This window comes from Schistocerca cancellata, chromosome 1 (assembly GCF_023864275.1).
Source record: "Schistocerca cancellata isolate TAMUIC-IGC-003103 chromosome 1, iqSchCanc2.1, whole genome shotgun sequence".
NCBI classification, from domain to species: domain Eukaryota; kingdom Metazoa; phylum Arthropoda; class Insecta; order Orthoptera; family Acrididae; genus Schistocerca; species Schistocerca cancellata.
In genome coordinates, this window is record NC_064626.1 from 914,745,954 (window position 1) to 914,890,132 (window position 144,179).

The 144,179-nt window shown below is 43.4% G+C and overlaps 1 long non-coding RNA gene across 1 annotated transcript; it reads right to left on the bottom strand.

Annotated features, from left to right (window-relative positions):
• Positions 1 to 25,050: 25,050 nt before the first annotated feature.
• LOC126191314 (uncharacterized) lies at positions 25,051 to 95,042 on the bottom strand. The gene is made up of 3 exons (XR_007538337.1): positions 94,968 to 95,042; positions 54,518 to 54,742; positions 25,051 to 25,212 (listed from the first exon to the last, which is right to left on the bottom strand). It is a non-coding gene; the product is annotated as an uncharacterized LOC126191314 (long non-coding RNA).
• Positions 95,043 to 144,179: the final 49,137 nt, after the last annotated feature.

Below are 144,179 nucleotides of genomic sequence, written 5' to 3' on the forward strand. Positions count from 1 at the left end.
TGCCAGCATACTGACAGACGCGGGCAATTTCACAGATTTTCGCTCTCAGGTTGCCACATAATCGTAACTTATTTAGTCTCATAATCAAAAAAAGGTGTTTCACACACAAACATGTTGATCGGAATATTGTCGCTCATCTGTGACCTCATTATGGAGTCATAGAAACTCTACCTGAGGAAACCACTATGAACGCCCTGAATAAAACGGAATTTGTACTGCAGACCAAACAATTACATCTGTACATCCACAGGGATACTTTCAACCGAAATGGCAACGGAAGGGAACACGTTTGCGCCATCTGTCTGCCTATCGTGGAAACGTTGTTGTGTATGATATCATATTTTAACTGTTTGTTTATCGTATTTTCTAAGGTGGCGATTCTGGACGAGCCCTAAATTTGCCTACAAGAGCATGGAAAACAGGCCAGGCTTCCCGATGTACCACACCAACTGTGGTTGATCACAACCTTTGTAAATATATTGGGAATTTCAGTGATCACTATGAACAGTAATAAAATATTATGTAGAACAGTCTTCATCAAAACACTTTTATTTGTAAGTGGTGACCTGTGTCGACCTGATGCGGATCGCCTTCGGTCCATACTCTGTAATTTAGTGCTACAACAGGATAGAGGAAATCATGTAATATAATAAACGCTAAGTTAAAAATAAATTGTACGAAGTTATAGCCTGTGATGACGTATGGAGACCATGGCGCAAAGCAGTAGCTGTGTACACCAGCCACTGATGTCGACTGCTGACTATGTGGCAGTGTCGTGGAGTTAAGTAGCAGATGCCACGTCCCTGTCCTCACCGTACGTCATCTTTAGCGAATAGGATACAAGACATGCAACATATGTTAGATAGCATGAATACTATCCTGGGTATTAGCGTAAGTTATATCCAAATAATAATTTATATGTTGTGCAGTAAAAACTGTAAATAATGTAACGTAAAAAAAAGTATAATTCAGCAGCCAATGACATCAGGTAACACTTACTGGACTGCCCTCTCCAGGAGTTCAGGTACACCAAACACGGGCTGCAGGACGCCGTTGGTTGCCTAGCGACGCGGACAGTTTATCGATAGCGATCATTGGTGACATGGTGCTGACGTACTAGATTCGATTGGGCCTCGTACGATCTTCATAATATTTGCGTTGGCCACAAGTCGTCCTTCAGCGTCGAGCGTTCATATTGCATGACTTGTTACAGACTGTAGAAAGCATGTGTAATCATTGTCCAGCATAACCACTAATGTAGATTCCTAATCGGGTCGAAACAGGTCACCACTGATAAATAAGTGTTATAATGTGATTAAGACCTTCACACACTCAAGTCACAAAAGTCATGGGATAGCGATATACAGATATAAAGATGGCGCTACCGCGTACCCATGGCATAAAAGGCCGTGCATTGTCAGAGCTGTCATTTGTAGCAGGTGACTCATGGAAAAAGGTTTCCGACGTGATTATGACCACTCTACTGGAATAAAGGAATTTTGAACACGTAATAGTAGTTGGAGCTAGACGTATGGAACATTCCATTTCGGAAATCGTTAGGGAATTCAGTATTCCGAGGTCCATAGTTCAAGGGCGTGCCGAGAGTACCAAATTTCAGGCATTACCTCTCACCATTGACCACACAGTGGCCGACGAGTTTCACTTAACGACCGAAAGCAGCGGCGTTTGTGTAGAGCTGTCAGTGCTAGCAGACAAGCAACACTGCGTGAAACAACCACGGAAATCAATGTGGGACGTACCTACGACGATCGTATCCGTTACGTCAGTGCAGACAAATCCGGCGTTAATGAGCTATGGCAACAGGAGAGCGACACGAGTGCCCTTGCTAACAGCACAACATCGCCTGCAGCGGCTCTTCTGCACTGGTGACCATGTCGGTTGGACCCTAGACGACTGGTCAGATGAGTCCCGATTTCAGCTATCAAGAGTTGATGGTAGGGTTCGAGTGTGGTGCAGGCACCACGAAGCTATAGACCCAAGTTGTCGCCGGCCGGGGTGGCCGAGCGGTCCTAGGCGCTACAGTCTGGAACCGCGCGACCGCTACGGTCGCATGTTCGAATCCTGCCTCGGGCATGGATGTGTGTGATGTCCTTAGGTTAGTTAGGTTTAAGTAGTTCTAAGTTCTAGGGGACTGATGACCTTAGCAGTTAAGTCCCATAGTGCTCAGATCTATTCTGAACCCAGGTTGTCAATAAGGCTCCGTATAAGCTGGTGGTGGCTCCATAATATTGTGGGCTGTGTTTACGTGGAATGGACTCCGTCCCGTGTTCTAACAGAACCGATCACTGATTGGAAATGGTTATGTTCGGTAATTTGGAGACCATATGCAGCCATGGACTTCATGTTCCCAAACGACGATATCATGTCACTGAGTCATAAACTCAGACCGTCCCTCGAACATTTATGAGTCGTAATCTAGAAGTCATTTTGCGCACAAAATCCTGCGCCGGCATCACTTCCGCTGTTATGGATGGCTTCAGAGGCAGCATGGCACAGTATTTCCACAGGGAACTTGCAACGACTTGTTGATTCCATGTCGCGTCGAGTTGCTCCACTATGCCGGAAAAGAGGAGATCCGACACCATATTAGGAGGCATGCCATGATTTTTGTCTTCTTAGTGTAATATTTTGTTGATCATCCGCGCTGATTTGATCTGTGTCCGGCTGTCCTCGCTGTATCACAAGAGTGCTTGCTGCACGTTAAGCTACATGAGAATATCCTTTAAGTAGCTAACCAACAGAAAAATAATAGTTACTGGAGGAATATTTAGTGACGGTGTAGTGCCGACGGCCAGTGGCCTTCCGCCGCGCTCTGCGTCTGCGGCTAATATCGTGGACCGTGCCCGCGGAGGCCGTGGCAGCGCTCTCCTTGGTACGGCCGGCCTGGATTCCGAATGTACCGGGGCGGACCTTGTGCGGTGCGCAGCAACACAGCCGATACCACTGTGCGATCAGTGTAGGTCGCAGCGACCGAAATCTAATTAAGCCCACCTTTCTGTGCATTCAGAACAGCCAAGTAATCTGCTCTCAACGCTGGTAATACATACCGCCTGACCAAAAGAGAAGTTGAGCACCCAAAAGGAAACCATCAAATTAAATGAAACTCCACGTGTTGAGAGGTTATGTGATGTTATCCTAAGAATCCTAAGGAAATGCAATCCGAAAACAAAGGAAGTAGGTTACAGTACTCTTGTTCGCCCACTGCTTGAATACTGCTCAGCAGTGTGGGATCCGTACCAGATAGGGTTGATAGAAGAGATAGAGAAGATCCAACGGAGAGAAGCGCGCTTCGTTACAGGATCAGTTAGTAATCGCGAAAGATGATAGATAAACTCCAGTGGAAGACTCTGCAGGAGAGACGCTCAGTAGTTGGGTACGGGCTTTTGTTGAAGTTTCGAGAACATACCTTCACCGAAGAGTCAAGCAGTATATTCCTCCCTCCTACGTATATCTAGCGAAGAGACCATGAGGATAAAATCAGAGACATTAGAGCCCACACAGAGGCATACCGACAATCCTTCTTCCCACGAACAATACGAGACTGAAATAGAAGGGAGAACTGATAGAGGTACCCAAGGTACCCTCCGCCACACACCGTCAAGCCTGCGGAGTATGGATGTAGATGTAGATGTAGAGATGTAGTTATTTCGGTGATTACAAAATCGAGCCAAGGTTACATATATACTGATGATCCAAAACGTTATGACCAACTCCTTAATAGTTTGTTTGTCCGTCTTTGGGACGAAAAAATGTTCAAATGTGTGTGAAACCTTATGGGACTTAACTGCTAATGTCATCAGTCCCTAAGCTTACACACTACTTAACCTAAATTATCCTAAGGACAAACACAAACACACCCATGTCCGAGGGAGGACTCGAACCTCCGCCGGGACCAGCCGCACAGTCCATGACCGCAGCGCCTTAGAACGCCCGGCTAATCCCGCTTGGCTTGGGACGAAATACATCACTAATTCTGCAAATCACAGATCCGAAAGTTTGTTGGTAGGTTTGTGGAGACACGTGGAAATAGATGTCTACGCTAAGGTCATACGTAAATAGCGGCTCGTTGATTTGGGTAAACGGTGATGGCGTATGACAGCGACATAGATGGCTTCCATAGGATCTGCATCAGGCGACTTTGGTCAATACAATGCTCCTCAAACCAATGTAGCACGGTTCTGGCTCGGAGGTACGGACAGTTATAGTGCTGAAAGGTGACACTGCCGTCGGGGAAGACATTAAGCATGAAGGGATGCAGGTGGTTCACAGCTGTCAGCGTGCCATCGATTACTACCACAGGTCCCATGCAAGAGCAGGAGAATATCTACCGAAGCATAATACTGCTCCCTTCAGCCTGCGTACGTGCCGCGCTGCATGTTTCGAGCCGCCGTTCACCTCGATGAAGGCGTTTGTGGAGACGTCCATAGATCTAGTGTAGTAAAAATGTAATTGATCTGAAGAGCCGACATGTTTCCATTGATCGCCTCTCGAATCCCGAAGGTCCCGTGCCCACTGCGACAGTAACTGACGATGTCGTCGGGTCAACATTTGCACACGTCGGGGTGGTCTGCTGCGGAGTTCCATGTTCTACAATGTACGATGAACAGTGTACTCCGAAACACTTGTGCATGCACCAGCATTGTGCTTCTTCAGCATAAATGCCACAGATCAACATCTACCCTGCTTTACGGAGCAGTCAAGCCTCCGAATCCCAGCTTCTGTGTAGAATCGTGGACGTCCAACCACTTATCACCCAATGGTAGTTTCACTGTCCTTCTACCTCTTTCCGTAGATTCTCACGACAGTAGCACGCGAGCATTCGACCACCTTCGCCGTTTTCGAAATACTCGTTCACAGCGATTGCGTAATAATAATCTTTTGACAGAGTCGATTATCTCAGTGGATTTCCCCATTTGTAGCCCACATCTTGGCTAGGGTGATTCCTCATCCGTCTCTGCTGCGCTTACATATTTTTCAGAGCACGTCACGTGCCCGCAGTGTCATCAGGTGGCATCCAACGTAGCGGTGGGCTGAGGTCGTAATGTTTTGGCTTATCGGAGTAACTTGGCAGTATTGAGCCCATCAAGAAGTACGACGTTGGACCCTCTCTGGCCTGTATGCATGCACTGATTCGGTTGGGAAGTGTGTAAATAAATCCGTTGCGTCTTCTCCTCAGGCAAACTGGCCCCCACCTGCTGTAATTAGTTCTTGATATCCTACATACTGGCGCTGGAACGTAGTTGATGTCCGAGACGGGGTTCTACACATATTAGACCGTGGACAGATCAGACGATCTTCCTAGTCAAGTCTGTACCTCCACCCCACGAATACAGTTCACAGAGACATGTGGCATGTGTGCACGAACATTGTCCTGCTGAAAAATGGCACCGCGATATTGTCACATGGCAGGTAACACATGAGGAAGCAGGATGTCGGAGAAGTACCGTTCTGACGTCAGAATTCCCTCAGTTCATAACACCCATGATCTGAAATCATACCCGACGGCTTACCCGCACGTCAGAAGTAACGCTGTTGTGCCTCTCCACAGCATTGCCGCCACACCTGCCAATGATGGTCATCCGGGGTAGCACAGAAGCGCGTTTCATTGCTGAACACAGTACGACGTCATTCATCTACATTCCATGATTCCCGGTTACAGCACTTCTCCAGACTCCGCCTTCCGTGTTTGGTGTAAACGACATCCTGCGCAGTGTACGGTACATTAATCCCTCCCTCCGGCTCCTGGTAGTCTCCGACCAGTGATTCGGGATGGTACAGAATATGGCGGGGAGTCCATTACTTGAAACTTCCTGGCAGATTAAAACTGTGTGCCGAACTAAGACTCGAACTCGGGATCTTTGTCTTTCGCTGGCAAGTGCTCTACTACCTGATCTACCCAAGCAGGACTCACGTCCCGTCCTCACAGCTTTAGATCTGCCAGTACCTCGTGACCTACCTTCCAAACTTCACAGAAGCTCTCCTGCGAACCTTGCAGAACTAGCACTCCTGGAAGAAAGGATATTGCGCAGACATGGCTTAGCCAAAGCCTGGGGGATTTTTCCAAAATGAGATTTCACTCCCTTAAGACCTTACTCGGAACGTGCTTGTCTAAGGCACACTGAACAACGCTTTCGATTTTATTTTATTTTATTTTATTTTATTTTTTGTTTCATTTGCGCAGCACATCTTCGTTCTTCTCTCTGAATATTTGATTCTGATTACTCAGATACTCAGTTACTTCATCGTAAGGCTCCACGAAAGCGATTAATATCCCCTTGGTCTGGTTTGTTTTTATAGTACCACCTCGTTTCCTTTTTGTGCTACTAGTGGCTTCGAAGATTCTCACCAAAATGATGATAGGCCTGGACGTTGGCACGGGAGCCTCTGGGATTTGAATGAAAAGTGCACTGAGCTCCTACAAAAGTATGCGAGTTTTTGTAATACGCCTTTACAGTGAATGCACTTGACTAACTCTGTATTGCTACTGAAACGTACACATGTACACATGTCCAAGTTCAAGTCCCCCCCCCCCCCCCCCCCCCCCCGCCATCACGGCAGCCAGGTAGTCCACAGATCTTCCCGTTTAACTGCCTCACTCTGTATACGGAGGCCAAACGAAAGTGATTGTCGGGTCGTGCTTCAGTTCCAGAATCCGGTACGCTTTGTGTGTTGTGGGGAGCCAAGCAAACGGTAGCGCTAGGCGCGAGGAGCGCTTGTGTTCACGCTGTGCCCATTACCCGCTGCAACAAGTAGGTCTGCGGACCGCTCGGCCGCCACCGACTGCCTCCCCCCCCCCCCAAGTATCATCTCCCTCCTCTCTCCTCCCGCCACATCTTCCGTCGTCTCAGACCCCACAGACAGTCCCTCGCGGTTTGTTACCCAGGTCACTGACAGCTGTCGCGGATACTGTTGTCTTCAATGCCTCTATTCAATACTGAAACATTGTTACATTCGTTCTACTACGAAGACGTTCGTATAAAAGTGCGTTTCCGCTACATATATACGAGCGTCTCGCTATGTTGTGAGGTGTGCATGTCTTTTTGGTCTCTTACGTAAATATCGATATCTATAGCACACACAGACAAAACTGTGTAGCTGAGTAATCTTTGACTACTGCTGTGATATCTTTGTGTTGTTACACCGTCTCTGCCTGAGTGCGCTAGCAAAGTTACACGCTTTCTGAATAGAGCATTGGTGAGTGGAAGACGTATTTTGAACTATGGTCAAGAAAGTTTCTTTATAAGTGCGACATAAGATTGATGGAATTTGAGTATGAAAGACCGGCCGGAGTGGCCGAGCGGTTCTGGGCGCTACAGTCTGGAACCGCACGACTGCTACGGTCGCAGGTTAGAATCCTGCCTCGGGCATGGATGTGTGTGATGTCCTTAGGTTAGTTAGGTTTAAGTAGTTCTAAGTTCTAGGGGACTGATGGCCCCAGATGTTAAGTCCAGTAGTGCTCAGAGCCATTTGAACCATTTTTTGAGTATGAATATTTTTGATGCAGTTACGGAAAGAGAAGCTAAGTAGATTATTTGGAGTTTTTTCTGGGATGTTGAGAGATTCAGGCAAGCACGCAAGCGCATAGCATTGTTTGGTGTTATTGATATTGTAGTAATGAAACTCAGACAGTAGGATTGTTATATGGATTGCTCTGATAGGAAGATGAGAGTCCCCTTGCTTGAACTCATGATATGCAAATTCTATGTTCTACGACATCTTTTTTTTATCTGAATGAAGAGTATGAATAGATAGGAGAAGTTAATCACTACGATCAAATCTGGTGTAATACTAAATAAACTTACAATGGAAAACATTAGTTAGACTACAGCTTTTGGAACTGGCGTAACTGAACTAGAAATCATTGCTTTGTCATTTAGTTGCGGCCAAAAATCAACGAGAGTGTTTACATTCTGCAGAATTGCCACACACACATTTGATCAGAAATTTTATCAAAAATCGTGGACAGTACGACAATTTGCCAACAGTATTTTTGTTCTGAAATCGAAATCTGCATCGTAAAGGGAATAGATTGAATAGAAATTTCTCGTCAGCGTGTACACGTATAACACAGCTTATCCCAGTGAGTTATAGGCCTACATTTCTAGTATCCAGTTGTTGGTGCACTTATATCCAGTTGTCGGAACACTTACTACGGTAACTAGTTTTTGTATCTAGGTGCGCATTTTAAGAAACTGCAAGGCAGCCGGCCATGGTGTGTTGACCTGCCGACTTAAATTTACTCATTTGTTACTCTGTTCTTATTATTACCAATTCTTACTTACGATGGCGTTCTGCAAAATAATACCTCCAAATTTTTATGTGAAAGTTCTTTAAGCTTTTTGAGTAAAATAAACTTTATTAACATTCTATATCTTTATTCTTCTTGTCTACAGATTTATTTCTCAACATAGTTACCCTGGCGACGAACACACTTCTGTCAACGAGAGACCAGTTTGTTGACGCCGTCACTGTAGAATGTTTGCTGACTGAGCCACAACCTCACATCTGCTTGCCCCGCTTCGTGACAATCAAACTGAAGTCCTCGGAGGTTTCTTAGGACCAATGACAGTGAACCCAAGGCGTCGGATTGTTGCAGATGTGTTGCATGTGTGGTCGTGCTGAAGCAGGATGCTCCAAGTGTGGACGAACTCTTCGCTCTCGTGCTTCCATTTTTCTGAGGGTCTCGCAGTACCTTGCAGGGTTTAATATAGTACCTTTAGGCAAGAATTCCTATAGCACCACACCTCCCAGTATACTCTGACCATCATTTTGCCTGCTGGTGAACCTTCGTGGAGCCTCGTTGATGCTCTCCTGTTTTCGGGGTCAAAATAGTGAACTTAGCCCGCATCACCTATCACAATTTTGTTAAGGAACCCATTACTCTCCCGTTCAAAACACAAAATAAATTGTTGACAGATGTCTCCTCCTCTTCATGTCACATGTGAGCATTCAAGGCACCCTCTATGCATACGGTTTTGTGTACCGCAGTTCTGCAGTGAAGGTCTGTACACGCTCTTGTGATATGCCATACTTACCTGACAGCTGTGTGTGTTATCCGACGGTTTTCTCTGATGAGTTGATCAACTCAGTTCCGATGGTTCTCAGCGGTTGTCGTACGCGGTCGTTCATTCCGTGTTCTGTCACGCGTTGAGGCTAGCACCATCGTTTACTTCATTACGAACACGAACAGCCCAACGTCGCAGATTACTGTTGTTGGTATAATCATCACAGTACACAGTTTTTATTCTATGGATTTCAATGGGAGGCACGTCTTCTGCGGTTAGGTTATACCACGCTGTTTCTAACGCACCGACTGAGTTGCATCACACACCACCATGTTACACGCTACAATTCGACGCCCTCTAGCAACAAAGGGTTGCAGCTCGCGTCAGCGAAGCTGGAAAATCTTCCAAGTGACATACATGACATGCAATACCTTAACCGATATTGAGAACAGAACAAGAAATTCGTGTGCATTCCTTTTCAGCACGCCCTCGTAGTACTGAGAATTTCCTCGGATCTTACTGAAATGGTCAACAGCGCAAAAATTACATTTTTGTTAAACGAGTTTGTTTGCGTGGCCAACCTCCGCAGCAAGCACAGAAATATTTGTTTTGTAAATAAAAACTGCCTTTTATTGTTGCGCTGTATTTTATTTCTCCCAGACGCGTTTTCGCCTTTTCCACTAATTTAAGACATCATCAGGTGGGTATTCTTCGCGTTTTTGGTTGGCATCTGCGTTTCCTCTCATCTGCTCATCTGGTCACTTGCTGGAGGTCGCACTACAGCTCTATTTACGAAACGTAAGCATGTTTTTATGTTCCGAACTATTTTCTTACCACTTTTCATCTTGTTTGCCCTTATTTTTTTCACGCACTATAAGTCTTCTGTCACCACAAAAATAAGTGAAAACAAGATGAAAAGTGGAAGAAAAAAGTTCGGAACACAAAAACTGGATTATGATCTCCTGCAGGAGAGCTTCTGTAAAGTTTGGAAGGTAGGAGACGAGGTACTGGCAGAAGTAAAGCTGTGAGGACGGGGCGTGAGTCGTGCTTGGGTAGCTCAGTTGGTAGAGCACTTTCCCGCGAAAGGCAAAGGTCCCGAGTTCGAGTCTCGGTCCGGCACACAGTTTTAGTCTGCCAGGAAGTATCATATCAGCGCACACTCCGCAGTAGAGTGAAAATTTCATTCTATCTGTGTTGTTGTTCGTTCCTTTGTATGATTACTTGACAGTATCGCACTGCAGAAATCTCAACTTATCATCTGTCTTGTTATCATCTCGTAGAAAGAACCAGGTAGCTATCGACATGTGATTCCAGAACTTATTGCTTAAAGGGAATTTCTAAGTTGTTAACTTGGTTGAGACAAAGCTGCGACGAGTGGAGCAAGAAAGGAAGGTTGCACTTAATATCGAGTCGACATCAAGGTCATTAGAGACAATGCACAAGGTCGGACTGGAGATGAATGGAGCCTTGGTTATTGAAACATCCTTGCATTTAGGAGAAGTGGGAAAAACTTCGCCTGGTCTAACACTAACGTCACTTCCCGAAGATGAAGGCGAAAACCAACATTATTCAAATGTGGCCTGTAAATTTTTATCAGTAGGAACAGATAGAAACACTGCAAATGTCAACTAGCTAAAGAGTGACACGGCTTATGTCGGGTATTAAACTTACCTATCTGGTTGATGCTACTGTGGACGGGACAGTCGTTTCGATACGAGATGCTACAGACGGCGTACCTCTCTCCTTTCTCGCAAAGTACTTAAGCCTCCCATCCGTCGTCAGAAGCAGCGAATCAATTGAGCAGGGTAGCGCCATAGGATGTCGACAGATTGCTGCGTCACGGAGTTTTCAAACTAGGTCTCTTAAATACCAGCTTTCTCTTATTATATTTCACTGATCCAATGCAGCCTGTAGATACATGTGTTACGCAACAGCATTACCCCAGCAGCGTTCACTGTGCGACGAGCAGCAACACAAGACAGCACACAAGGCGTTTGACCTGGCAAGCTGGCCAGTTAAAAAAGCTTTTATTGAGTAGCTGTTACTTCATACGGTCGGTCGAAAATGGTTTATAATGGGTCCCTGTGAACAAAAAATTCGCCTCTCTTACTTTAAAGGAGGGAGCGTATATTAACTGGCTCGATTATTCTTGGGCTCCATATTTATCGTCTAGATAGGAATACTTCCTTTCATCACTACCGCTTTCGGAGGCTAATTATCGTAAGACGTATTTCCGAGCAGTTTGTCTCAAACCTGTTAACTTCTATACATTTAGTGCTGTATGTATGACCACGTCTGTAGTATATAACGCTCTTAATCATAATGTCGATCTTCATGCCATTTGTTATTATTATAATTTAGCCGTAATGAGGATAACAAACTGATGTTGATGAGGCTCCCTCATGCATTCAGTGCCAACAGAGATTTTTCACTCTTAAACGTATTTCCTGCTACGGCTGTTCTACATACGAGGTCTCATACAAAAGTCTTCATAAGCTTTCATCCGAAATTAAACATAGCTTGTGTTGTTACGATCGAGCATGAACCAATGCAATGCAATGAAGTATCCGTATATAGAATGGAAGGTGCTGCCGAGCATACCACGGCCAACTGTTAGAACCAGCGTTTCGAGATGCTATAGTTGCGAAACGCTGCCGGTACATTGTTATAAAAACTTGTAATCACGATTTGACATCAAATTTTCCTGAATATGGTGCCACGTCATAAAGTAAGAAATTATGCTGTAGAAACCAACGTTTCAGCCACGGTTACTGTGGTCTTCTTCTGGATCTACCTGTAGAACACTTGGTTTCTCCAGTACAGCTTGTTTACGTTATGACGAGGTAACATACTCAGTAAACTTTTATGTCAACTGACTGTCAGAGGATGCCTGCATAATTGTACAGGGTGAACATTAATAAAACGGGCAAACTGCGAGGAATGATTCCTGACTGTAAATGGAGGAAAAAAGGTCCAATGAACGTGTGTCCGGAAATGTATTGTTGTCACAATAGATGCTGCTGACGAAAGAATACTCCTCTGACCACGTGCAGTGTTTTCCTTGTGTTTTGATTGACGCAGCAGGGTGGTCCGGTATTCATTACGGAAACAAGCCGAAATGGTGTCTGTACCCGGCCAAGCAGATGGAAACGGTCGAGAGGCAGGACGTCTGTACTAAAACAAGTACCCTCACAGAAACCAATTACGTCGCACAACATTTCACGCCCTTTTTGGGCGTTTCTGTGATCATGGGTCATTTCAGACAGACGAACGTGCAGGGAAGCATCGGACTGTGCCTACACCAGATTTGAAGGATCGGGTTCTATAGGATACTGAGACGAACCCTAGCACAAGTTCCCAGCAAGTGGCTCGCCAACATTGTGTAAGCCAAAATAGGATTATGTGTATCCTGGATGAAAATCTCTACTGTCCCTATCACCTGCAACGAGTGCAAAGATTATCAGCGGTGGATTTCCCTCTACCGGAAGTATCTTGTCGATGGTTTTTGCACCAGACCGTCACAGCTATGGGATTTCCGTCATCAGTCCTCTTCACCGACGAAGAAATCTGTACCAGAACTGACATCACCAAATTTTATAATCGTCATCGGTGGGCTACAGACAATCCTCGGAGAATGGTTGTGGCGTCTCTTCAGCATCGGTTCAGCATCAATGTGTGGTCAGGGATTCTTGACGAACACGTACTTGGACCGGTTATTATTCCAAAAAGCCTGGACGGAGGAACATACCTAGACATGATGCAGAATACTCTGCCTGATCTGCTTCAGAATGTGCCTTCGGCAGTAAGACAGATTATGTGGCTTATGCATGAATGCATTATAGAGCATCACCCTACTTCCGCATTACAATTCGCCGACACGTCAACATTTTTCCCGGACGTTGGATAGGACGCGGCGGCCCTGTAGCATGGCCTGCTAGATCACCAGATGTAAACATCCTGAGTTTTTTTTACCTCTGTGGCATAGGAAAAGCGTTGTGTGTGCAGAGCCTTCAACAACGTGTTCACAATGCCTGTGACGCCATTCGGAGAGAGGCCGAAAGTGCGAAAGCGAGTGTCAGTCCACGATCTGTTGTGACGTGGATGCGATGCAATTCTGTAATGTGTTCCGGGACGACTTGCTGTCGTTGCATGCACACCGTCCATTTCTGGACACGCTTTCATAGGACCTTTCTTCCTCCATTTCAAGTCAAGAATCCGTTCCTGCAGTTTTTCGGTTTTATTAAAGTTCATCGTGTATCGTAACTATCAGTTTATCCTGCCAGTTATTCTCCGTTCACTAGTCAAATTTTGGTCCTGAGTGCGCCTTAACTCTGCTACGATATATCTATAACGAGCACAATGAAGAATCGATGAATCATGGAATTTATGTGGGCTTCGTGGCCGATTTCAATTAATTTCCAGACCACCTCATAAGTAACAAAACCACCAGTGTTTCGGATGCTATTGCAGATACCATTCATGACGGTCACTGTTTGTCAAGACTGTCTGTAATATCAGTGGCGGTAACATACCCAGAAGGATTTTTTTAATATCATGATAGTGATTAGTTTCCTTTCATGAAAGAATAATTTCAAAACAAGCTAAAGATGTCGCCGTAATGATCAACCACGAATCCTAACGTAAGAGAATTCTGTGACTATTACAAGCGGCATATCAACATTCCTGTACTGCAAGTCACGCGCTTTTTACCTTAATAGTAACTAATACGCCTTGAGTTGTTAATTAGTGATCTCTCTATGTGCGAACGTTGATATTGAGATTTATTCCTTACTTTTTTGCACCACGAATCTTTTTATAAACGTAGAGCTGCACTTCGAGATTTAAAAAAGAGAGCTACAAAACGCTTCTAGTATGCTATGGACTGACATCTGTTACTCTGTAAAATTTATCAAAAAATGGTTCAAATGGCTCTGAGCACTATGGGACTCAACTGCTGAGGTCATTATTCCCCTAGAACTTAGAACTAGTTAAACCTAACTAACCTAACTAACCTAAGGACATCACACACATCCATGCCCGAGGCAGGATTCGAACCTGCGACCGTAGCGGTCTCGCGGTTCCAGACTGCAGCGCCAGAACCGCGCGGCCACTTCGGCCGGCTAAAATTTATCGTTGGAGAAAAATGTCATTTGAAAAGAGGCAAAATCACATGTCGTAAAACCACACTACACGTCTCGAGTCAGCCATTGAGCAGTTTCTGTTATGTACGGCCCATTTGTGTGCCGCTGTGAACGAAGGCCTTTTGTGACGTCATCTTCTGCAAATTGACGTCATTGGTGTGCGGCATCGGATATGTGTGCGGCATCGGATATGTCTCCCAGCCGTTGTCAGCTTTCCTGGCCTTAGATTATTCAAGTAGCTACTCGGTTCGCCTCACGGGCCTGTGTGCGCCCCGTTACAATGGGGTGGAAGCAGGGGGGTGGGTGTACGGGCGCTCAACGACGGCGTTATCAGCAGCCCTGTTACAGTCCTCTCACGGAGGAAAAATCTCTGGCAGTACTTCGAATTGAGCTTGGCTGGGCCATTTACCCCAATAACAAGGAAAAATGTACTCGCTGTCTTGAATTACTAAGAGTGTTCAAACGAATTAGGGGAACACGTGTATCAGCGTCCGGTATGTTAAATCTATTTTGATGCAGGCGGTACCTGTGGTCTTACAGCATGGTTTGAGATCTTTGCTTTCAATTTAGCGCACAATGAAAATCATTCGGCTGAGGTATGCTTTACAGTGTCTGGTCGTCCCTCAGAGGGAAGTGTTGTCCCAGTGTTTTCTGGCGAGACAAACAGAAAGCAGCTGTCATTTGTGGATGTTCTGTTCAACCAAGCACACACAGTGCGACATCTTAATTTAGTGCATGTTGCAACGGTGGTCTGTGTGATCCAAAAAGGATGGCCTTTTGGTGGTGTTGCTGCAGATGCCAGTACCTCTCTACATGTAGGCTGTGGACACGATACAGAGAGACAGGTCTGTCCACAAGGTGAGTTGAACAAGGTCGCCGACGTATTGCAGTCCCACGTGAAGACCAGTATCTGGCCATCTCTGTGTTGCGGCGTCGTACGGGTACCACCAGAGCACTGCAAGACCATCTCAGAAGGCCCGCTGGAGCTACTGTGTCGATGAGACTGTAATAAGCAGGTTACGAGAAAGGACCTTGTGAGCCAGACGTCCTATTCGAGTACCCTGCTCGACACGACATCTTGCAGCTCGCCCTCAGTTCTGCCGTTCCCATGTCAACTGGCAACTTCGTCACTGGCGAAACGTTTTGTTCACAGACGAGTCCAGATAGCCTATGATGCAGGGTGATGGTCATGTTCGTGTGCGCAGGTCGGTGGTGAGCGGTATCTGACAAATGTTGACCAGGAAATCGACAGATTTCCAAGGTTCTGTGATACTATATCTTGCCGTTCTCCGTACCTCCTGGTAGTACATCGAACAGATCACTGTTGGACCATGTGATGGCTGTTGGATACAGTGGTGGCCCTAAATTCCTTCTAATGGCAGGGCCTTTGTGGCGTGCGTCAGCTGAGATGTCTTGCAAAGCCTTAACGTTGAAGTTATGGAACGGCCAATGATGAGTTACGACCTAAACTCAATCGTGCATCTGTGGGACATGCTTGACAAACGTGTTCGTAGTAGTCCTGTTCCACCACGGACCTCCAGGGACTCTGATGGGCTCTCAGTGAAGAATGGGAACGGATACCACAGGGTGACTTACACGCCACGTAGGTATCAGGCAATGATAAACGCTCACAGGAGACATACACGTTATCGGAGCCCTCAAAGTCCAATGAAAAGCTTCACGGTAAATGATGACAGCCAAAACAGTTTCAGAATAAAGATTTATTAAAATTCTTGACCACGGTTTCGGTATATCTAAATATACCTTCATCAGAAGTGAAATACACCAGAGTATTACAGGCACAAAAACTTTTAGGCACTCACTAAAATCACATCCTGCAATGGAGATTCATAAAACAATTGTGCCAAAGGCGTCGTCAGTAGTTAAAACTTCATCTTCATTCGCTCATCACCGACCTGCGCACACGAATATGACCATCACCTTGCATCATAGGCTATCTGGACTCGTCTGTGAACAAAATGTTTCGCCAGTGACGAAGTTGCCATTTGACATGGAGATGAAGTTTTAACTACTGATGACGCCTTTGGCACAATTGTTCCAGCCATGTTTAAAATCTTGTCCAATGAAAAGCAGTCAGGATGATTGGATGAATGATAGTTCACACTTTGTTTTAGACACCTGTCGGACATTTCAGTTCTTTTTATGTCAACATCGGGGTTTTAATGACGGTTTGTTGCGTACTTAATTTGTGAAAGGTAAAGGTATAATTTGGTAACATACCCAGCCCTCATTGCTCGGTGAAGTGTGGCAGACGCCCAAAGTTATTTTGCCCTAATTCTTTTGAGAAGCGTATTTAGGAAGTTCTAGGCTCATTAATTAAAAGTCCATTGTAGCAGAGGTAATGTGAGAAGTACTTCGGTGTACCGCACAGGTGACGAGAGAGCTGGAGGCAGCAGCAGACTACGCCGCGTGGCTGGAGATAGCCGACGCTTCTGGGGACTGCCGCCGGCGCAGCCATAACTGAAGTTATCAGCGTGGCGAGAGGCACTTTCCACAAACAGCAGTCTCCTCGCGGCAAATATTTCACACCTATTGTCGACTAAAAACAGCGCTACTTCTTATGTGCGCAGGTAACCACGGCCTATTACACGTCTCACGGTGATTTATTTAGCGAGTACGCCTAATATTTCATCTCTACTCATCCACACCGTTGTAGACAACTGTTCACGCTGCTGCCCCGTTCACAATAATAAATATACGATGCAAAAAGCTTAAGACAACCGGATTATACGTAAACAATTGCACGCTTTTGTACTTTGTACACATCCTTTTCGTTTATTTATTTTTTTCTAATATTTTAAGTAGTCTCCACGCCGATTGTCAATAGACCCACCTCGTGAGTCCAAAACGTTCCTACACCAAATTAATGAAAAATAACCAAAGATTAAGTTGCTGGCTGCAATGCTCCAAGTATTTTGCATAGTCTCCTTCCATTTGAGTACCGAACTTTCATACAACTATTTGAAACAGTCAGAAAAGTGAAAAGTACTTCTTTGGGATTCTGATCAACTCGCGCATGACACTGGCTTGAATATCAAAGCGTTGAGCTTTCCTCTGAATTTCTGCTCTTTGTCGTTTTGTGGTAGATTCGTTTTAGTATTAAGGTGGTGATTATTTCTTTCCAGTAAATAATTGTCCGTGTTTTGTATTTCAATCAATTCGCGACAGAAGTACTTGTGATATTTTTTTTTTTTTTTTTTTTTTTTTTTTGCACATACTTACCTCTTCTTCAGAACGTTCTGGAGACTGTCTCGAACAGTTAAATTAGAGATAATGTTCGTTTGCGGTTTCTGACATAACACTGTTGACACACTAAGGCTACACGTCCACTACTTAACATTGTTCGTTTACAACTGGGTAGTCGAATGCACATCGCTTACAGTTGTTAGTTCAAGCTGCCATCATAGTTACTGCGCTGACGTCGCTTAGAGGCCATGAATAAACTCAGTCTCGGAACTTTTGAACGGACAGTGTGTATATACAGCCTGTGTTCTTCTTGAAGAAAAAAACATTCATCCGAATTCAGAAGACAGTATCTCCTGCATGAAAGGAGGAAATTTAACTTACATATAGGATTATAAAGTATCTATTGCAAAAGAACCATCTAATTTTACCAGGGTATATCTTTCACAGGCATTCACGTACATCCACGGGATACCTTTTACAACTGCGTATATGATCAAAGTTTTCATGTACCTCTCACAAATACTCAGTTTGCTCACCAGCGGACTCTCGATAAACAACCAGAACGTATCAAACAGCCAGACGGTATCAAACAAGTCCCATACTTTTGCGAGCATGTCTGCAGCTACTCTGTATTCATTGCTTTGGCTGTTCGGCGTCTTTGCTCACTCAGATTTGTTGGCATGGAAGGCGCACAAACGGAGAGACGGAGACTTTCACAATCCACAGGAGTTCATTTAGAGGGAGCTCAGGTGACCTCGCAAGCCAGTTGGTTCGTTTACGTGACGCACAACTTCCAGAAAACGAAACTCAAATTTCGGAATCTGTTTCCCGCTGTTGTGTTTACTTATTGAGGCCAGAAGCGGTTTCTCTAGAACGGTCAACTATCGGTTTTACTATCGTAAAGTGTTTTACAAAAACATCCCCTAGGTATCAGCGGTATCAGTTTCTGATTTAGTCCGCACAATGACTGTTTCTCTTCAGTTAAATATCAGAGGTATACAATTTCATACTCAGTGTAATATTTCAACTTGTCCTTCATTGAAGATTAGCCGAAAATTTTTAAAAATAATACGAAGCATGGCGATCCAAGCATGTTTCAGAAATGGTTATGCGTCTACATGAGAGCGAAAGTCGATTGTGGAAGAGAGGAAACAGGCAATTAAAACCACATTTCCAAAATCGAATTACTGGAGTGTTTACATGACCAACAAGAATCCGTATTGGGAAATCGGTTTACGAAATACGGCTATGAGAGAGAAAGGTAAACAAAGTGAATGGTGTGATGCGAGATCTGTACGCTCCCCATGGCCGTTCCATCGTCGAGGCAGCTCATTCTTAAGAAATGATGAAAACCTTTTCTATTCATTTGCCAATGCAGTGGTGTTCTGTCCTGCTGAAAAGTTAAATGTACGGCATCATCTCGTGACTCTGCAAAAAGTCATAATAAAAGAACGAACAAACGACGTAGCTGCTCAAGGGAGACCTCCATAGGCAACCACTAGAACCGGCAACTTACAGCTGATACAAGACAAACGTTTGGTTTCAATGCACAACTTAAAATACCCCCAAAAGTTTAATCCTTTGTTCACGCAGTGGATAAATTCTTGTAAAATCGGATCAGTCTCTTTGAAACGCCCCGTAGTTCATGAGATGGTACATTTAGTTCAAAGTTTCTGAGTTGCCGCTTCTAAAAATATTTATACTGTTGAAATTTCTGGCTAACTGAAACTTGAGTGAGTGGCAGGAGCTTAGGAAAGTCAAGACAGAGTTTGCCAAAGCTAAAAGTTCTTAAATAACCACGTTCATGCCCTAAACCAGTCCGCCTGGTTCAGTTATTTCCTAGTGTCCCTAATTAATCAGCTCAGAGAAAGAGCTGGAAAGTTTCCTGAATAACAAACGTAATTAATTTCCTTTATGCCTAATAAACAGGGCAATATGCATTCTCAGTGTGTGAAGAACAGTCTATAAGGTTGTGAGTACGATGATGTAACATCCTGTTGGCAGTAGTGTGTGTGTGTGTGTGTGTGTGTGTGTGTGTGTGTGAAATCTTACGGAACTTAACTGCTAAGGTCATCAGTCCCTAAGCTTACACACTACCTAACCTAAATTATACAAGGACAAACACACACACTTATGCCCGTGGGAGGACTCGAACCTCCGCCGGGACCAGCGCCTTAGAACGCTCGGCTAGTCCCGCGCGGCTGTTGGCAAAAGTCATAAATATTTTAACTGCTATTACACCCGAATTACTTCGGCCTGGAGGGTTCACGTCAGCTAAGCTAAATTTGCAATGAGTGTAATTTTGCATTCTGTCAGTGCCAAAACGAACTGTATGAGAGAGATGAAATCCTACCGCAAATGGCCATAAAAAATGGCTCTGAGCACTATGGGACTTAACTTCTAAGGTCATCAGTCCCCTAGAACTGAGAACTACTTAAACCTAACTAACCTAATGACATCACACACATCCATGCCCGAAGCAGGATTCGAACCTGCGACCGTAACGGTCGCGCGGTTCCAGACTGTAGCGCCTTTAACCGCTTGGCCACACCGGTCGGCGCCATAACAAAAAGATAAACTATTTTATCGTTGGGAGGATTTGATAATAACTACCAGTCTGACACGACTAACAAAATATGGCTAGTTTCACGTGCCATAGTTTCAGAAATTCGTGTAAATCGCATGATATATTTTCTTTGTAAATAGTAACTTGAAAATGGATTAGTCAGCTAGTAAAATATACTTCACTTGCATATTTATTCTATCACTTTCTTAATTAAGTTCGGTACGCCCTGTTGTTGCCTTCAAAATATACTGTTTTAATTGTTCCACATGCTCATGAATGTCTACTCTAGAGGTTCTTTACCGAGTATTATTGAATTATGATGATTTAATTGATTTGATTAACTAGCATGTTACTGTCACTATTATTTTATTCGTTTATTTATTCAGTTCTTTATTCCCGTCATATTAAAATCTCTCTTACACTGGGTGAGCATCCATAACCACCATCAAATCAAAATAAGCTCCCGCCTCTGTATCCGAGGCCACTGAAATACGTCTGACTGCAGAAAGCTGGTTAGAATCCTCGTTGTCGTGTTTATGTGCTCGGTATTCGGTCTGAGTCGATTTTGCTGGTTCGAACAAATATCGGCTTTTCGAGCATCATTTATTTTGTACGAATAATGACTGTATATCAGCTTCTACCATGGCGTCAGCACTGTTGAGGTTTTCACCCGCCAGTATTTGGCCGGAAAAGGGAGGAGAGATGACGGTGTAAAAGTTCCTGATTTTATTTATTTATTCTCGTACCGAAACACATACATATTATTCACAGTTATGAGAGTATTACTTTAGCGCAAATCTTGGCCACTCCCTGTGTATTTTCTGCTCCATGAGGAGGCTCATTTCCTGTGCGAGAGGCTGAACGCAGTCGGAATTGAAGCATATGATGAACAGGCTGGTACTCTCCATAGTCATGCTGAATATCATATTGATGAGTGTAGCCACACCTTCCCGAATCAACCTTTGACCTGCCAACTCAAGATCTCAGTCTGTTCAGGGACTTTCAAGTCGTCCGTTTCTTACCATAGCCAGTTTCTGAAACACTCTTCCAGTCAGGAGAAAGGCAGGTCGTAGTCCTCCACATTTGCAACCTAGCTTTTACAGCAATTGTTCTAAGAACCGTCGCTGTTCTTATGAAACTCCTCCTTGACTACAGTCGTCGCGGTTGCGTTTCGTGCCCACACACAGGACGGTCCTCTCCTGCTCCACTTTCTTTCTTTCCTCATTCACAGTAATTATTTTTCTAACAGGAAGTGGTGCTATTCCTGCGATGTGGTAAAGCCATTCCACTGGAGTGGATTTCCGACAATCTGTTATGATACTGCAGGTGTCACTGAAAGCTATGCACCACCTATTTGGCATATGTTGAATTACACCAAACAGGACATATTTACTCTGGTGCAGAACAGCGTAGTGCCATCGTAGATTATTGTAGAGTCACAGATTGACTGTGATCCGGTCACTTTCCGTAGAAGATTGTTCCTAGTGGAAACTTTCCACTTGTAATTTATGCCTCTTTAAAGTGAGAGTTCTATCAGGTGTCACTCGCAGATTTTTGGGGTCTTACAGTGTTCCAGTTCGACACTTGACCATGCTATCTTCAACTTGAGACTAGGTCCCCTGTTTCTCAAATGCAAAACCTTACACATCAGTCTTTGTGGGATTCGGTTTAAGTTGGTTTTTGTTGTAGTATCTTGAAAGTTGTTTATGGGCATTCGTTGGAATGTTCTCCACTGATTCAAAATCTGAGCTCTGCGCGGCTAGAGCTAGGTCATAGACATAAAAGAAACTTCTTCTATTGAGTGCTAAGGGGTGGTCATTCGTGTACACATTGAACAGAACTGGAACCAACACATTTATCTACCTTCTGCGCGTCTTGAGGGCTAGTGACTGTTGATGGTGTTCTGTCCGTAAGATGAGGACGTTAAACCCGGTGTCCCCTTTGCAATTCGAGAGAAGTACGCTACGTGGTGCCACCACACTTGACACCAAGGCCTTACACTTCAAGAAGGAAATGTTCTATTGTGCATAAAGAAAGAAAAACCTATCCATCTAGACACCTGAATCTATCCCTTGAGGTGTCCAAACCAGCCATGACTAACTACTTTATTTGATATGAAAATAATACAAGAAGCGTTGACACAGTTTATCGCGCAAAAACTATATTGTACAAAACAGCACTAAACTCCTCTTACCATTGAAATATAAAGTACAGTTGACGGTGTGATTTATAGTATCTACGCTTCAGGGTTTATTTTAATTTTATAATTGGTACAACCAATATGTGTCATAAGGAATAATAAAACACATTACGATCTGCAAAAATTGTGCATGTAAATTGATTTTGCATCAGAATATAAATTCCATTTGGATCGGATTGTTTTGACAAATCCATATTTATCGTAACCTACTCCTGTAATAACATTCCGTCGTAATTTTTATTTGATTGTCTTCATCAGCAAAGTTTTTTCAAAAAAATTACCGGTTTTGGCTATGCCAAAGACATCTTCAGAATCTAAAATAACAACAAAAGAAAGTAAAGTACTAGCTACTATACTAAGAGATAAAAACAAATGACACTGAGTAACAAAAACATGACATACCTCTCATTCTACTGCATTGTGACAAGTCATAAGACATAAAAATAACAAGTATCAATACTGCCAAGCATGCTTCAACAAGGTACATGTGGGATGCAAAGCGATCGTAGAGGTCGTTCATCCATGCATAAAATGCAAATAATCATACAAAGTAATTAAAAGGAAGTTCATTTAAAGGCACACGTCTTAAAAATAATTTTAGTTGTATACAAGAAAGCAGGACTGTTAAAAAATTGTTTAACCATATGAAAAGTGTATTCGTCTTGTGACAGTTTAAAGTTGCCAGAATTCAACAGAATATTCGAAAAATTAAAGTTGATTAGAGAAATCTATCTAGAATTACACACGTGGTGATGGCTCTAAAATTAGTCGTTTAAAGGAGGAAGACGGAACAAAATTCTAGAACGAGCAGATTGTTCTCTTTCTCATATTTCGCTCTATGTTTTAAATCGAAAAGCAAATGATAAAAATTAAAATGAAACAGGAACCGACATTAAGTATCCAAAAGAAGTAAATTCAGTAGTATTTCATTAAAATACGTAACAGATAGCATAATTTATAGTGGGAAGGTAGTGAAGTGCAATGGACATCTCTAGCCTGCGCAGGTTTAGCTTTTGTTCCATGTCTCTTACTCTTAGCTACAGTTCTTTACGTTACTTACTCTTGGCTACAGTTTTTTTGTTGCTTTTTGTCCATTTATTTTTCATTTCATTTTTATTACTTACTGTTCGAGTCAAAATATAATATGGAATATTTGAAACAGGACAATATGTACAGTCACGAATTTTATTCCGTCTTCATCCTTTAAAAGACTAATTTTAGAGCCATTAAAATGTATTCAGTTTTAGACTGATTTCTGTAATCAATTTTAATTTTTTTTTGAGATTCTCTTAAAGTCTGACCAGCTTTAAACTGCCAGGAAACGAATACTTTTTTCATATGGTTAAACAATTTTTTAACATTCCTGCTTTCTTGAATACAACTGAAAATGTTTGGGAGATCTATGCTTTTACATGAGCTTCCTTTTAATTACTTTGTATGATTATTTGTTCGTTATGCATGCATCAACGACCTCTACAGGGTGAAAAGTATTTAAACCGACAAACTCTGGGAGGTTGTAGGGGACATCAAAACAAATATTTTTCCCTAATGTCATTTTTTCCTATGAGGAGTATTTAAACCGGTAAAGAAGATTTGTCTGGCGGCAGGTTAATGAAACCAATAAACGCTTTTCCATTTTTTTATGACCAAGAGCAAACATATTAACACAACTCAATTTCAATTACAGTAGATTTTCAAAAATGCCTCCATTGACACGTAAACAAAGGTTACACCGTCCAATCATGTTCTGTCTGACACGGGCTCTGGGTGGATGATCAACTGGTTCCAGGTTGTGGACACGCTCTAAGTGAAATGGACGTAACAATTGCTCTCGAAGGACTGTTCTTACATTCGTCTGATTCGTCTCCATGTTACGTGCAGTTTCACGAGTGCTGATTGAAGGATCCCGCTCCACATGCTGCAGGCCAGCTTCCTCAAATTGCAGCGTTCTTACCGTGCGACGGCGTCCTGTCCAGGTAATCTGCTAAATGACCCGGTCTCATGCAGACGTTGGTACACAGCAACAAAGGTCGTATGATGCGGGATACGGTGATTAGGATATTTTTGTTTATGAACCCGTTGTGCAGCTCGTCCGTTGTGGTGCGCTACGTAGTACGCACCAACCATAACAGTGTATTCACTCGAGGTGTATCGCTCCATTAGTAAACAGGGACAATGCCCTACTACACTGGTGGACAGCAGTTGCCTACAACTGAAGAGCGTAATACGACCTATAACAACTGAAGATCGTAATATGACCTCTAACGACTTAAGAGAGTAATATGGCCTCCACCGGTTTAAATAATCCTCATAGGGAAAAATGACATTAGGGAAAAATATTTGTTTTGATGTCCCCTACAACTTCCCAGAGTTTGTCGGTTTAAATACTTTTCACCCTGTATAATCGCCTTGCATCCTATATACAGCTCATCCTATATAAAGGTTGTTGCAGCATCCACGGCAGTATTGAATCGTGTTATTTTTAAATCTTATTAGTAATTTTAGTGCAGCAGAAGGAGAGGTATATCGTGTTTTTTTAATTTATAACTAGTGTCATTTGTTTTTAATCTCTTAATGTAGTAGCTAGTAGTTTACTTTCATTTATTTTATTTTAGATTCTGAAGATGGCTATTACATAGCCGAAACCGGAAATTTTATTCAAAAATCTTTGCGGTCAAGACCATCAAATAAGTGTTATGTAGCTCACGATCGCTCTCCATTCTGTCATTTTATGCCAAATTCTGTAATGTTCCGTCACTAGTATGTAATTCTGCACTGAGGCTGACGAAACTGAATGAAGTGACTGATTTTATGACGCGTAACACGATAAATACCTGTGCGCGACGAATAAGCTACTGCCGTTGAGAAAGGTCAGGTCGTCAGTTGCCGCTCCGCCTCCGGAGCCCTGCTCACTTGTGCGCAGCAGCAGTGGCGCAGCGTAGAAAGTGGGCGGCTGGCGGCTGGCGGCTGGCGCTCCAGTAGCAGCGGGTGGCAGCGCGCCAGCGTCTGCGCCAGTCCTTGCTGTGGGCTCATCCTGCCCGTAGCGCTGCACTGCGCGTTGCTCTGCTCTTCCTGCGGGCCGCCAGATCGCTCAGCGCGTGCTCACCCCCACAGCAATCCAGCAGTGGACATTTTCGTCGACACACCTCCCTCCCAGTTCCAGCGTCTCTGCGAAAACTGCTCATAAATGGACTCACTAATCCGGTTTTCAGTTAACAGATTTCCCAGCACCGTTCCTGTTCCATTACATAAACATTTCAGTATCAATTCTGGAAATGCCGGTTTGGCTGTTAGAATCTACTGCCAAAATCGATATTCACTCCACAGAAGTGCGCAGTCACATTTGACTAATTAAAATGTTGTTTAATGTGAGCAGAGTGATTTGGTTTGGAGTGAAGAGAAGAATAGCTATTAGTTTATACAGGAAGTTAATACTTTATTTAATTGAAGGGAAACGCTTTTTATCTTTACTAGGTGAAAAGAGATATATACAGATATTTTTGTTGATGACTGAGAACGGTATACTGAACAACATTACGTCAGTATTTGCGTCATTTGCAGCCTAATAATTATAGCCATTAGAAGTATTATGTTTTATGGTTGGTTAGTACCTTTGGCAAGTTAGTACATTTGGCAAGAGCCGGCAAGAGTGGCCGTGCGGTTCTAGGCGCTACAGTCCGGAACCCGAGCGACCGCTACGGTCGGAGGTTCGAATCCTGCCTCGGGCATGGATGTGTGTGATGTTCTTAGGTTAGTTAGGTTTAATTAGTTCTAAGTTCTACGCGACTGATGACCTCAGAAGTTAAGTCGCATAATGCTCAGAGCCATTTGGCAAGAGCAAGCCCTTACTGCGTATTTTCCCCTTGACAACAGGTCAGGTGTTGCAGTGTGTACACGTGGACGGAAAACGGTTAGTCTATACTGAAAGGTGTAAATCACCTAATGGTGCAGTACGACTGTGCACAAAACATCAGGTCATCAGGTTTGTAACTTGTTGTGGGAAGACTGCTCGACACAGAGAAGAAACAACCAATTCACTGACGTGTATAAATACTGAGGTACCACACGTAAAAATAACTGCATTGATACCCGTTATTCTGTATATTAGGAAAGACACAAATCGCACTGCCCAGCAGCAAACCTATATTCTGCATAGCTTGCTAATTTGTAAACTACTACACCTACCCCAGTCTTTTAGTGGCGTACACCTTCGTGTACAATTGATGGCAATCACGTGTGTGTGCAAGATCAAGAGCGTGTCTTCACTGATCCAGAATATTTCCAACCTTTCTCCAAAATGTTTGGCTCCATATCTGTTTTGAGGACGTTACCCAAGTATATCAGTGGAATTTTGTTTTGGTAAGCACTTTTAGTGCAGATCTGGAACAGCTACGTTCGAAGCTTGTCACTAGTATAAATTAGACGCAAGTGTGACAGAAATTTAAGTACAGAATTATGTTGATTGTTGTTGTTTTCGTCGTCGTTGTTTTTGTTTCTCTGTTCGTCGTTGTTCGTTGAAGTGGAAATAGGCGCAGCTAACGGATAGACGACTTATTTAAAGACCACTGGTGTATTGTCGCACTTGTCGAGGCCGTCGCGAATCAGCGTTCAATTGTCGGCCGGAATTTGGCGGAACGCTTGGATCTGGGTCAGAGGTCGGCAACCGCGGTCCGCCGCGACTGGTTTTGAGCGCGGCGTGGCGCGGTGGTGTGAGAACAATGGCCATTGTCACTGCGCCAGTGCTGCCACCGCTCTCCTAATGACCTGGAACGTCATTCGCTGCAAATACCTTCCATCGCGACGTGCTTTCTCTACTGTGCGTTCTGCAATTGCAAACAATTGAGCGTATTACGTAAGCACGTTCATATTTTCAGTGATATTTTGCATTTGACAACTGATATTGAAAGTGTTGATATTTTCATTTAGCCATTTCAAGAGGATAACAAAATAGTTCCAAGACAACTGTCATGGCCTTCAGTGTTGTTCTTACGGGTCTACGGAACCGGCTATTAGAACTGCAACACTAGAAGGGCAGCATGCAAGAATGCTGCTCCAACACAGGACACGGGAGTGGCACCATGTTATGTTTGCAGACTATTCCTGGTCCTGTGTAACGCATCGCGATGGACGTATCCGCATGTGCAGGCTTCTAGAAGAACGGAAGTTGTCATATTCAACTCGTCACAGTATTACTCGCCTAACGCCTGGTGTACTGCTGTGGGCTGCGACTGGGTACGGAGTATAATCACCACTGGTTCGGGTAGCTGGTAATTTTACAGCACGCCGTAAGGCCGGTGATTGTGCCCTATCTTCGAGGTCTCTATGCCATTATTTTCAAACAAGACAACCGTCACTCTTTGTTGTCGGGTCATATTGTCGGACGTTATTGTCGGGCCATATGGCGGTCGACAATCTCGTTGGTATCCCACCGATGTCCGGAGTGTCTCCAGACACGTATTTTCTTTTCACTGGGGCTCGGTTCGAAGCGGGAATCATCACTGAAGACAATTCTCCCCCATGTGTCCTCGGAGTCTTTCACGACAGCATACTTGAATAAGACGTTCTCGGTTTTCAAGTCGCGTCAGATGGAATAAAATCCTCGAGCTTTCGATGACCATCTCCGCCATCGTCGTCAGGAGTTCACTGACTGCCGGGGCTACGCTACGCTAATTCACGGAGCTTCATGCTCCGGTGAGTTGTAGGGTGAGTGGATCACACCTTTCTTACTTCTTCCTTGGGGTGTTGAGTGTTGTCTTCTTGAAATCGTCCTCACAATTGCGTTGCTGCTAGGGCGTCTTCTTGCTAATGTTGCTGCGTTCTTTTTACGCCAGCAACAGGTATAGCCACCTTGTGGTCGGGAGCCAGTGCACCTGGTTGCCCAGGTTTCGGACGAGACTACCGGGGCTGCTACGGTTTCTCGCTTATATAGGCATGATGACATAAACAGCAGCCAATGTGGCGCGCGCGCGTAAGTCGACCCGGGCAGCTAGTGGAGCTATTGCCCGTGGCAGCACCGGTGACATTAGGTGGCGCCAGGGGCAGGCGCCACGTTTGAAACTTGCCGCTCCCGCGTCGCGCATCTGTCTTTGCTTTCTTTCGATGTCCAATGCCCGCCCCCATGACCTGCTGACTGTGTACCCCTGGTCTCTGTTGTTTAAACGAATCTCGACAGCTTCCTTTATAACCAAGTTCCGTTATGTAGATGCATGAGCCAATACTTTCGTATTTTCGAACTGTATTTTATGTCCGTTTTCTAGTCAATGCTCCGCTATGGCCGACTTGTCAAGCTCCCTTTGTTTTACATGGCGCTTGTGCTCAGTACAACGCTCCGCAAACGTGCGAATTGTTTGTCCGATATACATGCTGCCACATTCACAGGGTACACCATACACGCCGGACACTCGAAGAACAATGTCGTCTTTAACAGGGCGCAACATATCTCGTATCTTGGAGGCGAGCCGGAACACTAGTCTTAGCCGATGTTTCTGCAGCAGACGTCCTAACTTGCTGGTAGTTGCTCCACAATATGGCAGGAATGCAGTCCGTTTGGCCTCTTCTACTGATTCGCCAGGTGTCTTTAGTGTCTTTCGTCGGCGGCCCTTGAAAGCATTTGCGATGCCTCTTCTGCTGCATCCATTTTCCCCGAAAACACGTTTTAAGTTCTGCAATTCAGACTCTAGGTGGTCGTCGTCAGAGATAATCTTGGCTCTATGAACCAACGTGTTCAGGACCGCTTTCTTGTGTACAGGGCGGTGGAAACTATTGGCCTTCATGTACCGATCAGTGTGTGTTGGTTTCCGATACGCTGAAAGAACAAGCTGGCCTCCTGCCTTCCGCTCAACCAAAACATCCAAGTATGGTAGCTTGCCGATCTTCTCCATTTCGACAATAAATTTAATGTAGGGATGTAAACTATTCATGTGATTCTACTCCAGTCAATGAGACTGCAGGCCGGTTTCGAGTGACTGCACGTTTTCAATCTTGTTGAACCACCTGTAATGATTTCACTCGATTACTTCCGTTGGTAATGATTTTCACAGATACAAATGTCCCAAAGATATGATCGTGGAACGTATGTATCGGGGGCTGACGGTCTGGTAAACTTCCTCTGCCAGTCACTGTATTGGCTTTCTTTATAACTGCACAGACAGCCGAATGTAGCGCGCGGAGCGGGTGAGGGTCCGCAGCAGCGCCGACGCTGCCGGAGGATCGGCAGGCTGCATCGGGCTTTACGGCGGCCGGCACAAAGAGTCTCCGCCGGCGTAACGACTCCCGGACCGTTAAACCGCTGCCATTAATAGCTTTACTGTTGCTGCACGCCGAGTTGATCGTGGCGCAATTATCTCAGACACCGTCACGCTATCACATACAATTTCTCCGTATCTCATTCGTGAAGAATTTTGATGTGCCACCAAATATATTTAAATATCTTACTTTATCCATCTGGCTATAAGTACCGGTTCGTCATCAGGGTGTGAGACTTGTATTATAAATGGGTATATTTCAAATTTATGAAGGAGGTCGTGTGGCACTGGTAGCTGTGTAATTACGAGGGGTAGGGGGGGGGATGAGGATAGGGTCAGCCGCCTAGCACCTAGTAGATACCGAGTGATGTGTCCTACGAGTAATAGTTGAGCGAGCGCTAATGTCTTGAACGTAAAAAGAGTGCAACGTCGTTTTCTCCTAAAACTCTGTGATGGGACATGGTGTGCCATAACTAGGCCTGGTCACCGTTCGTGATTGTTAGGTGAAATAGGTGAGAGAATAATAATAAGAAAAGGAAGGAAAATACGGGAGTGGGTTGGACACGATTAAATGGGATGGGGTGGAGATGTGTGAGAGTGAATCATGTAGAGATTCTGACAGTTGGGCAGCTGATCCATAAGACTTATCTTTCCCTGGAATGGGACGTTTTCTTCGGATTTGCGGGCTTGGGGCCTGTCTTCCTGTCCCAAGCAAGTCAGTGCAGTGAAGGTGTACAGCGTACGCGAGGTGTGTGAGAAAAGTAATGAGACTGACAGCACTACGGCCGATCAGGCAACGCTGTGTTGTTCTACTGTGTAGACGGATGTGTTCATCCCTTTCAGATGCTCCGCCCGAGTTTCAGCTCCGTAATGCCATGACGCGATTTTTGACAGAGCCATCAGTAAAGATATATTACTGTTGCGTGTTACGAAAATGGAACAGGACAAGTTTTTTGCTGGCACAAATCATTTTTGGAAGCGGGAGGGCACGGGGACGAACCTCGATCAGGGAGACCTACTTCAAAAACCGACGAAAATGTAGAACGCGTGCATGGTCATGTGAGATTGTTCCTCCAGGACAGATTGCCAACCAAGTGTTGTATAAATATGTCACTGAAAGACTCAGGAAAAGGGTGAATCGAATGAGACTGGACATTTTAGACAAGTGGATGGTGCATCATTATGCACCATGGGGTAACGCCCAATGTCAGACGCATGCCCATACCAGTTTCTTTGCCGCTTCAGTGTATATTCACCCCAGAGTACAATTTGTTAAGATTCACCCTAAAGCACAAAGCATTTTCTGGTAATCAGTAACTTCATTCTTTCAACTCTATTTGTTCGATCAAATGCTGATGCTGGAAATCTTTTCTATTACTAGGAATCAAACGAGCTATCTCTGACACGACTTCTAACATACTACACGCGTCAGCGGCTAAGGCTATGGGAGGGCGAAAGTCTATTCTAATTCATAAAATTATAATGCGCAACAGATCAAAGGGACTAATTCATGAAGATAATGTTAGTGACGAAGAAAGTATATTACTGTACAATGACAAGCTTTTCACTTTTCCCAAAATGTAATTTGCAGCTGAGTTTGGTAAAAATATGTGCTTCTTTTTTAAAATGTCTGATACTTTTTATTTTAAATGATTATAACTAAAATAGAAAAGACTAATAAGATTTTAATTCTTACTAAAAAGTTATGTATCGAGTATCTTACTGATTTTTTTAATGAAAGTCATGTTTTAGACAAGTCTGTGTGTTGCGTACCGCAGCTTTTAAAAATTTCAAGGTTGACTTATTTTTTAATTCATGGTAGGTTCAGTTTCCAATGTTTTAGATATTATCCTGAAAATTTACCTGTTTACCGTCCGAGTTTGAACTCGTTTTTTGCATTTCACCCGAAATGCCTCTCACTCTGGGATGTAAGAACCTACGACAAATAAAAACAATGGTTTTATTTCCTTTGGGGATTACGATATGCTTCTGAGTTGCAATATAACAAGATTGAGCAAGTATTCTAATACTCTAGAAGAGCAACCAAATTTTACAGAGCACGCACTACACTCTGAAACGATTTTCATTGAAAAATTGTAAATTACTCATATTTAGCATTTCTAGATTTATTTATATATAATGTGAATGAAACTTTCCTGTAAAATGAGCATATAGTTCCTAGTTGAGAAATATGTATCCTGTTTTATATCACCAATAAACGCATAAGTTTTAGTACCAACACAACTTGGCAATGTTTAGTATAGGAAATTTGTTAATTATTACGAGTTCCTGAGCTGAAGAATCGCTCTAATAATATTAAATACTTGCACTGGAAACACTTCTAATGATAAAATCAGTAAACAATAACTCACCAATTTACTAAATTAAATCAAAAGAACCTGAAGAATTTTTCTTTTGTATAACAGTTCTTTCAGACAATGATCTAACATACACAAGCAGTCAACAAAATTATGCATTTTCAGGGAGAAGGATCCATAAATACATATGTCCTTTTTTGTGAAATTGCTTAAAATTAATCAGCGGTTTATATAGCATGTTCTACAAACGTTTATTTTCATCATCCCGCTACTAGAAGTCTTCAGTCCAGCTTGGTGTATATCTCAGTATTCTGATTTTTTGTGTCTTATTAACTGCACTGAAGTGTGATTGTCTGCTAACAGGCGCCTACAGAAATCCAAAAATTTCATTCTACCAGTCTGTAGCTGATTTCTGCAATCCCTCCTCTTGTTAGTGAATTCTATTTTCATGGAAACGTTATTCAAGAGTTATAGCCACGAGACAGTGATTGCTTTTCAGTTTAGCGAGCTAGACAGGAGAATGCCGAAGGGAATTAATGTTCTGGTGTAGCGAACTGCAAATCGTAGTACTGTCATTTATATTTTAATTTTTCCATGCTCTCTATTGAACAGTTGAGATGCACTTCGTTAGTAGCAGTGCTCCCGTTCGAAATCTGAATCAGTGCTTCATCTTTCACTAACGTAATGTTGACATGATGCGCAACCGCAAGAAAACTAAGAAGTATCACCCGGTAATATAGTTACTACTTTCCCAAAATACTGCACTGTTCTGGTGATTCACATAGGTTAGCCAAGTTTTTGTATGTCCGCCCTTTTGACGGGGGGTCTTGCGGATGACGGCCATTTGCTATTGTGAGAAAATTAAACACCTACAGCTGTCCTTATGATTTTATTTACTGTCTAGCTACCAGTTTCGGCGCTCCAATGCGCCATCTTCAGGCTGTAATTATGCTGAAGGGTTGCCACGATCCCTATACATACCGCATGGCCAGCTTAAGTGGCTACGCAAACTATCTGAAAACTTTGGCGCCAACCGCCAGTATCAACTACAGCCTGAAGACGATGCACCGAAGCGCCAAAACTGGTAGCTACAAAATAAATAATATCGTAAGGACGGCTGTGGACGGTTCATTTTCTCACAACAGTTTAGCCAACTTCTTCGTGCAGCTATTGAAACGTTGACCCGGAATCAGATTTTTCTCGTTTCGTTACACTGACTCAAGGAAATAAGCTGAGTGGTACTGAAGTAGGTTCCGGAGGCCGTGACGCTAGTGTGGATTTTCTGCGCAGCTCGTCGTACGTATCTTAGAGAGAAAGTGGTTTGTTGACACCAGAAGGCTCTTAAAGTGTCGAAGGCGTTCGCTATGAATACCGCGCTACATAGTTTATCTATTTCTTTGTGCACATAAGGTTAAGATCTCATTCGATGGAGACGTCCTAGGACACTACGGTCTTTTCCTAAAGTCGTTGTATTTAGAAAGCAACGTTATCTCTGTTGTGGAAGAAGCAACTCAAAATACACATTGTACAAAATAAATTAAACAGAGAGACTGGAGATGTCCTATTTTCGAACAGACACTACCCTAAACGTACATACCGAGTCCTAGCGTTGCATTGAATTTGTTTGTTGCTCAGGATAAACGTAGATCTAAAGTAGCGATTGGATTGTAATATATAAAGTCTCATCCAGTGTAAGGATTTTTCGAAAATGTTAAACTCTTCGGTGTTGGCACATATAGGACGTTCTTAAGAATTCAAATTGTGGTACTCTGGATTCGCTAACGTCAACTTCTTATTGCTTACTATAAAGAACTATTTTTGGACTCAGGAGACATTACGTGGTGAATGTACCGTCCGAAAGTGCCTACGGTTTGAATATTACGAAATTTGTAGCCCCGATCTAAGTGATTGAGGAAGCGAATCCATTTCAGAGTACAAACTGATGCTGGTTCTCAACGATGGGCTCGTGAGAGAGCTGCTGTGTCTCTGCTTTGTTCAGGTGAACATCAAAATGAAAGCATGACCGGTACTGGTTTGTTGGCAGTTGTCGCTGCCATCGGATGAGTGTGTTCCCATTCCTACGGGAAACGCTGTTGAGATGGAACAAACATTAGAAGAGTCCGACTATACTGATACGAACGATAGCAAATATGTTCTCTCTCTGTGCATTATCTCCAAAGAAGAGAACTACAACGATTGGGCAGTGATATACTCAGATTGAAACAGAAGCTTACGAAAATGTTGCACATATTATCCCAGGTGTGCGGAAAGCCTAGTTGCTTCTTGTCAGTAGTTAGAAACAAATGTAGTCGATTGAAAATCTGGCGAGTTCTCTCTCCCACTGGTACGCCTTCGGTATAAGCAGCACATACGCGTGTCAAACTAGCTGTTCTTCTATCAGCCAACAGTTTGTGAACGGCTCTGATTTACTATGGCAATTGATTTAAAACGAAGGATAGGCATGAAAGTTGCAGTGTTTACACGTACAGCTACTAGCCTCGGGAATCACACTTCATCTACAGATTCTCACTGCACCCTCACGAGCAACTGAATTAGAACAGGTTGGAAAGTGTAGCATCCCTTTCGCCCTGGTAGCGAAAGCGGCTCGTCGTCACATGAGCTACACGCGACACCGAAAGTGATAGAAAGCCTCCTAATCCATGACCGCTAAACAGCTACCCACGTCTCTCGGAGACTGATCGCAGCTGGCTTCACAGTGTACACATATTGGATCGATGACGTCCAGAATATGCTCAGTCGGACAAAGGTCAGGTGACTTGAGTGGCTACACCGACACGCTCTTCTTTAAGGAGTCCGTTTGAAACCATTCTGATATAATCCGGGAGAGGTGGGGTACTGCATTGTCTTAATGAACGAGCTGGACACCTGCAGTGTGGTTTAGGCCACCACACAGATCCTCTTGATCGACAAGCAAGTACTTGAGGCGTGCCGGCCGCTGTGGCCGAGTGGTTCTAGGCGCTTCAGTCCGGAACCACGTTGCTGATACGCCCGCAGGCTCGAATCCTGCCTCGGGAATGGATGTGGGTGATGTCCTTAGGTTGGTTAGGTTTAAGTAGTTCTAAGTCTATGGGACTGATGACGTCCTCAGATGTCCCATAGTGCTTAGAGCCATTTGAACCATCTGAACTCGCGTCCTCCGTCGCTGAGAGATGATGGCACGAGTATCCCTCATCAAACCATGCACACATCCCCACCACGAGAATACCTCCACCAGAAGTCTGTAGCAAGTCACTAGAGTCATTTCAAGCTGTTTTCGACGTGCTCGTACCCTGCCCGTCGGCACGTAACAGTTTTTACAGTGACTCTCTCAGTCCAGTCATCGTTTTTCCTTGTTTCGCGCGTCCGTTGTCGATCATGCTGTTCCTCTGCATACCTTTACGCCCTGTTGCTTGTATAGTTTGGAAGTAGGTGAGTTGGATGGTGACCTTTGCAATCTTTATTTGAGGAAGCGAGAAACACGTAGGTAGCGAGTAGTCTGCTGAGCGCCGACGTACCAGCTGCTACATTCTGCGACTGGCGACTGCGGCGACGCCAGTCATCGGCACTTTGTTGTCCACGGCGCTTGACCATTGTGGTGGCTGTTATCAAATGGTTCAAATGGCTCTGAGCACTATGGGACTTAACATCTATGGTCATCAGTCCCCTAGAACTTAGAACTACTTAAACCTAACTAACCTAAGGACGTCACACAACACCCAGTCATCACGAGGCAGAGAAAATCCCTGACCCCGCCGGGAATCGAACCCGGGAACCCGGGCGTGGGAAGCGAGAACGCTACCGCACGGGCTGTTATCCCAATTCGAAGAAATACTAACAACATGTATCAGTCAAATGTACTGACACCTCACATCTTTCCCATCTTGCAATCGCCTGTCGCGCTGACGGCCTATGCAGCATTTCACGACATTCCAGTCATGTGGCACAAGGAAGTATTCCGATTGCCGCATCTACAGGAACAAACTGTCTGCAACAAATTTACTACATTTCATTGGGTCAAGAGCATGTAGGCATCAGCTTGTTTTAGACGACCAGCCAAAATAACAAATTTGTCCTCACAGTCCACATTCAATGTTTGAGAAAACTTCGTCCTTCTTGAAAGGCAACATTTTGTGTATACCACGTAACTTACACCCTGTGGTTTATTCTGTAATATAGACATCAATATCCTTTTAACTAAATTATGAGAGCATGGTGTAACAGGAAACGCCGCAAAATGGTTTAAATCGTATGTCTTTGACAGGAAACGAGAGATGTCAAGGTTCGATCTTGGGGCCGTTGCTTTTTCTTGTCTACGCCTTTCGTCAGTAACATTACTAGTTTTTTTTGTTTGATACAAACATTGCAACGAACAGCAAATCAAGAATAGTTTTAGAAGGATCACTCCATGAAATTAAATTTTCCGGATGTTGGATAATTATGCGATAGAACTGGAAGCAAGCGATACTACAGTTTAGAGTAATTGTGTAAAAGTGGCGAATATTTCCTTACGCCAAGCAGTTGGAGTTACAGGTTATGGGGCTCCAGAATTCTCATTTTTGAAGGCGGGGGAGCAGGACACCTTGAAATAATTTGTACGACTTGATTGTTCAGTAGCTCGACACAATCGTTCTTGGACAAGATACTTTCACCTAACCATTTCATCCATTTTCATGTATTTAAAATATCATCAGAACATCGCGGAGCCACCACTTGGTTGCACCACCTTTTGGACAAATATCGTCATGCCGCGAATCTTTCAGATACCTAAGCAACAGCCCTATTCTTGTAAGCTGATATCTTTCCAAACTTCAAACGGTCCTTCGCTCACTGCTCCAAGACAATTATGTGAACGTGTAGTGCACCAACGTACCTTGTGTGCTATTCTGCTCTATATGCCCAAACGATAAAAATCCCTCCTGAGTTTCGGCGAGGAAAAGGCCAGAAAAAGGAAGTATCAGCATCGTGAAACAGTTACAGTTTCGTAGCCATGTAATTTTAGGCCACAAGCTGTATCGCCTAGCGGCTATATTCACCAGTCAAATCATCTTTTAGTCGCAATTGTATGATGAATTTCTACTCATCCTGTGCGACAGCCACAACTAGCAATCAGTAGGATAGTTTGCGGTGACACAGCAGAGGAATCTGCCACTAGCATCACTGCTCAACGTGTGGGACACCCAAACATTAATCATTCCCAATTACCACTCCTTCGGGCACCGTGTTTTCCTAGTTCCGCGAACATTCTGAAAGTGAGCTAGCTCTCCCCATGCGGCGCTACACCTGCTCCTACTCCTTCCACTCCAAGCTAGGCAGGTGAATGTAATATTAGCTCGGAAGCAGGCGACTAAATACACAGACGGAAATGCAAAGTATTAAACCAAGAACACCCTGATCAAACACTACCAAGCTCACACTCCAGTGTTCCCACGCAAGTGATATTTGTAGATTAAAACTTCATCCTCACGCGAGTTTATTTTCAGTACAGAAAAAAACTCGTCCTTTGTATGGAGTACATGATGCTGTTGGAGATGTCTAACGTTACTGAAGCCTTTAGGTGGAGATCGCAACACAGCACTCCCAGCTTATCGCCATCTTTCGGAGTCTGAGAAAGGTGGCATTTTTTGCATGAGGGGCGTGAGAGCATCATGCCGACAGATCACACCGGCAGTTGGATATAGTGCAGCGACTGCAAAACAAGATTAGTTGTGGCAAGGTGGAAAGGATAATAGTGTGGCAAGGAGAGTAAATGCAGGTCCTTGCAAAAGAACTACAACACAGAAAGATAGTTTCTGACTCATAGACAGGGGCCAGCAACTGAAATCCGAGAAGTAGTTAGGTAGAGAGCCACCACCATACCTCTCCATATCTTGGCATCATGATGTGGGGAAATATTGGATATGACAACGAGAAATGATATGGTAATTGCTCAAGGAACGCTGAGTGATCATCAATTTCCTTGACTGGTGTACCTAATCCCTTTATTTGTCACCCACAGAGCAAATCTGGAACATGATGGAAAAATTCACCTACCAGTCTACAGACAGCATTCTTCGTTAACTGACACATCATGAAATTACCCAGAATGACGTTTGGAGATTGTTTTCATGCCCCAACGAAGGCAAGTTATAATCGACCGATCACCCAACCTCATTTTTATGTTGGTGATAACCGTCAATTCCCAATCGAACTGAAGTTTTTTTGCTATGTAATCAAGACCTCCACACAGTTTGAGAAATGTCGAACTGATGACACATGCTGCAACACAGCCCATCTCCGTCAGTGCTGACGATGATGATGACGATGTGCTTGTGCGGCCTTACTTGGCCCCTCCGGTTTGAACGTCACTCACCTGACAAACATCAAGAGACAAGGACACCACATTTTTTTTTTACAATTGTGCCTTCCAGAATCATGTAATGGTTAAACAAGGAAAGCTTTTTTAAGGAGGAATAGAGTCTCCTGGCTGTCGGTGTCAGCTACTTTGGCCGCTGAGGCGCCAGCTGCAGGTATGGCGCGTGCCTAGGTGGTGCCGCATGGCCTTGGTAGCTGCCGTGACGCACCGCCGTTTGTTTCCACAGCTGCGGCGCGTCGACGATAGCGTAATCTGCGCCGCTCCTCACTTCTGACGGTCCAGTCTATTGTGGGCTGCAAAAGATGACTTCCATTGTTCTTGCTTGACTAACAATTCAGTCGTCGAGTCGTTTTAACCACGACGAATTTTAATGCTGTCATCCATGTTTTGATATAGAGGGTGGGCCTAAAGTCTTTTTATTGTGCAAGAGCTATTAAACTCAAGTTTGTGGTTTGTGCCAAATTAAAGATTAAATCACCAAGTTTTTGTTACGACGTCAATAAACTTCATCACGTGCAACGTTTGTTCACAAAGAACCTCTAATCGATTTTAGATTTCACGCCATACGTTTGACAACAGCAACAGCATCTGTTATCCTTCTTTCTGATGCATCCAGATCAGATACTTGTGTAGCGTAAACTTTGTCCGTTACGTAACCCCACAAAAAGAAATCTAAAGTGTTCTAGAAAAGTCCAGACAGATGTTAGCTGTTACTGATTTTTTGACATTATAGAAAGGCCCAATGACTCTGTTGTGCATTAAACCGCACCACACATTGATTTTAGGGAATACCTAACGTGATGTAAGGCAACTTGTGGACTTCCCGAACCTTACATCTTCATATTGTGCTTGTTAACTTCAACTGATAAGTGGAAAGTAGCCGCATCTGAAAAGTAAATTCGTTGAACATACTCACTGCTCGTGTCGATTCTCAGCCTCGAAAGCTGCTAACCACGTTCCATCGTCTGGTTGTAACGCTTGGTTTATCTGGATCTTGTACGCATGCAGGTGCCGCCTGTTGTGTAGAATTCTCCGAACTGTGGTCCTAGGAATCCCTAATTCACGAGATGCGCGTGGAGTAGGTTTGGTAGTGCTTTGCAAGAACGTCTGTTGCACAGCTCCGACATTTCGTACACTGTTTGAAGGCCACCCTATTCGGGGAAGAGCCAACGCCCTGCTACCAGTCTGTTTAAACTTCATGTGCTGCGCAGTAATACCCCTTCTATCATGTACTTCTCTTGTATATTGTCTTAAAATATTTCACTGAACGGTAATCTATGATGTCGTCTCGTGATACCACAGAACACAACGCGCCATCCCTGCACCTGACGCCATTTTACAACAGCAATTGCAGTCCTCTCAAAGCAATATCTATCTGTAACAAAGATATGCAAACAAATTTGGTGATGTATTCTTTCGTGTGCTACAAACCACAAATTTGTTAAGTTCGATAGTTTTTGTAAATAAATATTGATAATCATACAAAGATTTTAGGCTCATCCAATACAAGGATGACGGGGACTAGTTAACGATATCAGAAATATATTTAAATAATCAACGGCGATTTTTGTAGGTTTCTGAACAGTGTTTAAAAAAATCCACGAAGCCAAAACAATGGAGCCAAGTGAAGACAACGCAAAAAGAGAGGCATTTCATATGAAGCAAATGAATGATTACTGCAAATTCTTGCGCGAACAGTAGAACAAGAAAAGAAGTGAATATTCTTTCATGAGGTTTTCCTTCCCCTTTTCAGCAGGATGACCGCAGCACATGTCAAGACTGTACCTATCTACCTCAATATCTATGTGTACTTCTATTAAATGTTTCTGTATTGCCGTTGTAGACTGAAGAGGTTTAAAAATCGAAGCATATTCCTGTATTAAATAAGCAGTTTCTTGCCCATGTACGCTTATGTCACCTATACTTTACACTCACACACACGTTTATACAGGATGTAACGGGTATAAGTGACTGCGGACAGGTGTACTGAACAACATTACATCAGCATTATTATTACATTATAGCTACTGCAAGTCGTATGTTTTTAGGTTAGGTAGCACCTCCAAGAGCAAGCTTATTTTCCCTGGGCAGCAGGTCAAGGTGTTGAACTGTGGATGCCTGAACATATCTCCATATTGACAGGCATAGTCCACTTAATGGTGCAGTTACGATTGGGTATAAAACGTCAGGTCATGAAGTTTGAGATGTGTTTTTGTGAGAAGACGGTTCAGTGCAGAGGAAAAACAACCAACACACTGATGTGTGTACCTATTAACGAATTTCGCCTTGCGATTTCATTTGAATCCCTTACTGTACGATTCTCTGCTGTTATACGACATGGTCCAGAGAGAAAGCCAAGTGTATCTGTTGCATTCAGCTGTGTCGTGATCCGTAGTCCCGAAAAACGATGACAAAATAATTCGCTCGCTGCAGAGCTTGGCTTGATCAGATTGACGTACTGAACAACACGGATAAGAGGCAGATTGCGCTTCATATTTTCAAAGCTTCCAAGTCAACTAAATACAGGAGAGAAACGAAAGGACATATTCGAACATTTTTAACATATGTTTTGAGTGGGGTACGCCCTTAGCAAAACACAGTTTTGTTTTTTGTCCTAGACATGTTTCACTGCAGTTGCAGCATCATCAATGGTTTTTTTTTATTATTTTGGCTGTTAAACATAAGGAATGTTCTTTACTGTTTAAATACATGTAAATATTTGTTTCTAAATCGTAATTACAGGTTTTTGAAGAGCACATAAAATTGTGTAATTATGATTTAGAAACTAATATTTATATTTATTTAAACAGTAAAGGGGATCCGTGCGAAACTTTCGCTCGTTCATAGTTTTAAATAATGACAGTATTTGGAATAAATGTACTTGTTGGGATAAGGGTAGTTGTGGGAATGAACAGAAAACTTATTTAAAAATGAACCGAAGGACATAAAATAAGAATGGTGAATGTATGATACGTCCTTGTACGTACATTTCCTAGTGTCGAAGAATGTGTCTTGCGTTCGGAATGTTTGTCACGGCTAGAACGACAGGCAGAGATCAGGGACAGTCAGTAGGGCAACATAACCTCTAACTTTAACTCGACAAACATTTTCAGTTACAGTAAACACCGTAAGCAGCAGTAGCAATACGTCAATCAGAATTCAAGGTGGCAGTGACAAATATGTTTGTCGTTTCGGGAAGTATATTGCTTTAGAAAAGTCACCTTATACGACAGGCAGGGATAATGGACTACTACAGTGGTCATAGTTATTACGTATGACAATGCTGTACAAAATTTATCCAGTTCATAAGTACTTTAAAATAAATAAAATACTATTTGTAATGAGATAATATGAAAAGAGACTTCCTTATTCGTGATTAATAAGTAAAGTATACGTATGAAGCTGACATCCACGATGCCCTTTTACCTATTATAGTTAAATGCCCCTTTTAAGTTAAATTTTCCACACATAGTTCGTTTTAGCGCAAAATCGGTATGCAATGTCAGCAGCCATTAAAAAACCATTCTAACGATACCTCATTGGTTCAAATGGTTCAAATGGCTCTAAGCACTATGGGAATTAACATCTGAGGTCATCAGTCCCCTAGAACTTAGAACTACTTAAACGTAAGTAATCTAAGGACATCACACACATGCATGCCCGAGGCAGGATTCGAACCTGCGACCGCAGCAGCAGCGCGGGTCCGGACTGAAGCGCCTGGAACCGCTCGTCCACAGCGGCCGGCGATACCTCATTGAAAGAATCCTAAGGAAATTGAATCCGAAAACAAAGGAAGTAGGTTACAGTACACTTTTTCGCCCACTGCTTGTATAATGCTCACCGGTGTGGGATCCGTACCAGACAGGGTTGATAGAATAGATGGAGAAGATCCAACGGAGAGCAGCACGCTTCGTTACAGGATCATTTAGTAATCGCGAAAGCGTTACAGACATGATAGATAAACTCCAGTGGAAGACTCTGCAAGAGAGACGCTCAGTAGCTCGGTACGGGCTTTTGTTGAAGTTTCGACAACATACCGGAGTCAAGCAGTATATTGCTCGCGCCTAAGTATGTCTCGCGAAGAGACCATGAGGATAAAATCAGAGAGATTAGAGCCCACACAGAGGCGTACCGACAATCTTTCTTTCCACGAACAATACGAGACTGGAATAGAAGGGAGAACCGATAGAGGTACTCAAAGTACCCTCCGCCACACACCATCAGGTGGCTTGCGGAGTGTGGATGTAGATGTAGAGATGTAGATCCCTGTGCAATTGGTATGTGTTCAAAACAAAAAAAGGATGTTGACTTGCAGTACTTCGTATTCAGTAAACGGCCAGGACGAAGCAATACATATAAACCTATTACCTGTAGTCGGTAAACTGATTGCGTTAGAAAAAGAGTAAATGATCGATGGAACAGTAACTTAATCTATTTTCAAAGAATGTTCTTAATAATTTATTTTATTTACTAGCGATTCATCAAAAACATTAACATATTTAATCACACTATGTAAGCGTGGAAGTAGTTGCCAGGGAGTAGCTGATGAAATCATAATCAAATTGCTTTTAACAAATGGCAATTTTATTCGTAAAAACATTTTTTAAAAAAGAAACAGATTTAAAATTATTATCAGAAAGCACCCTCTAAATATCAAGTTACAATTTATTCAGAGGCAGAAAGAAACAAGTTTTGACAGTATGAGCTTTCGGGAAGAAACCTTGCCGCTCGCTTTTGACACGGCCGTAGTTACGACCGCTCACAACAGCCTCTAAAAGACTACACTGGTGCAAATCTGCAACACACCAGATGACTTTAAACTAAAACTTCTAACAATTTACACAAGCACACAAACTATACACCCCGGTAGGAGGGATGGAAATGGTACAAAACAGTAAAAATTAAAATATTAACTTTGCCACCGAAGGTGCAACTTGATTTTAACTTCTAAGAAAAGTCTTACGGTGAAAGGGTGGCAACTTTATATACTAAAATGATCGTTTAAATAAAAGTCCATGAAACGCAATCTTATATAAAATTCCACAAGGTTGGCTCAAATGGCTCTGAGCACTATGGGACTCAACTGCTGTGGTCATAAGTCCCCTAGAACTTAGAACTACATAAACCTAACTAACCTAAGGACAGCACACAACACCCAGCCATCACGAGGCACCACAAGGTTGGCCAAACAAGTTAAGATTCTGTACAGTACACAGATACCGCCTCTCAAGATGACGGGCAAGATCAAAACATATTTCAGGAATTAGGCCGTTACACTCCAAGCAATAAATTCGTTAACACACCAAATCCGACAAATATGACAGAGGCAGCTCCGAACGACAGACAGACACTAACTGCCTAACAAATGCGGACGAGAGACAGACAAGGAAGCTGGGGACCAAAGCCTGACCAAGAAAACAAGTAGAATTTAACAAAAGTAAATCACACAAAATATCACCAATCACTTAACTTCTAATAAACTGCGATTTCTCGAGAAGACCTGGCGCAGCACCCCCAAATCTCTCTCCCGAACCGTCCGCTGCCAGCCGCTTCAACGGACGCAGGAAGGCGCGCCGATCTCCCGTCTCACGGCGTCGCAGGTCGCACCGGTCAGACCGATATCGTGGGTTGACTCCTGTTGCTCTCGTGTCGACCGCGAAACCACTACCCCTCGCTATACGGTGCGGCCCACTGGACTCACGTGGCGACCTCACATGCGCCGACGCTCAAGACGGACAAGTCATCTTGTGTCTCAGTGCGCGACCGACCAACCGATCGATCCAACCGCCAATGACCATTGCCTGACCAAACTCGAGCAGACTGGCGGCCTAACGCGCAGACTCAGATGCAGGAACTAAGCCCCGACCGGGTGACCACTCGCTGAGTTCTCTTACTGGCGGAGTGGAAAGACTCTCATTTTGCCGGCTTTAAAAGTTGACCCGAACGACAGACATACTAGCACACCGAAAGACAGACAGACACTAACTGCCTAACAAATGCGGACGAGAGACAGACTAGCAAGCTGGGGACGACAGACTGACCCAGACTGACCCAGACTGACCGACTGGCGAGTCTTTTTTTTTTCCTTTATTGTAATTCGATTCCTCCCGAAGGGGGTGGGCTGGCAGCAGCTTATTACGCTGCTGTGCAGCCTACAGACTTTTTTAAAATGTAAGGATAAGTTAAGAAACAATAAAAGCAGGCGATAAAACGGGGACTTAAATTGTAAAACGGCGGAAAATTGGGGAAAGTTAAAACATAAAGCAAAGGGTTGGCAAAGCGAATAAAAATACATAGGATGCAGACAGATAACATAGTAGACAGACAATTAAAAAACATGGCGACAGTCTGGTTTCTGTTCGCAAGAGATATAAAATCACACCGAGCGACAGTATCATGGCTGTTCGCAACACTTCGGAAAAGACACACTACACTGAACACCCACTGTAAACACTGCACTAAAATTTCGGCACAAAGAGCACACACTATAGCCTAGGGCAGATGGGGGGGGGGGGGGTGGACCTGGACAGATGAGGGGGAAAACAAGGAGGGAGGAGAGGAAAAACGAAAGGGGGGGACCAAAGGAGGGAGAAGACCCATAAGGGTGGGGGGGAGGGGCAGGGCAGACGCGAGAGGGAATGGGAAAAAGCAGAGGAGGGAAATGCAAAAGGACTCGGGGGAGAGAAAGGGGGCAGATAGAGGGTATGTGGGGAAAAAAGAGGATGGAAGGGGGGGAGGGGGGACTGGCGAACTCATAGCGCCCCTTAAATGCACGCGAATAGACAACCTTTACCCTTTCCCTCCAGAGGGAGACACCAAAGCTGCGATTGCCACAGCGGCGCCACCGCCAGAAACGGAGGGCGACTACGCGCTGCGGCGCGCTCTTCAAAACAGCAATTTTTAGCACGGCTCACCGATATTAATGCTTACAAACAGCGACGGCCAGGAGAAACAGGAAGAATGGCCCTGGTTGCGGGGTTATGGTAGTAATGGTAATGTTAAGACGTGTTCACTATATTTTACTTCTCCTTCGTAAAGATAGTGCTTGCTGGCAGTGAAACTGTGATGTGTCGAAGGTTTGAGTCCAGGGAAAGCAACATTGTTCGGGGCGGCGAGAGAGAGAGAGAGAGAGAGAGAGAGAGAGAGAGAGAGAGAGAGAGAGAGAGAGCAGTGACAGGAGCCGGTGTGCTCTCTGGAACTGGTCTACCCGGCTTGCGCAGGCTCTGGAGAGGCGAGCCGGGCCGTGATGTGTGAGACCAGCCGGCTGACTCAGCTGCCGCGGCTCCAAAGCCACAGACAGAGTGCCGCCCCTCGCCAAGCCACAGGTCCCCGCCACAGCCTCCGGCAGTTCGGTAACGTTAGCCGACGTTCACTGTCTAGGCGCGCAGTCCGGAACCGTGCGACTGCTACGGTCGCAGGTTCGAATCCTGCCTCGGGCATGGATGTTTGTGATGTCCTTAGGTTAGTTAGGTTTAAGTAGTTCTAAGTTCTAGGGGACTGATGACCACAGCTGTTAAGTCCCATAGTGCTCAGAGCCATTTGAACCATTTTTGACGTTCACTGGCTACGCCATCAGCAGGTCGGGACAGCGTGGTTGCCATGTGGCCAGTGTGTCGCTAACAGGTGCAGTTGTATGGTTATATGTGGTGTCTGTTCCTTCGGACATGTCCGAAAGAAAAGACACATTGTTCGATATAGTTCCCCACAGTCGTTTATAGGAGCATATGGACTATTAGACCAATTGTGTGGTTGGATTGAAGAGTTCCTAGATAACAGAACGCAGCATGTCGTTCTCAATGGAGAAAAATCTTCCGTTGTAAGAGTGATTTCAAGTGTGTGTGCCACAGGGGAGTGTCGTCGGACCGTTGCTATTCACAATATACATAAACGACCTTGTGGATGACATCGGAAGTTCACTGAGGCTTTTTGCCGATGATGCTGTAGTATATCGAGAGGTTGTAACAATGGAAAATTGTAGTGAAATGCAGGAGGATCTGCAGCGAATTGACGCATGGTGCAGGGAATGCCAATTGAATCTCAGTGTAGACAAGTGTAATGTGCTGCGAATACATAGAAACATAGATCCCTTATCACTTAGCTACAAAATAGCAGGTCAGCAACTGGAAGCAGTTAATTCCATAAATTATCTGGGAGTACGCATTAGGAGTGATTTAAAATGGAACGTTCATATAAAGTTGATTGTCGGTAAAGCAGATGCCAGACTGAGATTCATTGGAAGAATCCTAAGGAAATGCAATCCGAAAACAAAGGAAGTAGGTTACAGTACGCTTGTTCGCCCACTGCTTGAATACTGCTCAGCAGTGTGGGATCCGTACCAGACAGGGTTGAGAGAAGAGATAGAGAAGATCCAACGGAGAGCAGCGCGCTTCGTTACAGGATCATTTAGTAATCGCGAAAGCATTACGGAGATGATAGATAAACTCCAGTGGAAGACCTTGCAGGAGAGACGCTCAGTAGCTCGGTACGGGCTTTTGTTGAAGTTCGAGAACATACCTTCATCGATGAGTCAAGCAATATATTGCTCCCTCCTACGTATATCTCGCGAAGAGACCAAAAGGATAAAATCAGAGAGATTAGAGCCCACACAGAGGCATACCGACAATCTTTCTTTCCACGAACAATGAGGCTAATGAGCAGCGGCACTGCATCAGTAGTGTGAGCAATACGTTGAGAATTTGGGTTTGGTGGGAGGTGTCCTGCGGCAGACCGTGCAGTGCTGGTGATCGCTGTGTGTTGCTAGTGTAGTGGTCAGCACATCTGCATAATAAGAAGGGGACCCAGGCTCGAATGCCGGTCCGGGTCACATTTTCAACTTATTCAGCTGATATAAATCAGTGCCCACTGGCATCTAATGTCAGTAATTCGTTTGTGGCTTGGTTTAAATGTCGTCTCTGCACCCGTGCGAAATCAGTACTTCGCAACTTGCATACGACAGGTGGTATTTTTAAGGCAGTAAATTCAGTTATTGTGTGGTCTAGTCCATTTTAAGCCACTTTACTATGAAGGTCATATTTACTTTCTGAATTACAGTTCAGAGAGGTCTAAAAAATAATCTACCACCGAAATATAATTCCTTCAGGTGCCTCAAAGCGTTTTCCAGTAACAAATATTCCCTAGACGTGCGCACAGATGGAAATCAGAGCATACCAGATTAATTGAATTGGGTTCCAACAAATCGTACGTCATTCTCTTAGTCAACTGTGAAAGTGGCGTATTGGGCCTGTGCACTCTCCTGGAGAACTGATTTTTTTCAATCCAGGTGTCTTCTCACGTGTTAAGCGTCTTCCCACATACTTCTTCATACAGTTTGTCAAGAAGAACTGCACACTACTCACCTGTTATTGTTTTCTGCTTTTAAAGGTAATATACAATTACATCTACATACATACTGTGCAAGCCATTATACTGTGCATGGCGGAGGGTACCTTGTACCAGTACTAGTCATTCATTCCCTTTCCTGTTCCAGTCGCAATTGGAGCGATGGAAAAACTGCTGTCTGTTTGCCTCCATACGAGCCCTAATTTTTCTTATTTTTTCACGTTCCTTACGCGAAATGTACATCGGTGGCTATAGAATCGCTCTTCAGTCAGCTTCAAATGTCGGTTCTTTAAATTTTCTCAACAGCGTTTCGCCAAAGGATCATCACGTTCCCTCCAGGACTTCCCATTTGAAATCACATAGACGCAATGGAGATCCGAAACATTCGAGTAGTACTCAAGAACGTGTTCTACATGCGGTCTTCTTTATAGACCATTCGCCTTCCGTACTACCGTAATTACGTGCTGATTCCATTTCATCTCGTTCTGCAACTTTGCGCCTAGATATTTAATCGACATGAATGTGTCAAACACCACACCTCTAATACTTTGTCTGAACATTACAGGATTGCTTTTCCTACTCATTAGTTTACATTTCTCTCCATTTAGAACAAGTTGCTATATATCTGTCTAAGTCATCCTGTGTCTCCCTATACTCACTCAACAATACCACTTTCTGTAAAACCGAACTGAAATTCCATCTGGATTAATACGAATCACTCCGAATTCATATTTCAGCCCAGTCAATACGAATAATCCCTTCTACATCCCAGAAAATAATATCACATATTTTCCGGTAGATGTAAACGACTTCTCCTTCCTTGGTGCATGCCTATCGCCTTTCTCCCATTTTGCTGTTATTATTTCGTCTTCTGGCGTGGCGAGGTGGACGACTATATCACCCAGAAAACTACTCGAAGGGTACAATCAATTGGATTCATTTAAAACTGTGCATACTTTGCTGTAACATTCGTTTGTGAAGTCATTTTACGACATAATTAAAGAGATATGGCACCTGCGTTCTACATGTAAAATGAACGATACCGTTTCTTCTCATTCGCACGTATCACCGGCTGTTTCACACATCTTTAACGGTCAATCCTCCAATACCATATTGTTGTACTTTCTCTGCTTTGCGATATGTTGTTCCTGGATTATCTTATCCTTCACATGGATCATGTTGAAAGGAAGTGCAGCCAAGGTGGAATTCAGCAAGTTACTCTTTAGCTGTTGAAAATTCAACTACGAAATTAAAACTTGTGGATAAGGCACTACAAACTGGTGCCAGCTCTATGTGCGTGATAACTGCTGTCTACGTCACTTAACGTGTTATAATTTGTAAGACATTTAATATAAGGTCTTTTGGAGTAACTAGTAAGACATTCGGTTATTCTTTGTTGTATATGACCAAAAAGACAACACAAATTTCATAGTCATTGTTTATTCAGGTACTATTTGTATTAATCGTTTTCCAAAAATCAAACGCTTTTAACAGAGTCTACTGGAGCAAGCTAACTGCAACAGATTTACGGCATCATAATCTAACGACCGCCGGCATGTGTGACCGAGCGGTTCTAGGCGCTTCAGTCTGGAACCGCGCGACCGCTACGGTCGCAGGTTCGTATCCTGCCTCGGGCATGGATGTGCGTGATGTCCTTAGGTTAGTTAGGTTTAAGTAGTTCTGAGTTCTAGGGGACTGATGACCTCAGATATTAAGTCCCATAGTGCTCAGAGCCATTTGAACCAAGCTAACGACCACTGTTTATTTCTAAGCAGCTGCTGTCGCTGGTATAATAAGCGTGTTAAAAAAATGTGTGATCAGACCTTATGATAGCCATCTGGTTAATGAGCATCATTTTATTGCCACGAATATCACACACAGTGTTCTTACTTCGGACCTTGCATAAGTGGTTGTCTTGCTCGGTCTATGGCACTTAAATGCCAAACCACAGAAACTCCTAATTAATCTTCTGACGAACTTCAGGTAGAACGTAACAAAGAACTGGGAATTTCGAAAAAAATTCTGCTCTCATTAAACCGAAACGTTCCTGTAGTCAGTTTAAGACCATTGCCTAAAAGAGGACCATATCTGAAAAAAAAATTGAAAAGTCACAGAATGAAAAGTGCAAATGTTTTAGTATTTTCACCTATTAAGCCGATTTTCGTTCATAGGGAACCACACAAAATGGAGCAAGACCATTTAAAATCAACAAAGGAACTTCCGTAGAAAGTATAGTGCAGCGTCTTGCATCTGATGAGACCTATATTGACCCTCGACAAGAAGACTGTATAGTGTTGAAATTGATGCATGTGGTGGAATGAGGGCTGCTCAAACTTTTAAGCTACATAAAAGATAAACTTGACAGAAAGGGGTTTGTTGTGTACCACTTGAAACATTTACTGCAATATACGTATTCATCAACTCAAGCAAACATCTCTACAATGCCTTAACACTTACTCTGAAGTAATGGTGTTCTTTTGCTATATGTTCTTTGCACTTTGTAATAGTGTTTTTGTTTTTCTCTGTATGTTCTTTGCACATGGTAGTTTACAAAGTGAGACTGTCTATGTGTGATGTATTAAGACAGGAAAGGAGCCTATAATACTGAATGTACTCTGTTTTAGTTGTTTTATTTACGCATTTACGTTTAGTTTTTAGTCAAAGAATGCAGAGTCATGTTCGGAAATAGCGTTCTGTTTCTTCACTAGACAGCGCTACAGGTTGCCCCAAAGTCGTAACATACACCCACATATCGCATTAGACATATAAACCCACCTGATAATGGAAGTTTAAAGCTTTGAATGGCGCTGTGAATATAAATAAAACGTGACTGGTAACAGTAAAGTTGTTGTTTCATAAAATCTGAAGCTGTATTAATTTTCAACACAATATTTAATCATTCAATAGTGTTCATTAATAAGTACACAGAAATGTTTCATTAATTAATATACTGTCTTGTACAAAATAACAAGAGGTCATGCTTTAATACGAGTAAAGAAGAACCAACTACCTAAAAATGAATTTATTACGAATGGTTAACAGCTAACGCCGCCACTTTGCCCCGCTCTCCCCTCTACCTTATCATACTGATCCGTATAAACAGCGTTTATCTCGTTTCGAAACCTCTGTCTATATTCCTTGACACGTTAGTGGATTTAAGAATTAAGTATCATTATTTATGACAGAAGCAGCTGTTGACAATCAGTATTGCTCATTTTGCAAGTAAGTCGATTGTACATTGGTGCTATTAATCACTGACTCTTGGAAGCTGGTCGTCTGAAGTAGTTGTAATCCAAGAGTTAGTAACTCAATATGCCAGAATTTTTAGAAACGAAAGTCATAAATTGGGTGAATGTGTTTGTGTTTTCGTTCAGGAAACAAATGTTGCCGTTGGTTGTTTCATTTACTTGTTCATAGTAATGTCTGTTCATGTGGTCCTGTACGGTTTCGATGCCAATTCTGAGGCATGTCTTGCCAATGGAAATTCGTGGTCACCCGCAGTTCAGTAGATATTAAAGCACACGCCTTCTCACATTGTTTATCAGTGTGATTAAAGACTTACGAAGTGAACCAGTGTCTCAAACCTCGGTCTTGCTGGTTAATACATCACCTGAGTGCTTTATTACAGCAGATTCTGGAGAGTAAGCGAATATTCCGCAGCAGCGAGCGCTCATTCTGGTAAGTGGTTGTCTTTCACGTCGATGTAAGTGGCTGCTAATGAAACTGGTTGCTTATGCGTTCGCTAATCACCCAGTAGACGCTGATTTTAGAGACTTCAATAAAGGGCAAATTGTGATTGTCCAGTAACTGAAAACGAGCACAACAGAAATGGCGAGGAGTTTCAAATGTTAATGTGCCACCATCATAACTTCCAGTAGAAAGTGCGTGAAAGGCGGTCAGATCGTATTTCAGATTTAGATGTCCGTGCTTCGTCCAATAACGTAGCCGTTGGAAGCTATTTCAGTCTGTATAATGTGATATACGGAAATTTATGACACAGGAATCAGCAGAGTGTAACGTTAGAAAAGCGAACGTGTTTCAGAACAGTTTGTTCGCAGCAACTGAACGACCACGTCAATTAAGATTGATGCGTTACAGTAAATTTGTGAATACATCTTGGTGTAAAGGTAACGATTTGCCTACTTGTACGATTCATCCTATTACATGACGTCAGAGTTCAGGTCAGGATGTGCCATTTCCAGGAGAAGTCTTACAGCGCCAACAGTACGCAGCTTAGCGGGCGAACATTCTGCTGTACGGGATTCTCATCTAGACCTTAGAGAATCCTGCAGTTGTTATATTAGTCTACATGAAAACTGTCACTACGTTAGGATGGTTATTGCCATATGATAAGTATCCATCACAGCTGATGCCCTCCACACCGGATATCACGTTTTTCAGCATAGCAGTACATGCACAAAAAAGACAGAAACATACTGCAGTAATTGCGTGGAACATTGCACTTCAGTTGACTGCCTGCCCCAAAATTCGCCCGATATCTATACATCTAGAATCCTCAAGGTTAAGAGCCAGCTCTTTATAACAAAAAAAGGGTGTGAGATGCGTGTGATTATTTGTATCGATGTGCTCTCCGCCACAGACCAGTTGCAGTCGTCTGTCATAGTTATCGTAACGGGAAAAGATGCCGACCGTATCGAGGTCCGTTCGGTTCTCAAAAATCTATCAACATTCGCTCTCCGATTACCTCTAGCACGCTTTCGCCTATGAATCTCTTTGAAGTTAAATGTAAGCGTAGGGTTCCGCAGCCGTCACAGTCAATAAAATACTTCTGGGTTTGAGGCCGCATTGTCATCTGTGAAATACCGACGCTTCGGCGACTGTTGCAAGGAGCCTTCCTCAGGGTGTGTTGCACCCTGAGGAAGACGCGTTGCAACAGTCGCCGAAACGTCGGTATTTTACAGACGACAACGCGGCCTCAAACCCAGAAGAATTTTATTGACTCTGAAGTTGTTAACCTGTAAGAAACACATTAATCAATTATTTGCAATTAAAGTGTTTCAGCCATGATTTTCCTTTACTTTCCGTTTCGTGGAAATGTTTTAGTGCCTACGTACCAACTGTTTCAGTATTCCATATGAGTAACAACGTGTCTCGATAAATATTTTTGCTCGCTTCATGTATTATAAAACATCTTTCTTTCGTGGTTCTGTAGCGTTATTGTCATGATACCCGGTTCCGCACATTACGAGCGTCCTCTATTGCGTCTTGTTGTAAGTAATACTGTACATGCCTTCATTCGTTTACCCCATTAGCCGGACGCTGTATGAAGACTGAAGTTTGCAGTCTGAAGTTGCGCTGGCTCAAAACGACTATCGTGTTCACCAGCTTGTTGTGCTCGTTAACACTCGGAATTCCACACCTCTTGAGAAAGACACCACCAGATGGGATGCGTTGCGACCATTACTCCCTTCTAAGTGCGTGACACTTTGATGATTGAAAATTGTAGTCCTTGTATTCCTAATATTTCACTAATCTACATAAACGTAATGGGGAAGAAACTAGCACACGTACAGTGCAATATAAGCTGCGCTCACCTGCAAATGGACTGGGATAGAAGGGAGTTAATTGATATCAGCATCGTTTGTCATATATTGGACGATGTTCTTCAGTGTGCAAAGGTAGCTGTAGGTAAAAATGAATGATCGCGCGAATGGAGTGAATGGTCTGTACAGATTTTTTTTGATCGTTTTCCTTTAATCAAATTTTTATGTCGTTCAAAGATTTCAACTTCTTCTGAGATTTTCACGCTAGTTAAGGCCATAGATGCATGATCTTTTCCGAATCTACGTCTGATCAAAAGAAATTCTGGTAGCTGGAGTTCAAGGTTTTTGTTAATAATGCCTTCTGAGTTTTTGTGAAGATATTTCAATAGAAACTTTCATCCCATGACACGTATTTCTTTATGTCTAACCGGAAAGTCAGATACCAGTTTTCATAGATTTAGTTTTCGAAACGTTTTAATATAATGAAATATTTGCTTAAAAATTTGCATCGCATGTTTCACCTCTTTAGGGATTGAATTTCCAGAAACACTGGAACATGCATTTTTTTTTTAATTTTCAGCCGAGAAGTTAAATACCAATTTCCATAGAAGTAGCATTAAATAGCCTTCAGTGATTCTTTAATAATGATTTATTTTCAAGTTAAAGTTTCACCCAATATTTTACTCCCTTAGTGATTGAATTCACAAAAACGCTTGAACTCATACTTTTTTTTATTTCTGCCTAAGAATCCAAATAGCAGTTTTGGTAGTTCTAGTTTCAAAATTGCCTTAATAGTGATATCTTTTCAAAAAGTCTTTCACCTCTTGTTTCACCCCCTTAGGATTGGAATTTCGAAGAATCGCTTCTTAAACGATAGCGGCTTTGGCTGGGAGATGGTGAGTCAGTGAAACAGTCAGGCCCTATTATATCTCATTAGTTTACCCCCTTAGTGATTGGATTTATGAAAATGCTGTAAAACGTATTTCTTTATTACTTAACAAGAAACCATATACCAACTTTCGTAGTTCTAGCTTCAGAATTGCCTTAATACTGACATACTTTCCGAAAACCTTTTCGTCTCCTATTTCACGCCCTTAGGGATAAAATTTTGAATAATTCCTTCTTAAACGACGACTACAGTATAAGATCAACATCCTCTCCACATTTCAAGCTCCTATCCTTAGCGGTTTGGCTGGGCGGCGATGAGTCAGTCAGGACATTGCCTTTTATATAAAGGCATATATAGGCATATAAAGGCATATATATATATATATATATAGATTAGTCAAGCGTATGACAAAAATCAAACAGAAATTAGCATAGAATACTATTTACTCTCGATACCACCAGGCAGTTTCCGAAACCTGGTGTAGATTCACTCAGATAGTTGTGCAGAAATTTCTATTAAACTCGGACATAACATGTTGCAGAGTACGTCTGTAGTGCATTTTAAACTCTTGGCGATATACTTCTATTTTCAGAGACTTTTTCCGCCCAGGAATACTGAAGTTAGTGGAACTGCAGACAGTGGATCGTGTAACGCCACTATTATTATAGCTGAGGGCCATGACGCAGGTTTTGCTTTCGACAGTTAGTCATTCTCTACGTCTCGTTCGTTACCTGCTACTCGTCGTTGCTGGGCTGTAACGGTGTTGGCAGAGCGATGTGCAGAGCCATCTGTTGCGCACGGTAGGAGTCTCGCGTGGGAAGGTGACCGAGAGCACTCATTCCGACGGCAGACGCTACGCTGCGACCGCAGCGGCAAGGTGTGAAGTGTGTAGCGAGCAGTGGTGTAGTTCGCAGCAACGAGACACGCTCACCGTCGTCCCTGTAGGTGTGCTCCAGCTGTAACATGCCAACACACAATTCGCATGTAACAGTACTTCTCATTTTTCTGACGTTGCTATGCTTCCACCACACTATATAACTCGCAATCGATTAAAACTACTAAAACTGTTCACCGCGAAATACGGGACTGCATCCCTCCATTACCCCGCAAGCCTGTAAAGCTACCGTGAGCTTTATTCTCTCCCTAGCCACAGCCGTCCGGATTGCTGCTACAACAAAATTTCAACGTTAGCTCCAAATCATCGAATACCATGCGCTCCTTTCCGTATCAGTTTTCCAGTATCGAAAATTCTTTCTTCTTCCCGCCCAAATTGAAACCCTTCAGATTTCGTACATTCTCTGAAAACTTGAAGTCAGCCATCAACTCGTTCACTGATTTTCTAGCGCAAAACTAAACGCGCTTATACTAATGCATTACGCCAACGTTGCAGTTGCACACTCTGCACATCCTATCCCGAAGAAATAGTAAACGTGTCCTCTAATTGACAACGAAATCCGCAGACATATCTACAATTTCTTGCAGAAAACAGAATCCTACTTTTCCTTTCCATGTCAGACCTCCTCCTCTTTCCATGCAGCTTGGTCCGGAGAACTCTTCCTAATCATTTCCCAAACAATATCTCACCTAAAATCCAAACCAGCTACCTCGTATCACCAAAATCCATATTTACTGCACACCTCACCATCAAGGTCAACAAAAAGTCGGGACCGATGACCAATTTGTACCTTGCTACCCTCCCCCTGAACACCTCTTCATCCATCCCTACTCCCTGTTGAGAAAAACACACCATCGTTCTCATCAACACTAGCAAATTCAGTGCTACACGTCAGTCTTCCCCTGTATAACAAATTGTCAACAAAATAAGTTTTTTATCTTTATGTAACTATAGACCTACCCAAGTCTATTTTATTTAAGAAAGTGCGTGCTGAAAATTAATTCATGCGAATTTCTTTGGCTAAAATTCTTAAAGCTTTTTAAATAAAACAAACGTTATTAACATTATACATAGTTATTCTTCATGTCTCCATGTTTGCAGCCCTGTGCCGCTAGAAGACCCTGAGTTGTAGCGTGTAACATTCCAGTGCGTGACGTAACTATGTCAGTGAGTGAGAAACAGGGTGCCGTAATCGAGTTTCCAATTCGAAGAACTGGTTCACACATGAAGCATCCTCTCGTTCAGCATGACAGTCCCAGACTACACACGAGCACTGCGACATCTTCAACAATCCGACGCCTTGGGTTCACTGTCATCGATTATCCTCGATCCATCCCGACTTGGCCCCCATCCGATTTCCATGTGCGTCCAAAACTTAAGGAACGCCTTGAAGGACATCACTTTGACAGAGACAAAGCGGTGCAAGTACAGGTGGGGTTGTGGCTCCGTCAACAAAGTGATGTATTCTACAGTGACGGTAGCAACAAGCTTGTCTCTCGTTAGCAGAAATGTATTCGTAGCCAGGGTGAATATGTTAATAAACTGATATGTAAACATGGAGAATAAATATGTATGATGTTGATAACGTTGATAACGCCCTCGTGCTTCATGAATGCATAGATTGAATAAAATCCTTTTTGACATTAGACCGCGTCACTTTGAATCTAAAATCAATGTAGAATATCGCTCCAAAGACGATCGGAACGTCGGTTTCAGTAATGGTATTAATTTCGAAATGACGCGACCTAATCTCCAAAATTTTATTCAAATTGATACTTATGGTGGGAGCCTTCGCACCTGAACTGTAGGATTGGTTCGAGACTTGCTCGAGGCGGTATATCCTTGCCTTTCTCCTGAACCGACTCGCCCAGCTGTACGTTCGGGAATCAACGGTTAAACTATCAGTTGGAGGTTTTCCTCCTTAGTAAGTAATGGGCACATGTGAAAGAACCAATAACAAGAGACTGGGGGACCGAAGGCTGGACCTTTCGATTTGCACTGTGGTGCTTACCCACTAAGGCACCAGGTCGATAAAAACAGGTATTACAAAATATTTTTAGCATTTAAAACCACTTCCTTATTTTTAAAAAGGAGCTATTTCATTATGAATGCTGTGTTTCTATTCTGTTTGCACACTACAGTAGTATGACCGATACTTTCTCCACCCGTAGCACGTCCCCCCCCCCCTCCCCCTCTGACCAACCTCAACACTCGCAAAGGGGAACAAAATGAAGAGGGAAGCTTGAGACGAGAAATCGTGGCGAACATGTGACACGACACAATTACTATTGAGACAAAACTGTGTCACTAAATTAAGTCACGAATATATCTTCCATAGCTGAATAACCTATTATATCTGTTCCGTAGTAAATACGACACAGCAGAAAGCCATTATCCCGGCCTCCATTACGAGACCTGTATTTCTACATAGGCCCTAAAGTAGGTACATCGAGTCCACAGCAAAGTAGCTAATCTCTTTCTAAACGCCTAGTCACAGTGAATGAAAAGCTTTTCTCTCCGCCCTGAGGCGTCTTACTCTGGTAGCTGCTCACGATTCGTGCCTTGAGTGGCAAGACTGAAGAGCGGCGGAAGCGGCACAATACGTCTCCATTAAGGACATGCCATAAATCACGGACTTGTCCTCGGCGCAAAGGGCTGATCTCCCCCATACATGGAAGAGCAACGCGACGTGGAAGGAATAGGCGGTCCAGACAAAACTGCCCACTGCTAAGCAGGACAATATTGCTCTTTCAGTGATCAAGAATCGAAAATACGTCTTACTTCACGTACTACCAAAAAATTAACAATCTAACATCTACATATTACGTCGTAACTAGACTCGACATGTCATTTTTCCCATCAGATTCGTTCGCCAGACCTTACAGTGTCCTTACTAAACTTCATTTTCATTATTCTTATTGTTGAAAGATACACTAACACCTTTCTCTCGGCAATTGGGGTTGGTGATCTGTCATGAATATAGACGCATGCTGTAGACAGCAGAGCTCCCTTCTAATGGACGGCGCCCTAAAGACAAGAATATTTAATATTTATCAAATAATTGCAGCTGAAGATGGGACCTTCTACGTTGTATGTTGCTTTGCAGCAACCAAGCGGCAGCGACAATATTTGCATTTTCTTATTACCAATGAAGAGTTCAAAATGTGTGTGAAATCTTATGGGACTTAACTGCTAAGGTCATCAGTCCCTAAGTTTACACACTACTTAACCTAAATTATCCTAAGGACAAACAGACACACGCATGCCCGAGGGAGGACTCGAACCTCCGTCTGGACCAGCCGCCAATGAACAGCAACTTTAATTCAACATGACATTAGAAAAGCATAGATTGTTGTTACGACAGATGGTGGCATAGCTGGCGTGCATCACAGTGAAGCTTTCCTGGAAGTTTCGTTATTACAAGTGCGTTCTCCCAAGAGACCACCCCTTCCTCCAGATGGAAGCCACATGTCTGTCGCCTCACATCATGATACGTATCCGAATTTTTTGTACACATTCACTTGAGGAGAAACGTGCTGTACTCGCTGCAATGAGAAAGCGCTCGAATGCGAAGTTAATGCGGCAAACACGAGCCTAACTGGCACTTCTACAGGACTGAAAGAAACTAGTCCTACCTACGTGCTGCAAGCCGTCTGTCTTCGTTGTGGACGGACACAGCGCAATAAAGTCTACACGAAGACATGGATGCGAGTAGAAAATATCTAAGTTTAATGTTTATATACTTTTTGATTACTTATTTAGATCTATGTTGTGGCGTTAAGCAAAAACATAAAATTACGACAAATACTGGTTGAAGGCCAGATACCGATACAAATCTAGTGCATGTTTCACTCGTTAAGGTGCGATCACAAAAGAAAATTTCTCAAATAAAGATTGAAGCTTGTAGTTGGATCCTTGTGGGAACAACGAAACGAGAGACATACTGTACTCGAGTTGCTATAGACTGAAGAAAAAGCTGTTAAGTCATTTAATTAATGCGATAATTTGCTAATGTATTTGTTACAATTCACTGAACTTATGTACTTTGGCGACTGTTATTGGCTGCTTGATTAAAACACCTAACTAATTAATACAACTTATACTTGGATCAAAGTAACAGAATTATTGACAGCAACTTGTTTTCACGGAAGTTGCCATAGCAACAACAAATCACAGAACGAGCATCATTCACCAGTGTCATATAGCCCTGCTATCTCAGGTTCCAGTTGCAACATTCGGCTGCAGACGGCGTTTGCGGCCGGTAAGATTAGTAGCCGTGATTCGTTTTCGTTGTTTGTAATGTTTCTGTGTTCAGCGTGTCTATTTTCTACAACAGAAAGTCCTAAACCAATTGCGAAAGTGTGCAGAAAAGTGATCAGACGATTACCACTCTGTTAAGCAAACACAATACTGCATGGTAACGGGCAGCGTGTGAATGTGTGCAGAAAGGAAATGCCCTGTTGTTGCTGCCGCAGCCGTATTGTGTGTGTAGACAAAAGATCAACAAATAACATCGCTCGCTCACATACTAGACTCTCAATCTGTTGTTTTGATCGTTGAATAAGGAAAGATTCGTGTTATCAGTGATGGAAAGCATTTCACAATTTGCAAAGATTTTATTTATTTTATTTTTTCTCAGTCGTAGTGAGTTACCCTTTTTATAACATTTATGTTCCAAGAAGATATTAACACATTTGACAGATCTGAAAAAATGCCCATCATCATTTATCCACCAACAGCACGTCTCGTGGATGTTCGGCGCAGACTATTGATCTAATGTGTGTGTGTGTGTGTGTGTGTGTGTGTGTGTGTCTGTTATTGATCTAATGTGTGTGTGTGTGTGTGTGTCTGTTTTCATTATTTCTAACATTATTCCCTGAAATGTCCTACTGCAAGATATCGTAATTTCCTTAGTTTTTTCATTCAGATTAATCGAAGTGTAGTAACTTATGGTAAGAGAAATTTCACAAATGATTGCTGAAACCGAAAGTAAATGTAACCACCGTCACGTTTGTGTCAGTGAATCCCACTTTGAAAGAAACATATCGTGATACCAATACAGGGCTATTACAAATGATTGAAGCGATTTCATAAATTCACTGTAGCTCCATTCATTGACATATGGTCACGACACACTACAGATACGTAGAAAAACTCATAAAGTTTTGTTCGGCTGTAGCCGCACTTCAGGTTTATGCCGCAAGAGCGCTCGAGAGCGCAGTGAGACAAAATGGCGACAGGAGCCGAGAAATCGTATGTCGTGCTTGAAATGCACTCACATCAGTCAGTCATAATAGTGCAACGACACTTCAGGACGAAGTTCAACAAAGATCCACCAACTGCTAACTCCATTCGGCGATGGTATGCGCAGTTTAAAGCTTCTGGATGCCTCTGTAAGGGAAAATCAACGGGTCGGCCTGCAGTGAGCGAAGAAACGGTTGAACGCGTGCGGGCAAGTTTCACGCGTAGCCCGCGGAAAATTGGCTCATGCCACAACTGGAGACCGACAGCGCCGACTTCATCTTTCAACAGGATGGTGCTCCACCGCACTTCCATCATGATGTTCGGCATTTCTTAAACAGGAGATTGGAAAACCGATGGATCGGTCGTGGTGGAGATCATGATCAGCAATTCATGTCATGGCCTCCACGCTCTCCCGACTTAACCCCATGCGATTTCTTTCTGTGGGGTTATGTGAAAGATTCAGTGTTTAAACCTCCTGTACCAAAAAACGTGCCAGAACTGCGAGCTCGCATCAACGATGCTTTCGAACTCATTGATGGGGACATGCTGCGCCGAGTGTGGGAGGAACTTGATTATCGGCTTGATGTCTGCCGAATCACTAAAGGGGCACATATCGAACATTTGTGAATGCCTAAAAAAACTTTTTGAGTTTTTGTATGTGTGTGCAAAGCATTGTGAAAATATCTCAAATAATAAAGTTATTGTAGAGCTGTGAAATCGCTTCAATCATTTGTAATAACCCTGTAGTTTCAATCTGTGTTATACGATATGGTTTTTGCAGGCAATGTGGGGATGGTGTTATATAGGAACTGGGCTCGCAGAGTGAGCAACAGTGTGAGAACCAGGGATTATCGGAGGGGGATTCGCGTGTTGTTTGAGTAGGGAAGTTTAATGTGCGTTACAGAGATACATAGTGGACGCCTGGAACGCCACAGCTTTGAACTTTGTACAATTCGGTACGTAAGCGCAAATCTCAGAATTATAAAAAATCAGCAGGCAGTGGTTGGAACTCTGAATTATTCGTGTGGCATTTCCCTTTGGGCTTAGTAGAATTTTCGTGCACTCGCACCGAACTTAACGATTTAGAGTGAAATATGAACTATACTGATTAGTTGGTGAGACTCTTCAGCTTAGTTTACAGTGCTTACATCAGGAAAATTATTTGGCAAAAGACTGCAGCGTAAACCTGAGTGGTAGCCTCACTATGGCAGAATCTTATGCTTGAATAGCTCTCACCAGTTAACCCCCGAATCCTTAAAGAGTAGAATTCTCATGTATAAAACAGCTTCAAACATTTTATTATTTTACGAATGAGTTAATGTGTTAAATATTTGACTTTAAGCACGTACATGAGAAAAAGTTTAGTATCTGTTGAAGGTCACTGAGTGCTTTCATTAAGAAAAAGTGGATGAATATAGTCTGCATAGTTTACGCTCCCTTTCAAGCGAAAGCAAGTTTACACATATCTCAGACTTTATGACATCATGTCTCCTGGATTGCGTGTCGTGCAATGATATACGTTTGCAGGTACATTAATTGTTAGATGTTCGTACTATCTGCAAACTGTATTACGAATAGAACTAGTTGTGAAGAAGTAATAAACTAAAACGTCATGGCCAACGTCGATGAAAAGCGAAAATGTAACAAGTGATAAATTTTTTCCTTTCATCATTTTGTGGCGGGTGTCAACGAGGAAAGGTTTCGAAAATATTTGAAACTATATGTAAAATGGAAGTCGCCAAGTGCTCCCACACTCAAATACAGTATGGATGAAGTCCGTGTATTTGCGCACCATTAATTGCGCTGGGTCAAGATAAACACACAGTTTTAAACAGTAATACTTGTCTTATTGTGTCAAACGTTTAACAGAAGATTATACCTCTTAAGGTGTAGACAATGATGGCATTTTACATTTTTAAATTCGGTCATCAATTACGCGAAATATTGAAAAAGTAATTTTTTGTTGCCCAATAAAGGCGTTAGATAGGCAATCTGCAACCTGTACCGGGTCCCTGGATTTAGTAATATAGATGTGCCCACTCTATGCAATAGACTGTCGATACTTCTAGCTGAATTCTGTTGATTTAACAAATCTTCAAATTCTCGTGTGTTGCCTAGAGATATTGACTACCACTTTGCGATTGATTACTCCATTTTAATGCTAACGTGTGTTAGAAACAGAAGCTTTGAACTTGAGCAGAACGGAGTGTGAGCGTGTGTGGTTCGTTCCCTAGATAAACAAGAATCAAACAATTTAGCGGCCACACATTATTCCAGCTGCCTTTGTACAGATACCAATTTTTTCTTTTATTTCAATTTAGGTGCTTTCGGTTCGTTCCCAAACTGCCATCTCAGTTGTGGAAATGTGATACAACACTGTGTTTGAGGCGACGTTTGTGTCAATAGTGTCAAAGCGATACCCAGTCCCCGAGCGGAGGAAAACTCCGACCCGGCCAGGAATCGAACAAGGACCCCTTCGGGTAGAAATCTGCACACTGGCCCCGCAGCTACCAAGGTGTGCGATACAAAACTTTATTTACAGTGGTGGGCTTTGGGTTTCAATTAGGCTTAGTAGTAGCGAATTTAAAATCCACACCCATGCACGAAGTGGGACTTCCACAGTCACCTGAGACACTCCCTCTTATTAATACGACTGTTAGGCCTACTGCCTTCCACAACAGAAACGACGATCGGATGCACTCCCACGAGCTTTTTAAAAAATACTACTGAGAGATGCGAACTAAATCAGAATCCCGTTGGTACACGGTATAAAGTGGATCGCTTCTGTGCTGTTATCTTTATCCACAGCCTGCAGTATAGAAAAGTCAGGGTTGATTGTGCGATAATGGAACTCCTGCCGCAGCAGTCATCACATGCGTGTTACATCTCCGAGATAAAGCAGATTTTGCGAGGAACAGAGCACGTCAGTCCTTCCTGAACAGCCGCTGAATCTTCATGCGTTAACGCACAGAAAATAACAGCAACAGGTGTGTGAACTGGATGCGCATCGCAGTGCACAAGCGAACCGGACAGCACGCGTCGCTAATGACTTCCGCGACGCTGCATGCGTGCCTCAGCTTAAGTTGGTCGAGGCCACCAGGTCCCACGCTATGCGAACGTAATAACTCTGATTCACTTCCCCAAAGAACATTCCCAGGACCTCCAGGATTCCAGTAGCGGATTTAGGGTCCAGATAATAACTAAAGACAGGGAGCAAGACTGTTTCGTAAAATATTAAAACTTGGCTCAACTACAAAAAAGTCATTAAAACATCACAAGTCATACGATGGGTTACGAATGTAGGCTCTCATCTTGAGAAAAATATACACAAAAATATCTTGAAAAAGTTAGCACTGTCGTAACATATAAGAAGTAAAACTGTAGAATTAAGCAGTAGTTCCTCAACTTACATCGAGTCCTATTCATAATTTGCTGGAACTGTTCAGTTTACAGAGTTGTTTCCTTCGGTTCATCGTGTTCTTTCATTTACCAGCCAGCTTGTATCACGTGTTCTGTTGCGTGTTTACTGGGAAATGCAAGTTGGCGTGCTGGTGACGCAAGTCAGCATGCACTGCGCTAATTGGTATTATTATGGTAGCGATGGAAAACAGGTAAAACTAGATTTTTGCCAGCACGTTCGTCTGAGGACACATATGTCACATACATTTCATATACATACACTGAGGAAAAAAGTCGAAGGAGTTGTGCGACATACACGAATGATGATAGGCTTATTTCTACATCTGAAAGATGATTTGTGCTAAAATTTGGCGCCAGTCGCATAAGTGTCACGCTAGTAGTGCCACTATGAGGATGCAAATGTAATTTGCTTTAAATACACACTGTAACGGTCGTGAGCATGAGTTACCTCTGAGGTTGGACATGGTGAGTTGATGTTAGTCAAGAATGCCTTTAAGGTGACAAAGACGCCATCATTATCAGCACCTCACTGAGTTTAAGCAGGGTCGTGCAATAGGGCTACGAGAAGCTTGATGTTCCTTCTCCGATACCGTAGAAAGACTTGGCAGGAATATAACCACTGCACACGATTGCTGTCAGCGGCGGTCACGAGATTGTACGGTCGCAAGAAGATCGGGATCCGGCGGCCAATTGACACTACCGAGAGGGAAGAACACAGTATTCGGCATATGGCCCTGGCGCATCGTACTGCACCTGCATCAGAAATTTGAGCAGTAATTGACATCACATTGATACTAAGAACTGTTGAAAATTGGTTAATTTGTTACTTCAAGGACAGCTCCGAGCCAGACGCCCTTTAGCGTGCATTCCACCGATCCCAAACCACCACCATTTGCGACTTCAGTGGTGTCAAGCGAGAGCTGAGGTCTGTTGCGTTTTCTGATGACAGTTGCTTCTGACTCGGTGGCGGAGGTGGCTGTGTGTTGGTTAGAAGCGTTGTGGGTTGGCAAGAGAGCCAACCCGGTATACTAGAGGAAGCCGAAAGGCACGCGTTTTAGCTCACGCAGGCTGGCGTGAGGTCTGGAACAGGACAAGGAAATTAGACTGTAGAAAAAACTGACGTAGCTGGTGGAATACTTAACTTTAATCCATAAATGGTGAACATCGCTCTTGATGGTACATTATTCATAATCTCAATAGTAACTGGCAATGGCGCCTTGCTAGGTCGTAGCAAATGACGTAGCTGAAGGCTATGCTAACTATCGTCTCGGCAAATGAGAGCGTAATTTTGTCAGTGGACCATCGCTAGCAAAGTCGGTTGTACAACTGGGGCGAGTGCTAGGAAGTCTCTCTAGACCTGCCGTGTGGCAGCGCTCGGTCTGCAATCACTGATAGTGGCGACACGCGGGTCCGACGTATACTAACGGACCGCGGCCGATTTAAAGGCTACCACCTAGCAAGTGTGGTGTCTGGCGGTGACATCACAAGAAGGATGCCAGTTGAGGGATGCAACCATCCTGTCTGCGTGCTGGACAAGTGGACCTACACATGGAGTTACGGTCCGTGGTTCAATTTCGTATGACAGCACGAGCAATCTTGTGATTACCCCACGTGCCCCAACTGCAAATCTGTACGTCGATCTGGCGATTCGATTTGTTGTGTTCCCCTTCACTAACGTTATTCCGGGGGGTATTTTGCAACAGGATTCCGCTCGCCCACATACCGCTGTTGCAACGGAATATGCTGTGTAGCGTGTCGACATGTTGCCCTGTCCTGCTCGATCACCAGATCTGTCTTTAATCGAGCATAAATGGGACTTCATCGGACGACAACTCCTGCGTCATCCACAAACAGCAGTAGCCGTCTCTGTGTTGGCCGACCAAGTGCATCAGGCATGGAACTCCATCACACAAACTGACGTCCGGCACCTGTGCAGCACAACGCACGCACGTCTGCAGGCTTGCATTCAACATTCTGGCGGTTACGTTGCTTATTAATGTACCAACATTTCACGTATGCAATGCCTTATCTCGCGCTTACGTTAACCTGTGATCTTGCAATGTTAATCACTTATACAGGGTGAGTCACCTAACGTTACCGCTGGATATATTTCGTAAACCACATCAAATACTGACGAACCGATTCCACAGACCGAACGTGAGGAGAGGGGCTAGTGTAATTGTTTAATACAAACCATACAAAAATGCACGGAAGCATGTTTTTTAACACAAACCTACGTATTTTTTAAATGGAACCACGTTAGTTTTGTTAGCACATCTGAACATATAAACAAATACGTAATCAGTGCTGTTTGTTGCATTGTAAAATGTTAATTACATCCGGAGATATTGTAACCTAAAGTTGACGTTTGAGTACCACTCCTCCGCTGTTCGATCGTGTGTATCGGAGAGCACTGCAACATACATCGCGTTTCTACAGAATGATCTGCCAACGTTGCTCGAAAATGTCCCACTGGAAACGCGTCGACGTATGTGGTATCAGCATGATGGTGCACCTGCACATTCCGCAATTAACACCAGGCTGACCCTTGAAAGGATGTTCGACGGGCGTTTCATAGGACGTGGAGGACGCATAAATTGGCCAGCCCGTTCTCCTGATCTTACACCTCTCGACTTCTTTCTGTGGGGTACGTTAAAGGAGAATGTGTACCGTGATGTGCCTACAACGCCAGAGGATATGAAACAACGTATTGTGGCAGCCTGCGGCGACATTACACCAGATGTACTGCGGCGTGTACGACATTCATTACGCCAGAGATTGCAATTGTGTGCAGCAACTGATGGTCACCACATTGAACATCTATTGGCCTGACATGTCGGGACACACTCTATTCCACTGCGTAATTGAAAACGGAAACCACGTGTGTACGTGTACCTCATCCCTCATGGTAATGTACATGTGCGTCAGTGAAAAAGACCAATAAAAAGGTGTTAGCATGTGGACGTAATGTGCTGTTCCAGTCTCTTCTGTACCTAAGGTCCATCACCGTTCCCTTTGGATCCCTACGTAATTCGGTGGTCTCCGATACACACGATCGAACAGCGGAGGAGTGGTACTCAAGCGTCAACTTTAGGTTACAATATCTCCGGATGTAATTAACATTTTACAACGCAACAAACGGCACTGATTACGTATTTGTTTATATGTTCAGATGTGCTAAGAAAACTAACGAGGTTCCATTTAAAAAAACGTAGGTCTGTCTTAAAAAACATACTTCCGCGTATTTTTTTATGGTTTGTATTAAACAATTACACTAGCCCCTCTCCTCACGTTCGGTCTGTGGAATCGGTTCGTCAGTATTTGATGTGGTTTACGAAATATATCTAGCGGTAACCTTAGGTGACTCACCCTGTATATGTTACCTATACAATTGGTTCCCGGAATGTCATTACTCTACATTAATTACTGTTTGATGATGCGATTTTTTTTCGTCAGTGTGTATGCAGGGTGGGCGAAATACAGGGCGGTGAGAATCAGTCTGAAAAGCTTGTAAGGGTATTGCATGGTGGGTTGTGCCGGGGAATAGTTGTTAAGAAAAAAATTTTATACGCTGCGCCGTTTGCGAGTTAAAAGCTTTGAAATCAGCCAATGAGGCCGTTGAACGATCAAGTTCAAGCAGCCTGCCAGAGACTTGTCCTTCGTTTAGCTTCCTAAAACCGAACAAGAGATCTAACAAGAGATTGAACATGGGACGGTAGTAAGGGTCGAACCCGAGTCAAAGGCTGAGCTGTCTCGTGCGCTGTCGTCTACTCTATGGAAACAACTGACACTAATTGTATCTGGCGGGCCGTTTGAATTCGCAGACTGACTGACTGACTTTAATACTAATTAACTCGGAGACGGCGCAACGTATTGAATTTTTTCTTCACGATTATTTTCATCACAAAATACCCTGCAACACCCTTACAAGCTTTTCAGACTGTTTCTCAGCACGCTCTACATAGTACAGTCTGTTAAATAATAGTGTGATCGGCGTTACATACAGATGGTGAAAGACGTCTCCTCAGTTGTTTCACAAATCCAACAGAAGGAACCTTTGTCCTTTAGTTTCCATAAAGTCTCAGTTTACTTTGAATTCTTGACTGAGATACACAATAAGAAACTTGAGTGCAGTTTACACTTCGTCTTTATCGAAGATGTTTGATGCTGACTGCCGTACGTTGGTTCATCGACAGAAATGAAGATTCGACACTGCAGGACAACGATGGTATGAAGCACCGCAGCAGGCTTTGCAGCGACTGGAAAAAGGAGAAAGTGTGTTGGCACTGGATTGGCCCTTACAGTCGCCTGACGCTAATCCTATTGAAAATGTGTGGTCTGACGTCAAAATCAAATTTCAAGGAAAAATAATATTCACTCTGAAACAGCTGTCAACGCAAATTCGACGCATTTGGAGGTCTCTTCCACATAAATACGCGGAAATTTTGGTTTGAAACATGCTTCGGAGATGCCAAGCAATTATCGACGCTTCGAATGACTGGACGTTTTATTAATTGTTATTGATTTTTCTTTTGATCATATATGGTGTATGTATAAGTTTTAGTTTCTTGTAAAAAACATTTTTCTCCTGGTTAACCCAACCACGACTTACTTAACAGACTGTATATACAATTATGTTTACAAATATATATTGGTGGATAAGCCTAAGCACAGACAAGGAACTGGCGCTGATGAGCAGGCAATACATGAAATTGAGGTTTTATTGTCCGATAGCTGATGTATATAACATATCGGGTAACATTAAGAGTTTTTTTCGTGTTACTTAGGTTTATTTAAGGGCATACGTGTACTATTGTATGATCTCGGAACCAAATGTAGTGGGTTCGGAGTATTAAATGTGATGCAGCTTTCACTAAACGAGTGAGATAGTTGTCACTTTCAACCCTCGGGGGAGTCTTCAGGCCGCTCAGGTGTAGTCGTTTCTCTCTAGCGGTTTCTTGTTTCTAATTGAGACCGACAGATATGACAGTCTGCCCATACCGTCCTGTTCACGAGTTTCGCGGACTTTTCTTGCAAATTGGCCACTTTCCCCGCTAATGCTTGGTCACTACGACGCGAGAGTGTTTGCGGTCTTCAGTTCGGCAGCCCCGCAACGACGCAGCAGTCAGCTTTGTCCTACGGCCGTCGTTTCTTTGCGCTCTCTTCCTCGCGGTAAATACAATCTCACCCATAACTCGTAAACTTGTCTCGAATTCCAGCAAGTACCCACATTGCTGATTCCGTTTGGATTTTAAGACTGAGGCATTGTTTTCCCCCTTTCGCACTAAGTTTGAACATACAGTATATACATTCGCTCAAATCCGCCGTGTCTGCCTTTTAAACGCAATCATTCGTTAGTATACAAGTGACCGTCACCACTGTGATGTTCGACTCATTTCACCATCATATGCACACCTATCCTGGCCGCATGCAGACAAGCTCAGAGATCCCCATGCCCTCTATCTTCCCTACTGTCTTATCAATGAACATTGTCCCTCATATCTCTCTTCGAACTTAACGCTTTTGTCTGAACAACACGGTAGAAACACTCGTTCCAACAGGGCAAAATCCTTTCTGTCCCATTGTATCGTCAACCACTTTCTCTAAGTCCTTCTCAGTAGCAGAAAGTCGTCTCTGGAATAACCTCCCGCATATATTAGAGAACTGAATAACATCTCCAGCTTCAGAAGACAGGTAATGACATATCCACTGCAGCAACAAAAAGTGTTGCCATTGTCCCTGTACGCACTCGCTACGTTTTCACATCCCTCTTTCCAACTTGATCTTCGTCGTTTCCCAGTATACTTAGCCGATTTATTCTACATAATGTCCTTTTCCTAGATTCGCTATATCGAAAAACATCTATTTTGTACTCCTATAAGTTCCTCTTATATCTGCCACTATCATTATTGTTATTAATGTCACAATTATTATAATTATTATCGTTATTATTATTACTGTTATGACTGATAGTGGCAGCAGCCGTAGTAATAAAATTAATGACAGCGTTAACTTTGTTAGTTCATTGTCAGTATAATTTGCTCATAGTGCCACTTCAGACACTCAAATTATTTTAATACTAGTTGTCATATTATAATTGTTGTTTCTAAGGTAACTATGACATAAAAAGTGTACTGTATGTGGGAAACACTGGTCCGATGTAAGAGAGCCCTCGATGGCTGTAATAAATCTAGTTAAATAAATAAATAAATAAATAAAATACATGAATAAGCTTCTAATTATTATGAAGAAAGACACCGACTAGGTCACTTGGTATGTTTTAGTAAAAAATAATAAAACATTCCAAGAGATCCAGACAACGTCTTTCTTCACTAAAAGTGTAATATGGTTACTAGACAAACAATTATATCTAACAGTGACAGTTTGAGCCGATGCATGTAAAACATATCGCTACGTCAGTCCAACAGCCCCCGGTCCTTTGCGTTTACTGACTGGATCTACTTACAAGGATAGTGAAGAGATATGGGACCCAGTATTGGAGTCAGAATTTAAAAGATCTTTGGATGACTTAAGATCAAATAAGGCAGAAGGGATGGATAACATTCTATCGAAATTTCTATAATCATTAGGGGAAGTGGCAACCAAACGGATTTTCACATTGGTGTGTAGAAGGTTTGAGATTGGCGCAATGCTGTACTACAGACTTTTGGAAAAACATAATCCACACAATTCCGAAAACAGCAAGAGTCAACAAGTGTGAGAATTATGGCACAATCATCTTAACAGCTCATGAATCCAACTTGCTAAGTAAAATAATATACAGGAGAATGGAAAAGAAAATTGAGGATATGTTAGATGACGATCAGTTTGGCTTTAGCAAAGCAAAACCGCCAGAGAGGCGGTTCTGACGTTACGGTTGGTAATAGAACATTCAAGATATATTCATAGGTTTTGTCAACCTGGAAAAAACACTTGATAGTGTCAAATGGTACAAGATATCCGGAATTCTAAGAAAAATATGGGTAACCTATAAGGAAAGCACGTCAAAAAAAAAGGGTGTAAGACAGGGACTAGTCTCTCGCCAATACTGTTCAATCTATACAAGTAACAAGCAGTGACAGAAATAAAGGAAAATTTCAAGAGTGGAACTGACGTTAGAGGTGAAAGGATATCTATGAAGAGTCTCACTGATGACATTGCTATCCTCAGTGAAAGTGGAGAAGTATTACAGGACCTGTTGAGTGGAATGAACGGTCTAGTGTGTACAGAATATGGATTAAGAGTAAACCGCAGAAAGACGTAAGTAATGAGAAGTAGCAGAAATGAGAACATGGAGGAATCGAGGATCACGAAATAAACGAAGTAAAGCAATCCTGCTACCTAGGAAACACAATAACCCATGATGGTCGCAGCAATTTGGATATAAAAAGCAGACTAGCACTGGAATGAAGGACATTCCTGGCCAACTAAATCTACTAGTATCAAACATGGGCATTAATTTGAGGAAGTAATTTCTGAGATTGTATGTTTGAAGCAGATCATTGTATGGTAGTGAAACATGGACTATGGGGAAACCGGAACAGAAGAGAATCGACGCATTTGAGATTTATTGCCACAGACGGATGTTGAAAATTATGTAGACTGATAAGGTAGGGAATGGGAGGCTCCTCCACAAAATCAACGACAAAAGAAATAAATGGAAAACGCTGACAAGAAGAAGGGACTACATGATAGAATATCCGTAAATAACTCAGGAATTAACTTCCATGGTACTAGATGGAGCTGTATAGGGTACAACTGTAAAGGATATCATTGCCAACATTCAGCAAATAATTAAGGACGTAAGCTGCATTTGCTATTCTGACATGAAAAGGCTGGCACAGGAGAGAGAGATTCGTGACGGGCCGCATCAAATAAATCAGGAAAAAAGCAGATGTTCTGCAAGTTGAAGATCAACTTGGACTTGAAAACCATAGAGGTGGTGTTACAGCGGACCAATACTGACTTTACGCTCAGTTACAGTCGGAAGGGAGAATTCGGAACTCGTTCTTAGCATGTGAGAGTAGAGAGTAAGGTCTCGACCTTATAAAGTGACTTATTATTATTCTGAGAAGAACGTGGAAGCAAACTAGTGTCATGCTCAAGTAGGAACTGCAACAGTGTAAAGCAAGGGACACAAGAGTGAGCTATAAAGATTGTAAGACAGATTATTAATTACTCACCACTTACGGGCGAGAAGCATCAGAATAAGTGATATAAAAATTCTGAATACAAGTAATACTTTAATAAATGAAGTAAACCTGCCATTTAAAGTAAGGAGGAATTACAACTACGGTAGTGGAATTTCCTGATCATTCGTTGAAAAATAAAGTCAAAGAAATGACATAAGCGATGAAATAATTGCTATCAGTTTGTCTTAATTTATCAATGACGAATAATTAAACACCACAAGAGAAGTATTCTTTCAAATATCATTTGTTACACGGCAGTCACTATTATCTAAACGACCAGAAATTGCCAAAATCCTTTCCAAATGCATAACAGTATTTTCCAGGATATATTTTCTTAGATGTATTTATGGAACAAACAGAACGACGACCCAAAAAATGCCTAAAACTAGCAGCTTGTTGTTACACGTTTCTATCTGCACAGCGCATATTCTACTAACCCGACTACGTTTCACCTTCCTTTGCGTTTTATGTGCAACTTTTGCCACCGTTCTGCTTCCAGGCTAAGTGACAAGACGAAAGTGCGAATACAATTATGCCACGGAATCTCTGTATGTCGACCTGCGAAAATCAGTGTGTGTTCGGAGACAAAAACGTAGTCGTTCCTCAGCTGTTCCCTGAGTTTCGCAGGCTATTTCAAGCACAAATATTGTAGGTTATTCACAGCTAATTGGAGAGAGAGAGTCGTACGCTCTAGGAACCTTCGAGTTCCCCAGCAACGCTTTGCTCGAAAAACACATTACGGCAGCTGCTGTTGGACGAAGGTGCTTACACTAGGGTATTTATTTTGAGAAGTAACGGTTCCGCTCTCCCAAACGACGAATTACGCACCGTGACACGGCGAGTATCTAACGGTCTGTACCGGCCCTGCCAGCACCTACACTTTCGATTTGTACATCGTTATGCAGGACGGCAGTAAAATTAGCGGGACACGATATTCAGATTCCCACGGAACTTAGAAAATTTCATTCGTCAGTATTTTCATTATCGCCAACAAACAAAGTCACAACAACTGCTCTTGCTGTGCTATATTTTCACAGACAGCGTTGCAGTGACGTTATCCAGGGTGGGGAGTAGTCTACGGCCAAAACCTGACGTCGGATGCCCGAGTAAGCGTGATTGTCAGGTTTGCTGAGTAGTAAGTAATATTGTAAAATTAGAGCTTACGCAAATGACGTCTTTACTTTCGAGAGAGATTTATCGAGGTAAATCTGTGTAAATATCTAGCCACTTTTGAATAAGACAGGAAATAGATTTACATTGGCTCAAAACGTGGCGAAATTCGATCTCCACTAAACTAAACGTTGACGATGCTGGCTACAGGATTTTTTATGAGATTGTTCCACCTGTTGCATTTGACCATTCTTCTATTATTTTGCGATCCTTATTGCTCTAAACTGTCTGTGGGACATCTAGCGCATTCAAATAAGTGCAGAGCGGTCGGTTTCAGACTTACTCAGCTGGGAAACGTTGAAAGAAATAGATTTTTAAGAACCTGATTTCAATGTTAAGTCCACAAATCTTCAAAACTGTCCCACATATGGCTCCCGATGAGACCATGAAGATAATTTCAGACTAACAATTCGTGCAGATACAGGTAAGCGGGTTTTGTTTTAGTCTTCTCATCCTTAACCGGAAAAGGAAGGAAGATTGAAATGTATAGTATAATAAAAAAGTGTACGACGCATTTTCATTTGTGTGGATCGGCCTAGGATAGCTCACTGAAGACGAAACATTTCCTCAAAATCAAATAACCTGGATGCAGAACCATTTATTCACTCGCTGATTCACTCGCTACTCAATAACACAGAGCAGTAAAGGATTAGACTGTTATTCCAGCCAACGCCTGTTATATGGGTGTGACTATTCTATAGTAAACGTCAGGACGAATTTTTTAACAGCACCACAGCTCATTTGGTCTACCACCCGTATGCATTTGATATACCGAAGCAAGACACAGATGTCGAAATTTCATTCTAAAATGTGAAGAAACGAATCACGTTGCTTAGTGCAGCACTTATAGTAGGATATTACGAACACAGTGCCACACATCAATCCTCCATTAACAACTGAAGCTCAGTCATTCAGATATGATATAAAAGACAAACGGCAATAACTTTGTAGCCTATAGTCATGGATCGTAAGCTAATTAATGAATGCAAAAGATGATGTAGCACACTATAATGTAATAAAGGGGCAAACATTGGCTTAGTTATGTGTACGTCGATGGAATTACCCACTATACAGTCAGGTCTTCAGATTAGACTGAGAGAGATGGTTTTTTGAAATCTTGAGGGACACAGTAAGTGACAAGTGAACAACTGTATGAATGTGGGCAACATGTCGTTAACGTTCCACCAAAAAACGAAGTCTTTAGCAATACAAACTCGAATAGGAAAAGAGTGAGTTAGGAAACAGGCCATGTGCTTTTCAGAGGAACTGTCCTGGTATTAGTCATGGTGTATTTAGGAAAAACACTGAAAAGCAGTGTTTGCAGACATAAAAAACAAATTTTACACCTCGTATGGAAGGATTTCCGTAAAATGTTAAAAAAAATGAGCGATTCTTATAGATAATTACACCAGTGTGCTTCGGTACGGTAATTCAGTCACTCCATTGTTGAACTGCTGAACACACAGACATTTATTCAACGGTAAGCTGGAGATATTTAAGTAGGAGGCATGTGCTTTGAGTGCTTTTTTAAACATCAATTTTTAGCGCCTATCACAACACATCGGGAAATAGTTTCCACTGTACTATCTAGATGTGGGTGGGGGAGGAATTGTTCTCTGACAACGTCGCGATGTTCATATGTAGAAGTTTACGAAATCTGGATATTTTTGAATTACTTGTTTTTTTATTGTAAATACAGGATTCTAAGTTATTTGAATTCGTGATCGTCATAAGATTCGTCACAAACGACAGATGCTTGTTTAATAGTTACCTGAATAAACTTTAGTTTTGCTGATGATTGAAATTAGTGGGACTTATATATAAGTTTTCCAGGAAGAAAGAATACTATTTAATTCTATCATAGTAATTATATTAAACTAGAGTTCTCTAACAGACATTCAGATCACGTTTAAATCCACGAATAATTCTTTGATACGGTACATTAAGAATGTTTATGATCAATGTGTATAAAAGACAGGAGGACCACCCCTCCTCGTAAACCGACACCACCAAGACAGAGCATGGAGGTGTCTGCTTGGTTCATGTTGCAATTTTACAGCGCGTAGTTCCTTGTATTAAGATCGAGAGATAATTTTAGTAGCAACTAAATTAGCGTGAGACGTTTTTCTACGCTGTTATCACGTTTTATAGCTTCATTGTCCCCATTCGGTGTCATTTCTGAATGTCGCCTTAATAACGACTTCTTTCGTCGCACGTAATTTTCAAGTTCTGAAGGCGTAGAGTGATATTTAAGGTCAAATAAAAAGACGTCTAGTAGTCCTATAATAAGGGAACCTATACAGCTATTCCTTTAAGCCTCCAATGGAAATTATCTATTTATTATTAGCTTTCCAGTAGACACAAGTGAATCATCCAAGATCTCGTAATATTTTTTAGCATATCGTTTGCTAGTACACTCCTGGAAATGGAAAAAAGAACACATTGACACCGGTGTGTCAGACCCACCATACTTGCTCCGGACACTGCGAGAGGGCTGTACAAGCAATGATCACACGCACGGCACAGCGGACACACCAGGAACCGCGGTGTTGGCCGTCGAATGGCGCTAGCTGCGCAGCATTTGTGCACCACCGCCGTCAGTGTCAGCCAGTTTGCCGTGGCATACGGAGCTCCATCGCAGTCTTTAACACTGGTAGCATGCCGCGACAGCGTGGACGTGAGCCGTATGTGCAGTTGACGGACTTTGAGCGAGGGCGTATAGTGGGCATGCGGGAGGCCGGGTGGACGTACCGCCGAATTGCTCAACACGTGGGGCGTGAGGTCTCCACAGTACATCGATGTTGTCGCCAGTGGTCGGCGGAAGGTGCACGTGCCCGTCGACCTGGGACCGGACCGCAGCGACGCACGGATGCACGCCAAGACCGAAGGATCCTACGCAGTGCCGTAGGGGACCGCACCGCCACTTCCCAGCAAATTAGGGACACTGTTGCTCCTGGGGTATCGGCGAGGACCATTCGCAACCGTCTCCATGAAGCTGGGCTACGGTCCCGCACACCGTTAGGCCGTCTTCCGCTCACGCCCCAACATCGTGCAGCCCGCCTCCAGTGGTGTCGCGACAGGCGTGAATGGAGGGACGAATGGAGACGTGTCGTCTTCAGCGATGAGAGTAGCTTCTGCCTTGGTGCCAATGATGGTCGTATGCGTGTTTGGCGCCGTGCAGGTGAGCGCCACAATCAGGACTGCATACGACCGAGGCACACAGGGGCAACACCCGGCATCATGGTGTGGGGAGCGATCTCCTACACTGGCCGTACACCACTGGTGATCGTCGAGGGGACACTGAATAGTGCACGGTACATCCAAACCGTCATCGAACCAATCGTTCTACCATTCCTACCCCGGCAAGGGAACTTGCTGTTCCAACAGGACAATGCACGTCCGCATGTATCCCGTGCCACCCAACGTGCTCTAGAAGGTGTAAGTCAACTACCCTGGCCCCTGGCCAGCAAGATCTCCGGATCTGTCACCCATTGAGCATGTTTGGGACTGGATGAAGCGTCGTCTCACGCGGTCTGCACGTCCAGCACGAACGCTGGTCCAACTGAGGCGCCAGGTGGAAATGGCATGGCAAGCCGTTCCACAGGACTACATCCAGCATCTCTACGATCGTCTCCATGGGAGAATAGCAGCCTGCATTGCTGCGAAAGGTGGATATACACTGTCCTAGTGCCGACATTGTGCATGCTCTGTTGCCTGTGTCTATGTGCCTGTGGTTCTGTCAGTGTGATCATGTGATGTATCTGACCCCAGGAATGTGTCAATAAAGTTTCCCCTTCCTGGGACAATGAATTCACGGTGTTCTTATTTCAATTTCCAGGAGTGTATGTTTCGCTGTGGTATCTTGAGATGACAGTCTCAACGCTGCATTTGTGTATCGATTCTCATACTGTAATAAATCTACTGTTTATAAGCACAGTATCCGTGAAGTGAGACACTAGCCTGAAAATGCAACATCGAAGACAGAGGTCACGTAATATTTGCTGTGTATGATCCACTATTATCTGAGCAGAATTTCATTTCAGTGCCAAGTACGTAACATATAATGATTAACTTAAGGAGATAACTGGAATACCGGATGGCATCAATAGCATGGAAAAAATTCCTGAAGATGGCTTTGATAATTGAGACCTGTTACAGTCACTTCAGAATTTCCTTTCGGCTGTGTTTTCCAGAAAATTTGCTACTAAATCCTTACGCCCTTCTTATATTCTCTGAATACTCACGGTGGATCAAAATTTTAGCTTCTCTCAATGAAACGATAAAAGTACAGATTTTAAGAACACGTTGTGGTCGTAAAATGTTTGTCGCCTGACATTAGCAGCTAGAAACAGGTGGCAAGTAGAGTTAACATGCTGTCGCAACAGCAGCATGGCTATTATTATTCCGCAACACTTAGGGACCAAATGCTAACAAAATGCTAAGTGGAGGATGTGTCCCACGTATTCGCAAGCAGAACTTGGCCGCCTACGGAGACTGATCGTATGATTCCGCTACGCTCAGTGTCCTTGGTGCCATCAAGAAACAGCAGAAGCTAATTACAGGGAAGACGTTTGTATCATTAATTGAATAAACACAGCATTTCATCTTCGTCTGTTTTTCTTCCGGTTGCTCCTACACAGACAGCATTTACATTGTCTGCGACGTATGTGATTATGATATAGACATAGTTTTCTCGTTCCAGCGTACCTCCTGTAGTGCGCGCTTTCCATCTCCACTTCGTAAGCGGTCTGTTTATAGCTATTTCCTTATTCAGTGAACTGCATTACCTCGGCTGTTTCATTACTTATTATAATGTAAAAGCCGCGCGGGGTAGCCGAGCGGCCTAGGGCGCTTTGTCACGGTTCCCGCGGCTGCCCCCACCCCCCGTTGGAGGTTCGAGTCCTCCCTCGGGCAAGGGTGTGTACGTTGTCCTTAGTTTAAGTTACATTAAGTGGTGTGTAAGTTTAGCGACTGATGACCTCAGCAGTTTGGTCCCATAAGACCTTAACATAAATTTCGAAAAAAAATTGATATCGTAAAAACACGAAACTGCAGTTGTAATTGTTATCCTTCTTTGAATCCATGACGGATGGCAACATACATTTAGAGTCATGTTCGTCTTTGGTATCTGAACCAAGAATTCACCCGTGAAACGTTGATATTCGAAGAACTATTTTTAATGTATCAGCAAAAGATGCCAGTGATTGCCTCATTCTTCAGATGATGCGAATGATCAGGAAAAGTACTAAATAATCCCGTTTAGTAGATTATTGGAACAAGAGCCGGTTTCTGCGAGTAAATCTAGTTACGGCTCCTTTAAGGACAGGTTTCCAGCGAAGAGTATATGCGTAATAACCTCCGAAACCTTATGTGTGTAATTCAGACGTTATCAAATGAGCTACAGGGCGCATGGAAAAGCGCCTTCAGTCCATCTCTGTAAGGAAAGCAAGTGGAAATTGTGCTCCGTCGTGAACGTCACAGTGATTGTCGGTTTGGAGAAGTTGATGGCAGGGTTAACCAAGGGAGGAGATACCTGTTTAGCTGGCGGTGCAAGTAAGTCTGCGGTTACCACATGTGGAGACTGGAAAGAGTCGTGTCAGGTAAAATACAATCGACTTACTGCTCAGCCTCTCGGCGACTCTTACGCCCTTATCTGATTTACTGTTGCTCTGCGGCCAACCCCCCAACCCCTCCCTTTTTCTCCGCCATCCTGACCCCCTCTCCGCGACGCCCCTAAGATTTCTCCGCCTCCCTACTATCCCTGTTAACACAACTCGATCCAATTCATGTACCTAAATTTCAGGAGAAGACGGCGTTTTGGCCCCCCTTGCTTCTAATTTATTGCCTCTTTTCTAGATGAAACAAAATATCTTAAGTCCTCTGTATCGATCACGACATAGATCGTTGCTGTTTCTACGGCTCGGCTGCCGTTGTGATATTTTCAATTTTTTTAAAAAAAAAAAAAGAGGAGTAAACCATTTTTGCAGCTCCCGCGTCCGATTTTTCCGATTTATGTGGGCGAGGACGTGCCGTAGTCTGTTCGCAGCAGTTATTAGCGAACGCTTCTAAGAAATTTAAGTGACGAGACTTCTGTGTCTGGTGATAGACTACTACTCAGAGATTTTCCTTCGGTTATACACTTCTCAGAGATTCTGAGTAATATCACGTAAGCAAAAATAGTAGCCTCGATAGGAAGCATCTATCGCGGTCTGAAGTGACTGATCTACAGTGAAACTCTCTTAAAGGACAGCAGATGCAGTCTTCCGTGAAACCACTGTCCCTTCTGTTAAGGTCAGCCCTCTTTTTACCAGGCAAGAACGACGGAAGAAGACAAGAGGCCGACAGGGCATTCCCATTAACGAGCGTAAGGTCAGGAGCAAGACAAGTAATGCGGTGTATAAAGCGGTTTACTACTACGGCCGTGACACGAGTTACAATGAGTATCCTGTGGAGAAGATTACTGAGCTATACGGTGGTGGAAATCAGTGTAAAGGCATGGATATTTGTAGGAAAATTAATATTGTTGGCTGAAGTAGTTGTGCACAGTGTACACGCAACAGTATGAGATCCAGTATACCGATAAATAAAATCTAGCGGTATTGCATTTGATGTCAGTAGTACAGCACATAAAAAGATCTCAACGATTCAGATGGTAGAGGAGGAACTCAGTACAAAGCCAGTCAGCTCTGTGAGGCCTTGGCGTGCGTATGTGCCTTTACTGCAGATAGGAAACAGACAACATTAACGACAGTGCAGGATGGGTGGCAGCAGCCGGTCAGCCCATTTGCGCCAGGAGCCACTAAGCTATGACACATTCGTTCGAGGTTAATCCTGGACTCCATTTCTTGCTGCACTATTTGTAATGAGTCTTCGTACGTTTAGAGAAATACAAGTTAAACAAACCTTCTGTGATAACTTGTTTGCTAATCATTTCTGCTCCTGACCACCTTTCCTGCGACGACTGTTGTACACCAATCTGTAGCCCACCTCTCCTTACCACTGTGCATGAAGCCGTACACAGCAGTAACTGCATACAATAAGGGGCGATCAAAAAGTTTCTGTTCGAAGGCCTTGAAGTCCAGAATCGGAACGTCAATCAGGCGAAATGGCCGTGGGCATTGAGGACATCGTCCCACCGACGCAACACGTCGAAGGTACCTGTCTGGTAAAACACAGTGTCCCGCTGCGCGAAAAAGTCCATCACCCCCTGTTACACGTATTCGTTCGACAGTAACCGTCGACGCTTCCAGGATCTTTCGAAGGGACCCTGGGCGTGATAATCGCGTGGGGAGAGACCAGGAATGTAAGACGGGTGCTCCACTGCCTCCCACTTGAATTGGCTTAACTTCTGCGTTACGATATTTGCGACACAGGAAGGTGCGTTATCAAGAAGCAGTCTGCAAATTCTTCATTCTCCTATAGGTGTCGTTCTTCGGCAGCCAAGAAAAGAATAACAGCACGTTGGTCCCGCCCGGGCGCATTTGGTAATAACGTCGCCACATTTCACGTTTCCGCATTTACCGCACACAAGTTAAAAAGACTCAAATACTACACTAATCCCTTGCCCATATGTCGGTGCTCATACACCCTAGTCGGAGCCACGCTAAGTTGTATATGTGCTGCAGCAACGCACACAAAAGAAAACTTTTGGTCGCCTCTTATACCAGATTTAAGAGCATTTACTTCTGTTTTCACTAAATTGTTGCGACTGACGCCGTGCGCAGAGGTCATATCTCATCCGAACGTGCAAATGAAGCAAGTGTGGATGAATTGGGAGACGTTATTCAGTTGGTAGAGTGTAATCCTTCAATAAGCCACCCAGTAATTCTAAACGTTTCAGTGTTTCACATACAAGACAATGATGGAATTCACATATTCATGGCCTGTATCCTTATTTACCTAGTATTCAACTCTTTCGAATATGAAATGAGTACCTCCGTCTGCAAAGAAGTAACCTCAAGAGACGAACTGATCTTTCGGATTGTGTATAGTGCTGCTCCTACAAAAGAAGGCTAATACAACCACACAAGAGCTGCAAGATGTGTTGCCACGAAGGTGCATTGAAGTTGAGGTGGAATTGATGGAAATCAACTTTAAACTTAATCATTTGCCTTTTTTAACACCTTCGGCGAGTATTTGTTTGGGCTAGATTCTAACAGCTTTATCTCTATAAGCACAAGAATGAGACACAATTCATAATGAATGTTTTATTCCAATTGGTATATACTACCACCTGCTAAAACATCTACCATTGCACTGTAGCGCCCTGTATATTCCAGTCTCTGTCTCCCCCACTACGACTGCCTCTATTAACTGCCTGATGTCTTGTCACATGATCTGCCATCCTATCCCCTCTTCTAGTCAGTGTTTTCCATATATTCCTCTCTTGGTCAATTTTACGCTGAATTTCTTTCTTTAGTTTTCTTCTCAGATCACTTAATTGTCAGGATCTTCCGAAACCTCACATCTGAAGAGCTTAAAATTGCATCTTTTCCAATTACCCCCGACTCACTTCTATTCAATGTGAGCTCTAGACGTACGGTCTCAGGAGTTTCTTTTTCAAGCTGAGGTCAATACTGTATAATAATCTATTCATGAGGAATGCCGGCCGATGTGGCCGAGTGGTTCCAGGCGTTTCAGTACGGAACCGCGCTTCTGCTACGGTCGCAGGTTCGAATCCCGCCTCGGGCATGGATGTGTGTGATGTCCTTAGGTTAGATAGGTTTAAGTAGTTCTAAGTCTAGGGGACTGATGACCTCAGATGTTAAGTCCCATAGTGCTTAGAGCCATTTGAACAATTTTTCATGAGGAATGGTGTTTCTGCCCATTCCTCTCCTATTTTTACATCATTCTTGCCTAGTCCATCATGCCTTACTTTTCTTCCAAGCTAGCAGAGTTCCCTCACATAGCCTACTACATGGTCCACAATTTTGATGGTAAGTTTAACGCTAATTTCATTTCTGCGCTTGTCGTCTTCTTCCGAACATTTGTTTCACTCTCTTGATGCCTTCCCAGAGCTACAAGTAAAGCAATACAGACAACGGCTGTAGTTGCTAACAAGAACTCCCTCTCTAGATATTTCAGTTTCTGTTAATTCACTCTTAATGTGTTACCAGTTTCTGAATGAAGCTATTCCACATTTTACTATTTAAAGCATTATTTATTGCGATTGCAATTTCGGCGCATAGCCATAGTCAAGCATTCTGAAAGCATAAAGTCACCAAGTAAAATACGCTAGAGTTGTAATAAATCTCTAAAGCTGAAAAAATTAGGGTAACTACGTGGGATGTTCAAACCCACTTTACAAGATTAAGTTTGTTCTCTTGTAGTCCGAAATCAAGTACATGTTCTGGTATGAATATACCCGCTGTTCCGCACACCGTCTGAGCACGCCTCATGTAGCTCAAACAGCTAAGCATCATAGTAAAACCAACGTACACCATATACACCGAAGTACAACGCTTGTGTAGTCAACGTGGCGGATGGATTACAACGGCGGTGAAATGACGAAGACGTAAACGCACAGAGGGTGTGAACTTAAGACAACAAAGGCGTTTCTAGTGTCTTCTTTCCATGTCGTTTTCTTACACAGGTACCGTGCCTAATAGACGTCGCCGATTTTGCCCAAATTTATGGTGTATGCGGGGCTTGCCCTGCAATGAAAGTACGGAAACTGGGCTCCAGACGACCAAGCGTTAAGAAAAAAATAGTATTTGTGGCGCGAGTCGGGCGGAACATGAGCCATATATGTTAGTATGATTTACAGGCAGTGGTTGGAGCAGTGAGAAGATTACGAAATGGTAATCTGTGGTTCATGGGATCGAGTATTTATCCGAACTTTTCTTTTTAATATCAGTTGCTGCGTTACGTTAACTGCAAGGAACCAAAATAAGCTCAACAAAGTGCATTTAAGAAAACTTTTACAAAAGGCTTTAAAACTGAAGGTAAAGGAAAACTTGGGATTGCAAATAAACTAGCAGGAAGGGATTGTAAATATTACATGTGAACTTCGTCTGTAAAGTTAGATACGTTTATTATTTTACCGTTGATATGTGATATTCATCGTAAAAACAGGGGAAGCAGTAATTATCTCGGCATCTTGCACACGTTATAAATTCCGCATTTTTGAGCGGTACTTTTAAAATTTCTACAGAAAGACAAACGTCTTTAACATTCATAAATATTTCTCTCTCATCCGGCAGACTGGAAGCAAACCACGCTTAACTAAGTCCTGTACCGTTGAATTACAACACCTTCCTGGAAATTTATTTGAAATCCCAAATTTTACATCGCCTTTCCTTTTCATCCTTTTTGTCAAAATATTGATAACTACAATATACTGAGCATTATTTTGGTTTATAAGCAGTGTACGTAATGTGATACCTGGAAAAAAATGTTTCCACATAGAGACTCGACCCCACGATTCTCTAATTAACGTTCTGTACTACTTCCGCTGCACCAACCTCTACCTGGAAACTATGCTATCGTAAACGGTTCATGCGCTCTTGATCTGTACCAGAAATGGAATCTGTTTTCTAAACGCTTGGCCATCTACGTCTACATACACATGATTACTCAGAAATTCACAATTAAGTGCCTGACAAAGGGTTCGTCGAACTACCTTCAAGCTATTTCTCTAGCATCCCTCTGTCGAACAGCTCGGGGGGAGAAACGAAATCTTAAATCTTTCTGTCCGAGCTCTGATATCTCTTATTTTATTAAGACGATAGGTGAGCGCCATTAAGATATTTTCATATTCGAAGGACAGAGTTGGGCACCTGAATTCCATGTGAAGTAGCTGCCGAAACGAAACACCTTTGTTTTAACGATTGCCACTTCAATTCGCTTATCATATCCATAGCTCACTGTCTCCTATATCGCGACAGTAGGAAACGAGGTGTCCTTTGAAATTTTTCGATGTCCTCTGTCAATCCTATCTGAAGCGGATCCGACATCGTGCAAAAATACTCGAGAAGAGGTCGGACAAGCTTAGCGTAGGCCGTCTCTTTAATAGAACTGTTGCATTTTCTCAGTGTTTTCCCAATAAATCGTAGTCTTCACCCGCAACATTATGGATGTAACCGCTCCAGCTTCAATTATTCGTAACTGTAACCCCTAAATATTTAGTTGAACTTACAGCTTTTAGGTTTATCGTGTAATCAAAATTTAGCGGGTTCCTTTTGATACTCATGTGGATGACTTCTCACATTACATTATTTAGAGTCAATTGCCACCATACAGCCGGCCGGAATGGCCGAACGCTTCTAGGCGCTACAGTCTGGAACCGCGCGACCGCTACGGTTGCAGGTTCGAAACCTGCCTCGGGCATGGATGTGTGGGATGTCCTTAGGTTAGTTAGGTTTAAGTAGTTCTAAGTCTAGGGGACTGATGACCTCAGAAGTTAAGTCCCATAGTGGTCAAAGCTATTTGAAATTTTTTTTTGTCTGCCCTTCTGCATCACAGTCAGACGATGGTGGTGACCATTTTCCCCATATATGGAGAGTGTCTGCACATCTTTCACGGCCCATTTGGATGCGGTTCAAGGTAGTCCAAACTTGAGAGTACTGGCTGTGATGAAAGTGGGATGTCTCGATTTTAGTCTTTTTCGCTCCGCACGGAATATATAGTTCAATATTGTATGGTCGATGTTATCATCCATCTTCTGGTATTTACGCAGTTGCGCGCACTTCCGTCTAATATCAGGAAATGGAATATGGACTCAAGATAGGTAAGCATAATGTGAGAGTAGACATAGTGGTTATCTCACTTGAGCCACAGTCACTTCCAGGCAAACATCTAAGGCCAAGAAGCAGAGGCAGCCAGACAATCTCAAAGATCTTCCGGCTAAAATAAATTTGAAACTTCCTGACAGATTAAAACTGTGTGCCGGACCGAGACTCGAACTCGGGACCTTTGCCTTTCGCGGGTAAGCGCTCTGCCATCTGAGCTACCCAAGCACAACTCACTACCCGTCCTCACAGCTTCAATTTTGCCAGTACCTCTTCTCCTACCTTCCAAACTTCACAGAAGCTCTTCTGCGAGTGAAAACTCTCATTCTAAAATAAATTTGTCACAAGACATAGACTCAGGTGGTTCTTCTCTGGACCTTGCAGTTATAAACTACGTCCCAGTTACTCATGTTGACAGTTATTCTTGATTCGAACTCTGGAATAGTTACTTCCTCTCGTTTGGTGAAGGAATTTCGGGAAAACGTGTGTAGACCTCTGCATTAGTGGCACTGTCATCAGTAACATTACCACGGTTATAGCGCAGTGAAGGTATCTGGCGGTCCCATTTCTGACACTTTCATTTCTGTCTCATCTCTGCACGTACCATAAATTTGGACGAAATTGGTAATGACGGACAGGCGCTACCTGTTGTTGGTTCAGTGCTCCGAACGCCGGCAAGGAGGCGTTGATCCGCAGCCCGTGGCGCACAGTGGCCAGAGCAGGTGGAAGCGCCTTGAGCCGGCGGCGCGACAGCCAGCGGCAGCGGCAGCGGCAGCGGCAGCGGCTCGGCAAGTGTGTCAGAGCGAGCGCTAGCCGAGGCGGGGCCCCCGTCTTGGCGGTCGCCCTCCGCGCCGCGCCGGCCGCCTTGACCCTATTGCTCGGGTATCGCCCTCAAGAGCTGACCACAATTAAGGCTGCGCTATCCTTGGGGACCGACCGGCCGGCCAGCGCACGCAGTTTGAAAGCCTGCTGCCAGATTTGCGCCGATCTGGGTTAATCGAATGCGGGCGCACGCGCGCGCGCCGCCTCCACCGGCGACAACGCGTCGACGCCCGGCGCCGGCCCAGCCGCGACCACAACATGCTTGCGAAATACAAAACAAGTCTCTCGGAGGACCAGTTCGTAAATTGCTCCGGATCTCAGGTAAACGTCGGTTATTCCGAAGCCGTCATATACCTATTGTTATTGCCAACCGACTCACCAATGTACACTACTAGCCATTAAAATTGCTACACAACGAAGATGACGTGCTACAGACGCGAAATTTAACCGACGGGAAGAACATATTTTGATATGCAAACGATTAGCTTTTCTGAGCATTCACACAAGGTTGGCGCCGGTGGCGACAGCTACAACGTGCTGGCATGAGGAAAGTTTCCAACCGATTTCTCAACACAAACAGCAGTTGAACGGCGTTGCCTGGTGAAACGTTGTTGTGATGCCTCGTGTAAGGAGGAGAAATGCGTACCATCACGTTTCCAACTTTGACAAAGGTCGAATTGTAGCAGCCGACCGGAGTGGCCGTGCGGTTCTAGGCGCTACAGTCTGGAACCGAGCGACCGCTGAAGTGGCAGGTTCGAATCCTGGCTCGGGCATGGATGTGTGTGATGTCCTTAGGTTAGTTAGGTTTAATTAGTTCTAAGTTCTAGGCGACTGATGACCTCAGAAGTTAAGTCGCGTAGTGGTCAGAGCCATTTGAACCATTTTTTCGGATTGTAGCCTATCGCGATTGCGGTTTATCGTATCGCGACAATGCTGCTCGCGCTGGTCGAGATCCAATGACTGTTAGCAGAATATGGAATCGGTGGGTTCAGGAGGGTAATACGGAACGCCATGCTGGATCCCAACGGCCTTGTATCACTAGCAGTCGAGACGACGGGCACCTTATCCGCACGGCTGTAACGGATCGTGCAGCCACGTCTCGATTCCTGAGTCCACAGATGGGGACCTTTGCAAGACAACAACCATCTGCACGAACAGTTCGACGAAGTTTGCAGCAGCGTGGACTAGCAGCTCGGAGACCATGGTTGCGTTTGCCCTTGACGCAGCATCACAGACAGGAGCGCCTGCGATGGTGTACTCAGCGACGAACCTGTAGGCACGAATGGCAAAACGTCATTTTTTCGGATGAATCCAGGTTCTGCTTACAGCATCATGACGGTCGCATCCGTGTTTGGCGACATCGCTGTGAATGCACATTGGAAGCGTGTACTTGTCATCGCCATACTGGCGTATCATCCGGCGTGATGGTATGGCGTGCCACTGGTTACACGTCTCGGTCACCTCTTGTTCGCACTGGCGGCACTTTCAACAGTGCACGTTACATTTCATATGTGTTCATTCGATCCCTGCGAAACCCTACATTTCAGCAGGATAATGCATGACCGCATGTTACAGGTCCAGTACGGGCCTTCAAAAAATGGTTCAACTGGCTCTGAGCACTATGGGACTCAACTTCTGAGGTCATTAGTCCCCTAGAACTTAGAGCTAATTATATCTAACTAACCTAAGGACATCACACACATCCATGCCCGAGGCAGGATTCGAACCTGCGACCGTAGCGGCCTCGCGGTTCCAGACTGCAGCGCCTAGAACCGCACGGCCACTACGGCCGGCGTACGCGCCTTCCTGGATACAGAAAATGTTCGTCTGCTGCCCTGGCCAGCACATTCTCCAGATCTCTCACCAACTGAAAACGTCTGGTCAATGGTGGCCGAGCAACTGGCTCGGCACAATACGCCCGTTACTACTCTTCATGAACTGTGGTATCGTGTTGAAGCTGCATGGGCAGCTGTACCTGTACACGCCATCCAAGCTCTGTTTGACTCATTGCCCAGGCCTATCAAGGCCGTTACTACGGCCAGACCTTTGCAGCAGCATGGACTATCAGCTCGGAGACCATGGCTGCGGTTACCCTTGACGCTGCATCACAGACAGGAGCGCCTGGGTACTGATGTCTCAGGAGCTATGCACCCAAATGAAATCACATGTCAGTTCTAGTATAACATATTTGTCAAATGAATACCCGTTTATCATCTGCATTTCTTCTTAGTGTAGCAATTTTAATGGCCAGTAGTGTATTTGAAAGTACAAATTTGAGAATAATATTTTGACGAAATACAACACATCGTTATCAGCTCTATTTTCTCACGTATGCAGACGACTCGAGGAAAGCTGTTGACAAAAATGTAGAGAACCGGTATTTGCGGCTGACTATACGTCGACTCTTCTAGGGCCAACGGCCCCGACGACAACATATGCGAAATTAGGGCTCTTCCGAAGCCGTATAGGCAATTGTTGTTCTCTCTCTCCATCTGTGAGTGGATCACGAAAGGGAAGGACTTAATAGAGGTACAAGGTACCCTCCACCAGGCAACCTATGGTGGCTTGCGGAGCATGTAAGCATATCTAGATGTAGATAACTTTCTTCTGTCATCACAGTCTTAGAAAGACACGTGCAAGTGCATGGGAAAAGGAAACGAAATCCGCTGATGAATGGCAGGAGGACCATCTAAAAGTGTAGTGGTTGTTTGTGTAGAACGTCCGCTCTCTTGCCTACAGCTTTTACGTCTTTTCCCACAGCAGTAGTTGGGTCGACATTTCCGTCTCCGAAACAAAACACACAAACGACAGCAATAGACACCCGACGATGAAGTGCATTTAGATTATTAGGTGTGTGACATCATCGTCTTCAACCAACGCTTCGCGAAGTTTTCTGGTCATCATCTTCCGGTGATTTAGTGTACTAGTGGAAACCTTGCTTCAGGGTGACACTGTTGACTAGTGTTCCCAGAAGATACACTATCAACATACAGCCATAAAGTTTTCACACATTTACATAAAGTTGGCTTTGTGGCGCCAAGAGCAATGGGGTACAGAAGAGGGTGGCAAACCTACAAAGAGCAAAGAATCATCTATAACGATCAAGAAAAGTAGTTGGGCTTAGCAGTTATAAACTAACGCTAGTCGAGTTTACGTTGCCGATAATCTGAACCAAGAAAAAGGCATAAAGATTAAAAAACTGAAATCTGAAAAACACAATTACTTATGTCTAACTATATCACATTAACAAAAATATTTTCATGAATTAAAAAAAAAGGGGCCGCGCGGGATTAGCCGAGCGGTCTGTGGCGCTGCAGTCATGGAATGTGCAGCTGTTCCCGGCGGAGGTTCGAGTCCTCCCTCGGGCATGGGTGTATGTGTTTGTCCTTAGGATAATTTAGGTTAACTAGTGTGTAAGCTTAGGGACTGATGACCTTAGAAGTTAAGTCCCATAAGATTTCACACACAGTTAAACATTTTTTTAAAAAAAGGGAGAAATATAGGCAACACATTCAAAGGCATCCACAGTTACTGTATCTCGTTTTGAATATAGCAACGTTAGGGTAGGATTTCTGGGATACAGAGAATAAAATATCATATGCGGAGAGGTGAGAATTTTATTTGCATTCATGGCAGAGAGTCCAATCGTGGAGTGAGGCGTTAAAGAGATGAGATGTTGTCAAATCAAACGAAAGAGTAATAATCGAACAGAAAAACGATAGAACGTCTCCTGTGGTGCGAGTACAGTACTTCCTGTGGAGTGGAATTTTAATTGCTATAGTAGACTTCAGCATATTTTACCTTTAAGAGGGAATGAAAAATGTATCTCCAAAATTCTAATGACTTTTGTTGAGCCCAATGCAACAGGTGCTGCAGTGTAATTAGATCGTTAACGGGCCATCCACGAAACAATTCCCTGATTTCCTGACGTGACATTTTAGAATCGTTGGCCATTAAATCGAGGCTGCTGGCCACTTATTAAATATCACATCAGTGAACGCGTCAAGGTTAATGTGCTCGTGTAGTTCAGGGAACACACGATCTTGGACAAGGAAGACTTGTTGTTACTCGGTATAACGACTTGTCCAGTGGGTGCAATGAATGTCGTCAGCTGTTCGAAGTTACAGCTTCTTACTGAAATTTACTAGCGGAATGGTGAGCAGCTGTTCGTAATTTTCTTGCTGCATAAATTAAATGTACCACAGCTTGATACTTACGATATCCGTCAGAAAAATGAAGTTATTCCCTTGCATTCATTCCGTAAATCAAACCTAATTCTAGAATATTTCAAATAACCTTCTGGAGATCATTATTTTGCAGGGCACATAATATCTTGGATATGGACAAGGGCAGAAAATTTGTGCATAGGTTTCGGATGTATGTTTTATTCACTACGCGTTCTTTGAATTACGTGATTAAGAAACGTGGTATTCTCTATGCTTTCATAGGTCTGAATAAATAGTAATGCCTAGCGATCAAGGCAGCTGCAGTACCTATTTTCGACAAAATTGGATTAGGTTTTATTAAGAAGCAATTTCAGCGTTGACCTCCTGAAGCATCACTTCATAATTATTATGACACATGTCATCAATTTCTCATGCTTATTTTCCAATGATGCGAGTACGGTTTCCAATACTGACGATGTAGTGTACTCCGAACACTTAACTAAACACAAAGTATTCTCTTGGTGCAGCAGTCATTATATATTAAAACCAATGACCGACGTCACATACAATATTGTGAAGAGGTCGCTTCCCCTCAAACGTCCTTTGCGAACGCCTAAAATCACTCAATATAAAATGCAAAAAAATTAAATTAAATTTACACGGCTTAACGTTAGTGAAGGAAGAATTGATCTGAATTAGCTATATTTATTAGGACTAAAGGTATTCCAAGTTGTCTCTAAACATTTAAGTCAAAAAAATTCCAACTATGAGCTTACATAGCTGACTTTAATATTTCTTTAGTGTTGCTACAGCCCGCACTGGAATAACGAAACTCGAGGTAGCAGAGAGAACCGCCCTCTAGATATATCAAATCAATACAATACTGCAGTTCAAGAAGTCTGGAAAACAGTTACTTGGTTTTTATTTTATTTTTTGCTTGCCCTAATTGGCAAGGCGGGCTGTTGGACGTCTAGGCCCACTGTAGATGTTGCAACTTCTCAGCCAGATCCCAGCAAGCTATGACTGGCGCAACATGTTTCCAGTTGTGAATATCTGGGAAGGGTTTTCCATATTCGAAATCTGCCTCACAGCCAAATAAAATTTCCAGAAGACCTTCGTCGCTATCGGGTGATACGAACTATTTTTATTTTGTTGCTGATACCAAACTGAAGTCAAAACGAATTAGCTTATTTGCAATCTTTCTTAAATAAACTTCTTAGAAAAAGTTTTCACAATGGAAAAATTTAATTACTACGGATCTACGCGCAGCTTAAATAATAGAAATTTTATTCATGATGCCACTGAAAATTCTTTGGTCGTAAAACATTGTGTGACAGTGAGAGGATATTTTATGGTTATCCGAACATTAAAGCTAGAAAGGCGAAATACAACTCATCCCGGCGGCGTGTTTCTTTAATTACGTGGAAAGGAAGTACGGCTGTCAACGAAGCTCTATAATTTTAAAAGATACTTCAGCAGCAGTGGATCGGATTGTACACTGATACAAATCGGCTGTTGTTTTATCCTCTTACGAATGTAGTGTCAAAATATTTTCCTGTCGGACGAATTAGATTAAATTCGAGGAACAAAAACAAATACAAAGAAGACAGTAGAAATCGGCATTTTGGAGAAGCGAAACGTAAAAACTTGCTTTCTTTAGCATCGCTTGACGGGATGTCAAAGGAACAAAAGAACTCTGGGGAGATCGCCCTCTGAGCCTGTGTCACCTCATCGTTTCCGAAGCTGATGGATGCGATAGTGAAAGCTTCTTTACATCGTCCATATAAGCAGCCAGCCGACAGAAACATAGAATATCACGTACTCCCCGCTGATGATCGTAACTGGGATGATATCTATGTCGGAGTGTATTCATCGCATGTCACAAAAACTTAATGTGTGGCTTGTTCCTACGCCCAATACCGTACAGAATATATTGTTTACGATTACGTTAATTGATGTTGGTCATATTTCGTCCGTATAAATGGAGCCAGGTTCAGGAAGGTAACCTAAGAAAGTCGTATTAATTGCATCTTATGGCTCCATTAAGTGTTACCACGACACTTGCATATCATGAAAGCAGTGCATGCTACGAAGAAGATAAGTGTCTAACACGACATAGGAGAGCAGGTAAGATGCTTCTGCCTTTAGTTGTTACGCCTCGATTGCTTTTATAATGAGTGGTCCATTCTCTATGCGTACTGTTACAACTGTAACACCGATACTGCAAAAAATCGTCAAATAATCACAACCTTCAGATTTGTTATTTTCTCAGTTCTCATAAATTAGACTCCACACCCACAACAAATTCGATGTTAAAGAAGGCATCCCACCTATCTGATTTCTCACTCGAAGTGCTGGAATGAACGTTCCAAATCTGACATCCTCCTTTCTAATTTACGGGAGAGCTGAAATACATCACAGGAGTTTGTAAAGAGGATGACATTCTGATCTAGCGTAACTGTACCAATATTGATATCTCTCATGTGTGAGCCGTTGCGCGACGTTCAAACTTTGATGTGTCCTTATGCGTTAATACATTTCTAAATGCGGAATGTAATATTTACACTTGCTTACTGCTGTCCTCAGTTCATTACCAGCCGGATACACGATGGTCTGAATGGAAGGTTTGGAACTGCTCACTTGCTTCAGGTTTGGCCACAACCTTCTAGGTTTTCCTGATAGGTCTTTCGCTAGAATGTGACAGTGAAAGTTGCTATATGCTTCAAGCCTGGCCTCTCTTTGACATACACGAGCTGCTATGAGCTTTTCTCTGTCAGTTTGTCTGCAGTCTGTTTCTCTTTTATAGCGAGAATCTCCCAGTCCGTCCTTCCGCAACATTCACTATACGGTACTATTAAGCCAAAGTTGGGTATCTGTCATCTTTTATTACTTTCCTAGGCAAAATTTATAGAGACAGCGATTTATAGTGTCTGTCTGCTTTACTCACATTAAATAAATTGATAATGTCTAGCAACTCGACCAAACTCAGTCACTTTCCCAGCTTTCTTGATTATTTTTTCACCTTCGGTGACCTTCGTTCCACCAATCAAATCATGACTAATACCTGTCTGACTGCTGACACTCTCGAATATAGCGGGTCCTTTTGTGATTATGAGATCCGAAACACTTTTTTCGCATGTTGGTAGTCGGACTAATTGTCCGAAGCAGTTGTCAGTTCTGTATACTAGTTTAGGCTACCTCTGAAAAATCTCCGTACGTCCACCGTCTAACGGACATTTGGCGAACAACTGTTATTATATCTTATTTGTAGTAAGGTAATACCTTCAACTGTATTTATTTGAATTATTCAAACACAACTGGTATCAGTTTTACAGTACACCATCTTCAGACCTGTAACACTGAAACCGGTTGCATATGAATAAAACTAGCAAATAGAGCTGATGTTGATATCCTTAGTACACATAAGATCTTTAAACGACTCTACCAGCTATTTTTATCAAATTGGTGATCAACAGAAACATCTGATTGCTGTTAAATCCACCGACCCCATTTATTGTTGTCCACATTAGATATCAGTAGTATTTTTTTAGTACTTCGCTAGATCTAATGTGTCTGGTTGTCGCTATAGCATTCGTCTCCCTGGAGAGTCTAATCTATCTTCCCGACATACGTTCCACGTGATGTCGAAAATTTCCCTATTCGCTACTTCCGGTTTCGACCAAGTCTGATTCCCTAGTAAGACGTAGGAGCGACTGGCTCGAGCTTTGGGACTTTGCTGTGAATACTCTGGCTGTTAATAACAAACAGTTTGCTGTCCGGCCTATTGGAGTAATTTCTTTACTTGGCGCTGGTTTTCCTACTACAAATATCGGGGTCACACACTGTTAAAAAGAAAATAAAAAAAACCATATGCATTTCTCAGGTTTCCGCTGTATATCCAAAGCGACGTTAGACTACAGTGGAAATCCTCACAGAACCGAAGAGGTCTCTAGTTTAAATTGTCCCCTCGGCTCCACGACAGAGACCCCACAATCAGTCGTGGGAACGTTGCTGCAAACCATCAGCTGTACAGAAGACACAAACTATATAATGTTAATTAAACTACGTCTGTCGCAGAGGGTACTTGTACCTATTACTTACAGTTTCTTCCCCTTTCAGCCGCGTGGGATTAGCCGAGCGGCCTCAGGCGCTGCAGTCATGGACTGTGCGGCTGGTCCCGGCAGTGGTTCGAGTCCTCGCTCGGGCATGGTTGTGTGTGTTTGTCCTTAGGATAATTTAGGTTAAGCAGTGTGTAAGCTCAGGGACTGATGACCTTGGCAGTTAAGTCCCATAAGATTTCACACACATTTGAACATTTTTTTCCCCTCTCATTCGCGGACGAAGCCCGGGAAAAATTGTTGCTTGGATACACCTCTGTGCGAGCTAATATAAGTCTAAATGTATCTCCATATTATGTGCGGGATCATTTCATAGGCACTGAAGAATGTTTGTATTCTCTGCTTTTTAAACGTTTTTTGAATCTACCTGTATATTAGTAATGTCTTTTTTGTCAGTTTTGTATGCATCACTTTAACAGAATACATTAAAGTAATTGCAATTCTTTTCTCATTTAGTAGTTGTAAGAGTCCTATTTCAATATTTTGGACAGTGATTAAAAAAAGATATGTCAAAGACATAGACCATTTTGATATTTCACATAAAATTAACAAGCACACCGAGCGACCTATAGCACCAAATGGTGACGACATCTTTCAGCAGGATAATTGTCATTATGACATGGCCAGAATCGTGCAGCAGTAGTCTGAGTATCATGATAGATTACTCACATTATTGTATAGGCTACAAAATTCGCCTGTTATGAAAACAGTAGAACACATCCTACGTGCTATCGGCTGCGCAAATCACCAGCTGGCCATTTGTGGAAACTCATCGAGGACTTTTCGAACACGCCAGGTTAGCTGAGCGCGCTAACGCGCTGCTTCCTAGACTCGGGTAGGCGCGCCGGCTCCGGATCGAATCCGCCCGGCCGATTAACGACGAGGGCTGGTTTGCCGGCCAGCCTGTATGTGGTTTTTAGGTGGTTTTCCACATCGCTCTAGGTGAATACCGGGCTGGTCCCCACGTCCCGCCTCAGTTGCACTGCTCGCAGACATCTGAACACTTTGGCACTCTTCCATAGATTACACTGCTCGCAGAGAGTTGGGGTACACTAATTCCTTCCTGGGGGGTACGGGGTGGCGGCAGGAAGGGCATCCGGCCACCCCTTCAACTAACATTGCCACATCCGATTAACCATGCCGACCCTGCGTATCCGCGGGAAAAACGGCACAAGCAAAAGAAAGAAAATAATCGAGGACTTTTCGAATCCACGCCACTCAGAATCGCTGCCCTATTGTGTTCCAAAGGTGAACCAAAACGCGGTTAATCTATCTGGTCGTAATGTTTTCAGTATCGTGTAGACCGAGCAAAAAGTTGCGTATTGTTTCGTTTCTGTAGTCTGCATGTAATTTAAAATGCTTAAAATAATTATCACTCTACACAGTGAACAAAGCCATCAGAGCGAGAATAAAGCGTGAACTGACTGTGATGAGGAACGCAGGTGGCTGGGGTGGAGACGGCGTGCTGGAGATGATAAGCGCCGCCCTCCTCCCGCAGAGCGTGTACCGCGCTGGGCTGTGGCCGCTGCCCGCCACTGCCGGCTGCTAATTGCTGCGCCTTGTATAATGGCGGCGCTCGCTAGGCCGTGTCGCGCGCGACCAAGGACGCGCCGTGGGCCGTGCCGAGCTCCGCGCGCGCCCGCTGCTGCAGCCGCGGACTTCCGCGCCGTTGCGCAACGCCAGCGTGTGCAATCACCGGGCCCCACTCCCACGCCCCGTGTGTGACCGCACCACACGTCGCATGCCTCGCTCCGTGCAGCATGCCGTACGTGCGTATTCCTCATCACCGGCGATCGCCAAGTGTCGTGCCACGTCTACTTCGGTACGGAACAAAAGTGCTACTGGTTGTTGTATCCACAGATCGAAAAGCAATTTAGAGGGTAATTTTTGAGAACATTACTCGTGCAGAAAAACAGCGGACTGGCTAAAATACTTTATAAACGTATTAAAACAGTCCTCATCGCAATAAAATATTTCTTTGTAATAATTACTAGTTTCGTTCAGAATGATACCATCTTCAGACGACTTATACACTGAAGAGCCAAAGAAACTAGTACACCTGCCTAATATCGTGTAGGGCCCCCGTCAGCAGAAGTATCGCAACACGACGTGGCATGGACTCCAGTAGTGTCTGTAGTAGTGCTGGAGATCTCTTCTAAACAGCACATTGCAAGTCATCCCATATATGCTCAATAATGTTAATGTCTGGAACCGGCCGCTGTGGTCGAGCGGTTCTAGGCGCTACAGTCTGGAACCGCGTTACCGCTACATTCGCAGGTTCGAATCCTGCCTCGGGCATGAATGTGTGATGTCCTTAGGTTAGTTAGGTTTAAGTAGTTCTAAGTTCTAGGGGACTGATGACCTCAGATGTTAAGTCCCATAGTGCTCAGAGCCATTTGAACTATTTTTTTTTCATGTCTGGGGAGTGTTTAAACTCAGAAGAGTGTTCCTGAAGCCACTCAGTAGCAATTCTGGACGTGTGGGGTGTCGCATTGTCCAGCTGGAATTGCCCGAGTCGTCGGCATGCACAATGGACATGAATGGATGCAGATAATCAGACAGGGTTGGGTTGGGTTGGGTTGTTTGTGGGAAGAGACCAAACTGCGAGGTCATCGATCTCGTCGGATCAGGGAAGGACGGGAAAGGAAGTCGGCTGTGCCCTTTCAGAGGAATCATCCCGGCATTTGCCTGGAGCGATTTATGGAACGGAAAACCTAAATCAGGATGACCCAAGAGCGATTGAACCGCCGTCTTCCCGAATGCGAGTCCAGTGTGCTAACCACTGCGCCACCTCGCTCGGTAATCAGACAGGATACGTACGTAGGTGTCATCTGTCAGAGGCGTATTTAGACGTATCAAGGGGTCCCATATCACGCCAACTGCACACGTCCCACACCATTACAGAGCCTCCACCAGCTTCAAGACTCCCCATCTCACATGCAGGGTCCATGGCTTCATGAGCTTGTATTGCGAATACATAGAAAGAAGGGTCCTTTATTGTATGATTGTATGATAGCGCAACAAACACTGGTAGCAGTTACATCTGTAAAATATCTGGGAGTATGCGTACCGAACGATTTCAAGTGGAATGATGATATAAAATTAATTGTAGGTAAGGCGGGTGCCAGGTTGAGATTCATTGGGAGAGTCCTTAGAAAATGTAGTCCATGAAAAAAGGAGGTGGCTTACAAAACACTCGTTCGACCTATAATTGAGTATTGCTCATCAGTGTGGGCCGGCCGGAGTGGCCGTGCGGTTCTGGGCGCTACAGCCTGGAGTCGAGCGACCGCTACGGTCGCAGGTTCGAATCCTGCCTCGGGCATGGATGTGTCTGATGTCCTTAGGTTAGTTAGGTTTAATTAGTTCTAAGTTCTAGGCGACTGATGACCTCAGACGTTAAGTCGCATAGTGCTCAGAGCCATTTGAGCCATTTCGTCAGTGTGGGATCCGTACCAGGTCGAGTTGACAGAGGAGATAGAGAACATCCAAAGAAGAGCGGCGCGTTTCGTCACAGGGTTATTTGGTAAGCATGATAGCGTTACGGAGATGTTAAGCAAATTCAAGTGGCCGACTCTGCAAGAGAGGCGCTCTGCATCGCGGTGTAGCTTACTGTCCAGTTTTCGAGAGGTTGCGTTTCTGGATGAGGTATCGAATATATTGCTTCCCCCTACTTATACCTCCCTAGGAGATCACGAATGTAAAATTAGAAAGATTCGAGCGCGCACGGTGGCTTTCCGGCAGTCGTTCTTTATGCGAACCATACGCGACTGGAACAGGAAAGGGAGGTAGCGACAGTAGCACGTAAAGTGCCCTCCGCCACACACCGCTGGGTGGCTTGCGGAGTATAAATGTACATGTAGATGTTGAACGTAGATGAATACCCGTACATGTCCATCCGCTCGATGCAATTTGAAACAAGGTTCGTCCGTCCAGCCAACATGTTTCCAGTCATGAACAGTCCAATGTCGGTATTGACGGGTCTAGGCGAGGCGGAAAGCTTTGTGTCATGCAGTCATTAAGGATACAAGAGTGGGCCTTCGGTTCCGAAAGCCTATATCGATGTTGTGTCGTTGAATGATTCGCACGCTCACACTTGTTGATGGCCAGCTTTGAAATCTGCAGCAATTTGCGGAAGGGCTCCACTTCTGTCACGTTGAACGATTCTCTTCAATCGTCGTTGGTCCCATTCTTAAATATCTTTTTCCAGCCGCAGCGATGTCGGAGATTTGATTTTTAACCGGATTCCTGATATTCACGGCACACTCGTGAAATGGTCGTACAGGAAAATCCCCACTTCATCGTTACCTCGGAGATGCTGTGTCCCATCGCTCGTGCGCCGACTATAACATAATGTTAAAACTCACTTAAATCTTTATAAGCTGCCAGTATAGCAGAAGCAACCGATGTGGCAGCTGCGCCAGACACTTGTTGTCTTATAATGGCGTTACCCTGTTCACAGCAGTGGAGTCACAACACATGTTCCATTCACCGCCACCGCCTACCATCATGGTATAAATCACCACTCTACAGGCATTCGTCAGTGATCGAAGCAGTGAATACCGCGAAGAAAATGCGTGAGCGGCAGAACATTTCTATTTCGAAGGCTCAGATAAATTTGGGGGACGGCATTGTCACTGGGCGTCAATAGCTGTAACGTTCTGCTGCAGCGCACCGATCAGACAGGTTTAATGCGCTGAACGCTAACTTCTACAACTACATCTGTTCTTCGGAACGCACCTTATGGTATGTGGCGAAGGATACTTTCGGTACATCTTTTCTTCATCCTTCCCGTGTTACATTCGCTCATGTTACGTTGAAAGAATGATGGCCAGTAATCGTACGTTTTAGCTTTAATCTCTCTGATTTCCTCGATGTCGTATTTTTGGACCAAGATCTACGTTACTTCTGCCGAACTTATTCAAGTGTATCCAGTCTTTCTTAGTGTAATTAGAGGTGTAATCATACAGGTTATGGGCGGTCCTGTAAGTTTATTACATTGACACTATTTGATCATTCGTAAATGGTTCAGAGGAAAGTCGTTACTTCCACACTTCCCATTTTGATGTCTTTGTTAATTTCGTTGTTTCTGACGGTGAAGCACGCTTTAAAAAGTAATGTTTTTGAACCATTTACGAAAGCTTTACAACTATAAACCGAATAAACTTACAGAGACATAGACATCCAACACCTGCGTCGCTACACCGCTAATTGCACAAGGAAAGATTAAAGACACTTGAATAAGTATGGCAGAAGTAAAGTACGAGGGTAAGTTAATTATTATCCGCAATTTAGTCATATTTTTGTTTATTTTGTTAATACTGTCATTTTACGTTGATGATAAATGCTTTGTTTATTTGTTGTTATATCTTTGCAATTTTCAAGCTGCTAGGTTAGTTTCGTTATCGCTGCCGTGCTTTTAATCATGGCTGTTCCGCTGTCTATAGAAGAGCGACGTTCAGTGATCCTTATTTTGGTCGGAAGGAATATCCGGGGGCGAAATTCATCGAAGACTTTCGGTACAGTACGGGAACAGTGTTTTGCCACAACGGGATGTATACGAATGGATTGAAAAATTCCGAAATGGTCGCACAACTGTTACGCACGATGAAGGAGCCGGACGACCGTTTACTTCACAAATGAAGAAACCACTGAGCGTTCACGCGAAATGATTCTCTTAGACAGACGATTAACTATTGACGAAATGGCACATCGTCTGCAAATTTATCACAGCCACATTATAAGCAATAAACGAAAGAGAAAATCCTAGAATTGTCGACGTTTTTACTCAATGAAACGAAATGTGTGTCGGGACGAAGGGAAAACATATCAGCAGAGCACAAAACAGTACCAGTATTAATAGACCTTCTATACAGCAGTAACCGATAACATGTACATGCACATGGAGGGTTTATCGGAGATTGTTTCTGAAGTATCAGTGTAGAAAAGACGTGAGACGATTTGATAAATTTACGTCGCTCGAAAGTATTTCGTTCGTAACTACAATTATGACATTGTTGCATTCACGAAAATGTCTTAGCTCAGCACACGCTGTTCAGTCTAGAGTATAGAACAGCTCTCGCTGCCGCAATACTGTCACGAGCACTCTTGTCAGCTGCGCACAGTGTCTTGCCATCACGATGGAAACAGTCGATCTAAATACCCTTGATTCTCTGCTAAAATTGGACACACTTGTTATATTTATCCACGCTGCAACAATCTGCCCCTCCCAGTTCTTGTATACGTCCAGGCATTTACACAGAGAAATAAATAGTTTATTTATGAGCCTGTAGCTGAATACCTTCCTTAATGTAAACAGTAGAGTGAAATCATTGGGTGAAAAGTGACTGGAACATCTTCCATGTTAACGAACAAAAATATTTCCTTCAGTTTGGCACCCACCTGTAGGTAAAACGATATTTTTTGCTAACTTATATTTTGCTACGAAAACTGATTGCTTAACTTCTTTTCTCTACTGTTTGCTGAACTGTGACAAGCACTGCATTGTCCTCTCCTTCCAGGCCCCTGTGACCAAAGCATATTCAACGGCCTTCGGGGACCGGCTGTCTCGTGCTTGACCTTGGATAATTCACCGAGCGTTATTGCCTGTCTTTAAACCTCACGGCCAATGTCGTCAACATTTTTCTTTATCCTTCTACAATTCTACACTCCACTTTAACTCACTAAGTTCTTCAACTCACTCGGCAAAAGTGCACTTAGCGGCTGACAGGATGTTTACACTGGTTCAGATTCTAACTGTTACTCGAGGAGTTATTCCGCTTGTAAACAGTGAGCAATAGTAGCGATGATGACTGTAGTGACGGTGCTGGTGATCATGCTAAAAACGTCTTTCAGAGACCTCTACCAGTCACAAAATTTCTTGACATTCAGCTTATTTAATGAAGAAACATACAGTATTTCAAGGTATAGATCTCATCTTTTGGCTATAATGACAATACAAAAACATGTAACAAGGTGCACATAGGTATTAAAATTGTTTTCTAGAGTCTTGGCATCTGCCGTGATCATTCTGTGGAGAAAGAAGGACACTGAAAGATTCGTATGTACATTGACTCTGTGAGTCATCAAGTGTGCATTATGTGTTTCGTTGTTTACGAAACAGACGCATAGAATCTAAATGAATATGAGACTTCATATCGGACGTTGCTCTCGCAGCCGTTGTCGATTATGTTAAAAGTTCTTAACTACTTATACAGCACTGATCTTGCGAAACCGTCTAAACCTACCTTTCTGCCTCCTTGCTGAGTCCTTCTCCGAGGAACTGCTTGCATAAAGAAAATTCTACGAGAATGACCCGGCGCCATTGCCCAAAGACGTTTAACATAATTTAAAGTAGGCAGGTTACGTCTGCGTCAGTTTTCAGTTTCTAACGAATAATGTGTTGACGAGACGTTCAACTCTAATCTTCCTGCTTACATTGACTTGGTGGTTCTGCTACTGGTCTCCAAATGCGCAGGAGTGTATTTGGTGTTGGTTCGATGATTTATTTCGACTGTTAATGTTTTCCATCTCTGGAATAATTCGTATAACGTCCAGGAAACTCGATTCAGAACTGAGAAAGACACTAGCTGTGGCTTTCGCGGTGCTGAAAAATTATCTTTAGATTCAGTTGTACTTATCGCGAAGTTAAGCCTCTCGCTAAACGTAGAATAAGGTCTCGGCCTGTTCTTGGCATCCAGTGACACCAGGTATTGGTTCCAAATTTTATCTGTATCCATCCAAATATGGAGAGTATTTTTCAAATCCCTGAAAATACATCCAGACGGTTTTTTGCTGTTTTTCAAAACAAGTGCATTCTAATGTCAGGACAGTCACTTCATTGTAGTCACATCATACTTCTTCCTACGTCGTAGATGTAGTATACCAGAGCGATATATCTGAGAACTTCTGTGACCATGCATTCTCGGAAGCACTCAGTACAGCCAGTTCACGATAACGAACGTCACTAATATGTTTCCAATCACCTGCGATCGGAAGATAACATCGATTTCTCTCAGTAAACAAGAGTTTGACAGTTTTCTGCAGGAAACGTATATGCTGGCCCATTAATGACTATTTCTATAAAGTAGTGTGCACTTAGTGTTTTGTCCGCAGCTCGTGGTCGTGCGGTAGCGGTCTCGCTTCCCACGCCCGGGTTCCCGGGTTCGATTCCCGGCGGGGTCAGGGATTTTCTCTGCCTCGTGATGACTGGGTGTTGTGTGCTGTCCTTAGGTTAGTTAGGTTTAAGTAGTACTAAGTTCTAGGGGACTGATGACCATAGATGTTAAGTCCCAAAGTGCTCAGAGCCATTTTTGAACTTAGTGTTTTAGAATGGATGTTTCCGATGATATTAACATTATTGCTTATGGTTTTAACTCAGGGTTGGAGTTGATTGTGGCTGAAAATTACTTTAGTTTACCAGCAGCAAATGTGAAAGATAAGTTTATCAGATACTTCTGAGAAAAATGAAACAACTATCTACAATAATTTATCCATTTTACTGGCTGTTGATCTCCGTGGGTGTGAATTGTATTCTTTTAATAAATACACTACCAGCCACTTTATTATGTATTTTTATTTAGGCTAATACGCGTTTCTGGGTTTCACAATCTTCAATCAGTGTAATACATATGTGAGTCTTCGGACAGTACATGGTTAAACATCTACAGAAAACAGGATGCTCCAGCTGCCTTTCTAATCTGCTTGCTGTTATTCCGATTTTTGGTTTTATAGATGCAAAACAAAGGGCAAAAAGTGTTTGTGTCACTCTATAAACGTGAAAAATCGGAATACTAACGAGCAGAGTAGAAAGGCAGCATCCAATTTGGTGTCGGTGTTGTAACTACGTACTGACTGAATACTCAAATACGCACTACGACAATTGAAGATGGGTGCGAGCGTTTAACGCATGTTAGTTTGAATAAAAATATGTAACAAAGTAGCTGATTAATGTATTTATTAAAATAAAACAACTGTCTAGCATTATCCATACTGAATTCTATGAGTGCGTCAGATATCGCGTTTTCATAAACTTTCGCTGTCAAGCATTTAATACGATTCATTCAGCATCACAGGTTATGCCGATGAACCAGAATGTACAGACAAACGTAAAGCAGTGTGTATCTATTTGCTCTGGTATTTTGATTTCTATGCTTCCGTCGGTTTTGAGGAAAAGGAGTTATGTATCCAAGAACTTTGTAGAAACAGTCTGTAATTCGAAATTAACTATTACTGTCGAAGTAACTGATCCATTACGTTTGTAGTTACACAAAGGACAATATAATTTCTCATTATAAAGAAATAATAATAGAGGTACTTTCCAACGTTAACATCACATGGAGTTTAACGGGCGTATCAGAATTGTCAGTCATAAATACGATAACGCATTGCTAATTTCAGTTATAAGGGGTGAATCCGAACTCCAGGGACAAAATTTGGGAGGCTTTTCAGGAACATTTTCTGTAAGGGACAAATGGTACCCAGTCGTTCATTATATTCATAATAAACTGATAGTATTTCGTTTGTTTTTTTACCCCAGTTATTTTTGTGTTTGTATTGCACTAAAAGTACCTGAACCACACTGCAAATGGCAACTGTGCGTGTTGTGTGCTGTGTTTGAAAAAAAAAAGAACGTGTTCCATTCTCTAGCGGTACTTGCTATTGACCGCAGTGACGGCCACACCCACTTCGTCCTCATGCTTGCATTGAGTGCTGCTCATCCCTGTATCAGGTTCGTTTTTCCGGTATTGTGAGTTGTACGGTAAAAGTGATGCACAGCAGTATACATACATCTAACGGTAAGAAATCAAATGAAGTGCAGTCATTCTGCAGCGAGGCACTGAAGACCACAGTTTTGCTCGTACAGAAGCAATCAAAATATATTGCTGAACAGCTTCCGAAATTTGTCGGTGGATTTCGGATGCACTCTGTTGCCTAACTCTACACGGTACACAGGTGCGAAATCGGTGGACAGAGGAAAGGCCAAAGGACCTGACGGGATATCAGTTCGATTCTAAGCAGAGTATGTGAAAGGACTTGATCCTCTTCTAGCTGCACTGTACGGTAGATTTATAGAGGAGCGAAGCGTTCACAATGATTGTAAAAAAACGCTCAGCTCATTCCCGTTTTCTTGAAAGGTCGCTGAACAGACGCCCACTACTATAAGCCATAGCTCTGGCGTCGGTCTGTCAGAGTATTTCGGAACATGTTTCATGCTCCCGTGTTATGATATTTCTGGAGACCGAAAATCTCTCCCGTAGGAACCCACATGGGTTCGGGAAGCAACGATCGTGTGAAACCCAATTCACAGATACAAGCAGCAGATACAATGGCTCCGGTAGATGCCGACTTTCGGAAGGCATTCGATACAGTTTCGTACTGGCGCCTAATTAACAAAAGACGACCGTATGGATATCACACCAGCTGTGTCACTGGATGGAAGAGTTTCGAGCGAACAGAACACAGCACGACGTTCTGAATGGAGACAAGTCTTCAGACGTAAAAGTAACTTCGGGCGTACCCCTCGCGATTGTTATACGACCTTTACTTTTCACGGTTTTCCGTGATTTCTCCAAATCACTGTAGGCAAATGCCGGGATGGTTCCTTTGACAAAGAACACAGTCTTTTTCCCTTCCGCATCTTTCCCCAATCCGTTGTGTTCCGTCTCTAATGACTTTGTTGGCGACGACGGGACGTTAAACGCTAGACTCCTCCTCCTCTTTCTACATCTACATCTGCGTGGATACTCTGCAAAATCACATTTAAGTGCCTGGCAGAGGGTTCAACGAACCACCTTCACAATTCTCTATTATTCCATTCTCGTATAGCGCGCGGAAAGAATGAACACCTATATCTTTCCGTGCGAGCTCTGATTTCCCCTATTTTATCGTGGTGATCGTTCCTCCCTATTTGTAGGTCGGTGTCAACAAAATATTTTCGCATTCGTAGGAGAAAATTGGTTATTGAAATTTCGTGAGAAGATTCCGTTGCAACGAAAAACGCCTTTCTTTTAATTATGTCCAGCCCAAATCCTGTATCATTTCTGTGACACTCCCTCCCGTGCTGCATTTTTTGAACTTTTTCGATGTAATCCGTCAGTCATATAAGGTAAGGATCCCACACGGCGGAGCAGTATTCCAAAAGAGGACGGACAAGCGTAGTGTAGGCAGTCTCCTTAGTAGGTCTTTGTCCATTACTTTTCACTACATATAAATAATCTAGTACCATTAGCTGTAACGTCATGATGAGTGGTGCAGGGAGTGGCTATTTACCCTCGACATAAACAAATGCAGCTTATTGCAAATACATATAGAGAAAGAACTATTATTGCATGTTTTCTTAATTGCAGAACTGTCAGTCGAAGTAGCCATTTCCGTAAAATATTTAGAAGTATGCTTACGCAGTTATTTGAATTGGAACGATAACATAAAATTAATCGCGAGTGAGTCAGATGTCAAACTGAGGTCATTGGAAGCCCATCAAGAAAGGAGGTAGCTTACAAAATACCAGTGCGACCAATACTTCACTATTGCTGGTGAGTATGGGATAGGGCTGATAGAGAAAATAGAGAAGAATCAAAAAAGAGCAACACGTTTCGTTACAGGAGTAAGCGTGGAAGCGTCACGAGTTGCTCAGTTGATTCCAGTGGCAGAGAGGCGTTCCGTATCACTGTATAGTTTACTGTCGAAGCTCCGAGAGCGTACCTTCCTAGAAGTGTCAACCAATGTATTGCTTCCTCCTACATATCTCTCGCGAAATTACAGTGAAGATAAAATTAGGGAGGTTCGATTCCACACGGAGGCTTACCAATAATCGTTCTTCCCGCGAACCATGCTCGACTTTAACAGGAAAATGAGGAAGAGTCACTGTCTACAACGTACCCTCCACCAACTAGCGTAAGGGGGCTCGTGGGCACTTTGTGCAAAGTTCCGAAAGTGTTCCTGACTTACGAGCGGTATACACAATACGTAATTAGGCAAACAGTCCTTTTGTCTGCGCTCACGTCAACTTCGACAAAACTGGCATTCTGCTTGCGAGCTGTAACGTTGGCCGGCTTGTGCAACTTAATCCCTGCAAGCAGCGCGCGACAGGCCATCCGCCAACGTGGTGACGTCGTAGGCTACATTCAGGGGCGGCCACGAGATGGCTGCCGGTGGGAAACTAGTGACAAAGCAATTTCGAGGCCACAGACCTTGTCGTCCTGTGTCACGAGATGGGAAAAGGCGCTGCGTGAGCGGGTAATATTTGACGGTATTTTTTATATATGACAACGTATTTGTCTTGTTATGCAACGACTGCTTGTTTTACGTAACGTGCGGCACTGCATGAACGACCTTCAAGTGTTCGGGAAATATTATGGCTGGTGGCACAAAAAACTTAATCATACTGGACTATGTGTTTAATTACAGACCATACTCAGTACTTAAAAACTGTGCCAACATAACTAATAACATACTACAAAGCCACGAATTACCTGTATTAGGTGCCCGGATATATACTCTGTTATCTGTGCTGTCTGCTAAACTATGGTCTTACAAGAAAATGTGTGAACAGAGCTCCTTAACCGGGCGACTTGTTGTCGGAGCTCGTTGTGGTGGATGACTCTCTGGTCGGCACACGGCCTCGTCTGCCAGCGTTCGGAGTGCGAGCGCCGGCGACACCTCGGTGTGCCGTACGCTAAACAAAGTACTCCAGAAACTATTTCAGAGTGACGTCAATGGTCGACAGCAGTGGAATTCTACGCATCATAAAACAATTTCCTCACTTCACTGAAGCGATGCAGTCCTTCAACAAAGCAAATTGCTTACAATACTTTAGTTCGTCCAGTCTTGGAGTATTGTTCGTCTGTATGGGACCCTTACCAATCGGGTCTGATTCAAGAGATTGAGAAGGTCCCAAGAAGAGCGGCAAGATAAGTGACTGGTACATTTAGCCATCGCGAGAGCGTTACAAATCTCATAGAAAGTTTGAAGTGGGATACACTTGCAGATAGACGACGCGCTAAACGGTAGGGTCTGCTCACTAAATTCCGAACGCCGAGGATGTAGAGCATATATTATTGGGACCAATCGCGCGATGATCACCATTCAAAGATAAGGGAAATTAGGGCTCGTACTGGGGTGTCCAGACAGTCGTTTTTCCCTCGTGCGATCCGCGAGTGGAACAGAGGAGAAAGGGGGGGGGGGGGGGGAAAGGAGGAATATGACTTTGGCGCGCTTTGTGCCCTCCGCCATACACCGCTTGGTGGCTAGCGGAATGTATACGTGGATGTGGATGTTCACTATTTTGTAGCAACCGTAGCTGAAGTGAGGAAGCTTAACTTGCTTACTACACAACATAATTGTTTTCCGTGTTGTGCTCTATCCCACTATAATTGTAGAAATATTGGAAGAAAGGTGATAATTTCGTCTTTTAGTATCCTTCCATCATTTTCTACAAGAAAAGTTTCGTAACTCATACTGCAATAATTACTCTAACTTTCGGAAGAGTTATTTAACAGAATGAAGACAGAGATATACTGTACTCTACCCTATACGCCAAAGAACAAGTGGTAATTTCCAAAGATAGTGGCAACTCTAGCTACATGTTAAAGAAGCTGAACTTGAAACGTATAGTTTAAAAATAAAAAAAAATGAAAGTGAGTATCTGACAGCAGATAGTGATGAATAACGTGATTATAAACTCGCTATTTTGGTTCAGTGTTAACCTTCTGTTGCACATGTAGATGCAACTGTAACTGCGAATGAAAAGAGTGTAGAAGATATTAAAAATACCACTGTATAAGCGGAACGTGTTATTCGATAATTAAACTCGAATCCTTCGGACCAACAAGCATCGCAAATAAACAAAAGATTATGTAGAGAACGACAGTAATAAGTTTATGTACACAGCCTCACAAAATAAATAAATCTTCCTGAAGGGAAGGAGGAAACGAAATTAAACTTCATGTGTTAAGAACGTAGTGAGAAAATCGAGTCAAACGTATAACGAATTTTACAGTATGAGCCCAGTTGCACCCACTCTGGCCTGGATGCTTGTACTGATTCGTTTGGGATGGCTGTCATGAAGCCGTTGCATTCTCTCCCTGGCCAAGCTGGTCCACAACTGTTGTGACAGGTCCTTGACAACTTGGATTCTGGCACCGGGACAGACGTCCGAGCTGCTCCCACGAAAGTACTGTCTGGAACAGATTCTGTGGATCTTCCTGCTACAGGCGTACCTCAGCAATGCGCAAACGTTTCATACAGACACGTGATGTGTGTGGATAAGCATTGTCCTGTTGAAAAATAGCACAGTGGTACTGTCGCGTAAGCGGTAACATGTCAGGACGTAGGATACCCTTGACTTATCGCTTTGCCTCCGGAGGACACTGAATCACCAGCAGCAGCGACCTGAATTCGTACCCGATGTCATACACGAATCAATAAATGTTGCGGAGGTGAGCATCATGGAAGCTATTTGGAGGAAGAAATTACTAGAATACGCTCATTTATAACGAATGAATGATAAAAAGATGACCCAAGAAGATATGGAAGAAGATCGCAGAGGGGAACAGGAAACTGGATGGATCATCTAGAGGATGGGTGACAGATGTGAAGGAAGATTTGAACTCCAGAAATCTGCAAGACCGGAACTGAGAAGACTGTAAACTGTGGAGGTTGAGAATACAGGAACGACATTAGCTGTAAATAACTTCATAGAATTCTATAGAACCTCTGGTTAGAGAATCTGCTTTTATGTCTTTCTACAGCTACTTGTTAGACTACTGGACTACATCCAGTTGTCGTTTGGACCTACGATACCGATTACGAGGTTAAGAAACAACAGTGAGGATAGAGTTGAGTCACCATCCAGATATCCTAGTTCAGGCTTTCCGTGATTCATCGAATCCGTTAAATCACGTATTAAAATTTCCTGTAATTAAAGCCGCAACCCAGGCCTTCTCTCAACAATTCTCTATCCGCACATCTTCATTGTAACTTAGTCGGTACAGTTTAACGCTTGCTTCGATTGCTTTGAGCCATTTTAATTGTCATTATGGCGGCCGGTGTGGCCGAGCGGTTGTAGGCGCTACAGTCTGGTTCGACTCCTGCTTCGGGCATGGATGTTTGTGATGTCCTTAGGTTAGTTAGGTTTAAGTAGTTCTAAGTTCTAGGGGACTAATGACCGTAGAAGTTAAGTCCCATAGTGCTCAGAGCCATTTGAACCACTATCATCGTCATTAGCAGCAGCAGCATGAGACTCACGTTCCATTTGACGTCTGTTGTTGGACATAGGCCGTCAACAGCCTTCTTCCTATATTACGAGTCTTCATGCACGTCGCCCCTGCATGATGGATACCCTCGATTGCGTCGTCGTTTCGGTGCTCTTGTCTCACGTAATTCAACAGAGAACTTCACTGTCCATCTACCTTCTATTCGTCTGTAAGTCAATCCATTCGTTGTATTTTTGTCTTTCCTGATAGTTTTCCAGATGCATATGTCCAATGCTCTTCGAACAGTTCTCATATTTTAACTCATTTTCTCATTCAAAGTCTCTGCCTCACTGATATATGTCAGACTGGGTTATACATACTGATTTTAAACTGTCCTTTCCAGACGCATCGGAGCCTTAACATGGAAAACTGTATGTGCTTGATAATGATTTTATTAAATGTTTTGCATTACAGAGTACACCGAAATAGATATAAATTTTTGTGTCTTGTCTCCAGTCTTCTGTAGCGGAATAATGTTAATGATTGCAGCACATTTTTAGTTATGGCCAACAATTTACTTCTGCATGTATTCCATAAATAATTTTGCAAGTTCTTTTTACCTCCCCCCCCCTCCCTCCCCTTTCAATTATTTCTTTTGAAACAATGTCGATTCCTAGGTAACAAAACGAACGGGCAGTGTTTGCCTAAACAATATTTTTTAAAAAGTAGCGTATATTTTGAGATATATATAGTGTGTTTACGAATAATTGGTAAAATATTTAGGAGCACTTTATGACATAATTTAACTTAAACACAATACAATGAATGTCTAAAGAAATCTTCTCATTTCAGGTACGTACTCGACCCTCAAACTATTATGGAGTCGGATGTTCTTGTAGCAGTTCTCTCAGAGAAACATCTGGAGAAACATGGCATTTGAAGCATGACTGCAAGCCGATGGAGGTATGTTCCAGCGGCTGCTATATTTGTCTTAAACATGTAATTTAACTAGTTTATAATGAATCTGACTTACTAATCATTTCAGTAGTTAGCTTTCTAGTAGTTCGTGTAATTAATCTTTTTCGTTTGATCTTCCAGTTAATATACAATAACATGTGCCATTTCCTTTGTATATTTCATCCAGCGAAATGAATGTTTACCTCCGCTTTAGCTATTAGATGGTTAACGATATCTTTTATCTTCATTATTATGTCAATTTTTCTTCTGTTTTGTGTGCTTCGTTGCCCTCGTTCTTCAAACGAAACTAACGTTCCTTGCCGCACTGTGGGATGAGTTTGTTGGGTCTCAGACTACGTACAAAGCAGTGTGTAGTTCTGAAATGTGCGTGATAATACTTTTGAGTGTCAATTTAACCTCCTTGTACAAGTGCTCCATGTTTACTGCTCTTGAGCTAAGCGGTTGTCAGCCACAAACCAGTGAGCACGTCAGGCACAAGTGGGACAGATTTCAGTTGAGATTAATATGGCTTTCCAGGTCTCCAAATATCTTTAAAAAATTTATTGTAGTTAAGGAACTGAAGGACTATCAGTGTTTTACTCCACTGAAAATACATCTCCCCCAAACTTCTTAATTTATTACAGTCGTTAGTTACGGAGTACCGTGTGGCCCTACGTGCTCTCTAGTGTCACCTACCCATCTTCCATAACGTTATCGCCTCGGACGTTTTTTGTCTTGACATTACAGCCCCAATTAACAATGTATAAATACGCCAATGGCCATAAGATACTTCACTGTATTGTCGTGGTTTAATAGAGTCATAAACCAGACACTGACTGGGGTTGGATCGCAATTTATTAATTACATTTAAACACATCACCAATTTCTGTCGGTTTTAAGAATACGAAGTGTCTCGTTATCGCCTAACAAGTGCATATCAATAATCAAACTCTCAAGCAGTCACAAGAATGTCCGTATTAAACATCAAAGCTAGATCTCATCTACGAGACAAGGTCAGTGTGGGAATTGGCATTACCCAGCGTGTTACTAAGAAACTCACTGTGCTTTGCATGTACAACAGTTCACTCTGGTTTCCAATGTGCTCGTAACACTTCAACAATTTACGTGTTTGGAATCAAATGAAATTAAATAAATTCAGATACCTAGTCAGACTATTACATGCTAGGAGCATTAGCAATTGCTACACTGGTTAATGGTATTCGTATCTACTAGATGGCAACTGAATAAAACGCGAAAAGTGTTTAAGTGTTATTAACGAACTGGAGTAGGTATTAAAATCCATGGAGAAGAAATAAAGACTTTAAGTTCGCCGATGACATTGTAATTCTGTCAGAGACAGCAAAGGACTTGGAAGAACAGTTTAACGGAATAGACAGTGTCTTGAAAGGAGGATATAAGATGAACATCAACAAAAGCAAAACGAGTATAATGGAATGTAGTCGAATTAAGTCGGATGATGCTGAGGGAATTAGATTAGGAACTGAGACATTTAAAGTAGTAAATGTGTTTTGCTATTTGGAGAGCAAAATAACTGATGATGGTCGAAGTAGAGAGGATATAAAATGTAGACTGGCAATTGAAAGGAAAGCGTTTCTGAAGAAGAGAAGTTTGTTAACATCGAGTATAGATTTAAGTGTCAAGAAGTCGTTTCTGAAAGTATTTGAATGGAAGTGAAACATGGACGATAAATAGTTTGGACAAGAAGAGAATAGAAGCTTCCGAAATGTGTTGCTACAAAAGAATGCTGAAGATTAGATGGGTAGATCACATAAGTAATGAGGAGATATTGAATAGAATTGGGGAGAAGAGGAGTTTGTGGCACAAATTGACAAGAAGAAGGGACCGGTTGGTAGGACATGTTCTGAGGCATCAAGGGATCACAAATTTCGCATTGGAGGGCAGCGTGGAGGGTAAAAATCGTAGAGGGAGGCCAAGAGATGAATACACTAAGCAGATTCAGAAGGCTGTAGGTTGCAGTAAGTACTGGGAGATGTAGAAGATTGCACAGGATAGAGTAGCATGGAGAGCTGCATCAAACCAGTCTCAGGACTGAAGACCACAACAACATCAACAACGAACTGGAAACGGGACTGAAATGTTGTATAAGCGCAATGTGTTCCTTATTAATATACTGCGTAACTCCAATTCCTAAATTGACAATGTCTGTTGTATGTTGTTCAATAGATAAGATATTGCAACTGCTTGAGAGGACCATTATATTGTACTTTCATTTGTAGAAACTGGTTGACTTGTGTGCGGGGCGTATGCTTTCGTACGTGGAGAGAAGACATTCAGAAACAAAAAATGTGTCCACTCTGTAATCAAAGATGGTATACAACTTGAGATGCATGTAATTTTCAGTTCACATTAATTCTCTCAGTTGGCAAGCTACTGGTTTCTGTAGCACGCTGGCTACAAACTGGGGATCCAAAGCATATGAAAATAGAGAACGAAAACGGTAGGACCACACAAGGGCCACGTGATATACTACGTTGAGGTCGTCGACAATGAGTTACACAGGAACAACGTTTTGAGCAACCTTGACAACGGGAAGAGCAGTGTGAGAGTTACGTAAACACTTTGTTTGCGCACATTCACATTCTCTCTCGCTGTTAGCGGGGGGACTACTGCCGCCGTTTCCCGCGCTACGACGATACGGCAGTTGTTTTCGTTCCGTGCGATTATACCGTCAAGGGCAGGGGCGGGTGCGCTGTCAATGAAGGGAGCTGACAGCCGTCTAACTACATTCCGGCAGCGTAATGAATAATGTGAGGCACCGTCCCCGAAAAGGAGGCAGTGTTTCGCGCATTCAAATCTGCAAGTAAGTACACAGGATAAAACATTACTGGAGCGGCTGAATCGCCACGTGGACCAGCACAGGCAATGCACTTCATGAGTGAAACAACATCGGCCGCACATGCGCAACTATTTGTATACATGAGGCCAGACCCTCATTCGTTTAGTGACAAAATGGCTATTATTCATGCTACATCTGTTAGTATTTTACTATGAGTGCTATTTAAGGTTGTATGACAAACGCTGCTAGCGCACTAGGTTGCTCGTTAATAAGGTTTTGCGTCGACAGTACATGGACAATCTAAATGAATCAAATAACGCATAACTCTCTTAGGTAACAGCAGTATGATACATGGGTATAGTGTTCTCTCAATAGACTTTAATTTGTGTTGTCAGAATTACTCTGCAGCGCTTCATTAAGTTAAAACCATTCATTTTATTGTGTCGGTGTATAACGATCGTAGATTTAGCGGTAAGCGACACTGTCTGAATAAAAAAAGTGAAGCAGCTGGAAAGTTGAGGATGTATGTGATGTTCTTTCAGTAGTTACAAAATCGTGGCAAATTTACAAAGTGCTTGGCAGTATGAGACCACTTATTAGTATGACATTGCACCCCCTCTGACCTGGATGCTTGTTCCTATTCGGCTGGATGCAGTCACTGGGACTGAGTTGACGCCCACGTGGTCACACACAAGTTCTATTAGGGACAGATCTGCGGATCTTGCTGCCTGCGGGAGTACCTCAATATGACGCAGACAGTTCATAGAGACATGTGTCATGTGGGCACGAGCATTGTCCTGTTGAAAAATGACGCCTCGATACTGTGGTGTGGGACGTAACACTCGAGGACGCAGGAAATCCGTGACGTACCGTTACAGCGTCAGAGTTCCCTGAGTAACTACGAGCAGTGACCTGATGTCATACCTCATGGCTTTGCACACCATGACGCTAAGAGTAAACCGCTGTACCACTCCAAAACATTGCGATTGTGAGTCCTCTCCCCATGTCGCCACCACATTCGACGGCTATGGTTATATCCGTTTGTGTTGCGGTGTTATTGGCACCTTACACTTGTGACGGTAATTCCCTAGTCCGGCTGCTACTAATCTCCGACCAATGATGCAGAATGACGCAGAATATTGGTGGGAGCCATTATCGGTTCTAGGTTGGCTGGCGCAGATATGAGGGGGCTACGATGAGCTTAGGGCACAGTATGGTGATTCTCCCTTGTTGTGGTCACACACGTGGTCCACTGGAATCTTGTCGGCGAGTATGCCTGCCCTCTAGTGCGTATTTCGTCCAATTTCGTACCAGCGTCACATCCGAATGTCCCACAAATCTGGTTATTACACGATTCGACCAGCTGGTCAAATAGAAACTCCAGTGAGGCCCCTTTCAAACTCTGTGAGGTGCTGTTAACACTGTCACACACGAGTACACGGTATTCTCTGCGTCCATCACAGACATCACTGAACATCTGGCGTTGTTCATTTCCGTTGTATCCCCTAGCACGTCAGGTGATAACACTAAAAACGAACAACTCTAATGCATTCTGATGGCCATTCTACCTGTCAATTCCAAGTCATTTTCATACCCCAGGATGGTGTGTACATGTTCGAAGCTAGATTGACATTCGACGGTGCTATAGGTTTTTCGTCAGTCAGGGTACTTTATGCACGTACTTCACACATTTCCTATTGATCATCTGCCAAAATGATTAATATGTGCAATTTAATTTAAACTATTTAATAATTCCTTATTTATGTCATTCATATGTCACGTTTAGCTTTCTTATTAATAATTATGTTTTATAGTTAATTGGAGACACTGGAAGGTTTCAGGTTATATAATGGTAAGACAGAGAATTCCGAAGTTGATTTTAAATGTAAGGCATTTCTAGGGAAGATGTGGACCCTGACCACATTAACTGATTATGAACTGTAGATTAAAGCTGAAGAAATTGCAAAAAGGCAGGAATTTAAGGACATGGGACCTGGATAAACTGAAATAACCAGAAGTTGTTGAAAGTTTCAGAGGGAGCATTAGGGAACGATTGAAAAAAAAAAAGCAGGGGAAGGGAATAAAGTAGAAGACGAATGGGTAGCTTTGAGAGACGAAACAGTGACCAAGCACGGCTATTTTTATCCAAATAATCTCCTCACTGAGCTCTCTATGGTGATGCTACCGTTTACCTCGCGTCAGATATGGGCGATATCTCTTCATTGCTGTTTAACAGTGGCAATAAAGTAAAGTGCTTACTTCATTTAACCTGTTGATTAGTGAGTAAACGTAGAAGATAAATATAATTTTACTAACTTCCATTCACTCTGACATCTGTGCAGACGTCTACCAGCACCTTGGTTGTCTGTAAAGTTTGTAATTTAGAGATCTCACGAAAGATAGTTGCTGATCACTTTGCGTGAAATGAAGTGTACACAGTAATGCTGGTAAATAATCTCTCATAATGCTGGCAGGTCGCAGCCTGAAAGTAACTGCGTGTGGAGACAAGATGTGAGACAGGTTGGCAGTGTGGCCTGGAGAACGAGTTGTGGCGGAGTTTCGTCATAACTCGCCTACCTCCTGGCTGTAGCAGCCTCCACGCACTACCAGCAGCTGCGACCGCTTTTGCTCCGCCGTGGAATTTCCCTGCCTGCACTTTGCTGACTGCTGATAACCGACAAGGTCACGGCGGCGTCCTAAGACAACGAATGACTTACTGTCAAGGTTTCCACATAGGACAGACATTCGCTAACTCTGAATTTTTGGCAACCGGTTTGTAGCAGTTCTTACGACCAGATCGCCGCGACTTCACAGCAGTTTGAACGTGGCACAATGCAGAGGCGGTTAGGCTCCTATGTTTACTGTTGGGCTTACATTCCGTGTTATCAAATAATCCACTACTCGTCTCGCTGTCACTGGCTGGCTGTGTAAGAAATGTCTCACATTTAACGTCAGTGACAGCATTCTCTTTCTTGTTTTGCCCTGTTTCTGTGGTTCTTCACCTGAGTAGTGTGATAAGTTCCCAAGCGAGCAAAATTAATGTTCATCTTTGAACGAACTACATACGCTACGCTGGAGTGCTGAAAAGGAATGCCTCCGAATTTTTTACTCTGTTCTCACCATCGGTTGAGGTATTACATGTCATCCATTTTACTCTCTACTCTCTCGACTTCCTAGTTTTCTGACGCAAGTTGCAACACTTGCTGGTAGAGGGCTCCGAATTGTAGCGTGTAACATGGTGGTATATAACGTAACTACGTCAGCGCGTGAATAAACGGAGAGCACAAATCCGAGGAGTTCGTTCACACATGGAGCACACTTTCGTTCAGCATGGCAATGCCAGACCACACACGCGCGCTGCGACATCATCAACAATCCGGCTCCTTTGGTTGACTGTCATTGATCATCCTGCATACAGTCCCGACTTCACCCCAACCGATTTCCATCTGTTTCCACAACTTAAGGCAACGGCCTTGCCGCAGTGGATACACCGGTTCCCGTGAGATCACCGAAGTTGGGCGTGGTCGGCACTTGGATGGGTGTCCATCCGGGCCGCCATGCGCTGTTGCCATTTTTCGCGGTGCACTCAGCCTCGTGATGCCAATTGAGGAGCTACTCGACCGAATAGTAGCGGCTTCGGACAAGAATACCATCATAACGACCGGGAGAGCGGTGTGTTGACCCCACACCCCTCCTATCCACATCCTCCATTGAGGATGACACGGCGGTCGGATGGTCCTGGTAGGCCAGTACCACAGCAAACCATAGTAGATTCCCAACAATTTTTTAAGCCACTTTGGAAGTGTCCAGTGACAAAAATCTTTGCAAATTACATGAAGTGGCTTGGTAGTGCACTAAAATGTCTGCAGTATATTGGTTTTAATTTATCCTTCCAATAAACAAATAAAGCAAATGTAGTACTAGCAGAATTGGAAACATTAACTGGAATCTCGATTTCATCTGAATGGAATAAAACTCGCCGCTTATGACGCAGAACCAGCGCGCGTAATTGCCATGCTGCCGTTGTACAGCATGTTACATGAAATATGCCACCGCTTATAAACTGTAGCAGCCGTCGAGTGAAGCAGAAGGTAACTCTACTGCGCACATGAATATATAATACGTTTCTTACTTTAGTAGACGACGTAATGAGTAAATTTAACTAACAATGCGGACGTTGAATTGGGCGCAGCTTTCTATATGCAATGACTTCCTGTGTCGTATCGCCACTAAACGTTTTGCAAAACACGTTGAAACTTTTTTGGTAAATCCTATTGAGTAATCTTCAGTCTTAAATATTCCAACATATCGGGTAGTCACTAAAGTCGCAGTGTTGACATTTTGGAAGGTAGTTACTGAAGACGACGCGATATGGTTCAAGAACCGCGGTGTTGGCCGTCGAATGGCGCTAGCTGCGCAGCATTTGTGCACCGCCGCCGTCAGTGTCATCCAGTTTGCCGTGGCATACGGAGCTCCATCGCAGTCTTTAACTCTGGTAGCATGCCGCGACAGCGTGGACGTGAACCGTATGTGCAGTTGACGGACTTTGAGCGAGGGCGTATAGTGGGCATGCGGGAGGCCGGGTGGACGTACCGCCGAATTGCTCAACACGTGGGGCGTGAGGTCTCCACAGTACATCGATGTTGTCGCCAGTGGTCGGCGGAAGGTGCACGTGCCCGTCGACCTGGGACCGGACCGCAGCGACGCACGGATGCACGCCAAGACCGTAGGATCCTACGCAGTGCCGTAGGGGACCGCACCGCCACTTCCCAGCAAATTAGGGACACTGTTGCTCCTGGGGTATCGGCGAGGACCATTCGCAACCGTCTCCATGAAGCTGAGCTACGGTCCCGCACACCGTTAGGCCGTCTTCCGCTCACGCCCCAACATCGTGCAGCCCGCCTCCAGTGGTGTCGCGACAGGCGTGAATGGAGGGACGAATGGAGACGTGTCGTCTTCAGCGATGAGAGTCGCTTCTGCCTTGGTGCCAATGATGGTCGTATGCGTGTTTGGCGCCGTGCAGGTGAGCGCCACAATCAGGACTGCATACGACCGAGGCACACAGGGCCAACACCCGGCATCATGGTGTGGGGAGCGATCTCCTACACTGGCCGTACACCACTGGTGATCGTCGAGGGGACACTGAATAGTGCACGGTACATCCAAACCGTCATCGAACCCATCGTTCTACCATTCCAAGACCGGCAAGGGAACTTGCTGTTCCAACAGGACAATGCACGTCCGCATGTGTCCCGTGCCACCCAACGTGCTCTAGAAGGTGTAAGTCAACTACCCTGGCCAGCAAGATCTCCGGATCTGTCCCCGACTGAGCATGTTGGGGACTGGATGAAGCGTCGTCTCACGCGGTCTGCACGTCCAGCACGAACGCTGGTCCAACTGAGGCGCCAGGTGGAAATGGCATGGCAAGCCGTTCCACAGGACTACATCCAGCATCTCTACGATCGTCTCCATGGGAGAATAGCAGCCTGCATTGCTGCGAAAGGTGGATATACACTGTACTAGTGCCGACATTGTGCATGCTCTGTTGCCTGTGTCTGTGTGCCTGTGGTTCTGTCAGTGTGATCATGTGATGTATCTGACCCCAGGAATGTGTCAATAAAGTTTCCCCTTCCTGGGACAATGAATTCACGGTGTTCTTATTTCAATTTCCAGGAGTGTATATATATACAAAATTATGGAAATACAAAAGGCACAACACTTTACTGTGCCTAATGTGATATAGGGAAATGATTGTCATTAAAAGCAGTTTCCAGTCGTTTCAGTATGGATATTGTATTGTATGTTAACCGGGGGCCTAGAAACGACGGAGAGGCTTCGTCCCCGCCGCAGCCGCAGTGGTCCACAACCCCACGACGACTACCGCAGTCCACTTCACCCCTCCGCCGCCCCACACCGAACCACTCATTCAGTGTTATTGTGCGGTTCATTAGTGGTTGGGAGCTACTGAAACAAGAAAAAAATGTTTCAGGCATCAGAGTTGAGTGGAAGACGTGATTAGAGATAGATTCTGTGTTATAAATGATAGCGTTAACTGGTACAGCCGAAAGTATATTATAATATACTCAAAAGCTCTCCAGTGATCGGGTGCAAAGATACCATCTGCGACATAAAAGCGAAAGTGTGATTGCTAGCTGCCACTGACTTCAGTATGGAATGTTATTGTAGTTGGTAGAAACGTATTTTAAATGTTAACTTTTCGATTAAGTCCCCACGTAAATGGGCTCAAATTTCACCTTTGATCTACCGGAATAAGAATAACAACATTACTTCATCACGTAACATGTTACAATTTGTTGTACACTTGGACCACTGCAGAGGTCCGCGTGTCATCTTTGCATTTGGATGTGCAGTGAGTTATGAATTGTTTTAAGCACACTCAGATCATCTCTTAATCCTGACAAGGCTGTACAATTCGCCGCTACAGTTCTTCGGCTCCATCAAAGGGAAAGCTGTGCATTTCTGTTGATATGGCTACAAACGGAAAAATGTAGGGGACTGAGCTCAGGTGGACTTAGAGGGCAAGGTCAGGCCCTGCTCGACCCGTCTATCTCGCGCCGTACTCGCATCAGCAGCAAAATAGACCGCTAATCCACCACTCATGTACCACAGCCTGTTAATATGGCTCACTGATGAAACTGGAGCCCAGTTAGATAGGGATTTAATTAAAATGTTTAGTATATTTGTACTCACATTAGTAACTATACAGCAGACTGTTCCCTTGTGGATCCATATTTACTGGATCAGTTTTGCTTCTGTTACCGGAAACGCTCACTCTATCAGACTTTGCTATTAATGTGAAAGTCCCGTTCCAGTTCTGTATCAGACGAGTGGCGTAATCGCAATGCTCGTTACAAAACAAATCTTCGCTCATACAAGACGAGTGACTACAATGCTAGTTCTTTACTTTCAATTCTTAATACAACGATCGCTGAGTTTGGCCACTGCCAACAACTATAACGCCGTCACAGCGCGAACAAGTTCATTTGTACGTCATGTTGTATTTATGAACCACGGAAAAGTTATAGGATGATGTAAAGGATCTTGGAATCTATGTCAGCACGGCGATTAACATATATTTATTTGCTCTAATGACTGACAAAACAAGCAATTGAAATTTTTAGACAAGAAAGTTCCATAAAACTCAAATCAAATTAAAAAATGGCGCTGAAACTGCGGGGAGGTACCAAAAAGTGTGAAAGACTGTACGGGTAAAGTCCAACGAGATCTGTTCATATGAGTAGCTCACAAAATCAAAGTTAACGATTCAGCCCGCACATACTGGGCTGAAATCAAGACAGTGCTTCTTGACAACTACTGAGGCTCTCATCGAGAATCGACATGCGGCAAGAATGTCGCGATGGCGGGAGAAATGTCGGTATTTGGGAGAATGGATGTCTCCAAAGGAAGAACTTCCCCCTGGACATTCAGAGAAGTGGTCAATATGGAGGTCTCTCAATAGATTACGATCAAACACAACGAGATGCAAGACCAATCTGCAGACTTGGGGTTTCTCTGTAGACTCAGTTCTTTGTCAGTGTGGCGTTGAGCAGACTAACAGCCTTTTCTTTCAGTGTTCCTCATCACCAACCACCTGCATCATGTAAGACCTCATGAGAGCTACACCAAATGCACTTGAAGTGTCCAACTTTTGATCTTCTTTTGTGTAAAATTCTGTACTTTTGACACGATATATAAATAATATAATTATAACCAAACTAAGCAACACAAGTTGCATGACAAACTAAGCAAGTAATGAACTGCTCAGAATATAAATTACACTTCCATAATTCCGAAAATCAGCAAACTGTGCACGCATCAGTACCAAATGGCAGCTGGGAGATGAGTGACCCTCACGGGGTAAGTAGGGGACGACTCAGCTCTGGTGCCTGTGTGACGAACGAGAATATCGTTTATTTGATGATAAAACTGGGGAATGCTGCAAAAACTTCACACTCGTAGTATACAAAACGAAATAACAGGTTGGCACAGTGATGTAGCAGTGTTCCATCGACTGGTCGGCTTCTTCGCATCAAGTAAGGTGGGAGGGAGGCTGGGTACACCAAATTTGGGAGTGGAGACAAAGCAACTTCCCACGCTGGTTGATTGACGTTTGGTTTCTGGTCCTTTAATGTCCAAATGGAATAGGCAAGAATGTCGTGCTCAGTATTATTCACTTGGGAGTACAGTGACAGCGCGGCACCTTCCACTCAGGGCTAGCAGAGGCGCCGGCTCTGCCAACAAAATCACTAAGCAAGCCACAGCCGTACTTTACATAAGCTGTCAGCTTCCACGGGACCTTCGTTCTTTCCAAAAAGATTCATTGAGTGCCTGTTGCCGGCGAAGACGACTCTAAGACAACACTGGGAAACCGCCTTCCCACCGAGAAAAACGTAAAACTTTTCTTGTAGCAAATATGCCCAGTATACCTAAATAAAATTAACCACAAAATGATGGCAAAAATGAATCAATATCAATATGTGGCATAATGTCGTAAATTATGATACACCCTACATAACGAAAATGAAGTTAGGAAGGGTAGGATATGTAACCAAGCGAACTGAAGGTGGCTGAAATAGACGTTATTGGTAGATTCCTTAAGTTATGAAAAGACCTAGAAATCAACATAATAGAATATGAATTGATGCCCTTAGGAAACAGGCTGGAGCGATACAGATGCGACAAGTGAAGACCACAATACATGGAAGAGCCTACAGGAGGACTTACGCAGCAGTAGATGTCGAACAGATGATGATTATGTCGATGATGACGATAATGATGATGAAGATGATAATAGGGGTGGTGGTGTAGGTGGGAAGAAGTTTCATTCACAGGCTGTACGTCGAAGAGGCAGCAATACACCTGGGAAAAGGAGGCTGCACGAACCGTGGGGGTACTGTCGTGAACGGATTACAGAAACCAAAGATAATCTCACTCAGAACGGCACGGTCGGTGTTCAGCCAGGTTTCTCGTCATCAGAGGTCTAGTCTTTTACAATGGCCCGCCGAGTGCGTGGCCATTAAAAGAGGGCGGGGGGCACTGCAGATGCGTGACGGGGTCCGGTTCTCGCCATCGCCAGTGCACAGGTCGTCGGCCCTTTCCGTCGAAGTAACCTTTCGGAGCCGCCGTTGCCGGCAACATTCCAGGTTTATCGCGAGGCTGAATGCGGAAACTTACTCACGCATGGACAATGGTGAGGTAGCGGCGTGCGTCCTCCGTAGTGTGCAGCGTTCATTGTCTTGTCGCTTTATCTTGGCTTCTGCGATACCAGTTACCTCCCAAATGAAGAAATACAAAATATTTTGTCCTCAAAAAGGAATGTGGGCTGAGGAACGTCCTAAGTTTCCGCACAATGAACTGAGTGTCCATAGGTAGGTAGGTGGTTAATGTTTAACGTCCCGTCGACAACGAGGTCATTAGAGACGGAGCGCAAGCTCGGGTTAGGGAAGGATCGGGAAGGAAATCGGCCGTGCCCTTTCAAAGGAACCATGCCGGCATTTGACTGAAACGATTTAGGAAAATCACGGAAAACCTAAATCAGGATGGTTGGAGACGGGATTGAACCGTCGTCCTCCCGAATGCGAGTCCAGTGTGCTAACCAGTGCGCCACCTCGCTCGGTGAGTGTCCATAATAATCAGTTAATTGCCTGTTTGTGTTGATTAGTTTCCTGCAGAGATTTAATTTTCTGTTTGAGAATTTATGTTGTTCGGAACGATGCAGAGATATCATTTGCCTAGTAGCAGCATCTCTCTGTACAAAGATGGACAAACAGAAACTCTCTCAAGAAGTAAGAGGAAGATGGTATTGTTTTCATTCGTTTCTACGAGGGGCTTTCATTAAGTAATGCAGCGTGTTGTTTTCGTGAAAGCTGATTGGTTTTGTTCAGCATTCCAATGCACCACGTTATTCTCCTCTCTTCTGACTACAAAATCCTATTTTTCTACATAATCTCCGATAAATGGAACGGCCTTACACCACCTTACAGAGGGGGCTGTATGCCCACATCGTACCGCTCTACTTGTCGACGTCGGAGCCGTATTGCTGCATCCGTAACCTCCCCCTAATCCACGTACTGCTTCCTGCTCAGTAAATCCTTCATTAGACCAAACAGATGGAATTGACAAATATCTTTGACTGTAAAATACACAGTTTAACGAGAATGTGTGGCCAGACTTACAGGAAGCATTCCTGACACTTAGTGGAAGAAGGTATGTTATACGGACGTGGGTTGGTTGCAGCAGTGCTGTAGTTGCTGCAGTGGTGACGCAGGTTATCGTCAGATCAGCGAAGCTGAACGTCGTCGAGCTTGGTTAGCCCTTGGGTGGGTGGCCTTGCGGATCTGCCGAGCGGTGTTGCAAGTGGGGAGCGCTCAGCCCTCGTGAGACCAACTGAGGAGCTCCTTGATTAAGAAATAGCGGCTCCGGTCACGAAAACTGACAACGGCGGTATAGCGGTATGCTGACCAATGCCCTTCCATATCCGCGTCCGGTAATTCCTACTGTCTGAGGATGACCCGGCGGTCGGTCGGTACCATTGGGCCTTCAAGGTCTGTTCGGAGGCACTTCCTTTTTGTTCTGACCATCGCAGTAGTGTGACGAATTGGCCTGGCAACAGTCCCGATCTCAAGTCGACTGAAAGTTTGTTGTGGAGGCTGGAAATTGTGGTTTTACAAAGGAAAACCAGTAACAAGAGGAAGGCGTTACAGACCATTGTCAGTTTATGGGTCAGAGTGCTCAAACTGGAATATCTCCGATGTCTGATGGCCTCGATACTGTGCGGAATACATGCAGTGATAAAATCAAAATGATATTTTGCGAAATACTGAGAAACTTTTAATAACTTTTGTGCCAAATAGTTTGAAACTTTCTGAAATTGTTGGGATGTAAGCATTTTAACTGTTTATTCAGATTTAATTAATTTTTTTTATTTTAACTCAAATTTTCAAACTGAGGGAGTTGGGGAATGTTACCTGAAAATTTGTATTAAATTAAAATTTATATTTCAACTAAAATAATTCCTATTGCAATGTTGTTGTGGCCTTCAGTCCTGAGACTGGTTTGATGCAGCTCTCCATGATACTCTATCCTGTGCAAGCGTTTTCATCTCCCAGTACTTACTGCAACCTACATCCTTCTGAATCTGCTTAGTGTATTCATCTCTTGGTCTCTCTCTATGATTTTTACCCTCCACGCTGCCCTCCAATGCTAAATTTGTGATCCCTCGATGCCTCAGAACACGTCCTACCAACCGGTCCCTTCTTCTTGTCAAGTTGTGCCACAAACTCCTCTTCTCCCCAATTCTATTCAATACCTCCTCATTAGTTATGTGATCTACCCATCTAATCTTTAGCATTCTTCTGTAGCACCACATTTAGAAATCTTCTATTCTCTTCTTGCCCAAACTATTTATCGTCCATGTTTCACTTCCATACATGGCCACACTCCATACACATACTTTCAGAAATGACGTCCGGACACTTAAATCTATACTCGATGTTAACAAATTTCTCTTCTTCAGAAACGCTTTCCTTGCCATTGCCAGTCTACATTTTATATCCTCTCTACTTCGACCATCATCAGCTATTTTGCTTCCCAAATAGCAGAACTCCTTTACTACTTTAAGTGACTCATTTCCTAATCTAATTCCCTCGGCATCACCGAACCTAATTCGACTACATTCCATTATCCTCGTTTTGCTTTTGTTGATGTTCATCTTATATCCTCCTTTCAAGACACTGTCTATTCCGTTAAACTGCTCTTCCAAGGCCTTTGCTGTATCTGACAGAATTACAATGTCATCGGCGAACCACGAAGTTTTTATTTCTTCTCCATGGATTTAATTCCTACTCTGAATTTTTCTTTTGTTTCCTTTACTGCTTGCTCAATATATGGAATGAATACCATTGAGGAGAGGCTACAACCCTGTCTTACTCCCTTCCCAACCGCTGCTTCCCTTTCATGCCCCTAGACTCTCATAACTGACATCTGGTTTCTGTACAAATTGTAAATAGCCTTTCGCTCCCTGTGTTTTACCCCTGCCACCTTTAGAATTTGAAAGAGAGTATTCCAGTCAACATTGTCAAAAGCTTTCCAATATTGTATGAATATCTAGAAAGTGTCCAGAATTAATGTTACTGATGTACGTGTGGACGTAGGTGAAACAGAGACCACGGAAGGAAGGAGGTGGCGGCCTGCGCCCTCGTCGCCAGGGTAGTCAGAGGTTTAATCAGTCGGCCAGAGACAGCAGGTGCCCTCGTCAGGCAGACAGACGACGTTAACGGCAGCCGAGGCGTCGCCCGCCTGGCTCTGCGGTCACGTTGCGGAGCGCAGCGCAGCGCAGCACAGTGCTTACGTAACGGCGCAGTTCCGACTGCTGCTCTCCGGGACGGTCCCAGTTATTCGTCTTCTAAGATCATTCCGCCTCCCGCAAACAGTCTGGCTACCACTGCTGTGTATCGCTTCCCTACCCTCTATAACGTACTGAAGTCGTCAAAGTATGGCTCGAAAATTACTGTATCAAGTTGGAAATGAATGAATGCGGGTAGCATGTCTTTGCCTGCATCACCGAATCATCTCATCCTGCCGGATATAATGAATGACAGAAGGCCGTCAAAATACACTACCGGACATTAAAATTGCTACACCACGAAGATGACGTGCTACAGACGCGAAATTTAACCGACAGGAAGAAGATACTGTGATATGCAAATGATTAGTTTTTCAGAGCATTCACACAAGGTTGGCGCCGGTGGCGACACCTACAACGTGCTGACATGAGGAAAGTTTCAAACCGATTTCTCATACACAAACAGCAGTTGACCGGCGTTGCCTGGTGAAACGTTGTTGTGATGCCTCGTGTAAGGAAGAGAAATGCGTACCATCACGTTTCCGACTTTGATAAAGGTCGGATTGTAGCCTATCGCCATTGCGGTTAATCGTATCCCGACATTGCTGCTCGCGTTTGTCGAGATCCAATGACTGTTAGCAGAATATGGAATCGGTGGGTTCAGGAGGGTAATACGGAACGCCGTGCTGGATCCCAACGGCCTCGTATCACTACCAGTCGAGATGACAGGCATCTTATCCGCATGCCTGTAACGTATCGTGCAGCCGTGTCTCGATACCTGAGTCAACCGATGGGGATGTTTGCAAGGCAACAGCCATCTGCACGAGCAGTTCGACGACGTTTGCAGCAGCATGGACTATCAGCTCGGAGACCATGGCTGCGGTTACCTTTGACGCTGCATCACAGAGAGGAGCGCCTGCGATGGTGTATTCAACGACGAACGTGGGTGCACGAATGGCGAAACGTCATTTTTTCGGATGAATCCAGGTTCTATTTACAGCATCATGATGGTCGCATCCGTGTTTGGCGACATCACGGTGAACGCACATTGGAAACGTGTATTCGTTATCGCCATACTGGCGTATCACCCGGCGTGATGGTATGGGGGGGCCATTGGTTGCACGTCACGGTCACCTCTTGTCCGCACTGACGGCACTTTGGACAGTGGACGTTACATTTCAGATGTGTTACGACCCATGGCTCTACCCTTCATTCGATCCCTGCGAAACCCTACATTTCAGCAGGATAATGCACGACCCCATGTTGCAGGTCCTGTACGGGCCTTTCTGGATACAGAAAATGTTCGACTGCTGCCCTGGCCAACACATTCTCCAGATCTCTCACCAATTGAAATCGTCTGGTCACTGGTGGCCGAGCAACTGGCTCGTCACAATACGCCAGTGACTACTCTCGATGAACTGTGGTATCGTGTTGAAGTTGCATGGGCAGCTGTACCCGTACACACCATCCAAGCTCTGTTTGACTCAATGCCCAGGCGTGTCAAGGCCGTTATTACAGCCAGAGGTGGTTGTTCTGGGTATTGATTTCTCAGGATCTATGCACCCAAATTGCGTGAAAATGTAATCACATGTCAGTTTTAGTATAATATATGTGTCCAATGAATACCCGTTTATCATCTGCATTTCTTCTTGGTGTAGCAAATTTTAATGTGTAGTAGTGTACGTACATCGCCTGATAGAAAATGTGAAACAATAGAAGTGGAGGAGACAACGCAATGAAACTTCACTGACTGAGGAGGTACGCGGTATTGTATTAGTGATTACGAAATCGAATGATGTTTATAAAGAACTTGACAGTATGAACCCACTTATCAGTACGACGTTGCACTCCATCTGGCTTTAACGCATGATCTTCATCAATTGTACCCTCTGCTGAGGCTAGCTGGACCACAACTGTGGTAACTAATCCTTGGTGTCTTGGATACTGACCTTGGGATAGAATTGAAGCCCGAGCTGATCCCATATATGTTCTATAAGGGACAGAACTGGGGATCTTGAGGCTTGGGAGGACGTCAACGTTACGCAGAAAGTTCATAGAGATGATTGACATGTGTGGACGAGCACTGACATGATGAAAAATGACACCACAATGCTGTCACATATGCAGTAAAAGTGAGGATGCAGGAAGTTGGTGACGTACTGTTCTGTGGCAGTATCCGATGTCTCCCCACACCATGACTCCAGATATAGCATCGCTCTGATTCTGCAATGAATGTGATCTCTCCCTAGGTGTTGCCACACTCGCCAACGATTGTCAACTACGATAGTCAAGAAACGAGGTTCATCATTTGACACAGCGCGACGCCATTGATCAGCAGTCCGACGCACAGGAAAAATGCAGCCATTTGTGTTGCGGTGTTAAGGCAGTCTGCGCATGCTAAATAATTCTCTAGTGAGGCTGTTGCTGCTTTCCGACCAATGGTGCCGAATGACAGAGTACTGCAGGAACACATTACTTGTTCTTGGATGGCAGGTGCAGTTGTGAAGGGATTACAATATGCTTGGTTGCACAATATGGCAGTCTTTGCTTGTTGTGGTGAGAGTGTGGTGGACCGGGACTTTGACGGCGAGTACGTCTGTCTGCAGGTTCACATGCTGTCCATCAGGCTACTGTAGCATCCGAATGCCCTATACCTGCCCATTGGTGTGTGCGTGTACAAAGTTACAGAGGCATTGGATCACGTCTTCCGGGTGTTTTTTTTTTTATTTTTTTTATTTTGGAGTGTAATGCTTTATTTTGGAGTATAATGCTTCTCAATGACATTCTCTTTCTTATTTATCACAAACCTTATTCTTATTTTCCTGCTTTATTAATTGGTAATGCTCGTGGGTTAGTGATGAGTAATATTTGTTTTCATTTCATACGTTGCTGTTTTACAGAACTGGTCTGCATGCATGCATGCATGCATGCATGCATGCATGTACCATACATAAGTCGAGTATTGCGAGTCACGAGAGAGCGAAATTTTTGATTTGTGCTGTGTCCATGCGTATTTTTCCTTTTGCTGTTCTTTCGTTGTTTCTTGTAGCGGTAGCCTTAATTGTAAATGGAGATCTGACTCACTACATCAGTTACTGCTGGTATTAGCAAATATTCCTAATTTGTGACTTACACAAGCAATGCAATAGTAACCGATATGCATGCAAAGACCTCCGGAATTAGTACTTCTCGCTTGTCATTTTACAGTGATATTCTACGCAGCGCAGATACAGTTTTTTGTTTCATATATTAGCCGGCCACGGTGGCCGAGCGGTTCTAGGCGCTTCAGTCCGGAACCGCGCGCCTGCTACGGTCGCAGGTTCGAATCCTGCCTCGGGCATGGATGTGTGTGATGTCCTTAGGTTAGTTAGGTTTAAGTTGTTCTAAGTTCTAGGGGACTGATGACCTCAGATGTTAAGTCCCATAGTGGTCAGAGCCATTTGAACCATTTTGTTTCATATATTAGATAGATGCCGTCCATTGTTTAGGATATTTTGAACAGTTTTTGTCTCGCTTACAACATATTGCATTATCGGGTGATTTCCGCCTTTTGGTGTATTTATTTTTGTTCTGTCCCTCTCGCTCCATACGAGCAGATTCAGAACTGGTAGTGGTCCAAGTCACCTATTTCCAAGTGTAGCTGTTTCCTTTTTTTTAAAAAAAAAGTTATGAGAAGTCTGATATCTCCTCAGATACCAAAATGGCGCTGTCCCTATGTAATAAAACGAGGTATTTGTGATATATGAGGGTGGCGATGACTAGTGACTCAGCTGTTATGTGAAAGACTTGTAGAAGAGGATGAACATTTGGACATCAAACCGGTTGGAGCCGTGTGTGTACGTCATACCCGATACCAGTGAAGTGGGTGGCCTGTTAAACTATGTAAGAGCCAGCTAGAGCAACAGGATAAGAAGGAAGTCTGATGTGTGGAGAAAAACGAAATATTTTTAGTATGGAGATACAGCAGGGTTCGTTCTTTAATCTGTGTAATGCGGAAGTAATGGTAGGTTATGATTTACTGATTTTTTTGTGATTTACTGACTTATTTTGCTGAAATCTGGGTGAGAGCGATTTCTGATGGTGTATGTGCGAAGTTGAAGACATGACTTGGCATAGAAGCAATATGAAAACAGGACTGAATATGATGAGGAAGTGGGAGGGACGAAGGTGGTTAGGCTACGCTCTTTTGCGTATTACGTTTGTGGGTGTTATAAATTATGTGAATGCGACAGATTGTATCTACATGTGTAGCAAACTTTTAAATTTGACAGCGCACAAGATAAATCAACGACTTACCTCTTTGTCGAAATAATATCCTGAAAAGTCGGAGATGCAGTCAACAATTTCTACGACAACAAGAAAAATTGGTTCAAATTGCTCTGAGCACTATGGGACTTAACATCTATGGTCATCAGTCCCCTAGAACTTAGAACTACTTAAACCTAACTAACCTAAGGACAGCACACAACACAAGAAAAATTACGGCTGTGCGTAAGTAATGGTAGGTTACGATTTACTGACTTATTTTGTGATTTAACGACTTATTATGCTGAAATCGCGGCATAGTGTATTGACACATTAACACGAAATTTACAATGATTCACTCACAGAAGCATTATAAATCCAACGGCCAACAACTGGAAGCTTCTTTTATTTCGAGCAGTCATGAAGGCTTTTCAACTTCCGGTATGCATTAAATTACGCTCACAGTTGCTACCATACACATGTGAAGCATTCATTATATCAGTTCTTGAGGGCAGAGGCAAAAACTGGACTGTTCGAAAAACATTCTGAAGTTCAAAAAGTTCGTATATGTAAAAGCGAAAAACCGAGCGTGATAAGTGTTCTGTAAAGTAAGGAATGAGCCGACAGTAGACACCCCCACTCCCACCCTCCAGTCCAGTGCAAGGTGCAGTTTGAAGGTAAGGTTATATAATGCTGCAATCGGATTGCAGTAATCGAGTTGTCATGCAGTGACACAAAGGTCTAGGGGACTTCGATATCGCATAGTAATACACCACGTCTCCTTATGGGGGAACCCAGAACTAACATAGTAATGCGCTCATCCTGTTGCGGACGAACTGGAAGGTCAGCATCACGCCTGACTGTTAAGAGGCTTTCACAATTCTACCAGGTATTTACACTTAGTGTGATACTGCTTCAGCGTCGACAGCTTTTCCAGAATTTGAAATAATCACTGTAACAATGAAGTGGACGGCGAAACATTGTAAACACAGTTCACTCTGTTGTAACAGGGGGAAAAATAGAACAAATTAAATAAATCACAGTGATTGTTAAAAATATTAATTCGCAATGATCATAACTGTCAATAAAATATAGAAACACCAGTAACACAGACAGATAGGGAATTTCTGGCCAAATGAAGTCTACTAGTATCGAGCGTCGATCCCAGTTTCAGGAAGAAATTTCTGAGAATGGACTTCGTATGGAAGTGATTATTGTATGGAAGTGAAAGATGAACTGTGAGAAACTGCATAACAATACCCTAAGAGTTTCAGATGTGGTGTTATAAAAGGGCACTGAACGTAAGGTGTACTGGTAAAATAAGAAATGTGGAGGTTCTCCACAGGATCGACGAGGAAGGCAGTGTCATGGGACACGTGTTAAGACCTCAGGAAATGATTTACGTAGTACTGAAGGAGCTATAGAGGGTAAAAATTATAGAGGAATACAGCGGCTAGAATATAACTATCTTATAACTGAGGACGTTGGGTGTGAATGGAACTCTGAGATGGAGAGGTTTCGTGGAGGGCCGTATCAAACCAGTCACAAGCCAGAAGTAATACAGAACATATATTTATGTTGTTCAGGAGACTGCAGAGAGGTGGAGGAGCTGTCACGGTGTTAGCCCGTGCCTTGGCCATGGCAGTGACGTCGACGCAGCAAGATGTCCGTGGCTGCCCGTGTGACCGGAGGCCAGGACAGGGGCCATTAGCCCTACGGCTGTAATGGCCGAGACAACACGACGGCGTGCCTGATCACTTAGCACCACACCACACTACACCGCTCTACACTACAGCAGTTTAGCGCTGCTCATCTGAGGCCCCACTGTGGGGCACGGCGCCTGCGCTGCTCACACACCCACCACCACCCACTATAAATTTTTGCCATTGTGGTCTTCAATCTGAAGACTCCTTTGATCCAGCTCTCCACGCTACTCTATACTGTGCAAGCCTTTTCATTCCCAAATAACTACTGCAACGCATCTCTTTCGGAATCTGCTTACTGTATTCATCTCGTGGTCTCCCTCTACATCTACATCTACATACATACTCCGCAATCCACCATATGGTGCGTGGCGGAGGGTACCTCGTACCACAACTAGCATCTTCTCTCCCTGTTCCACTCCCAAACACAAGGAGGGAAAAATGACTGCCTATATGCCTCTGTACGAGCCCTAAACTCTCTTATCTTATCTTTGTGGTCTTTCCACGAAATGTAAGTTGGCGGCAGTAAAATTGTACTGCAATCAGCCTCAAATGCTGGTTCTCTAAATTTCCTCAGTAGCTATTTACGAAAAGAACGACTCTTTTCCTCTAGAGACTCCCACCCGAGCTCATGAAGCATTTCCGTAACACTCGCGTGATGATCAAACCTACCAGTAAGAATTCTAGTAGCCCGCCTCTGAATTGCTTCTATGTCCTCCCTGAATCCGACCTGATAGGGATCCCAAACGCTCGAGCAGTACTCAAGAATAGGTCGTATTAGTGTTTTATGGCGGTCTCCTTTACAGATTAACCACATCTTCCCAAAATTCTACCAATTAACCGAATACGACTATCCACCTTCCCCACAACTGCCATTACATGCTTGTCCCACTTCATATCGCTACGAGTTTTACACCCCACACTTCCCTCCAGTACTAAATTCGTGATCCCTTGATGCTTCAGAATGTGTACTATCAACCAATCCCTTCTTTAAGTCAAGTTGTGCCACAAATTTCTTTCCTCGTCAGTTCTGTTCAGTCCTTCCTCATTAAATAGTGATCTACCTATCAAATCCTCAGCATTCTTCTGTAGCACCACATTTCAAAAGCTTCTATTCTCTTGGTGTATAAACTGTTTATCGTCCACATTGCACATCCATACATGGCTACATTCCATACAAATACTTTCAGAAAACACTTCCTCACACTTAAATCTATACTCGATGTTAACAAACTTCTCTTATTCAGAAATGATTTCCTTGCCATCACCAGTCTACATTTTATATCCTCTATACTCAGATCATCCTCAGTTATTTTGCTGCCCAAATAGCAAAACTCATCTACTATTTAAAGTTTCTCGTTTCTTAATCTAATTCCCTCAGCATCGCCTGATTTAATTCTACTACATTCCATTATCCTCGTTTTGCTTTTGTTGATGTTCATCTTATATCCTCCTTTCAAGACACTGTCCTTTCCGTTTAACTGCTCTTCCAAGTACTTTGCTGTCTCTGACAGAATTATAATGTCTTCGTCAAACTTCATAGTTTTTATTTCTTCTCCCTGAACTTCAATTCCTACTACAAATTTTTCTTTGGTTTCCTTTACTGCTCTCTCAATGTATAGATTGAATAACATCTGGTATAAATTACAACCATGTCTGACTCGCTTCTCAATCACTGCTTCCTTTTCACGCCACTTGACTCTTATAGCTACCACCTGGTTTCTGCACTAGTTGTAAATAGCCTTTCGCTCCCTGTATTTTACTCCAGGTACCCTCAGAATTTCAAAAAGAATATTCCAATCAACATTGTCAAAAGCATTCTCTAAGTCTACTTATGCTATAAACGTAGGTCTACCTTTCCTTAACCTGTGCTCTAAAGTAAGACGTAGGGTCAGTATCGCTTCGAGTGTTCCTACATTTCTGCAAAATCAAAACTGAACTTCCCCGAGGTTTGATTCTACCAGTTTTTCCATTCTTCTGTAAATAATTCGTGTTAGTATTTTGCAACCATGACTTATTAAACTGATAGTTCGGTGATCTTCACACCTTTCAGAACCTAATTTCCTTGTGATTGGAAAAGTTACATCCTTTTTGAAGTGTGAGGGTATTTTTCCTGTCTCGAATCTCTTGCACACGAGATGGAATTAATTTGTCATGTTTGGCTCTCCAAAGGCTATCAGTAGTTCTAACGGAATGCCGTCTACTCCCAGGGCCTTCTTTCGACTTAGGTCTTTCAGCGCTCTGTAAAATTCTTCTGGTAGTATCGTATCGCCGATCTCATTCTCATCTACGTCCTCTTCCCGTTCTAGAATATTGCTTTCAAGTTCATTTCCCTTGTACAGACCCTCTATAGACTCCTTCCACCTTTCACCTTTCTTTTGTCTGGTTAGGACTGGTTTTCCATATGAACTCTTGATATTTACATAGCTGCTTCTCTTTTTTACGAAAGACCTCTTTAATTTTCCTGTAGGCGGCATTTGTCTTACCCCTAGTGAAACGTGGTTCTAAATGCTTACATTTTTCCTCTAGCCATTCCTGCTTAGCCATTTTGCACTTCCTGTCAGTCTCATTTTTTAGACGTTTGTATTCCTTTTCGCCTGTTTCATTTATTGTATTTCTACAAGCCCTCGTCCGCTTATCTACTTGATTCTCTGCTGCCTCCACTATTTCATCTCTCAAAACTTCTTCTTGTACTTTATTCCTTTCCACTGTTCTTTTCAATCGTTCCCTAATGCTCCCTCTGAAACTCTCAACAACCTCTGTTTCTTTCAGTTTATCCAGGTCCCATCTCCTTCATTTCCTACCTCTTTGCAGTTTCTTCAGCTTCGATCTACAATTCATCACCAATAAAGTGTGGTCAGAGACCCTATCTGCCTCTGTAAACGTCTTACAATTTGAAATCTGGTTATGAAATCTCTGTATTACCATTATATAATTAATTTCAAACCTTCCCGTGCCTCCAGGTCTCTTCCACGTACACAACCTTCTTTCATGATTCTTAAACCAAGTGTTTGCGATGGTTAAATTGTGCTCTGTGCAAAATTCTTCCAGGCGTCTTCCTCTTTCGTTCCTTTTCCGCAGTCCATATTCACCTAATTTTTTTCTTTTCCTGCTGTGGAATTCCAGTCCCCCATCACAATCAAATTTTCGTTTCTCTTAACTATATGAATAATTTCTTTTATCTCCTCACACGTTTCTTCACTCAATTAAACACAGAAAAAAGGCAATCAGCCACTATGATCGTACCACTAGCTCATGAACGCAACTAATCTAATGAGACACCTAGACACCTAATCTGTTAACCACAATTATTTCCGAAATTTTTGAAGATAGTTTTGGACAACTGATGGTTTGTATAGACCCGAATGCATTGCTGATTGATCAATTTTCGAAACTTTCTTATCAACCGAGGCATCTAAGTGGTTGTAGGTTTTTAAAAGGAAACCATGCATGCATTTCAGAACGGCATTCGAGTGTTGGCAGTGAAACTTTATGCAAAAGAGGCGGGGAATATGCTAGATGAGGAGAATAAGGCTCCTAAAATAGTGCAGTTTCATCTCCTTTGCTTCTTAAACGTAGGTTAACGAGGGAGAATTATAATAGGATTGACATTCAGATAGTTGTCGGTAATATCTCCTGTATCAAGCAAAAAGAAAAATTCATGTAGGCAGCTGCAATACACGTGGTAATTCTGCGATACCTGGTTCTCTCCACAGTTCAGACGAATGCGTACACTTGTTGCAAAGGAAAGACGGTTGACAATAAACGTATAAGGTTTATATAAGTGGACAGTATATTTGCAAAAATGTGTCATATACGTATCGAGTACATCTAAATGAGATGAACGTACCGCAGAATACGGATTTTATGAAAACTTAGTTGTTTAATTGTGCACAAAAAGCTGTGAAATTAGTCTAAACTAGATAAATACGAAATGAATTTTGCCAAATGTGAAGATCCACTGCTTGTGGTAGACATTCATTCTTAATTTTCGTCTAAGTAGCTTACTACTTTCCAATCAAAGGCCACAGTTACAAATCCCTTGACAGAATATTTAATACCATTAAAACGGAAGTAAGAAGACTGGTAACTATAATCTTACCACCATGCTACATTGACGTTCTGAGCAACCATGGTACCTGTATGGTTCTCGGCACGGACTGACATGCGTATAATTTCAAGACCACTACTAACATAGTAATAAAATAGAAGCTCGAATCTGCCATTCAAATAGTCGAACTGGCTGAATATATATGGCACGACACTGTGTTTACATATATATGTATATACATACGCAATGTAGAGTCACACACTTTTCCTCTCCGATAAGTGATGAAGTGAAGAAAACTAGCGTAGACAGTTTCAAGGGCATTGATCAATCTGCTGTAATACAACCTAGAAAGCATGCGAATGTTTAAAAAATCTGACGATTTAAAGAAACTAAAGAGATTTTTTATAGATCATCGGAAGAAGCCCGAGAGTTCTATGGAAAGGCGCTAGAATGTTTCGATGATTGTGCTAAGGGATAAAGAAGTACAGTACCTTACTGAATCAGCTGATTAGTTAAAATAAACTAGAACATTACTGCTACAAAATAATTAATCTCTAGACGTTCAGTTTTGGAAAAAAATTCATGACTTTTACGTTTATTTGCAACTGAAAGCTTATAGAAATGTTTTTCTTCCGTTTTATTATGTATCAAGAATTTATTTGTAAAATATAATTTTGTAGACATCAGCAATGTGTAATATTCAAGTAATTCAATAAAATGTTAGTTTTTTGTAGATATCGACTTTTGTGAGGACGGTCCTCAGTTCTTACCAGCAGCTGCAATGACCGGTCGCTGGTACCCTTCGCGTGGCCACCTTCAACCAATAAAAACAGTTCGTTTTAACTTTAATAAATAAGCATTGAATGTTAGTTACGGAAACCACCATTTAAATGCGTGGTACATCAAAGAGAAAAAAATATTACCTTTCTTGCAACTGAATATCAGGTAATCGAGTGGGGATCAAGAATGGAGGCATTCTATGAGTTTAATTCGGTAACTTACTCCTAAACAGGAGTCAAGAAGTATATCTGTAAACTGAGAATTACTCAAAGCTAGACCCTGGATGTGAAGTGGACAAGTGTCCATAGGTAACAGTTCAACACAATTTTAAATTGCTTGTGTAGTACAACATTATTATTTCATCTGTATTTCTAGTATCCTTTCTGGTCATTTACAGATGCATCAGATTATGGATTACGGCACACAGTTTTTCATGTTACTGGAGCACAATGGTTGTACAGAAAATTACGATATGTTGACAGCCTAACTGATTATCACTCTTCAAGGCTTCACTGTAGGTCTTAACAGGTGTCACGTGACTACAACATGCAGTTCAAGGGCGCCTGTTTAGCATCTACAAGCCAGCGTCAATAACAACACCACCTCCCCGCACCACCGACTACCAAAGTGTAGTGAGGTCGGTGGCTTGATGATTCTGCAACGTTTTCCAGTAGCAATTCAGTGGAACTTATTTTCAAAACTCTGAAGGAGCACATAATGAAAGGAGTGCTGTATAATAAGCCACGTACATTATTTCATCTAGAAATGATACGTGCTAAAATTGTGTACTCTTAATTGACAGCCGTTGTAGAGTACTCGCTCCTTGGCTATTTTCTAGCGTCAAATCCTGTATCCCCCCACTTTTCTTCCCCCTTTCACAACTCTAGCCAAAATTAATTTGCATCCGTTTTTTAGCTAGCTATATTTTTTCATAAATAGTCACTGTATAGTAAATAACCCGCCAAGGTAGCCGCGAGCGCTAATGTGCTCCTTCCTGGATTCGGGTAGGCGTGTTGGCTCCATATGGAATCCGCCCGATTGTTTAACGACGAGGGCCGGTATGCCGGCCATCCTGGATGTGGTGTTTAGACCGTTTCCCACATCCCGCTAGGTGAATACCGGGCTCGTCCCAGCGTTCCGCCTCAGTTACATGACTTGCAGACATTTGAACACATTCACACTATTTCATGCTTTACACTAGACGCAGACAGCTGGAATACACCAACTCCGTCCTAGGGAATGCGAAAATATTTTGTTGACACCGACCTACATAGGGAGGAACGATCACCACGATAAAATAAGGGAAATCAGAGCTCGTACGGAAATATATAAGTGTTCATTCTTTCCGCGAGCTATATGAGATTGGACTAATAGAGAATTGTCAAGGTGGTTCGATGAACCCTCTTCCAGGCACTTAAATGTGATTTTCAGAGTATCCATGTAGATGTAGATGTAGATGTAGATGTAGGGGGTTCGGGGTGGCGACATCCAAGGGTATCCGGCCACCCTCTGCAACCGCAAAACCGTATTAACACGGCCAACCCGCGTTGAAGCGGGACAAAGGCCCAAAAGCAAATGTAGGAGTTACTTTATAGTAAATACAGTATTAGAAGTTACCGCACTTCACTTTGCCAGTAATGCGATATCGGTCAACACCAGCTGAAAAATGATTTAAACACAATCTCTGTACGGTACGAAAAGTGGCAGTCGTTTCTTAACAATAAAATATGTGAGGTACTGCACATGCTTATTTTTAGCATTCAGTTAATTTTAGTGACACGATAAATCACGCATACTTAAAGGTTGTAGAATCAGGTAAGGACTTGGGGATAACAGATACTTAAGCTAGAACCATCTCATCGAAAATGTTACGGAGAAGCGTTTTACCGATCTACTAAAAATGGCTCTGAGCACTATGCGACTTAACTTCTGAGGTCATCAGTCACCTAGAACTTAGAAATAATTAAATCTAACTAACCTAAGGACACCACACACATCCATGCCCGAGGCAGGATTCGAACCTGCGACCGTAGCGGTCGCTCGGTTCCAGACTGTAGCGCCTAGTTTCGCACGGCCACTCCGGCTGGCGATCTACTAAAGAACCTGCCTATATTACACTGTTCTCTTATGGAGTAGGACTATTGCTGCACGGTATGGGATTCTTATCAGATAAGATTGACGGAGGACGTCGATAAAGTTCAAAAAGGGCAGCTCGATTTGTACCACCGCGAAACAGGGGGAAGAGTATCACTATGGTACCACAGTTGAGGCGACAGTCAGTAAACTAAAGGTATTTTTCGTTGCGGCGAAATCTTTTCACGAAATTTCAGTCACCAAATTTCTCCTCCGGATGCGAAAATATTAGTTGACATCCTTCGACGTAGCTAGAAATAACCATCGAAATAAAATAACAGAACTCAGGGATCTAACGGGAAGATTTAGACCCTCGTTTTTCCCAAGTGCTATGAGATAGAGAAATAGCTTGAACGTGGTTCGACGAACCCCCCGCCAGACATTTAATTGTGAACTGCACACTAACCATGCAGGCGCAGATGAAGACGGTAACTTCACGAACAGGCACCAGATGGAGTGCGGCAGTGGCAGCGATCGAGAGTGAAGAGGTTGGATGAGAGAACAGCGGGAGCGTCGGACACGCGCGGCTGTGGTCTGACACGGCGACGGAACGTGTCGAACGACGGCTGGGTGGGTCGGCCAGGGATCTGCATAGGTTCTAGGCTACGCTGCCAACGCGTGCGCTGCCGCACGTCGCCCGTCCATCCTAACAGCCGGCACAAGTTTGGGAGTGGAGTCTTAACTTCGCAAGAGGATAATTTAAACTGTTCCATTAATTCTGAGGATTTGCGATGGGGAATCTGATAATTTTCTTGATGTGTGTTTAACTCTTGAATCATCTGGAGACGTTTTGGGCACTACAGCCCGCTTAAAAATGGTGAAACTTAAATTCTGGCAATGGAAAGTAGCAGACAAGTGCGTGCGTGCGTGCACGCGTGCATGCCTGCATATTCGAGTGTGTGTTGAGGGAAAGAGTGAAAGAGAGAGAGAGGAAGAGTTGTGGAGAAACAGGTATAACTGAAGAGCGTAGCGCAAGCTTCGCATTGAAGTAAAGTATCCTCAAAATTTACTTAGACTTACAGATTCAAACTGCGTGCCGGATCGCGACTCGATCTCCGAACCTTGTCTCTCACGTCTACATATAAATTTACATGATTAGTCTGCTATTCACACTTAAGTGCCTGGCAGAGAGTTCTTCGAATCACCTTCAGCCTGTTTCTCTATCGTTACAGTCTCCAATAGTATGTGGGAAAAATGAACATTTAAATCTTACCATAGGAGCTCTGACTTCTCTTATATCATTGCGATGATCATTACTCCCTATGTAAGTTGACGACAGAAAAACGTTTTTGCATCCAGAGGAGAGAGTTGGTGGTATAAATTTCGTGAAAAAATCGAATACATATCGAAATGCTTTTTCCGTATTTGTTGCTAGAAGCTAGAAAAATCTTCTGAACATTGCACTCAGTTTTAGTGGTACTTGTCTTACTGCCAACCTCAGAAAATAAACCCAATAACAATTTGTGTGCATATTTATTAATGAGAGTTTATCCTATCTTCGATATTTGTTCTTCACAAACGCGTAGGATACTCTTAAATTCTCAAGTGAATTCCAGAGGCAAGTTGGGTCAATGCGATCGCGCGGTCATCATGGTCAAAGTGGGAAATCGAACAGTTCCTTATGACAGCACTTTTAGGAAATGAAACTTCCCGAATCAGTACAATGGCTCGCCATACAAAGATTTTGCCAACAGAAAATAAATCACAGCAATTAAATTCTTCCATTAAAGTAAACATTGGAGTTTCTATAGGATTTCGATAACACTCCAGAGTTACTGGCGGACTGAAGTCTTGACTCGTGGTGGGTGATGCCCTCAAAAGGCTAAGCTCGTAAGGCCGCCGCACCATAAAAGGAAAAATTTCGTTCAGAGCGTTGGCCCCTGCACTGTTTTCATTTATCACACAGATTTCTGCAGGGTACGCCACACTATAGAGTGAGAGATGCAATCTTTAATCTCTGTATATGACTTCTAATTACATATCTGGTAAGTCATTAAGGTATACAATGGTTGGTAGTAGTCCGTAAGGCACACCTGAAGTTACCCGTGAGAGCCTTCAACACTCTCCGTACAGGTTAATATTGTTTAAAGAAATGCCCACTGCAAGATATACCGCACAAACGACAATTTATTTGTAAGTGCATATGTCATTCTGTACATTAACCTTTTACAATGTCGCAGCCGCTGTCTTTTTTTTTTTTTCGCTCGGCTTGTATAATTTTGAGCTAAACCAGTTGGATTCCACGTGATCGATTTTTTTTGTTTTGTAAATGGTGGCATTTACCACGGGAAATATACATTTTTCTTCAAGTACTACATAATCGTTGGATAATATAAAACCTGACTATACTGTGAGTGTGCTTTGCCTCACGATATCATCAAAATGGAGGCTATGAACCGTGAATCAAAATACAATATGCGTAAAATAGCTATTCTTATGACATCACATTCGTTGGTTTTGTCAAATAGATCTCGGGATACAATACCGATCAATAGTAGACTTCGCACTGACATTCGATGGTGTCGCAGATCCTCAACCAAAGTGTCACCTTCCACTAGATCTCTAGCTACGTTGTGGATCAGTCCATTGTTCAGCACCATATCATGTGACAATTACACATTATCGGAAGCCTTCATTCTCCAGCACCCATCATCCTTCCTTTGTCATCCAGTGATCAGTGTCTGTTCAGTATGGAAGCCTTTAATTATGTCGATAACTGACTTATACTTAGTGCGGCCTGAAATGCCTCCTCAATCTAGTACAACTCGTTCAAGACTCTTTCTCTCCCCCGTGGATAATTTGTCAGAAAGTTTGTGTGTGCTATCAATGAATTACTTTAGTCAGTCTCTTCTTATCCATGCTAAACGTATGTTTCAAAATATAGTATAGGGCCAAAATATACAGGGCGCGTCAAAAAAATGTATACACACTTTGAAGCGTCATAGAAAATTTAATACCCGTTCTACAATGTTAAATTTCTGGAAATGGGAAGCTTAAAGTCAAATTGGAAAAATAAATGTACTTTGCAAATGTGATTAATGTTCCAACTGGTGGCCTTCAGCATCAATACATTTCTGAGTACGAGTCACCACTGATTCCATACATCGTACCAAAGAGTCCAATGAGATTTCTTGCGCACACCGCCTGAATCTCATTCCAAAGTGTGTCCAGGTGACGTGGTTTATGTTTGTACGCCTCATCTTTTACTGTGCCCCATAAGAAGAAATCCAGCGGCGTGAGGTCTGGAGAGCGTGCAGGAAACTCGATTGGTCCCTTGCGTCCTATCCACTGGCTTGGCACATTGTGATCCAGGTATGCTCGTACGTCCCTATGATAGTGCGGCGGGGCCCCACCTTGTTGGAAATAAAACTCATCATTACCGTATAATGCACGAATGGCAGGGAATATGGAGTGAGGAAGCATTGTTAGGTACGTTTCTCCAGTAACAGTACCTTCAAAGCGGAAAGGCCCAATGAGTCCCCTTGCAGACAAACCACACCACACATTTACACCAGGCAAATTCACAGCCTTTTCAACTGTAATGTGAGGATTATCATCAGCCCAGTACACACAATTGTGCCTATTGACAGTTCCATTGAGTTTGAATTGGGCTTCATCCGACCAAATTATGCTACCCATAAATCCCGGTCCACGTCTCACCATCTCCTGAACCCATTCACAAAATTCTAACCTTCGATCTGGATCGTCATCACTTAGCTGTTGCACCAGTCTTGGAATGTAGACACTAAAATTGCCTTTATTCAGAATGCGTAGTACACCACTAGCACTTACATTACTCTCACATGCCTCTTGCCTTGAAGATTTTTGAGGCGAACGCTGAAACAATTCCAAGACCACAGTCGTGGAATCATCACGTGTAGCTGTATGAGGTCTCCCTGATCGACCTTTATGCACATCACACACTGTTCCATGAATTTCGAATTTGACTCGTAGACGTGTAATTGTTAACCTTGAAGGTGGTTCTGTACCATACTCACTTCTCCACTGTTTTCGAACCGTAGCTACATTCTCAAACTTTCAGTACCACTTAATTATCTGCTTCCGCGTTTCAAAGCTCAACGCACGTCCGCCATGTTGCAGTTACTTCCTTACCACTGCTGCCACCTGTTGAAGAAACATAACATTACTTTCTCATAGATATTTAACCTTGTAGAACGGGAAATAAATTGTCTATGACAGTTCAAAGTGTGTATACATTTTTTTGACGCACCCTGTATATTGTTAATGTTCTGTACTACTTCTGTTTGCACACGTAAAAAAATTTGCGCCACATCGTTATGTCAGGGGTCGAGTCCGACACCCAGCACCGCTACGTTCGACCCAGCTTATCGTTGTAAAATAACGGTTCTGTACCGCGTGAGTATGTTCGAGAATTGGATCATTTCTGCTAAGTTCCTCTCGAGCACAAGTGGCTGGTGACTTATCTGCGTAGGGAAATCCGTGACATTACAATGCATAGTAAAGACCTCAAACACAAACACACACACAAACACAACAAGTGCTGTTCTGCCCAAACCACCTCAGCGCTTTTGCCTTAGGTGCTTCTTCCTGAGTGGAACCCCACAAGAGGCACACGAATGTAGCAAGAGAGCCGCCTCACTGATTTATGGCGACTGTCACCCAGAGGTCGCCACTGACGGCGTATTTCACGCCTCCCGAAAAACAGGTGAGTACCTCTCAGGTGGCTGCCCTACCAGCCAGCACTGGCGCGCCTTTGCAGACTCAGCTGTTCCTAAAGTCTCACAAGCCAAGCAGGTACCCTGCCCATCTGTCCGATCGTTTCCGGAGAAGCGTACCATCAGCGCTCGTGCCCGGCAGGGTAGGCTAATCTGCAAACACGCTTACCCGAGATGAATTATGTAGCTCGGTGTCTAAATGACGTCGTATCCCAGTTTCCGAAACACGGCGCTCTTAAGAGATTTACGGCGCAATTATTAAAATGTAACCTGGAAACGTGTTTCGAAACGTGTCTCGCAGTCCACCGAGAGCCGAAGGTGAAAGGGAGGAATCTAACAATTGGTTATTATTATGCTACCATAGGTATAACAGTTTTATGAGCGGATATTAAAACTGTCATCTGTCCGGCACCAGAGTGTTCCGACCCATATTTTGTTACTTCGAGGCGCTGTAAAAAGCTTTCAGACGTAACAGACGAGAGTAAAAGATCAAGGGCGCTACAGGAGATAGGCAATGCGCAAATAGTGCTGGATAAAGCAAATAAACTGTGCTTAATTTCCAACAAAAGTAGCAGATAAACACGCAAAGTTCGAATTTTAAGAAAAATAGTAGATGAGTGGCGAAAAGAGGCTTAGGGAACTCCAATATTTTATTGTGAATACTGAATACAAGGTCAGAGAAAGGGACATAAATTACAGCTCGTGCCCTCACGGACACACGCCTGTGTGCGACGTTCGATGGACGGAGCAATATAGAGATGTACAAGAAACATCTGCGCTGTTAGTAATGGATTATGCTGGTATGAGCAGAAATTGCACGAAGATGGACACCAAGTCCCAGTGTCAGAGAGCCAGAGAAAAGCGTCGCAAAATGCATAAAGCACTGCTCTCAATTTTCCAAGTTCTTCACGTCACAGGCAGTGACGCAAGTCTACACTAGCTTCTGCCGTATCAGAGAGGTAGTAGAAGCTCAACCGGGCAAAGACGAGGAGGAAACCGATCTTGATCTTGTTCAAAGAACTTGCCATTCAGATGAACTGATTCTTGTTCGCCATGAAATCTCCCTGTTTGATTGTACTCTGTTTATAATATCACCAACCGGCTTCATTATTTAATGTGCGTGCCACGAATATAAAACATGACACGCTATTTCAAACGATATATATGGCGCTATATGTGCAGGAAATGGATTTGTAAAACACACAAATTAACGTCTGTGAAACGACTATTGCTCAAATTCTGTCACAATGAGTAAAGTTCAACGGAAATCTCGAGACAACACAGTACGTCTGTTAGTAAATTGAGAAGCGCAAAAATATTCCTCTGCCTCCCGACAGAACAATACTATGCTGGTCATTTCACTCTCCACGTTGGATAAACTTGAGACACGTTGGCATTTTTTTTAAATAAACAGACATCTGCTGAAGTATAAAACAAGCAGCAATTCATAAGTTTTGAATAGTGAATTCTCGTTATTTATGACATCATTTAACTGAGCAGACACCCTAAACAAAAATATTTCGCGTTCTGCGTGGTCTCCGGTTGGAAGCCCTGTGTCTGCCAGTTTCTTTTTCCGCCATGTTTTGCGATGCAGCCCTAATTTCCTCTGAGTATCCCAGTAGCGTCTCTCTTCGGTAAAAGACAGAAAGAAACAAACAAACAAAAAAAAGAGAAGGCAAGAAAGTAGTCCTACATATC